The sequence below is a fragment of the Biomphalaria glabrata genome, chromosome 9, assembly GCF_947242115.1.
Source record: "Biomphalaria glabrata chromosome 9, xgBioGlab47.1, whole genome shotgun sequence".
NCBI classification, from domain to species: domain Eukaryota; kingdom Metazoa; phylum Mollusca; class Gastropoda; family Planorbidae; genus Biomphalaria; species Biomphalaria glabrata.
Window position 1 is genome coordinate 10,196,590 of NC_074719.1, and position 136,415 is coordinate 10,333,004.

At 34.6% G+C, this 136,415-nt stretch overlaps 5 protein-coding genes and 4 long non-coding RNA genes across 21 annotated transcripts; 8 read left to right on the forward strand and 1 right to left on the reverse strand.

Moving 5' to 3' along the window:
* Positions 1–1,760: 1,760 nt before the first annotated feature.
* On the forward strand, positions 1,761–6,063 carry LOC129928025 (uncharacterized). The gene is made up of 4 exons (XR_008779617.1): positions 1,761–1,869; positions 2,802–2,874; positions 3,627–3,748; positions 5,882–6,063. It is a non-coding gene; the product is annotated as an uncharacterized LOC129928025 (long non-coding RNA).
* A 5,060-nt stretch (positions 6,064–11,123) lies between these two features.
* Positions 11,124–31,273, forward strand: LOC106071461 (collagen alpha-1(XII) chain-like). Its single transcript, XM_056039812.1, has 9 exons — positions 11,124–11,298; positions 14,640–14,683; positions 18,659–18,882; positions 20,369–20,519; positions 21,887–22,078; positions 22,926–23,003; positions 26,639–26,699; positions 29,870–29,991; positions 31,150–31,273. The coding sequence occupies exons 1-9, from the start codon at positions 11,228–11,230 to the stop codon at positions 31,185–31,187; spliced, it is 981 nt and encodes a 326-aa protein (XP_055895787.1). The 5' UTR covers positions 11,124–11,227; the 3' UTR covers positions 31,188–31,273.
* A 4,105-nt stretch (positions 31,274–35,378) lies between these two features.
* LOC106071472 (uncharacterized) lies at positions 35,379–48,723 on the forward strand. The gene is made up of 3 exons (XR_001218431.2): positions 35,379–35,517; positions 37,558–37,601; positions 48,529–48,723. It is a non-coding gene; the product is annotated as an uncharacterized LOC106071472 (long non-coding RNA).
* Positions 42,755–46,410, reverse strand: LOC129928326 (uncharacterized). 5 transcript variants are annotated; one of them, XR_008779932.1, is made up of 5 exons: positions 46,326–46,410; positions 45,699–45,937; positions 44,386–44,492; positions 43,967–44,035; positions 42,755–43,600 (listed from the first exon to the last, which is right to left on the reverse strand). It is a non-coding gene; the product is annotated as an uncharacterized LOC129928326 (long non-coding RNA). The 5 variants fall into 5 exon arrangements; XR_008779933.1 differs by having other exon boundaries at positions 45,699–45,913; positions 46,326–46,386; XR_008779934.1 differs by having other exon boundaries at positions 42,758–43,600; positions 45,699–45,754; positions 46,326–46,344.
* An 8,144-nt stretch (positions 48,724–56,867) lies between the features above and the next one.
* Positions 56,868–61,184, forward strand: LOC106071482 (uncharacterized). Its single transcript, XR_008779936.1, has 4 exons — positions 56,868–57,027; positions 58,159–58,193; positions 59,463–59,535; positions 61,147–61,184. It is a non-coding gene; the product is annotated as an uncharacterized LOC106071482 (long non-coding RNA).
* Positions 61,185–82,650: 21,466 nt separating this feature from the next.
* LOC129928171 (uncharacterized) lies at positions 82,651–90,357 on the forward strand. Its single transcript, XM_056041189.1, has 5 exons — positions 82,651–82,824; positions 84,285–84,328; positions 87,306–87,378; positions 89,417–89,538; positions 90,242–90,357. The coding sequence occupies exons 1-5, from the start codon at positions 82,754–82,756 to the stop codon at positions 90,355–90,357; spliced, it is 426 nt and encodes a 141-aa protein (XP_055897164.1). The 5' UTR covers positions 82,651–82,753.
* Positions 90,358–93,800: 3,443 nt separating this feature from the next.
* On the forward strand, positions 93,801–97,982 carry LOC129928172 (uncharacterized). The gene is made up of 4 exons (XM_056041190.1): positions 93,801–93,899; positions 94,713–94,756; positions 95,594–95,666; positions 97,604–97,982. Exons 1-4 carry the CDS (start codon positions 93,829–93,831, stop codon positions 97,980–97,982), a joined length of 567 nt encoding a protein of 188 aa, XP_055897165.1. The 5' UTR covers positions 93,801–93,828.
* Positions 97,983–111,185: 13,203 nt separating this feature from the next.
* On the forward strand, positions 111,186–127,531 carry LOC106071301 (uncharacterized). 9 transcript variants are annotated; one of them, XM_056042417.1, is made up of 6 exons: positions 111,186–111,400; positions 113,240–113,283; positions 114,283–114,355; positions 116,571–116,698; positions 125,333–125,375; positions 126,079–127,531. In XM_056042417.1, exons 1-5 carry the CDS (start codon positions 111,330–111,332, stop codon positions 125,338–125,340), a joined length of 324 nt encoding a protein of 107 aa, XP_055898392.1. In that variant the 5' UTR covers positions 111,186–111,329; the 3' UTR covers positions 125,341–125,375; positions 126,079–127,531. The 9 variants fall into 9 exon arrangements, with proteins under 9 accessions (XP_055898392.1, XP_055898391.1, XP_055898385.1 ...); XM_056042410.1 differs by having other exon boundaries at positions 111,196–111,400; XM_056042416.1 differs by lacking the exons at positions 125,333–125,375; positions 126,079–127,531 and adding an exon at positions 121,515–121,673 and having other exon boundaries at positions 111,188–111,400.
* A 3,517-nt stretch (positions 127,532–131,048) lies between these two features.
* On the forward strand, positions 131,049–135,281 carry LOC129928447 (uncharacterized). The gene is made up of 4 exons (XM_056042913.1): positions 131,049–131,127; positions 131,214–131,451; positions 132,534–132,692; positions 134,890–135,281. Exons 1-4 carry the CDS (start codon positions 131,073–131,075, stop codon positions 135,278–135,280), a joined length of 843 nt encoding a protein of 280 aa, XP_055898888.1. The 5' UTR covers positions 131,049–131,072; the 3' UTR covers position 135,281.
* Positions 135,282–136,415: the final 1,134 nt, after the last annotated feature.

Sequence of the window (136,415 nt, forward strand, 5' to 3'; positions counted from 1 at the left end):
TGTCGCTTTTTTGGTAAATATTCCCATCGATCCTCCAATCTGTTGGTGTTGTTTAACAATCTTTTATTCGCGGCTCAAACCAAGAGTGTCGTCATGCTTGTTTCATAATGGCGTTTATATGTTGTTCTTATTTTTAAATAGCCACACTTTCTATACAAATCAAATATGTTGGCTTATAATCATGCTCCACAAAAAAAAAATAATTTAAGATCCGTTCTCTTTTTCTGGTAGATTCTCATTTCATAAACAAACTAATGCTAACTGTCATGGTACCAATCAATTAAAGAAAAATTGAGGGCCCTAACGTACGTAAGCATACATAAGTCAACCTTTTTCTTTTTTGGAGGAGGGTGTCTACTCTTCGTGCCAACATTTCGGCGGGCCGGATGGAACCACGTTGCGGGCCGGATTTGGCCCACGGGCCGTATTTTGGGCATCACTGTATTATATTATCGTAATGCCTTGAGTCTACATTATGTTTGTTAACAGCGCGTTATAAATTAGATTATTATGATTAAATTATAAATATTCAACAAAAGAACTAGCTTATTTTAGTGACACAGATTTTTTTTCTTGCGATGGTGTCTGTCTTTAGATTTTTTAAAGTAAATTTATTAAAAGAGATGTAATTTTTGAAATCCTACAGTAGTTGTGTCCTTTTTCCAGGACAAGTTGCAATCTTGAAGGCTGCCTTCAAACGTACGCTACGAATTGTTTAGATAAAATCTAGATAAGAAATAGAGTCAGTTCTAGTCACCTAATGTCCACAAATGTGCAAGATTGTAATTGAGTAGAAAAAGTAGCAACCTAAGTGCCTTATATGACGATCTAGATAAACTGTTCAGCGTGTTGCCAACTTGAACTCGAGTCAAAGAACTAGGCTATAGAATGGCCAAATAGAAATTATTTTTTTGAAAAAAAAAAATAAAAGATATTCGAAGGTAAATTGAATTTGTTTTTTCGGGTTTTGTTGAAATAGTGATAGAAATTCAGAGATATTTAAGCGAAGTGTGTGTGGTTATTCCAGATGCCTAGAAATATTCTAATTTACGTTGGTCACTCTTTATTGATATCTTTTCTGTTATCAGATGCCAGGTAAAGAAAAAAATAAACATAAGCTATATATACCTGTAATCAAATTACATATTTTTGATAGGAAAAAAATTAAACAAAAGAAGAGATATCTAAATTTAGGAATCCAATATTTTCACAAATTTAATTCTACGTTCTATACTTAAAAAATGTAATCATAATGTAAACTTGCACTACATAAATATTAGCATTTCAAGAAAAGGTAGTAGTATTTCCCAATTCAGATACTGCGATCTGTAACGGTCATCTGTTTCTTTGGCCTACGGTCTAGGAGGGTGCCATGTGGCCAAAACAACGACCAACTGCCTTAACATTCCCCAAATATATTAGGCAACCATTATTTTAGGGTGGACCGACAGAGTCCTAAAAATCACGAAATTCAAACTCCAGGCCTTCACTGACATTTTGTCCTAGACCTCTCGGCTTGGAAGCCAAGAGGTTTTCCACTCAGCCACCACGACAGATTTGAAGAAAATCTACTTCTTTCTTTTCTTTTGGACCACGTGACATGTAATTGGAAATAGATTGAAGTTAACGGATGTTCTTTTGTTCTATCTTTCAAATTCTTTGCAACGTATAAGACATTGCTTTCACTTTATATTTTATAAAAGTTTTATTATTTTAAAGCATTAACAACTAGATTATATTTCATTCTGTTTGTATATTTGTTCCGATGTTCAATCTATTTACTCAATGCTTATTTTATTATTTACTTTCAACATGTGCCAATAAGACCAGCAACAAGCGGCGATTCTGAAAGAAATGTTTCTACCGAGTGTAAGTATTTGTTATATATGTATTACAATTCCTCTATTCAAGTCACTTCTTCGTGAAGGAACCTGGGTGGGTGGACGGATAGCTGATCTCAAAAAACGGCTCTAACGATGTACCTAGAAATTGAGCAGTTGATGTAGCCTACATCACTTAGAAAAGAATTATAAGCTTGTTGGCTACATGGGGAAAACCCTAGTTAAACGTTATAATTTGTCAAAATAAAAATAAATAAATGTAAATTTGGCTTGACTGACTTACAGAAAAAGAGATGCATGACTTAGTCAGCCATTATGTTCCGAAGTTATACAATAAGTTGCTTCAATTTTATGGAAAGAGTATTTAAGTTTTAACAATATTTTTGTACTTAAATCTGATACATATATATATATATAACTTTTATAGGCCTATCTAGAAGCTAGAAACCATTGCAAGGCTTGATTTTAATAGTTTTAAATCAGACGTCTAGGTCTAGTATTAGATCTAGATGTCCATATAATGCTAATAACAATAAATAATTACAACAGTATGAATTCCAGCTTGCTTAATTGGTAACTCCCATAGACACATAGATATATATGTTTATGGTAACAACATAAATTCAAGCATCATCACTGGTTCGATACCCGGTTTGAACCAAATATTGTTTTAATTTATAGCTTTTTTATGTTATTATATTTTAAGTTGTGTAATGGATGTCTTTTAAAATATGTAATTTTTTTATGTTTCTCTTGTTTAACTTCTAGAAATTTTTTTTTTTGCTGACTGAAGGAAAGACAGGAAAAAAAAAAGACCAGTTGTGAGAAACATATAACTATACACTTATTTAAGCCAAATTGGATCAATGGTATTAGCGTCTGATACATATTTTTGTTTTAGACTTACATTGACTTTGTTATTAATTAAACATTTTCTTATATTTCTGATCGATTCATTAGTGTGTCCAACACCCAGAGCGCCGTTAAATGGAGATGTATCCTGTGAATATTCTGATGCAGTACAAATCAACATGTTGGTAAACTGTTCTCCTTCTTCTTGTTTTGTTTTTTTCATTCCATTTTTATTGTCCATCTTTCATGCATATGCAGTGCGCTGTGGTCCAGTCGTTTAACTGGACCTGCTGGGAATGGAGAATCTGGGAGAAGGCGTTCAGAAAACACAATTCAGCCCAAGTTAACAGTAGACAGCAAAGTGGGTTATGCCCCTCTGCCACACATCACAAAATTTTACAGTTTAAAACTCTTAAAATGTTAACATCCTTCCTGGAAAGTATATATGATGTCTGGCGCTGAAAGTTTTAGGTGATGTGAAAGTTCTGCAGCAGTACCACCCTCTGACAGGCATCGAGAATATTCTTAGGGAACGGGCCTTGAAGGTATCTCTGAAGTCAGTTGTCTTTATCCCCTCAGTTGATATAACAACAGAGTATATTGTTATCTTAGACAACTTCCATAACGCTTAATCTCCAAACCAATGTTCCCATATTTTCTTTCTTTTTTGTTTTTCACTTCTGTTTTTCTTATTCTTATTACAATGTTTAGATTCCAAATTCTGCATTTAACTGAACTGACATTTTTAAGCATTAGAACTAGAAAAACATATTTGTCAGCGTTATAAAATATAATATAGCCAATTTTTCGTCAACTACGTAGGTAATTGCCAAATGTTAAGATTATGTAAAGAGTTTTAGCAAATAAAGTAAAACTTGGAATCTTGGTCTCTCTATAAATGAATCCAAGTTTGCTTACATTTTCTCGTTCTAGTTTCTGTACGGCCACATGTAAACTTGGCTACAAGTTTAATGGTATAGATGCCAAGGACTTAGTGTATATTTGTGATGTGACAACTGGCTTCTACGACGACGTAAATATACCTAATTGCATCCGTAAGTTCCTTTACCTTTACCTATCCTTTAGTCTATTGGACCGTTAGGGCACCATGCAAGATTTGTCGACCGTAGATTTTTAGCTTGCGTTATTTTACAATAGTTAGCAGGTCATCGTGGGGTTCAATGGCTGCAGTAACCCTGTCTCTAATCTTTTGGTTTGTGATGTAGTCTTTGTATGTGATCCTTCTGTAGCATCTCAATTCCATTGCTAGGATCCTTCTATCTAGCTCTGCAGTGAGAGTCTAAGACTTACAAGCATAAAAGAAATGTGGCCATGACCAGGGGGCGCATCAGTCTGGTGCCGAGGTAAGTTCCCTGATGCAAAAAAACGTGACATGTAGCATTATAGCAGCACTAAGGCACAAGAATGGTCAAGTCTGATCTAAGATTGTTTCCACGATGGGATGGATTGAAAGTCCGTGTTTCGAGTCCTCCTCGGGCCTTGTCTAGCTTCTGCCTTGGTGTCTTAAATGTCATGTTTATTCGTCTTTTGTTTTAAAAATAAAACTTCAAACTCCATTGATGTTTTGTAAGTTTCACTGGTAGCTAGATAATGAAACACACTATACGTAAGTTAAGCTCTACTTTTAATCCCCTCTTTCTAGTATTATCTAGGACTACGCTACCCAGTGGACTCCGGGTGGAACTGTTGTAAGAAGAACTGATTAGGCCAATAGGGTAGCAGGGTAGCAGTGTAGCAAAAAGCAAAAGACTTCGCAGGGGTGCGCAAGATGTGAAAACACTTTCATTGCACATGACGGGCTCTACAAACAATATAATAATAAAACTTTAAACAGATCTAAGAATTAATTTAAAAAAAAAATGGATAGATTCTAACATATCTTTAATTTTTTTTTTTAGTGGACATGGTGCTGAGTGCTGGGTCTCTAAAACAAGTATTATGATTTATGTATTAGGACACGTTGGCGTTTATTTTTTGTTTTTAAAATTTCTAGATGTTTATAAGTAGCATCATACAAATAGATTTTTATATTGAATACAAACGTTAATATAGCAATGTCTAGTACAAAGTCTGAGCACTCCATTTCCCATTCTTGGATCAAGTTAAAACGTTACACAATGAATCATAGTTCCTAACAAAACACGAATCAATAATAAAAAAAAAAGTGTAGTTAATTAAATAGTGGTCATTAATTAATTTTGTTTGATATCAACAAAAGAACAAAAATCTTGCAGTATTGAGATATATGGCAGTCTCTTAAGTCCTTCCCCCTTAGATATAAAAAGTTCTCCTCTCAGGCTATACGATCTAAAAGCTAGATGATGAAAGGATCGTCTGGATCTGTAGTCTATGGTTAACGAGGTTGTCATGTGGCCAGCACAAAGACAACCGCCTTTACTTTTCCCCAACTAAAGTCAAGTACCCATTAGAGCTGGGTGGACTCAGAGGCGCCCTATGGATCCCGAAATTTAAATTACCTGTCTTCACTAGTATTCGAACACGGGAACTACGTTTCGGAAGCCACCGCGCTTTACCTTTCGATATGCTTCTGTTTTTAAAGTATTTTTTTTTTGTTAATTATGTTCTTCTTTCCTGGTTAAAGTCTAGGTTGTCAAAATGTTTGTCAGGAATATTCTTAGCCAAGTTCTAGTTGGTTTCATCTAATTGCAGTTCTAGTAACATTAGTTTCGTGATATGTTTTGGCTAGCCATCCAATATCCCCACCTCCTTTACCTGAGCATAGGACCGGCATGCTACCTCGTTAGTGTGTATCCAGGCAGAGTTAATGCTCTTCTTTTAATACATCTTTAAAATTTCATTATGAATCAATAAATGCAGCGGGAACAGTTTTATTTTTAATTTTTCTATCATTGACGATGAACTTTGAACCTGCACGTATATTGCAGACTAATTTTATATCAATTTCTTGTTCCTCTTAAAAGCGCAGAAATATTTTCCATCCTACATTGCATACATTCGTAGCTTTAAAAAAAATACGCTCACATTTAATGAGAATTAAAAAAAAAAGAATAAGAACTCGTATGATAATTCTTAATATTCTACTTTGGGATGTAAGTTGTTGATATAATAGTAGAACTCTTTTATATTTGTAAACACGTTTGGAACTCAAATATGTGACAACAAAATGTCTTTCTATTTTCATTCAGCGATAGCACGGCCTACGTTGGTGCCGCCACTGGGATAAGGGAGAGATGAACACACAGAGATACAATGAGGCGCCTCAAGCTGAAACATGTCAACATAAATCTTCAATTTCTTTGATAATAATTATAAATCTTTTAAAGTCTTAGACTTATTCAAACATGCATAAGTAAGCATTATTTCGATTCATAAATAGAACTGTTTTGTTAATTAGTTTATTTGTAAGTATATGTTCTGTGATTAAACTTAAAAAAAAAACCGTAATGATAATTTTGTTTTGTTATTCTCTAATACAAATATAGAGATTGAATTTATTGAATGATCATTTATGGGACATTGTTACGGTCGTAGCGCAGCACGGTGTGCATGAATAAAGGTGCGAATTTGTGTAATGGATGGAAGGGAAGGGGATGCCGGGAAAAATGGACAGGAAGTGAGATGAAATGTTCATGTTTACGTAACTTGTTATAATATTAAAGTATTTCTAGAATAAAACCTGAGAGTATCTTATTATTTTGAAGAGTCTTATGTCGTAACAGACTTTTTTGGTCATTTCTTATGATTTCATCGTGTGGATATATAAGAATGTACTCACGCTGCGTGGAATTGAGTAATCTATATACTTCATCTTATCTTATCTTATATAATACAGACGTTACTTCAAAAAAGAAGATGATTACGTCCTACGCGTCATGCATTTAGTCATGCATATTAACCAATGACTTAAATTCTGCCAAGTCACTGGTTTTCCTGGCTAGCTCAGGCAACCCATTCCATGCTCTAATAGCACTAGGGAAGAAGGAGTATTTGTACAAATTTGTCCTAGCATATGGGACGAGGAATGTGCCTTTATCTTTGTGTCTTTCAGAGTATTTTATTAAATTTTGTTTTTGTATTTGAAGATTATGGTTCAGTGTTTTATGTATGATTGCTACTTTACTTTTGAGCCTTCTGTCCTGAAGGCTTTCTAAATTTAGTGATTTTACTAAAGGTGTTACTCTAGTCAAATGTGAATATTCGTTTGTTATGAATCGCACTGCTCTATTTTGTGTCTGTTCTAGTTTCTTAATGTTTTCTTGAGTTGAGGGGTCCCAAACAGAGGATGCATATTCTATTATTGGCCTTAAAAGCTGCTAAGGAAGTGAAAAAGTAGATGGATATCATAAGAGTAATAGTGGCATTACTATAATTATTTTTTTATTTTACAAATTTCTATACAATAACGTAAAATTATTTATTGTAGGTTTTGTATTTAAAGAGTAATTATTCAGTATCGATTCACTAAAGGAACACATTTTAGTTTCGATAGCTAAGTGATCAACTTGTTTCTTTTACCACTTCAGTGCTTGCTAAGATAAGGTATGGACAGATTAGCAGCCTGAACATCGCAATTCATGAAAACCCGCAAGCTTTCTGTTACACTTTTGAATCTTATTTTCGACAGTTCTCCAAAAGGCCGCTCCATCATAGATTTACGGTAGCAAAACCGCACGGAAACGCTTTACTAATCAAATTAGGCGCCAACTTGTTTTAACAGATATAGAAGAGAGCACCTGACCTCAGGCGGCTTTGGAACGAGACAGCTGGAGGTCACTTACAAACGGTGCGGGAAACACATTTGAGACCAAACGAAAATCCGCTGCCGAGAACAGACAGACGGACAGAAAAGAAAATCTTAATCGACCACCGGTCTGCTCTAGATGTAAAATACTCTTCGGACTCAAAGACAAGCTTTTATATATAAACAACAATATAAAAAAAAATACTCAAACCTTATATTAAATGTAGTAGTGTCAATTAGTTTGGATCAGTCATGTAATTTAAGTTGTAATAAATCTAGATTAACAACAACAAATCTGTGCGATTGGAAATATTTTGACCAACAGTTTTTGTTTAGCGCAATTTCAAGCCAGATTTCTCAACACTCTATGATCCAATCACTTGGCTGGACCAGTTGAAAATAGGTTAAGGCGATTAACGGGATATATGGGTCAACGCTTTTTAAATGTATTTATAAAAAAAGTGCGCGTCCTGAGTTTGAAATTAAGGGCAAAGGACTCCTGAGCCTCCTCAAGCCAACACCCTAACCACTGTGCCAGGGAGCTGCTTCTGAAAGTAGTTTTTATAGTTATTTTTAGTTAATTGTTTTTTTTCTTCTACAATAAAGGGGAATAATTCAACTTAAACCACTTTATCAGTCAAGGAAAATTTCTTTCCATTGTTTGATATATAAAAAAAAATTAACTACCAATAGTTAGTGAACTAATTGGTTAATTGTTTTTATTGGTTCTTGTGTTGGCATGTAAAGAAAAAATTGCGCAAAATATCAAGATTGATCCGAAATTGGGAGCAATAGAGTTTTCAAACTTTTCAGCAGACAGAAAGACAGAGTGAGTTGATACAAGCTTTGTAACATAAATCTAGTGTGGGAATGAAGAAAAGACATTCAATTGGGGCTTTCGGACGATGCATTTTTTCCTCTCGGCCTGAGACTGATGTTTGCGGTGTCAACAACGTGCATGTCTTGCCTTATGATGAAAGAAAAAAAAATAAATGCTATATTTAGATCTACATTTCAAAAGCTGTAAAGTGTGTGGTGAGTAGTCTATCACTTGGAGGATGCTAAAAACAGACTTAAGAATTGTCATAGTAAATACAAAAATAAAGGTCCGAAAAGTGTGAAAGTGTCTGGGTGTATAAGTGTCGGGGAAAGGGGGGGGGGTCAACCGAAAAGCAATAGAGTGTATATGAACTATTAGCTTGAGAAGGCGAGGAAAGATAAATTCAAAGATTGGTACGTAGGACAAACTACTTTTTTGTGGAGGAGGGGGGGAACATATAAGTGATATTATCATTCAAGGGCCAAAAACGTGTTTTTTTTTTGTTTTTTTTTGGTGGGGGAGGGGGCGGACGTTACAAAAAATGTCATTTCCAATCAAGTCAAAAGTCTATGTCAAAGAAATTTCGATATGCAGGGTGAAAAAACAAGAAACTAAAAGGGTTACCAGACTGAGAGAGAGAGAGAGAGAGAGAGGGGTGGGGGGGAATGTTAACAGGCAGTTTCATCTCATTATCACAGCTACAGTAGCTCACAGGTTAAAAGTAGGTCATGGTGATCGTGAAAATGTGGCCCGATAGTTAAAAGATAAAAAAAAAAGGGGGGGGGGCCTGTTCCAACCATAATAAACAATTTTAAGCCTGACAACCAATCAACAGACGAGACTCAACAATTCAAGTTTTTATCCAGGCAAGCTCTTTTGAATTCTGAAATGTTGCCTTCAAAGTCTAGTTTAAAACATAGATCTAGTGATTTCAATCTAGATATTCATTCATTTAGATTCTTTGAAAAGAAAGCCGTGTATACGGGTAATGGGGGTCCAAATGAGAAAAAAAATTTTAAACAACAATGATATCTTCTTGTTATATTTCGTATTTGTTATTTCATTTATAAAAATGTGTAGGATATATTATGATAGCAATGCCATTTATTCTGAAAGAGTCAGTCGGATTACTGTTTACAAGAAGGTTCAGAGCGTCATCAAGCTGAATCGGCAGCATCTTGCATCATCTTTGAGAAAAGTATTGTTCATTAGTTCTTTGTCCCTACTTTCTCCTAATACTGGTGGTTTTTAAATGAAGTTTTGGGTTTAGCTATAGGGGAAAAAAACAACAATAAAAAAAAAAAAACACCAATCAGAAATGTAACCATGTAACATTTTAAGTCTGAAAGCAAAACGTAAATTTTAAGAGATTAGAAGTAAGAAATGTTTCATTAATATGCACGAGTTATAGTGTCCCCCGAAGTCCTTAGATTGTTATGAAGTGTTATGATTCATCTCTAAATTTTGCTTGCACGTTTGTGTAATTATGAATTAGTAAATAAATGAATTAGCTAATATGAATTATTTAGCAGATTTGTAACATTAACATAGATATAGACAAAGGACAACAAAACAATGTGTTAAGGGACACGCGCTAAGACGGTACTTCAATGTCGCGTAGTCAAAGTGATCTAGAAATTATAGAGTTCGTGGTCATTTGCATTGTTCTTTTTTTTTTAGTTAGATCAACATCTTATACACACCACGAAGGATAACAAAACAAACCGATAAGTGCTTCCGAGAGCGCAGTCGTCATAATTGAATGTTCCACAAGGATTCACATGTTTTTATATATATTGTAAAGCGAATACTGATGAAGTCCAACTGCCAATTTTTCCAGAAAATATTGATTATATAAATTAACATTGTAATGCTTAATACTATGACGACAGACTTCAGACGTGGATGTCGTTCTATTGTTCATAGTTTAAATCTTTTTTTAAAGGGTGACGAGGACACAAGAACTTAATGTACCTTGTTCTTATATAAAATGTAAATGTTTTAAAATAGGCTTGCATATTTGTGTAATTTATTAATGGATACCAATAGATCTTCTATGTAAATAAAACATTTTTGCTTACTTAACTAAAACAAATAATTTCCGCCCTCACATAAAACATTGTATTTAATTGCAAGAGTTTGATTTTGAGCTATTACGTCATCTATGAGTCATCAAAATGAGTTTTTCATATTCTTGGTTCCGACCTTTCTATAATAGTGTTGATAGTCACTAAAACTGTTCGGTGGAAAATTTAAGTTGTGACCATATCCCCGTTAGATTGAAATGTAGTGTCTTTGTATTTTGCAAGCAAGAATTAGTATCATCTGAAATAATCAGTAGAACAAGTGGCAATTCTAAAACAGAATTGTGTTTAATTTTGAATGGTCTGCCATTCTTCGTATTTTCATGTTATAGATATAAAGCAACTCCTGCTGCTCTAGTGTCTGTTTACTCATTTTTATCCTAAGGAGTTATCCAACGTACGTTGTGTTCACCAGGTCGAGACCGGATGTGCGCTGTGCATCATGGTTGTATCGCGAACCATAGGTGCTTATTTACTGTAAAACTATGACCTTGGCATGGAGTTCCAAAAAGAAGAAAAAAAATACAGAAATTGTGTCTGTAACATTATGAATACCTTAATAGACTTTTCTGACATTTTTCTCATTATCTCGTACAGATTGGGTTTTTAAGGTATCAATACTGACTCCTTCTCAATGCTAATGTCAAGATTGGTTTTAAAATATTTAATTTTAGAAAACTTGCAGTCCGTTTAATTAGATTATAAGGGGCTATGGATCGCACAATTTATTTCCCTTAAACTGGCTATCTTTATATTTAAACGATAGAACTTGGTCACATGACTGTGATGCAGATCTAGAACTGGGTCATATGACTGTTGTGACTTGACTTTCAACGAACAAGACAGAGCACATTTATGTAGGGGCAAAAAAAGGGAGTAATTTCAGATGGCGTTTAAGGATATTTTGATGACAATTTGTACAGTGTCATGGATTACTTGCTCTTTATTAGATGCCAGGTAAGGGGAAAATAAGAAAATGAATTGCTATCCTGCCATTACCATAAACTATGAACTAGAAGATAGACTTATTTAGCCTTAAACATAGCACATTCATGTACTATTATCACTATGAGGTAAAAAGTAAAGTTTCCCATTCAGACTTCGTAGAGACCTCCTTTTCATCGCAACTCTTGGTATGCGTAATTTATTTTGTCGGACCACATATTGAGCTATGAAATTCTCTACATGCAAGCGAAATCCGCCTGCCTATAAAATCGTCGTCTACCAAGCAGTGGTTCTCACAATCTTTCTATATGGATCTGAAACATGTATATAATACAGAAAGCAACTAAGACTTCATGAAGTCTTTTACCAATAATATTTGCTTTCCATTATGTACAAACGATTGCAAGACCGCACTTTAAGCTGCGATGTTCTTACAAATTCCGGTATGGACGGTATAGAGCAGGGGTTCTCAACCTGTGGGTCGCGACCCCCTTGGGGGTCGATTGACGATTTGCAAGGGGTCGCCAAAGACCATTGAAAAAATGGATGTTTTTGTCTTCTCTTCTATTGCTGTGTGTATATGCGGGGGGGGGGGGGGGGGTCGCGGCAGACTGGAGGATTGTAGAACCGCTGGTATAGAGGGTCTTACAGTTACGCTAGAAGGCAGGGTACCTGTCCCGTATGGGGGACGAAAGTATGCCAAAGACAGTCTTTTTAGTAATCTGAAAGGTGGTCTCAAACAAGACAGCTGGAAATCACTTACACAGGCCGCAGGATACATATTAGAGACCAACAGAAAATCCGATGTCGAAGGGGGGGGGGGGAGGGGAGAATTAAAGATCCCCCCGGGCCCCCAAATGAGTGTCTGGAATTTGCCCCTAAATAAATTAAATATTGTGCCACTGTGATGTAATCTGCTATACAAGTTGGTGGCAGCACTTCATTCTGCCGAGATAGATCCATCAATTGTTTCGGAACTGTACATGAATAGTTCCACTTTTGTGCATTCGCTTTTACATCGAGTGTGCACATGGATATGTTAACTTGACAGACGTGCAGTCGTACTGACCTGTGACGTGGTAAACCTACTGTTGGTCAAAACTGCCCAAATTTGGGACGTTGCAGGTCAGTGGTCAGGTCTTCTATAACGATAGTGTCTCTGGTATATCAAATCTGACCGTTCCCTTGAACCTACTTAATGTTGGTTACTGAGGCCCTACTGTAAATGTGTAATTGTCCAGGACACTGTGTTACAATTACATGTTAACATTGACCTTTAAGTAATTCTCTACGTGTTATTTAGATAATAAAATGATAAGAAAGAAAATGTACAAATCACATGCAGCAATAAGCTCAGCAGAAATATGTAGACCTAATGACAAACACATTTATTTATTCATTATTACTTGCTTATTGATAAGATAAGACTTTTGTAAATCACTTGTTCGGAATTTAGAACAAAGAAAAGAAACTAAATGATATTGTTTCCGTAGATGGAGAAAGCATTGAAAGAGTAGTACCTTTAATAACTCTGAACTGTGGTAGAAAATAAAATAACATTTCATTGCAAACACAGACTACATCATGAAAACAAACGGACAGCTATGATTAAGACTACTAAGAATGTCTTCTTTAGTGTTAAAGAAATAATCCTGTCAATGTTTTACCAGAGATCTAAAATAAATGTAGAGTCTGTCAACTAGCGTTGAGTATGCATATTACATATTCTTACTTTCTGGGCTCTTTCACTTCCGGTTTTTTGTTGTTTACAGTCGTGACGAATACGTCGTTTATTTAGCTCAAGTCTCACACATCTCAATATCACAACGTGTCAATTAGACAAAAAAAAAACTGTTACAGTTAATTAAACAATGAGATAGACTTGCAACCCCCTGGATTCTGAGTAGCCAAATTTTAGCCATTTTCTCGCACCATCAAATCAATTAACTTCTAAAGTAGCAACTAAACAAGTAGTGCTTCCACTGGTTAGTTGGTACTGTAGAAACAGGAAAAGAACCAAGAGGCCTGTATGCAGTTGCTGAATAAACTCTTTATGTTGTGTCTGTTATATTTAAGTGAATGTTTCTGTTGGTTTGTTTTTATACGAGAAAAGGAGTCCTTGTTATCACAACAAATTTCCCTAAGGATCAATAAAGCTGTCTTAGTCTTAGATTAGCCTAGGCGTATCAGGAATGGAATTTTGTGCACCATGTACGTGCACGCCTCTGAATTCTGAGTAGCCACATTTAAACCAACTTTTTATATAAGCGTTTATCCCCAGCATGTTTATCGGGACGTAAAGCAATGCATTAGTAAAGTTATTGACAGTTTCGGCAGCCACAGTCAACGTTTGCAGCTTTTGTTTGATCAAACGTAGGGAAGCACGGGCCTCACGGATAAAGTTAACAATGTTGTACAGTGAATACTTTGTTCACTTGCTTAGTTTCTTATTTGTTAATTTCATGAAAAAGAAGTATCTACTGTGCACTTAATAAAGATAAGGTACGAGGGCCAGAATAGGTGGCAGTTCTTTACTTTAACATTATAACAATAAAGTTGAGGATTCGACTTTGAGTCATGGTAGGCATCTTGCACCCCCCTGCAAAAAATCCTGCGGACGCCCATGCGTACGTTCTATTTTGTTAATCTGGGCTATCTTTTTAAATCAAACGAAAGTAATAGGTCATATAAATTGATATAGATTCAGTTAAATAGTAGTGATTCTTCTTTCACAAACACACTGTTGTGATGATAGAATTAATTCGTCAGGAAAAATAAGAAAAAAAAATGACAACAGAATATATTTTGAAAACAATCTGTTTGGGTTTATTGATGACATGTTCTTTATCAAATGTCAGGTAAGGTTGTATTATTAACAATAATAAGGCCTGTCTTCGATCCCGAAGATGAATGAGGAATGCAGTATTTCCCGTGACTGCTCAGGCTCTAGTGGGCTCTGTATTAACGATTTAACGTAGTAGTATTTGTGAAGTTATTGTTGTTTTATTTTTGGGTATATACATACATGGATTTTTATTTATTCTTGTTTAAGGTCCAAATGCTATGTACAACATCATAAGGCCATTTTTTCCCTTATTATTGTTGCTAACAGCTTCAACATGTGGAAAGTTGTGGTACTTATTGGTACAGCTTTCATTTATAGATGTTGTGAAGTTTTTTTCATCACACTACTTTGTTATCAAAGTATCTTAGTATCAAAGTATCATAGTATCTAAGTCAAATGGACGATGACTTTGTATGAAAACTACGAAAATAAATGACATCAATATACTTACAATTTCATTTTTTAAGTTACATATCTGTATGTTATTATATTGTGTTTCTTCCTTAAGGTCTGTCACGAGCGTTCCACTGAAAAGAAATGTTCCCACCGCTAGTAAGTGATATACAGATACATTTCAATGTTTTATAAATATTTTTTTTCAAATGAATTCTGCCAAGTCACTGGTTTTCCTGGCTAGATCAGGCAACCCATTCCATGCACTAATAGCACTAGGGAAGAAGGAGTATTTGTACAAATTTGTCCTAGCATATGGGAGGAGGAATGTGCCTTTATATTTGTGTCTTTCAGAGTATTTTATTAAATTTTGTTTTTGTATTTGAAGATTATGGTTCAGTGTTTTATGTATAATAACTACTTTACTTTTGAGTCTTCTGTCCTGAAGGCTTTCTAAATTTAGTGATTTTACTAAAGGTGTTACTCTAGTCAAATGTGAATATTCGTTTGTAAAGAATCTCACTGGTCTATTTTGTGTCTGTTCCAGTTTATTAATGTTTCCTTGAGTTGAGTAGTCCCAAACGGAGGATACATATTCTAATATTGGCCTAACCAAGGTTAAATAACATTTTAGTTTTATGTTCTTATTTGATTTATAGAAATTTCTTTTAATAAACCCTAATGCTTTGTTTGATTTTTTGATAGCTTCATCAATATGGGGATTCCATGACAGTTTTTCAGTCTGTCAGTTTGTCTGTCCGTCATGTTTATATCGAAAAAAAAAAGACTAAAAGTTATTGAAGTCTGGTTAACCTTTAATTTTCCATCCCAAACAAAGAAGTAGTTTTTAGTATCTATTATAGATTGTTCCGGATATATATATATATAGAGAGAGAGAAAGAGTGAAATACAGAGAATTTCAGATACATGAAATACCGTTGATGAAATTTTTGGGATGATCTAGCATACAAATTATATCTACCATATATCTACCATATATCTACCATATATCTAACATATATCTACCATATATCTACCATAGCCTTGTGGGGAGATTTTCATACCATACTTTGGTGTTAGGTAGTTGTTTACCTAAAAAATCCGGAACATAATATTAAGCTAGTTGACCATAAAAAAACACCTTTAACTAATACCGGTATTTATGTTTGTTGTAAACATTTCTTGTACATTTTATAAATATCTTTGCATTAGTAATACTGAAAAATTCAAAAACATTGTTCTTCGTTGTTAGCATATTGTAACATTGCCCCCCTTACATTTACGTAATTGTTTTAGAATTGGTGTGTTTTTATGAAAAAATCGCTTGCATAATTAATTTTTTAAATTGAACGGTTTGCTTTTAAAAAACCAAAAGTAGCCGTTGCACCAAAACTTTTTTTCATATCTCTTCTAGTTTTCGAGACCTGAGTGTGACAGACGAACAGACGGACATTTTGCACAAAAGCCTAATAGCTGCTTTTCCCCTTGATATAACAAGGAGTTAACAGCTATGAGGAGTATACATGGGAATACAACTGGAGAAGACCTGTTCAAAGAAGTGTCAACCATCATACAGGACCTTGCTCTTCCTTGGAATAAATTAGTTGGAATGACTACTGATGGCGCTAGAAATATGGCTAAAAGTCACAGTGGACTAACAGAAAGAGTTATTTAAAAAGTGGTTGAGTCAAATGGAACTGAACCCCAGCGGCTTCACTGCATCATTTACCAACAAAATCTCAGTAGAAAGGTTTTGAGTCTGGACCATGTGATGATGATTGTGCTCAACAATGTAAATTTTATCCAATCACAGAACGTTGAATCACAGAACTTTCAAAGATTTTCTGACAGAAATAGAGTTTCAATATGAAGACGTTGTATTTCACAGTGAAGTGCGGGGGGGGGGGGGGGGGCTGGTTAAGGTGTAAAAACGTTTTGTTTTATTTGAGACACGAAATTATTTATGGCGGAAAAAATCAAAACAAGTGCCACAACTAAACGACAATCATGGTTGTGGGATTTGGCTATTTTATGCGACATCACATCTAAATGAACTCAACACCAAACTACAAGGGAAAGACACATTGATTTCGCATGTGTATGCAGATATATGTGCTTTCCAAACAAAATTGCAACTCTTCATTCAACAGGCGGAAAGGGTTCAACTTGTCCACTTTTCAACCTGTACCACTCTACAAAATGATAAGCAACTAAATATGTCTTTCCCAAAAGAAAGAATTATCCAAGTTCTGAGGCTCTTGATGGATTATTTAAGTGAAAGATTTGTGGATTTTCATAATTTAAAAAATTAAATCCGTCTTTTTGAAAATCCATTTGCTGCCGGTGTGACAAGCGCCCCTACAGATCTGCAACTGGAACTGATTGACTTACAAAGCCAGACATTCCTGCTTGACTAATTTCAAGTGATGCAGACTATTGACTTCTACTCCGTGTTACCTGCATAAACTTTTCCAATCTTGGAAAACAAGCGCTAAAAAATGATCACAATGTTTACAAGCACTTATTTGCGTGAACAAACTTTCTAAATGACGAAACGGGTAAAAACCATGTTATATAATCGCCTCACGGAGGAACATCTAGATTCAGTTCTCCGACGTGGTGTTGCAGCCAGATATTCAGAAAATGGCTTTTGGATAAACTTCCTTCATTACATTAATTTATGTACGTAGGTCCACAAATAAAACTATTAAAAATAGCTTATTGTATTTTTTTTCTTTTTGGTGATTTGGCCCGCGACACGAATGCCGAAAATTAAATTGGCCCACAGACCAAATAAGTTTGTAACTTCAGTGGCGGACTGAAAGCGTTAATGTGTGTGCGGCCTACTGATACACACCACTTACGCCAATCACACAGGTCAACGGGTCAACGGCTGTCGATTGACAAGGGACACAGAGTACTGCTAATAACCGCAAGTATGACCTGTGTTGTGGTCATGTGATCAAGAGCCTTCACGGTCGAGAGACAATGTGTAAGAAAGGACAGTTGAGTCCAGAAACACAAGGCATAAGGACTGTGGTACCTTGTGAGTCTTCGAAAATGTAGCTGTACGAGCTAGAGAGACTTGTAGTGTTAGTTAGGCAGTTCTCTTAAGCACAAGAAAGCATTTCAAGTTAGTGTAGCCAATTGTGTTTATTGGCTGTTGTTTATGTATTTGTTATTAAACCGCCACTTTGTTTATTGAAGCTCTTGTTGTCAAGTTGATGTTTTAGATGTGTTGAGTTGTTGGGCAGTGTTTGCAGAAGGTCTGATAGATAAGATCGTAACAATATCTATCTATCTATCTATCTATCTATCTATCTATCTATCTATCTATCTATCTATCTATCTATCTATCTATCTATCTATCTATCTATATCTATCTATCTATCTATCTATCTATCTATCTATCTATCTATCTATCTATCAATCTCTCTCTCTCTCTCTCTCTCTCTCTCTATATATATATATATATATATATATATATATATATATATATATATATATATATATATATATATATATAATATATATATATAATATAAAGTAAAAAGTAAGGCGTATGTATGTATGTATGTATGTGTGTATGTTTGTATGTATGTCCTGAATAGAAATCAAAACCGTTTAACCAATCTTGATAAAACTTGGCAGAAATGTTCCTTGGGTACTAACTTAGACCGTAGTGTATGTATTGTAGCCCTAAAACAAACTTAAGACCCTAAAAAAAAAGTTGACCAACTCTATGAAAGCATGATAACTTCATCGATCTAGGCCATGTTTACATGAGAAAAGATCGAAAGGATCTAGATCTAGATCTAATTTGTAGAGCTACACTTTTACGCAGATAGTTTTTTACTTTGACACATGAAAATACAAAATATAGTCTATTGAGTTCATTATTTAATAAAATTAGCCTTCAAATTTGTGTTTCAAAAGCATTTTTACATAAATGCGTTCCTTATATCTGCGAATATAGAATTCTTGACGACATTCTTTCATTAGACATTACCCGAAATGTTACACATCTCTCTATTCCTAGGTCTAAAACTCTAATTCAACTCTAAGATGATCGGTCAAAGAAATAGCAACTCAATGTACACGAAATAATGATTTAAATTTTTGTCGTGGCTGCAGGTACCGCTCATTGCGAGGGCAAGGCGGACATACTTCTCATCCTCGACTCCTCCACAAGCATCGGGAGAGCAAAGTACGCCACTCTGGCCAACTTCACCGCCAACCTGACCAGGAACTTCCACATCGGACAAAACGCTATTCAATTTGGCGCCGTCCTTTTCAGTGACAACGTCCGCAACCTGTTTGACCTGAACCACTTCCACACCAACGATGAAATCGCACAGGTGAGTATTTGATTACGAAAATGCTATGGGGATAGTTGCAGAGAACTAAAAATAAACCTAGCTTCATTATGCTACGTTATATGCTATAGTTCACACAGAATAAAACGTTCATCTGTTTCTACGGCCAACATTTAACAAGGGTGTCTTAAGGAAAGCAAAACGATCAACCGCCTTTACTTTCGCCAATTTATCTCAGGTACCCATTAGACTAGGGTGAACTCAGAGGAGCCCTAAAAATTCCGAGATTAGAAATCCCAGTCTTCAACGAAATTTCAACGCTAATCGCGTTGGTTCGGAAGCCGAGCGCTTTATCAATCAGCTACCAAGTCCCCCAGTGATAGAGAGAAGGTACAGAACATATGGTGAAACAGTGGTTAAAATACCAATTAGAACATATATAAATATTTGACAAATTTGTTCACAAATTCTGATTTTTGCTAAAAATAAAACGGCCCCATACTGTAAGGGTTAGGAAGAAGCAATCACCCCCTGCCCCGCAGAATTGACAAACATACCAGGGATGGAGGGCAAAAAAAAAAAGGTTAAAATATAAATGATTACTATATATTATTAATATATGAACAATATTTTATATTCAAATGGGGGGGGGGGGGGGTTCTCTACAAAAATTTGTGTGATTATTCATATTGGACCTATTAATTTAAGTATTCGGAATTTCTATTTTTAAGATTCCTTTCTGCGCTTTATTGAAGTCAAGTTGTCTTATAGGAGAGAACATCCTCCGCAATGTATTATCATAACTGAATTTACACGCAAATAAACAACTTGGCTCTAGGTTTCACCTTGCTTTTTGAACCTCCTTCTCCCTAGTTTTGCTCGTATTTTGCTACATTTTATGGCTTAGTTCTCCTTTGTCTCCTGGCTGTAGCTTCAAACCTCTCTTTTTACTCGTCTCTTGCACTTCATACGCTGTCAGCAATTGTTAATATTGAATCATCTTTAAAGTCAATACCAACTATAGATTCTCTTAGTAACCACCACATTCATCTTTACCTATCTCTTAGTCTGTTGGACCGTTGGGGCACCACGCAAGATCTGTCAACCGTCTTTCTCCATTCCTGTCCGTTATTTGCCTTTGATAGGAATTTTATTCAATGACATCCTTGTTCATTCTTTGATGTTGTCTTCCCATCGCTTCCGATGTCTTCCTTTTCTTCTTCTTCCTGGTACTGCTCCCTGAAGGAAGGTTCTCTTCTTCTTTTATTAATAACTATTTCATTATTGAATAATGATGTCTCATTATGATTGTACCTCACGATCACTATGCCTAAATATCATGACCTCTCATTAACATAATGACTCGAGATTTTATGCCTTACAACCAAGACGCCTCAAGACCATGGCTCTTTACCATCATGATGCTTTCATGAAAGTATGCCTCATAATTATAAAGCCTCACGATAATCATACATTATGATTAAAAATTCAAGAGTGTATCACTTAGGATATCTGTACGTCTGCTCAGGCTTTAATCCACATGCCCTTCCTGACTGGATCAACCCACACCGCCCTGGCCCTAGATTACGCCCACAACACGGCCTTCAATGTCTCGCACGGGGCCAGAACCAATGTTGGAAAGATAGCCATTGTCATCACTGACGGAAATTCACAGAACCGTAAGTATGATAAGGTCTTTGATCTTACACTTGGCATATTAAAAAGGTTCTTTTTATCATATTTTTAAAAGAATCTGTGTTTTACGTACAGACAAAAATCTGTTTATATGTGTGTAACTTATCAGTGCCGGAATTTCGTAAGTGGAGGTCCTTGGTAAGGTCCCTTTTTCAGTTTCAAAATAAATACACTAAATAATATTTGTAAATCTAAAAGTATGTCGTGTTTGTGAAGGGTTTTGTGAGCACAGAAAAACAGTGAACATTGAAAAAAGATCTTGTAGTTATACTCTTCAGGCAAATGTTCGCGAAGTGAAAATTACAACAAATGGTGACTGGGTCTTTCAGAGATCATACGAAGATAAGTGGCACTGCAGACAGATATGTGCTTTTTTCTTTGAGTCGTCCTATGGAAAGACAAGGGTACAGTCCTTAACACAAAAATCAGACTTATGAGATCCTTCTTGATGATCACATTCTTATTTGCTTGCGCGTCTTGGACGCTGACTGCAGAGCTAGAGAGGAGGATCCTAGCAATGGAATTGAGATGCTACAGAAGGATCCTAGGTATCACTTACAAAGACCGCATCACAAATGAAGAGATTAGAGTCAGGGTTACTGCAGGGATTGGACCCCACGATGACCTGCTAACTATGGTAAAACAAAACGCAAACTAAAATTCTATGACCATATTACAAGGTCTTCAGGGTTCTCAAAGACCTTCCTTCAGGGAACAGTACCAGGAAAAAGAAGAAGAGGCAGACATAGAAATCGATGAAAAGACAACATAAAGGATGGACTGGAATACGGGTTCTATCCCAGACAAAAGACAGAGAGGACTGGAGAAATACACTCAAGTAATCTTGTGTGGTGCCCCAACGGTCCAACCGACTAAGAGATAGGTGAAGGTGAGGGCTCTGCCTTAAGCACAACATACCAAATATAGTGCATCTGTTCACAGCTTCATCATGTTAACCAGACAGGAAGCATCGTGTTAACCCCGGAAGCAATATAAAGAAGAACTCTTCTATGACTGGTGTAGAGTAAAGTAGCTGGTAGCAGATGGGATCTGGAAGAGACTGTTGGAGAGATCTCACGAAGGGCGCATGACACACATTTAAGAGCGTAAGAAAATCCCACTTACTATGGTCAAACTTCTTCTCACTGGACATTAGATTTTTTCTTCATTAATTGTTGTTTTTTTACTCTGGACAATAGCGGATTTTTTTTTCAATGGACATTAGTGGATTTTTTATTATTTTTTTGTTTCTAATACTGTACGTATGCAGATACACTGCCGATACCATATTAACCTGAAATAACGTAATATTTATTTAATTTTGACAAAATCACTATTAAAAATAACACAGATGCTCAGACCGCACAAGCAGCAGAACGACTAAAGAACAGTGGTGTTAAGGTCATTGCCGTGGGAGTCGGAAACAGCATCTCACGTGCAGAACTGCTCGCCATCGCCTCGAACGAGAAGGACATCTTTAATGTCAGTGACTACAGTGTGTTGAATGAGATCAAGAACGCGCTGGTGACGTCTGCCTGCGAAGGTAGGCAACTCAGTTTTTAATCTTAAGTACTTAAAGTTAGGCAACACTCTATGGATAATACTCTCTGAAAAATAGGCAAATTTGTATAGATAATACCCTTTTAAAGATAGGCAAATCTGTATAGATGATACTCTCTTAACATTGGCAACTTTGTATAGATAAGACTCACTAAAATAGGCAACTTTGTATAGATAACACTCTCTAAAATAGGCAACTTTGGATAGATAACACTCTCTAAAATAGGCAACTTTGTATAGATAACACTCTCTAAAATAGGCAACTTTGTATAGATAACACTCTATAAAATAGGCAACTTTGTATAGATTTAATTATTTTTAAAGGTTGGCAGCCATGTTTGAACTACACATTCCCAAAGGTGGATAGCTCTCTTTATATTATACATTCTTGACGGTAGACAACTTTGTTTAGAATATTCGTTCTATAGTCACAGTTATCTCTCATGTTTTAATATAAGCTCCTATTAAACAAAAAATACATCCCGATTACCATAGCAATCAATTTTGCATTGTCGATTACCCTGAGTACCATAGTTACCATTTCTACTGCATTGATTACCATGAGTACCATAGTTAACATTTCTACTCCATTGATTACCCTGAGTACCATAGTTAACATTTATACTCCATTCATTGCCATAATTACCATGGCTACCATTCCTGCTGCATTGATAACCAAGACCAGTGTAACTTACCACGACTATGTTTACTTCGGCTGCCATAACTATCATGAGTACTATGGGCACCATTGGTATGCAGAGTGTCTTTCGATAGTTATAGTCTGTGTAATGGATGGTTTCAAATTTGATTGTGCCCTTTGACCTCCACAGCTGCTACTACCACACCAGCTCCAACCACTACGACAACCACAACAACTACAACCACAAGGCCAACCACTACAACTTCACGTGAGTTAACTCTTGTACTCGTGCATTCCTTCCCATCAAATAAAAGAGAACTGAAAAGAAAAAAAGCGTATAAGCATTTAAAAATAATAAATAACAACAAGGTTACAAAGATAGTTTGTGTGGAAACACAAACTCAAAATCAGCCCTCGAAGTGGTCCACTCAAACTGGCATAAAGGCAGGTATCAATATTTTCAGAAATAACATCTGCATTAAATTCTAAGACAAATGACAAAGAAAAATGGAGAAAGAAGGTTGACAGATCTTGTGTGGTGCCCCAGCAAACCAAAGGATAGGTGAAAGTGAATGTGTACCTAAATGCGCACCTGGCCTAAATTATGTTTTATAATGAATATCTAATTGTCAGCAAAAAGTGTAACGCCATTAGCATTAATGCATTGAAAGTGTTTTTATTAATTAACAGTGTCCTCTACAGCTTTTAGTGATTGTTACTACTATATTTAAAAGTTGAATAGTTGTAAAAGTGGTGTATTTTTATGAAAAAAAAAATTGCTTGCATAGGTGATTTAAAAGATTGGATTTTTTTTGGCACTGATAATAAAACGCATTAAAAAATTATAGGCCTACTAAATGCATTTTGACATGTATAATGTGTAGAAATGTTTATGAATATTTGTTAATAGAATATGTTTCGTTGAAGCTGAAAAGGTAGCTAATCAGTACGCTAATAAACAATTGTTTTTGTCCGGATTGTCTACCTTTATATGAAAAAAAAACAACAATAATTAGTATAATATACTGGGATAGAAATATTCTAACAGACAAATAGGTGAATTTTAATCATCTTGGTCACTGTTTATTGAAAAAAAAAAGAAAAAAAAAAAGAAAAACCGCAACCATCATTGACATCGCCTTACCACTACCTCCTAATATAAGGAATACTGAAAGGAAAAATATAATTTAATATATATGGGAACCTACGGAGTGGTTATGGAAGTTGTGTTGTATGAAATAACCGTATATCCTGTATATCCAAGATTACTTTTACTTTTGACTTGTGCTCTTGCCATTTTGTTCATGATACCCCCACGCCTGTCTCATGTCACTTGTCTTAATAGAGTCTTCCATAGTAGAGCCTGTAAAATATTTTTTAATACGTCACCCAGAGAGCCTATTTTATAAGAGAATACTGTGACAGGTGGGGAAATGTGATGTGTGTTTGGCGCGTTTTTATGTCTAGGGGATGATTATTTTTAAAGCTATCACACACCAACCTATCAGCATATGAATCGGGAGCAGACACGCAACGAGACAAAGCAATGAAAGATAGATACAAAAGTTAAAAATGAAGAATATTTATTTACATAAATATACATATAAGAATAAAAAGGGGGAGGGCTTGCTTCTATCTCTAAATAATACTAGCTTTAATCATCACTCTTGCATTTAATAAGAGAGTATGTCACTTTGTCCTCTGACTTAGCTGGTTGTCCTGTTGATGTTGCAGCTGGCTGTGTCCTGGCTTGAGGTTCTGCAGCTGGAGGTGGCGCTCTAGCGGATAGAGGGATGCTGGTGATATAGTTCTTGTGGAGTTTCAATCCCAAAATCTAATATCTGTAGTGGGCACAGTAGGGCTGGTGGCCGGCTACCGTGGGCACAAGTGTACTGCGGGCAGAGCGGATCTGCCTGGGCAGCGTAGTGAACAGGATATGTCCAGTGAGTTGCAGAGGGTTGGCGTAGCTATGACGTCTCGCACAGATCTGAATCTATAGGGACGTCGCACCTAATAGCTCGGCAGGTGGGCCGTCGAATAGGCGGGCAATGCCGATAGCGCCAAGTAATAGAGTTGAGTAGATCTCAGTAGGCAAAGGCAGTGCTGAATAGCACTAAGCACATAAATAGGAGGTAATTCTCGATAGCAAATAAATAGGCAGGTAAATAGATCGTTGATCCAATAAATAGGCAGGTAAGCAATCCGATTAATAGGCAGACACCTGAGGGAGGCTGCGGATAAATAAAGACAAGTTAGGACATGTCTCTTATGCATCTTATCGATGCCCTCGACTGAGGCGCATTCGTCAGATTGGTAAAATTGCTTTTGAGCACAAAAGGGGAGATGATGACAAATGGGATTTGGAATAATAGATGGCTGATAGTAGCAATATAAAAATGTACATAAAAGGGAAAGTAATAATATAAAATGTACATAGAAGGGGAAATAATAATCTCAAATAAACAACACAGGTGGATAGAGAAAGAAAAAGGGGGGAGGGGGGTGAAATGGGCGGTGGTCAGTGACCAAGACGGTTTGTTTACATATGACCGTGGGTCGAGAACAATGGAGCGCGCTTGAATGGAGAAGGTGTCCGTTCAAGCGGCGCAACTCTTGTTAGAGTGAAATGACTACAGGGGAGATAATTCATTACAGGGGAGATAATTCATATCTCTTTTCTAGACGCAGTATCAGTGCGCTAGTAAAATTATCAAGGCGGTCAACCGAGATAAAGGAACTAAAATAAGATGTACAAATATATACATGGTTGCATCAACGATCAATTGAGCAACGTAGCATTAATAGATTAATGCAATACATAAAATATACATTAGCCATGTTCATGTTTTCTACTTACGATAGTGAGAAATACACAATGCACTAATTAAATATAAATGAAATAATAAACTACACATGATAATATCCAGTGGAAATAGCACAAAAGTAATTAAGATGGAACTTGTGATTAAGTTCGGCTTACCACCAGGTATTCCTCTAGTAGGGAGAATAAATGATATAGTCCAGACTCGATAGCTCAGCTCGAATGAGAAAGAGAGAGTCTGACTCGATTTAATTTACCTTATATACAAAGGCCTGGAAAATGTGGGCGGACACAGGAAATGTCCTAGGCTAAGAATTATCTTACACGTGGGTGAATTAGACTTGAGATGGGAGTCGCACATTGGGAAGATCAATGGGCGGGTTTGTCCTCGCGGTCTCCTAGATCAAAGAGAGACGTGAGAAAAAGGGGGGGGGGAGAAAGATTGGTTTGCATTCCAACCAAGGTGGTGTCAACCGCGACCGTACTTCAGACATCCGGCGGGTAAGACAAAAGAGATTGTGTGTTTACCTTTCCCCGATCAGGGGCAGATAAATGAAAGGACGCGCCTTAGCTATCTCCAATGTGGTCAACTAAGTCTAGTCTGGAGAGAGGAAAGGTGGCGCGGGTGGAGAATTTGGGGGTAAGATGGGAAAATAATTAAAATAAAATAAATAAATAATGAAAAATAATAATTAATGCTGTGATAATTTAGAGTGACTCTGACAGCGAGTTTTTGACTTGTCACAAATACTATAAAACCTTTAACACTTTATTATGTGCTGCCCATGTGAAATACAGATATAACTTTAAAAAAAAAGATGATCACTGTGGTCCGACCGACCGATTTGGGTTCCGCCCCACCGAGCATTTGGCTATATAGCCAGTCAACCCCTGGCGCATGTATATTGCCCAGATCTCACTACCATAAAGAAGATTGCTCACAACACACATGAATATATTTAGACATCAAATGCGTAGAACGTAATTATCTTCGCTTTCAAACGAACGTCTGTAATTTATAAAATGTATAAGATAAGAAGATATAAAAAGAAAATAAAACATATTCTTTTTCTAAATTCTAGACTGCCCGACACCCACAGCGCCGGCGAACGGAGAAGTTGTCTGTAAATATTCTGATGAAATGTTAGTATGATTTTTTTTTTATAGTTACTGCTAGTATGTATTCAATAAAGAGTTGAGACTAAACCACCTGAGGCTTTTGCCAAATGAAACTCTCTTTCCCAGTGCAATTAATAAAAGCTGAAAGTTTCTTATCCAAACTTTAAACTCATAGACGAGATACCAACTTAGCTCATTCTTCTCCTTAGAAGCAAAAAAAAAAAAAAAAGAACAACTATTGTAAAATCTCTATTGCCTATAGCAAAATTACGTGTAGTGTACATATTACTTTTTTATTTTACCTGTATATCATTTTAACTATTACGTATATATCTTTGTAGATATCTTTGTAAATATATATCTTGGTGTATATCTTTCTTGGTAAATATCTTGGTAAATATCTTGGTGAATATCTTGGTAAATATCTTGGTGAATATCTTGGTGAATATCTTGGTAAATATCTTGGTGAATAAGGTTTAAATATGTTTTTCCGAGCAAAAATTAATTTAAAAAAAATGTAAGCATTTTTTAAACCAGTCATATAGACCCCCAGAGGTCTACTGGGACTTTCAAAGGGGTTTCGTGAGTGAAAAATAAATGGAAGTCTATGAGATGTTAACGAGGTCTACGATAGTGGATTTAAAGCAAATGGAAATCAGGTCTTTTGGTTTCAAGAGATTATATTTGATACTTGTCAGATATTATAGAAAATCACCAACAAGTTTATAATTGTTTTTTTTTCATATTCCTATCTAGAATCTAGGTTTTAGCAAGGTAGCAATTCTTCTAACTTTAAAAAAAATCACTAAGGAGAAGCTTTAATATTAACCCTAACTCGATAAAGCCCAATTTTCATATTATATTATTGAGGTAGCCGATTGATAGCTATGTGGTCTTGTTATTGTTGTTTTTGTGGTAAATTTCTGAAAAAATCTATACAATTTTATTTTGCTTTGATTTTATTAATACATACCTATGGCTAATCAATTAGCGTAGGAGATGGTATTCCAGCAGAAGCCATTCAGGCTCGAACGCATGCCCTAATCAAGCCAATCCATGAACTGCTAAGTTTGTGCAGGGAGCAAGGAATAGTCCCTCAGGAATTGAAGGTTGCCAACATAGTAACAATTTACAAAAAAAAAGGGCGACCGCTCCCATTGTAACAGTTATTGAGGCATCTCAATTCTTAGCATAGTTGGGAAAACTTATGTCAGAGTAATACTGAAGCGTCTGTAATTCTTTATAGAGTGAGTTTACCTAGAATCGCAGTGTGGCTTTAGGGCCGGTAGATCCACAGCAGATATGAATTTCGCCCTGCGGCAGCTACAGGAGAAATGCAGAGAACAAAGGCAGTCCCTCTTTATAGCTTTGATTGACTTGACCAAGGCGTTTGACCTTGTCAGCAGAACCGGCTTGTTACTGTCCAAACAAGCTACGCAAACTAGTTTCAGCTTTTCATAAAAATATGTAGGGCACCGTGAAGTTTGACAGTTCCGCCCCTAAGTCATTCTCCATCAAGAGCGGAGAAAAATAAGGATGTGTTCTGGCTCCAACACTATTCGACATCTTCTTTTCAGTAGTACTCACCAGCACTTTTAATTCCCTGGAAGTTGGAGTATATTTTCACAATAAATCCAATGGAAAGCTATTTAACATGGCATGCCTTAAAGCTAAAACAAAGAGACGGCATATCTTCATTAGGGAACTGCTGTTAGCCGATTATGCCGCACTGATATCTCATTCACAAGAAGGATTGCAGAGGCTTATAAATGCTCTGGCTTACTGTAAGCCTCTTCAAGACCGAAATCCTGATACAAGATGTCGCAGAAATACGTGATACATATTGGAAATCACAAATATACGGTGGTTCAGGAATTCACATATTTAGAAACAACAATAGCCAGCAACCTAGATTTTGAAACTGAGCTGACAAGAGTATAGGAAAGACTTCTGTACTGATAAGAAAACTCTCCAAGTGCGTGTGGGAAAATGCCAAATTGACTACGTTAACAAAATTCTGGTCTACAATGTCTGCGTTCTGAGCACTCTTCTTTATGGCAACTTACATGCGTCAAATACACAGATTAAATAGCTTCGACCTACGCTGCCTGCGACGCATAGAGTGCATCTCCTGAGGTGTCGTGTCACCACCGAGGAAGTTTTGAAACGGGACAATATGCACAGCATCTATGCTCTCCTTCAACAGAGAAGACTACGCTGGCTTGGTCATGTCACTCGCATGCCATCATATACGCTGGCTTGGAGAGGGAGTCAGACCCAATGGCCGACCAAGAATAACCTACAGAGGTGTCTGCAAGCGAGACATGAGAGCCACGGGTATCGACCCCAAAGTATATGGGAGGAGATAGCCCAAGACCGGACAGCATGGAGACAGACTGTACTTGATGGTACGAACTTCGCCGAGAGCAAAAGAAACGAAGCTGCGTCACCCAAGAGAAAGAAAAAGAAAGCTGCTCTGTCAGCTAGCCCTAGGACAGATGAATATACACGCACGAACTGTGGCAAACTCTGCCGCTCCAGAATTGGCTGCTGGTTCGCTAAAGTTACTTATATAGTGTATTAACAATTAAACAAAATAATATTGTTATAAGTATAAGTGAAAGGAAATAGTATGAAAACAGCTGTTATAATAGCTAATCAACCTAAATCTATTTTTTTAATAAAAAAATTTGTAATAGAGTTGGCAACCTTTTTTTAGGGTTTTAAGTTTGTTTTAGGACTACGTCATGGTTTCCTTAAGTACCTAAGGAACATGTATGCCAAGTTTTATCAAGATTGTTGAAATGGTTTTCATTTCATATATTGTTACGGCGGTTACTGCCAAATCCAAAAATCAACTGTTTCGCGAACTTGTCGGCCTTTTTGAAATGACCATTATCGCTTCGCATTGAATGTACAAAATGGATAGCCATTTCGAGTTCTGGTGAGCAATCTCGAGAAGTGAGTGGCATGAGGAACATTCTAACTTTCTGAACCCATCAAAGTAGTGTAAGCTAATAGTCGGAATTGTTCTAATAAATCTAAATCTTAAATACTTTTAATATAATAAATGCTTTATAAGAACATATCGAGCATATATTTATTCAAATAAAATATACAAATAAACTCCAGCATTAAATCATCTGATCTGTCTAAACTTTAACCCCAACTTTGATTATCTTGTATGCTTTTAGTTTCTGTACCATAACATGTAAAAATGGGTTTCAATTTGAGAGGACCGATGCCAAGTACTTTCAGTTTCCTTGTGATGTGGCCACTGGCGTCTTTGATAAAGTCATCACGCCTGATTGTGTCCGTGAGTTTCTTTTCACTTGAGCTAGTATATATAATAAAACTATAGTAGCATTTCGAAGGTAAATTAAATATTCATTAATATCACTGTCGTTTAAGCAATATATTTTGGACTCTGTATCTATAAATATTCTTGTATTTAAATATGACCTTGCAAATTCTCAGAAAAAAAAAGGTTGCTGGTTTTGATAAAAGTAAAAAAATGTTTGAGATCTATTTCCGCCTTATATGTACTTTTCAAATGCCTCCCTTAGAACTTGGCTTTTCCAAATAGGTCACACAGCCTTTGGAAAATACTCCTTTTTCTTTCCTGTTCGCTATGCCAAGTTATTCATCTCTTCAAGCTCTGACTCGTCAAGTCTGACGGGAATTAGAATTATATTCCACTCGCGCACTGTTAGTTTTGTTCAAGTTTATGCGAAGACCATTTTTGTGCGTCTCTCTATATAGGTTCCCCGTCATTTCTTGTCTGCATTTACTTGTAGACCTGAGTAGTGCAAGGTCGTCAACGAAATTAAAGTTCGTCATTCGATTCCGTTAACACCATGGAATATCAAAGGTGTGACCTTGTATTAGGATAGGTCACAAAAGGCAATGTGATTTAATGCTGTCATAATTATTTCATTACTACCCATATATTACCCCCTGGACTAAAGGGTAGGAAAGGGTTTAGCTGGGTAAAAATTGTTCCATCTTATGTCAAAATCAGACATAGAACAAATTAATCGCTCTATAATTTGTATAAAGGAACTATTATCGTTTTTTACAAGCCCTATTATTATTTTGTTTGTTTATTTTACACTTTTCACATTTCCATTTATAAGCAATAAAAAATAAAATACCCAAGACACCAGAAAGTTTATTACATGATCTTAGTACACTATATAAATATGTCGAACCCAAATACATTAGCCTATTTCAATTTATAAGCAGTAAAAAATAAAATACCCAAGCTAAACCAGAAAGTTCTTGATAATGATTTAGGAACACTTTATTTATAAATATATCAATACATATATATATATATATATATGCGTATATCTTATCAATAAAAATGTCGCATTCTATCCCATACTGAGCTGAGCTGAGCTTCTCAATTGTAGTCAAACTGAATTTCCATTAGATTGGATCAATAAAATTTATCTTATCTTATCTTATACAGATATAGCACGATCTACATTGGTGCCTCCATTGGGATAAGAAAGGGATCAACACACAAGGATAACAAGGATACAGATCAGTCCTTAACTTATTTTGAACCATCTAAATTGTATTTATTTTATAATAATAATATTTCTAAACTTCCTAATTATTTGAGCATGCAGTCAGGTTTTAAGGTTTAATTTACTAAATATTATTAATTTGCTTAATATTAAAAGTAATATTGATTGCAATGTGTGTATGTGTTATAATTACTTTATAACTTATATTACTTTTAGTCCTAAGTTCAGCCCGACAGTCACACCATACACACCCAGTTGTACATAAACTAATAAACAATGTGTATGATGATTTAAAGTAAACTAAAAATGTAATATAAGATATCTATACAATGAAATGATATATGACTAATGGGAACGATAAATGAATACAAGTATATATAATATGATATAAGCAATTACTCAATTATATTCTAGCTCCAATTAATTACTGAATTAATATTTTGAATACAATGATAACCGCCTTGTAGTATTGTGCTCACAATATTTCATTCCAAGACAAAGATTCTGTAAGAGGATTAATTGCTTCTTATAAACTGTTCAAGGTGACACAAGTATCTTCTACCCAAGACACATGCTCACCACGATGAAGAAGCAATGTTCAGAGTACTACCAAAACTCACAACGTCACAATGTAACACAGACTCTGGATATAGAGACCCGCAATCTGGAACCTCACATTCGAAACCCAAAACTTAAAATCCAGAAACTGAAACCTGAGACCCTATAAAAAGACAAATGACAAATTCTTCTAATCCTCTAATATTCTAATATAATTACTAAATACGAATACGACCGAATCCATATTACAAAAATAAGTTGACAATGTGAAATAAAACTCACCCTAAACAGGATTCAAATAGTCCTTCAAGAATGTAGACCACTCCAAACGCTAAGGCTGTCCAGTAACAGAAGCACAAGGAGAATTCAAGCCCTCACAAAATACTGCTTGGCTCTACAGCTCAAGATGGAGTGTAAGAACCAGACGATCAAGAAGAAAAGTTTGACGTCATATGAGACATGATGACGAAGCGACAAGGGGAGATCACTAATACTGCACAACAAATAAAATACCGCAAATGACGTCATCACCTATGGATGAAAGCGGCGCTATTAGAAAGTGAATATTTTTACTATGCAACTAAATAATTAGTTTCGACACATGCTATACAAGCATTATACGTAGTATTTCAAACGTAAACAAAATTAATTGTAATCTTTTAGAAGTGTGTTTTTTTTTAAATCAATGTTAACCGGCACTAGAAATGTCAACTGTACGAGACTTAACAACATTTTGTCTGGTTGGAAATCGTCTGATATTCCTGAAGAAAGATGGTCGGAACTCTTTAGCCTCATAAGTTTTCAAACAACCTTTCCCTTGAAGTATTAAGATTTAGAAAACAACCTTAGTCCGATCAGAATTTTAAGTGACTATATATGAAGCGCACGTTACTTCAAGGGGAAAAACTTTGCCACAACTGCACTGTACACCTGGATGTATTAACTTAATTGTGTATTCACTTTTACTATGAGTTCACTTCTTCGTAATTTACATCGATTGTGCACATGCACATGTTTACTTGACAGACGTGCAGTCGTACAGACCTATGACGTGGCAACGTTCTGTTGGTTTAAGCAGCCCACAGGTTGTGACTTTGCAGGTCAGTGTTCAGGCCTTCAATAAGGAATGGTCTCGATAGTGCCCGGTCACTTTTCTCTGGTCTATAAAATCTGACCATTCACTTTAACCTACTTAATGTTGGTTACTGAGGCCCTACTGTAAACTGTAATTTTCCAGGACACTGTGTTACATTTACATGTAAACATTGACCTTTAAGTCCTACTCTACGTGCTGGTTAAATAATAGTAGAATAGTAGAGCGATAAGAAAGATTATGTACAAAAATCATACAGCAATCAACTCAGCAGAAATATGTAGACCTAATAGCAAACAAATGTACTAACCATTACTTGCTCATTGGGCGCATAAGATAAGACTTTGTAAACCATTGGTTCAGGATTTAGAGCTAAGAAAAAACAAAATGATACTATTTTCGTAGATGGAGAATGCATTGAAATAGTAGTACCTTTAAGCAGCTCGGAACTGTGGTAAAAAAAAATTAAGTTTCGTTGCAAACACAGATTACAGAATCAAACAAGGTTACAATGACAGTTTGTGTTTCCACACAAACTTAAAATCGGCCCCCAAAGATTTCAATATTTTCAGAAAGAATATAAGAATGAAATTCCATCAAAGGCAAATGACTGAGAAGAATGGAGAAAGTATGATGACAGATCTTATGTGGTGCCCCAACGGTCCAGCAGAGTACGGGAAAGCTATAAGGCGTGTGTATCCTACCTCAGTTCACAGGTTGATATGAAAAACTACTTATTAATTGTTGTTTTAAATTATGCTCCACTTATATGCATATTAAATAGATTGTTTCTCTTTTTAAAAAAGTAAACATTTTATTTTTTTTTCTTGTAAATGTAGTTACTAACATGACAGAACTTACTTAACTTAGCAATAAATTTGTAAAAAAAATCTTTTTTTTTGTCCCCCAAAATCTAAAACCGTTTACATAAATGTGTTAAATATATGCTAAATAGTTATCTCCTTTACTAAACAGCCTCCCGTGTTTGTTACTACTTGCATAGTTGTTTTTTTTAATTAAATTTTTCACTTTTAGAAAAAAGTAGCAGTTGCATCAGAACTTTGAAAGGCCTAAAATATCATGATGTCGGATGTTCAATCTTTTCTAAGTTTACTAGATCTAAACGGGACGGACGGACGGACAAACCACACAAAACTAATAGCGTCTATTCCCCTTTCGCAGGCCGCTAAAAAAGGACAGCAATGATTAAGACATCTAAGGAAAATGTCTTCTTTAGTGCTAACGAAATAACCTTTTGTCAATGTTTGACCTTAGATTTAATAAGTCAAGTCTCTACTAGCGTTTGTTATATCTATTTCATATTCTCGATTTCTGGGCTCTTTGACATCTCAATATTGCAACGTGTTAATTAAACAAAAAACTATTTAAGTTAATTAAACAATGGGAAAGACGTTCAAAGACTTGTTCTATTGTTGGCTGCATGTGAATCCGACTAGGAGTAAAAGATTATGGTATTGCTTAACAAACCGAAAAAAAACAACAACAAAGAATGGACGGTTAAGCTAACGTATTATACAAATTAAGCTTAGGACACTAGGTTATAAATCCTTCAAGTCCACTTTGTAATAGTCAAATGATATGCCTTTAGATCCAAATTTAGAAGACATGCACAAACTCTTCGAAGAATACGGAAACACCCGAAGACATATAGACCGTTCAGGATAAACATTTTCTCGTTCTCTAGACAAATTTAAATTTATTTCTTTTATTTATATTTATTCATTTACTAAATTACAACGGTAAAACTCGAGTTTCCCCAAGCGAGCTAGTAAATGTTTTCGCAGCAATATACGTCGACTGTTGAATTTCTATGAAGACAGCCATTTTTGAGGTCAGTGTCCATTCACCCAGGTTTTTGAAGTTTCCACTAAGTTATGAATAAGACAGTGGTACTGTAAAAAAAAATACGTTTACTTAAATTGTATCTGTTTCAATCATCTTGCAATTGAAACTAAAGAGAAAACAACACAGTTAGTTAGCTCTTATCTCTAGACGCATAACATGGTGAAAATTACAGGTTACATTATTTCTTATTGAACATATCAGCAGTTAATTTCTATTTCTTTTTGTAAAATAAAGGCTAAAACATTTTAAGCATTAACGATTTGAAAGGTGGAATAAAAAGTTTGGCGTCATTTTTAGAATATTGACAATTAAGTTTCTTGATGCTTGCCTAATATCTATACTTTTATGTCTAATCTTGCATGTGACATTATTTAGAATGATTGTATCTTTAAAATTATGAAAATCTTGATAGACTTTTGATACATTCTTCTCTATCTCATCATCCCATGGTGGAATAGTTATGACACTACATCCATTCTTATATTCGTAATGTTAAAAAATATACATTTAAAAGGTTTTATGCAGTCCGGTGTAATTTAATCATAATGGACTTAGGTGCGTACGTTCTGTTTTGTTAAACTGGGCTATCTTTTTAAATGAAACGAAAGTACTAGGTCATATAAATTGGTATAAATTCAGTTTAAATAGTAGTGACTCTTTTTTCACAAACAGAACTGTTAAGATAATATAATTGATTCCTTAAGAAAATTTTTAAAAATATGACAACAAAATATTATTTAAAAACAATCTGTTTGGGTTTATTGATGACTTGTTCTTTATCAAATGCCAGGTAAGGTTGTGTCATGTCTTAATATTTCATTACTGGATTATTAATGTGTCTAGTTATTAGTATAAATTTAATATTAATTTGAATTACAATGTGTGTATGTGTTATAATTACTTTATTTTAGTTCCAAGTTCAGCCCGACAGTCACACCATACACACTCAGTTGTACATAAACTAATAAACAATGTGTATGACGATTTAAATTAAAATATGAATTTAATTTAATGATATTTATACAATGAAAATGATATAAGATCAATGATAATGATAACAAATATAATTGCATATAGTATGGTGTTACTAACACATAGTCTAATTCTAATTAAATAATGAATCAATGTTTCAAATACAATGATAACCACCTTATAATATGGTCCATCAGCATTGTTCTAACAATCGTTCATTCCAAGACAACGATTCTGGAACACAAGTAGATCTATTTTCAACCAAGATAAATTTTCAACAATAATATAAAATCAAAAGTTCAGAGTAGCAACACAACTCTCAACGTCACAATGTACACCAAGTCTGGATACAGAAACTCGCAATCTGGAATCTGGAACCTCAGACTCGAACTCAGTCCCGAAAACTTCAGACAGACAAACTGAGATGAAAACCTCAGTCCTGTAACCTAAAACTGAGATCTCACTCCTGAAACCTGAGACCCTATAGAAAGATAAAGAACAGATTCTTCTAATTATTATTAATTGAGGGGGGGGGGGGGGGGAGAAAATGGTATATATGTGGGAATTTTACCGTAATCGCTTTATTAAAATAGTAGAAAGACCTTAATTCGAACTCATGGCTCACGCCTATTCTAACCTTCATAGGTGCTTATGAAAATAGAAACATGTATTGTTTGTTTCAAACTTACTTTAAAGCAGCCACCTACAAAAGGGGAATAATTCATCTTATACCATCACTTTATTCAAGTACAATTTCTTTTTCGGGATACGAAACAAAATAATTAATTACTTATTTGTATTATTATCTGAACCAATTGGTACATTTTTAAAAATGAGATTTGTGTTGACAGGTGAAAGAAATAATTGTGAAAAGTTTCAGCTTCATCCAAGTTTTGGTGTCGAAGAAAATAACGTGAATAACGTTTCTACCAGACAGACAGAGTAAGTTGATAGAAGCTTTGTAAAAAGACAATTTCGCCCTATGAATCTGATGACTCTTTGTAAAAGTGATTACTTATCTCTTATCTGATCTGAATAATGAATGAGAAAAGTTGTTTTTTTACCTTTCAGTCATTGGACTGCTCACTTGTATTTCTGTATAATTATATGAAATATAATTTCCAAAAAAAAACACAATATTTCCATCCAATGTACCAATGTAATAACATGTAAAAGTAGTTGTAATTGTTAAGTCATTGTTTTTTTTATTTATGGGGTATACACACATGAATTCAAATTTATTCTTACTAGTACATAAACCATAAGAGTTCTTTTTTTTAAGGTCCAAAACGTATGTACACAATTAAAACATCATCTGGTCTTTTTCTCCCCTTATTATTATTGCTAACAGCTTCAACATGTGGAAAGTCGTGGTACTTGTTATTGGCGCGTCTTTCATTTATAGATATCGCGAAATATTTTTCCTCACACTATTTTGTTATCAACCTATCTTAGTATTATTGTATCTCAATCAAATGGACAAAGAATTTGTATGGATACTACGAAAATAGACATCCTGTATGGCAATCTAATAGATGCCTGGAGAGCCGCTGGTCGCCCACTTTTATGCAAACGCGACATGTAGCTCTTCAAAATCGACACTAGCAGCTGGGGGAAAGTAGCACTGGATAAATCCACATGGAGAGAGAGCATAAAGGAAGGGTCTCGGATTGCAGATGCCATACACAACAGAAGCAGATTGGCCTCTTTAGTCACACAAGAAGTTGCAAAGGGAAAAGATCGTCTCTCGAAACGTAAAATGTCACAGATTACGAAAATAAATGATTATTTCCTTTTCTTCAATTCCATTTTTTAAGTTACATATCTTTATGTTTTTATAATGTGTTTCTTTCTTAAGGTCTGTCACGAACATTCCACAAAAAAGAAATGTTGCTACGGCTAGTAAGTGATATAGAGATAAATTTTAATGTTTTATAATTATTTTTACCAATCATAAAGAAGACTTTTTTTTCAAAGGAACAATAAGTAATATATAGGAAATATGGCATAACGCTAGGTTTTTATAAGTTAATATTTTTAGCGGCCCCGAAAGGGGATAAGACGCTATTAGTTTTGTGTGAAATGTCTGAACGGCTGTCCGTCTGTCAATCTGTCCGTCTGTCCATCCGTCCCTTTTAGATCTCGTAAACTAGAAAAGATAGTGAAAATCAGAAATCATATATATAAAGCGAAATATCTAATTTTTTAAATTACTTATGCAAGTAGTCTTTTCATAAAAATACACCACTTTTACAAATGTTCATTATTAATAGTAACAAACATTGGAGGCTCTTTAGTAGGGGAGATGACTATCCGTCATATTTTGAACACATTTATGCAAATGGTTTTTAGCGGCCCCCGAAAGGGGAAAAGACGCTATTAGTTTTGTGTGAAATGTCTGTCCGTCTGTCCGTCCGTCCCGTTTAGATCTCGTAAACTAGAAAAGATATTGAAAATCGGACATCACAATATTTTAGACCATTCAAAGTTCTGATGCAACGGCTACTTTTTTTCTTCCTGAAAGCGAAAAATCTAATTTTTAAAATCAGTTATGCAAGTATTTTTTTAAAGAGAAAAAGCTAATTAGTATGCATTATAAGTTAGACCTAATTTAGAACGAATAGTAATCTTATAAATTTTATTTTCCTAAACCATTATTTCGATTACAATCGGATATGAATAAGAGATTAAACCTTTTCAAATAAAATAGATCATTATAAGACATCAGTTAGGCCAGGGGAGGCGCGGTGGCTGAGCGGTAAAGCGCTTGGCTTCCGAACCTGGGGTCCCGGGTTCGAATCCTGGTGAAGACTGGGATTTTTAACTTTTGGAATCCTTGGGCGCCTCTGAGTCCACTCAGCTCTAATGGGTACCTGACATTAGTTGGGGAAAAGTAAAGGCGGCTCTAACCAGTACAGGTCTTTCTAAGATGTCATTATCTGGCTTCTCCAACAGCGGATTAGAATTTTGTGCTTTAAGTAGAGATAAGATAATGTGTTTGAGCCATTGGTAACCTCTACTAACTAATAGGAGTTGGTCTGGACCTTTGACTAATGGAGATCACGTGTATCAGTACTATAATCAGAGGCGGCCTTAGCGGGGCCCTGGGCAAATGTCAAGCGCGGGGCCCTGAGCTGTAAAGGTCGACCATTGACCATATATATCGTACCATGTCACGCTAGCGGGTTCGTCCGCTGCCAACGGTTGAAGGCCTTATTTTTGTTTCAAAACATTACGTAAGTAGAGTATTATTGGCCTTTCAACTACATAAACTCAAAGTGTTCTCCATCTTAACTTCTGGATCTGATACGTCAACGCCATATAAAAGACATCTGCTCTTTGTGGCTAACATCAAGCGTGCAGTCACAGATGACGGGAAAATATGCTATCAGGTTCAGTGGCTTGTTTTGAATCCTATACCTGATTAGTATATATTTGGTGCAATTAATGCGCTCATCAATGTACTTCAAGACAGTGTGGATTGTATTTATCTATTATGTTCATAGAGATTGGATTAATCGTGTACCATTTATCTAACTCAGTGATGCCCAACATAAACCGACCTTCGGGCCATTTTAATTTCCGACACTGATGTCGCGGGCCACATAAAGGAAATTCCATGCAGAATTAACAACAATAAGCTTTTTTTCTAATCTTAAATCTAGAGAAACCAATTTAGAAACTTGTATGCTTAAGAGTTCATCATCGGTGCATTTTCTCCTCGCTTCATTTTAATGGAACACCAGCTTCGAGTTTTTTACAAAGACAAAGAGAGTCGAAGTGCCGTCGCGCATCTTTTTCGCGCACCATACCATTTTGAAAAATCGATGAGGATGCCAAAGAAGAAATTTACTCCGAGAGCCACTTGGATTGACCTTCATTGAGAGTAAAACTTCCCCACACTATATTTTATTAGATCTGTAAAAACTTTATCCATTTTCTGACTATCTGATAAAATAGATACAATTTCCCTGAATAATGGATCGTCACAAAAGTTATTTTTTTCGATCACCCTATAAAATGCCACTTATTTTCCAAAAAATAGAATCTAAATTCCGAAAATACAATCTTTCAGTGTTTCTGTGTTTGGTTTATTTACACTAAATCTGGATGAAGACCTGTCTACCGTTCCGCCAAATGCGTATTTGTTACGATATACTAAATTGCACGAAATAAAAATAGGAGGCCTAATACAGTTTTGACACTCCAAGCTACGCATTTCTAATCGTTTTTTTTTTTTATTATCGAAAGGACTAGGCTATAGGCATACACGTCTCGTGGGAAACAAAGAAAAAGTTAATCTTGATAATATTGTAGCCTAAATAAAATGACAAAAAAAACAACAACAAAACAACTATAGCCTAATCTAAAATGGAATAGATCTAGAGCTAGATTTTCTTGGACGAATGATATAAAATAAGTATAAATAATAAGTCATATGAATCTGATAGATCTAAAACAAATACTGATAGAGTCATTCATTAATTAATTATTAGAATTACTTGATTACCAACTGGGTATTTTTATTGCCAAAATACAATGTATTTTATGTGCATTTATTAAAAACAACAACCAAAAATTAAGCGTTTGACGCAACTAGATCTAATATTAGTAATATATAGATTCTAGTTCTAGATCCAGAAAGCTACTTCTCTAATTCAGTTTTCTAGTTTAATTCTAGTTAGATCTAGATGTATAGACCACTAGATCTAAATCTAGCCAGGGTTTTTGTCATGGAATAGATTTATAAAACTTCAGCCACCTACTGATCACGATATGACAGATAGGCCTACTTTCTCTACTTCTACTACTAGACTCTAGATCTAGTACTAGTAGATCACTACATTTGACTAGATGATTACTAGATCACAGTAAAATTCAATGTGTACTTCCGACTTTAGCTCAACAAACAAGTCTACTCCAAAGTATAGATCTACTAGTAAAGTCACAAAGTGTAAAGGATCATTATATATTCACATAAAAAAAAATTATAGGCCTAAAATGAATCGAATAATCAGTCACTAATTTGACTAATCAGTAATCTAAATTGTTTTTTTTTAAATGGCAAGTGTTAATATGACCTCTGACTTGTAAACCAGTTGCAGAGATTCTAGTTTTTATATTGATGACATGTTAGATATATCAATGATATTTAGATAAACCTAGTGGAACAGACAGAACAGGACCATTTAATATAAGGCAAAGAAGTAAGATGTTTATAATCCATCAAACTCACAGAGGACTTGTGTCATTTGTGACGGCATTTCATGCATTTACAGAAGCTACAAACTATTCTACAAAAATGATAGGCTTGTCTTTGATTCCGAAGACTTATGAGGAATGCTATGTTTCCAGTGGCTACTCAGCCCCAGCTGTGACCTACATATTATGCCACACTGAGCACAGGCATAACCATTGTCCACCTGTGGTAGAATCAGTTGTTTTTTTTCTTTTTGCCGTCTACCCTCGGCAATTAATTTTCATTGGTGTATACCACACCTTTGTAAGTGACCTCCAGCTGTCTCGCTCTGAAGCTGTATGCAACCAGGTGCTCTCTTATTCTATGTCAGTTAAAGCAAGTTGGCGCCTAAGCTTGTCTTTAAAGCATTTCTGTGGTACCTCTTTATGTGCATATGACATGTTAGGCAAATAGGTTTTGCCTATCGGAAGGCCATTTCGGAATATATAGGTGTTTAAAATGAAACTCCAAACATCTGGACTTCCAGTAACCAAGAAAATAAGCTTAGGATTCAAAGAGACGACACTGGCATTTCAGCTAAGACAATCAGTAAAATTAATAGCAACTTTAATTGCAGTCCACCAAACAAGATAAAAAGAAACAAGTGTGGCTTCAATAGCATTGATGATATTTAGTTTACTTTTATCTCATTTACTAGTATTACTATTTCATTGACTAAGGTTTTTTATTGTCAAATATGCATAAGTACATGTACAAGTTCCTGCAATTTGATGAAAAATAATAATTAAATTGTGTGTAGTCTATATACAAATGTTTATAAGAGATCACAGCTTAGCTTAATTTACTTAATTTCAAAACTATGATTTTGTGTTCTGACTCTACTCTAAATAAATTATATTTTATTTTAAGAATGCAAAGTTGGAAATTCTGTTCTGATGAAAAAAAATTATTAAAATAAAGTAGATGTTTATGGTTTCTTTGTATTTATTTTTAAATTATTTATTCATTAAAAATTAATTGTTCATTAACATTTACTTGAAGTAAAGATCAAAAACACAAATTCAATTCATGCAGATCACAGCCCATCACTTAAATGTATTTACTGTCAATTCTACACACTATTCATTTCAAAATGTTGCTTTAAATTGTTATATGACACAATCAAAGTACTGGTACCTCACATTGATGTAGGCCTAAAGCACCTGAAATAATGACAAATTTTCATTCAATAACTTGTACTGTCATTTATTATCAGACGTGTTAAAACTAATGACCTGTATCATCATCATTGGCCTCCTTCAGTCGTAGAAATAGAAAGACTAAGGTTTCATCTCAGAGCACACTTCCTCATGTGGCTGTGGAGCCCTATTTCGGAGAGACACTCCCATCCACAGATAGCACAGGTTAAGGTGGTTTTTGCTTCGGTGGTAGAGGAGCTGGCCATTTTTCGGATTGTACGTTTTTCTTCCTGAGCTGAGACCTATGTACTTTCACTGTCCATAGCTTTCTTGGTCACTGTCTCTCCATCTGTTGCGGTCTAAAGCTATGTCTTCCCAATTGTCAGTATTGATGTTCACTGATTTGAGGTCACGTTTTATTACATCTATGTAATGGAAGTGGGGGCGACCAGTTTTTCTTGTGTCAGTAGTGTGTTAAAACTAATGACCTGTGTATATAATTTATTAAGCAGGAGCATCAACAAATCTTGAACAATAATTGTCTACAGAAAAACTTTATTCTTATCCAAACAATATACATTTACAATGTATTTAAGCAAGTTAATTTATATTTTATACAAATCTATATATGGCCTAAAGATTATAGCGTATTTTGATGTGTGAATACCAAGTTACATTATTATATGAAAATAGTGTACTCATTTTTAAAATATTCTGGGTAATAAAAATAAAAAACTAATGATACAATAAAATTGAAGCATTAGTCAAAAAAAGAAAAATTTCACTCAAGATCTATGTGAACTCTGCTTGAAAATTAATTAATTAATTCATTTTGAAATTAATTTTAAAAAAAAATTATGGTTCTTTAGTCAATGGAATGATAGCAGCAATTATTTAACAATTTCATGATTATCCATTCATTTCAATATACTTATAACTGAAAAATAATTCATAAGGTTTAGATACAACCATTTGAAATAATGATTATAATTTTTTTCTTAATTTGCTTAATTCAAATCTAATATAAACAAGATTTCCTCTGTCAAGAAACTTATGAGGGAACAACATGCATGTTCTTCTCAGTAAGTTTTGCAAAGGGAATTAAGAATATTTAATTGATGTTGCTTTTTTTTTTGCCAACATTTTAAACCTTTGCACCAGGTTTTAGTTTTAAGGAGAATGCACCATATTTTATATGTTTACTTTTGTTAGATTCTTATTTTAATTTAAAAAAAGTAAAATTTCCCTTACCACTCATCCACTGCACTCCCTCTTGTTTTAATGGGGCTCAGATTAATAGTTTTCAAGTACAATATCAAACAGATTTAAAGAAATACTAAATCCAAACCTGTTGGCTGAATGACAGGATATACATAAATATGTATACAGCTTACAGTATAATATATATATCTTAAATTAAAATTGGTCCAAGACTTTTATTTTGCAACATGATGGGATTTTCCTTTCTGGTGGTGCTATGCAGGAGTCCAAGAATCTCATCTTTTCTCATAACAGAAAGTTATCTAGTTATAAAAATAAATAAAAGGATTTTTAAAAAAATTAAAAAATATGTGTGACATATGTGTTGACCATACTAAACGTATATACCTATGTTATTAATTATAGTTATATAATTTTGCCATTCTAAAAATAGTCTGTACCTAAAAGGAGCTACTGCGTTAATGTGTAGACATGGCCCTGACCTTAATAGTTATGAATTATTACTATAGGTGAAGGCAGATGTTCAGTTAATTTGATGCACATTGAACTAATCTAAAAGCAACTATAACATATATTATGATTTACATTTTCATGGAAAACTAGTTTTTCAAAAATACAAGTACTTCAGCTTATGAGAAAAGTACATGGGAAAAATTGCAGTACCTTACCTTTAAGAGGTGCAACCAATCATTGACTTTTCAGGAATGCATGCCTTTTTCTTGCATTTCCAAACATAACTGTAATTATACAATTAGGCATATTGGTTAATTTCTTTTGAAAACATTACAATTAAAAAATAATATTATTAAATTGAAAACATTGTATCAAACATACAAATTATCAGACAATTTTGCCTAATTTCATCTAACAGTTTATTGTAAAGGAATGGCCTGCACAACAGCCAAGGTATATTAGGCATTCATGAAAGATGAATGTGCTTACGAGTGTTATAAATAAAAAAAAAAAAACTTAGAGAAAAATGTTAAATTCCATCCCAGATATTTGGATGTTGCTTGACCATGAAAATCACACAATTCATAAAACATCTATTAGATAACTAAAATAAAAAGTGTATAGTAGTACTTACATTAAATATTGAATGGATGCCCAGAGAGTAGAAATAGTATAAGTATGATCCTTGAGCCATTCTGGTACATCATCAGAACTGGTTGCCATGGTTCTACTTGTTAATAACTGAAACATTACAAACATTTTTTTTTATTTATAATTTATCACAGACTAGAATAGAAATGTTGCCAGGAAAAATACCAATGGTTAGAATACACCTGATGCTACTTTTGTAGCCTTATTACTGGTTAAAATGCACCTAAACTTCATTAATTAAATCTGATAAGAAACATACATGTATCACACAAGTCCAAGTTAATCAGAGTGTCAGCAAATAATTAACTAGATATGTGAGTTTTATATTAAAGTACTGAATTTCAGGGGATAGATCCAACTTGACACCACATCATTTATTATTTCATGAACTCATGGGTCTGGGTATGGCATGGAATGGAAACTAATATACATGGGGTGTAGGCAAGGCATGGATTATAAATTGTCTTGTATAGATTACATTGGGTAAAACTGCCAATTGAAGGTAACTTTTACTGATAGATCTGGATCAATTATAAATTTATGGGACCTAGGCCTGCATTAATTTTATCTTTTATTTATATATTTTATGTACATATATAACTAGTCTAGAATCTATAATTATATCTTAATAATAATTTTTGTAGATAGATGTCATATAATATCTAACATATTAAGTATAGATCAGTAGATTTAGAATTTTAGCTAGTGGAATATTTTTATATCCTAATCTGAACTGGATCTATATATCTAGAATTTAGATCAGTAGATTTAGTATTTTAGGTAGTAAAAACTTTTATACTCTAAATCTAAACTGGATCTAGATCTAATTATTCTAGAAGCTTAGATCTAGAAGACTAGTTGTCAAGATTTGACTACACTATGGCTAATGCACTAGCTTAGTAGGCCTACTAGATAGATCAAGAGACAGAGTACTAATAGACTCGTCTTGCCTCGTTGGGCCTCTCAAATCAGCTATAGACTTTAGAGACAATTTAGGAAGGTGAATATCGATCCAATTCAAAGATCTACAATCTACATGTTAGAGTCTAGCTAGAGATGCTAGATCTAGTCTAGAAGGCTTATCAATAAAAAATAAAATCAATCATTTCTAAAGTTTGTAAAATTATATGTAGATCTAATCTATCTATTTATAATATAATAAAAATCTATGTCTACTTTTTAAATATTTAAAATGATATGGCTGGTGATATTAATTATTTTAATTGAGACATTGACATACTGTCACATACAAAGTAACAAAATAATTAGATCTTATACTAACTCATAGACTCATACCATATTGTATTAAACCTTCGAGTTTACGTTCCACTACCTTGACTTGACTATATTGACTACATAAAGGGCACTATGATTATAGATGTAGATTATTATCTATGATGATGATGTTTATCAACTGGTAGATCTATAAGTAGTATCGTCACTTTAAGTATAATCAGTATAACTACTGCATTCGTTTCATTCACTGTCTGTATCAAATATCGTGTGAATGACTGAATGTGATGTGAAAGTGAAGTCTAGATTTAGAATAATTTAGATAGAATTGATAGATTATAGAATATAGATTATAGATCTACTATTAAAAAGTAAAACTATACTATACTAACTATAGTGTCTATACTATAGTATAGCCAGTATGACTCGTATGAGTATACTCATATACTGTAAAAGTGTATAATAGTAAGTATAGCTATAGACAGACTAGATCATAGATGATCGATAGATAATAGATCTAGTGATCTAGAATCTAGACTAGAGTCACTAGATTTGACTAGATCTATAAATATTCATATTGACAATTATTGATCTCATGTATGGTCTAGATCTAGATAAAATAGAGTGGATCTCATGACTGTCTATATTAGATCTATTGATTTTTTTTTAAAACGTTAAATAAATCTAGACCTTAGTCTTTAACTTTAGTCTAGGCCTAGGTGTTGTAGATCTATATTATTCTAGATATTATACAAGAGATCTAGATCAATATAAGTTCGGTTTTTTAAAAATTCGCATTCGAAATTTTAGATACCCAGATTTAAGTATTTATATACCCATATTGGTAGGTCCGAGTTAATCATTTATTAGATCTATTAAAGCATGTCTATATAAAAGATTATTATTTTAAAAATATATTATTATATAAAAAATATAGTTATGAATATTTACTTTAAAAAATTAAGAAAATGAATTTTTCACTTTTGCCACTTAACACTCTGGCTAGCAAAAAGGATGACTCCTCAATACTGTGAAAAGACGATAACTGCATGAGTTGGTTTGGAATTGTATTTTGTAAGACTAATTTTCAAAACATATCCTTCATGAGAGAGAACGAAAAAAGGTTGTAAAAAAAAAAAAAAACTGGCTGGACTACGCAAATAATGGACCAGCCTCTCTCTCTTGATATCTTGTTAAGAACATTGGTGACCGGGAAAAGTGGATGGTTTGGTTGCGCGGGACAGATGATAAAAATGACATGTACATAAAAAAAATCCAGATTTTGTGTAAAATACCCAAACGAGGAAGTACTGGAAACACCTATTTTAATGAAGTGGCCTTAAAAAAAAATCTTTTGTGACGATCCATTATTCAGGGAAATTGTATCTATTTTATCAGATAGTCAGAAAATGGATAAAGTTTTTACAGATCTAATAAAATATAGTGTGGGGAAGTTTTACTCTCAATGAAGGTCAATCCAAGTGGCTCTCGGAGTAAATTTCTTCTTTGGCATCCTCATCGATTTTTCAAATTGGTATGGTGCGCGAAAAAAGATGCGCGACGGCACTCTGATCATAAAATCTCGAAGCTGGTGTTCCATTAGTATAGTTCCATGTTTGGATGTTTTATTGAATAAGGTTCCTTTATTTTTCCCCAACTATGTCAGGCACCCTTTGGAGATGGGTGGACTCAGAACAAATGACCACACCATTTTTGTCCGTACAATTTTGCTGATGACCTCATGGGATGACTGTATGCTTTAAGATGTTTTCTATGTCAGTGAAGTTGTTTATTTATTTGTTTCTGTGAACTTGGAATGTTTTTGTCTTTTTTTTTTTTTAGATCATTTGACAGAAAATGTTTAAAGGGAAATAATCTGTTATAAAAGCTTTAATGTAGTTATTGAGTTGACTCTCTTTGTTACACATTTTAACTAGGAATTGTTTGTAATTCCTTTTAGTCTGGTCGGTGTGGTGTATATATATAGAAGTTTATTATGCTTCCTTGTTGGAGGGTTGGAACAACAATGTTCATCAACTGAATATGAATAAGAGATTGAGCCTTTTCAAATAAAATAGATCATTATAAGACATCAGTTAGGCCAGGGGAGGCGCGGTGGCTGAGCGGTAAAGCGCTTGGCTTCCAAACCTGGGGTCCCGGGTTCGAATCCTGGTGAAGACTGGGATTTTTAACTTTTGGAATCTTTGGGCGCCTCTGAGTCCACTCAGCTCTAATAGGTACCTGACATTAGTTGGGGAAAAGTATAGGCGGTTGGTCGTTGTGCTGGCTACATGACACACTCGTTAACCGTAGGCCACAAAAACAGATGAACTTTACATCATCTGCTCTATAGACCACAAGGTCTGAAAGAGGAACTAGTTAGGCCAGGTTCACATCTAACTTTACATTCACTTTCACATATCCTTTGATTCGGCTGTTCTTTCTGAAAATATTGAAGCCTGCCTGGGTTTTGCACTTCGGGGGCCGATTTTGAGTTTGTGTTTCCACACAAACTGTCTTTTGTAACCTTTGTAACCTTGTTTAAATATGATCTTGTATTGAGTGTTGATTACTAATTAACATTTCTAGAAATATGGTCTAGTAACACAAATACGCCAGCGTATAAGGAATACTTCGACCAATCGACTCATGAATAATAATGGTATTCAAACATTACAACTTCAAGTACAGAGTTTAAGTTACTGATCAACATGCGTGACTAAAATAATAATAATATGGCTCCTTCTGTCCCAGATGAGCCACTGGCTTTGGTTTCGTCTTGAGACGGGGTAGAATCTGGGGACTAATCAAGTCAATTCTGGAGCGGCATATGTATCCATCTATTTTAGGGCTAGCTGATAGGTCAAATTTCTTTTTCTTTCTCTTGACTAAGGCATTCGTTTCCTTTGCTCTATGCTCTGGACGCATGTATGTTGCCCAGCTTTCACTACTATAAAGAAGATTGCTCACAACATGCATGACTATATTTTGACCTGAAATGAGTAAGTGTAAGTATCTTTGCTTTTAACGAAAGGTCTGTAATTTATAAAATTTATAAGATAAGAAGATGTACATTGAAAATAAAACATTCTTTTTTTTAGTGTGCCCGACACCCACAGCGCCACCGAATGGAAATGTTGACTGTGAATATACCGTGCTTTACAAATTGAAATGTTAGTAAGAATTGTTTATAGTTGCTGTTAGTATGTGTTCAATAAAGAGTCGAGACTATGGCGTCTGTGGCTTTGGCTAAAGGAAACTCTCTCTCCAGTAGCAATGAATGAAAGCTGTAAGTTTCTTATCCAGATTTTAATCTCATAGACGAGATGCCGGCTTAGCTCATTCTTCATTTAGAAAGCAAAAAAAAAAAAAAAGGACAACTATTATTTAAACTCTATTGTCTATATTGCTGACGGACCTATGACAAAATTATGTTGAGTGTATAAAGTAATTATTTATCTTTCTCTATATCTTTATAAATACACCTTTCATATCTTGGTAAATCAGGTCCAGATGCTTTATTCGTTTGTTCGCTAATAGTTTTTGGATCCCCTTTTCTTGTACCTCTACATGTTTTCAAACTGGTTCAAATTAAATAAAATGTCTTTGTCTCCTGGGGCTGAGAAATAGTTATTTAAAACATGAGCTTTAGTTTCATTATAATTATGTATTAATTTATCTTTTATATATCTAATATATAAAGTAGAATGTGAGGCGTATGTATGTATTTATGTATGTATGTATGTATGTATGTATGTATGTATGTATGTATGTATGTATGTATGTATGTATGTCCCCGTATAGAAATCAAAACCGTTTGACCGATCTTGATAAAACTTGGCAGAAATGTTCCTTGGGTACTAACTTAGACCGTAGTGTATGTATTGTAGCCCTAAAACAAACTTAAGACCCTCAAAAAAAAAAGTTGACCAGCTGTATGTAAGCATTATAACTTCATCGATCTAGGCCATGTTTACATGAGAAAAGATCGAAAGGATCTAGATCTACATCTAATTTTAAGAACTACACTTTGCGCAGATAGTTTTTTACTTTGACACATGAAAATACAAATTATAGTAAATTGATTTCATTATTTAATAAAATTAACCTTCAAATTAGTGTTCCAAAGCATTTTTTACATAAATTCGTTCCTTATATCTGCGAATGTAGATTTCCTGATGAGCATTCTCTCATTAGACAATACCGGAATAGAATTTAAGCCTTTCAAAACAATTACATCAATTATAAGATTCGATTAGTCCAGGGGATGCTTGGTAGCTGAGCGGTAAAGCATTTGGCTTCCGAACCGGGGTTCCCGGGTTCGAATCCTGGTGAAGATTTTCAACTTCAACATTTGTACAAATTTATCCTATCATAAGGAATGAGAAATGTGCCTTTATCTTTGTATCTTTCTGAGTATTTTATTAGATTTTGTTGTTGTATTGGAAGATTATGGTTCAGTGTTTTATGTATAATTGCTTCTTTACTTTTGAGTCTTCTGTCCTGAAGGCTTTCAAAATTTAGTGATTTTACTAAAGGTGTTACTCTAGTCAAATGTGAATATTCGTTTGTTATGAATCTCATTGCTCTATTTTGTGTCTGTTCCAGTTTCTTAATGTTTTCTTGAGGGGTCCCAAACAAAGGATGCATATTCTATTATTGGCCTAACCAAGGTTAAATAACATTTTAGTTTTATGTTCTTATTTGATTTATAGAAATTTCTTTTAATAAGCCCTAATGCTTTTTATCTATTTACATTTAGAGCGAACGATTTTATGTAAAATAAGGTTTTGTAAACTCAAATTTGAAGGTTAATTTTCATTAAATTATTAAATGAATAGACACTTATATGTATGTTCATGTGTAAAAGTAAAAAATTATGTTTTCTTGAATGAGAGCTAATTTAGACCTAGACATTTTTATCTCTGCGCATGCGTGACCTCTTTGTCTTGATGTAGACAGGGCTTTGTGACCTAGATTTATAAGATACAATACTTTTATAGAGTTGGGCAACTTTTTTTTAGGGTCTTAAGTTTGTTTTAGGGCTACTATACATACGTCACGGTTCAAGTTAGTACCCAAGGAACATTTCTGCCAAGTTTTATCAAGATTGGTCAAACGGTTTTGATTTCTATTTGGCCTATTCGGCACACACATACATACATACATATATATATATATATATATATATATATATATATATATATATATATATATATATATATATATATATATATATATATATATATATATATATATATATATATATAGTTCGTCTATCGTGGTTCGATGATGACCACTTTGTCATCCAGGGGGCTGAGGGCTTTGCACTGGTTTTTTTTTGCCTCCTCGTGTGGCTGGTGAGACCTATGTGAGCCCGGAATGTTCGGCCGCTCACTGGGCAGGTTATTTCAGCTGGAGCTAGTGTCGTTTGCCTTGCTTTTCTTCTCTGGCGTTTTTCTTCTGCCAGCGTTGTTCTTTTTTCCTCAGCAACCTGTGCGCCTTGATGCTCTGTCATGTGCCTCTGTCTCCCAGGTGCCTGGGTCTATGCTAAACGCCTTCAGAGAAGCTTTGAGGGTGTCCCTGAAGCGCTTTCTTTGACCACCTTGCGAGCGCTTTCCTTCGCTTAGTTGACCATACAAGAGTCGTTTAGGGATGCGGTGGTCTTCCATTAGGTAAACGTGACCTGCCCATCGCAGCTGGGACTGCATCAGGGTTGTGTGGATGCTTTGCAGACACGCTCTTTGACGGACTTCAGTATCTGGTATATAAATGCACAGGATATAAACGCAGTGGACAAATTCACATATCTTGGCAGCACACTCTCCAGAAACGGAAAAATCGATAGTGAAATCGACCTGCGTATCGCCAAGGCCTGTGCATCCTATGGCAGACTATCTAAAAATGTCTGCAACAGACATGGTATCACCACAAACACAAAGCTAGGGTCTATAGAGCCGTCATCCTCCCTACATTGCTCTATGCCTCAGAAACATGGACAGTGTATAGTAAACATGCAAAGAAACTGAATCACTACCACATGACATGTATGAGAAAAATACTAAATGTCAAATGGCAGGACAAAATACCAGATACATACATACATACATACATAAATACATACATACATACATACATACATACATACATTCATACATACATACATACACACATACATACATACATACATACATACATACATACATACATACATACACACATACATACACACATACATACATACATACACACATACACACATACATACATACATACATACATACACACATACATACATACATACATACATACATACATACATACATACATACATACATACATACATACATACCATACATACATACATACATACACACACACACACACACACATACATACATACATACATACATACATACATACATACACACATACATACACACATACATACATACATACATACATACATACATACATACATACATACATACACACATACATACACACATACATACATACACACATACATACACACATACATACATACATACATACATACATACATACATACATACATACATACATACATACGCCTTACTTTCTACTTTATAATATATATATCATAAAACCTTTTTGATACGTAGTGGCATCCATTTGCTCCTTTCTGTGGCCCCACCGGCCCATATAGCCTATCCCCCCCCCCACACACCAATTAGTGAGTGATTTGTTTCTCCAAAGATATACAAAACAGTCAATTTTTAAAGAACAGTTTTAGAAGTTCCAGAACATTCTAACTTTCTATACCAATCAAAAGGGGGTAAGCTAATAGTTTGGAATTGTACTAATATATATATATATGCTTTATAAGAGCATGTCCAGCAATGAAACGGACTACACATAAAGTAAACATTAAAATATTTATTAAAATGAAATTTACAAATAAAATTCTAACATTAAACCTTGTGATCTGTTTAAAATTTAACCCCAACTTTGATTATCTTGTATGCTTTTAGTATCTGCACTATAACATGTAAAGACGGGTTTAAATTTGAGAGGACCGATGCCAAGGACTTTGTGTTTCCTTGTGATGTGCCCACTGGATTCTTTGATAGAGTCATCACGCCTGATTGCATACGTAAGTGGCTAGAATAGCTAGTAAACATAATAGCATTTCGAAAGTAAATTAAGTATTAAATTGAGCAAACGATATTAAACCCTACATTTTAAGTATAAATTTGCCAACTAAATAAAAGGGAACGGTGAACGTTCAACGTCGCATAGTGTGCCGAGGTAAGGAAAAAAAAAAACAGTCTGAGACCTCTATCTCCCTTCTGTGCAGTGGCGTAGATAGGGTGGGGGAGTGGGGTACAAATTTGAAAATCCTCCTGGACCCCCACTTTAAGGGTCCACATGTGAGTGTGTCAAATATTTTTTTTTAGATTAAATATTAAGCCAATGCCATGCTATTCATGTTGTTATGTAAATTAGTGACTATGTTACATGTATTCTACACAATAGACTTTTGTAGACTTATATTAACTTCATTATCTCAAGTCAAGATGTCGAATGTCAAAATGCAGGGCCCCTGAAGAATATAAGGTCAAGCTTCCAGGGCTACCAAATCCCTTGCTACGCCACTACTTCTGTGTATATTTCAGTTATGAAATGGGTCCCTGAAGGCTAGCAATATAAATTATAGTGATTTTTTTTACTTATCTCTTTTTGTGAAGTACATAATATTAGTTAGAAATAAATGTATACCTTTTACTAGACTTTAACTTCTGATCATTATGATCGTGTCCTTCTTCATATAGAATACTTTCCCTCAATAACTTTCTAGAACTAGTAAATGTCTAGTCTATCATGATTTTCTCAACATTACGCTTTTTTATTTAAAAAAAACTACGTTCATATTCAATATTAAATGTTCATATCCTTAAATAAGAAAAACATTTTAAAAATACTTAGAGCGATTATTTTTCTCTTAATAACTTTTGAATGTTACACTTGAAGAATGACATAAGAAAATATATTTAAAAATCAAAGCTTGTAATTCAATAGATTGTATCAATTGATTTGGATTAGCCAATAAATTAAAAAGTAATGATTTCGGACACTCATTTGGGGGCCCCCCTCAAGTGGGAGCCCAGGGGGATCTTCCAATTCTCCCCCCTCCTAGCTACGCCACTGCTAGAGAACGACAGGGTTTGTAAACTTTATAGGAAAGTGAAGGTGGTGACAGTGAACCCTGCACGCTAGGGCTGGAGGACCTGAAAACCAAGGCTGACATTTCTGTTTATTGTGATCGTCTTACAACTTTCATCGCTTGTAATAAAAGTCAGTCATCTTTTACCTCGTTTCTTCATTGAATATCGTCCCTTAGATTGGTTACAATTTAATAAATCTCAACCGTGTGCTCCTGTGATACGCACTTAGGATGTAGATATTGTATTATTTATTATATCCTATTCCTTTTAAAAAATTTTAAAAGAAATGCTTATTGCACTTTCGTTGTTATTTATAATCTGTAAAAAAAAAAAAGATACATGAGAAAGTTCAAGAAATAATAGGAGTTTACATTTTATTTATATAATGGAACCAAATAATTTTCTTTATATTTTCCATGAGTGTAAAACAAAGACTGTTTTTCTATTTCATACAGCGATACATAGATCTACATTGGTACCACCATTGGGGTAAGGTAGAAATGAAAGGTAGAAATAAACAGGGGGAGACAAGTTGTACCGAAACACGATTTGGAAAGTATTAACATCTGAATTATATTTATTTTACTCAATTTTTTAAACCTTAGAACTATTCACAAATTCAATATAATCATTAAAAGTAGTATTTCAAACATAAATAATTGTGTTATAATTAAATATGTCTTTTTCTGTGAAAATGTCAATGTCAGATACTAAATCATTTTTTATGTTTGAAAATCCTCTGATATACAAAGTTTGAACAGGAAAAGGACTGTTTGAGACATTGATATCTGTAAAACTTCAAACTGCCTTTCAGTATTAAGACTTCAGGAGACAACCTCAAGAGTTGGTCTACTTATACGCTCGGATTATCCACTAAAATATTCCCTCCCCCCCTCCCACGGCAGCTTCTACATCTGCGTTTGTGAAGCCCATCACTAGGTCGAGAAAGAAGCCAGCCATACGCATGTCTACGCACGATCTCCCTATCTAAAGGGATCTGGGCGAATCCATGGTATGTCGAGACAGAACAAGCCATAATCTATATATATTAGATTTGCTTTGATTATGAAGATTTAGTGAAGTATTTCCCCCCGACCTACCAAAGCCAGCTATAATCCGCACACCTTGCCATATTTAATGCAGACAAAGAAAAAAATTACAAAATAAACAAGATATATTAAGATTAAAAATACATTTGTGTGTCTCTATACAAGATCCAATTATCAGTTTATAGAATTTAAAACAATTAATTATATTTTAAAATAGTCATTAACTAGCTTTTTAAAAATTCGTTCTATTTTATTTATTGTATTCAGTCTTTCATGAAAAGTTAAAAGATGGAGAAACATTTTTGTCTACTTAGCGGGTTGGACCGAGACCAATCGTTATAGAAGGCCTGACAACTGACGTCACAACCTGTGGGCCTTGGAGACCAATAGATCAACGAGAAAGCAGGAATTTAAATCAGTAAACAAAATGTGTTTCTTCTAGTACAGTCACACAGTTCTAAAGTTCAATGTCATGACAATTGAAGTTCTAGTATTTGAATACATGCTATTTCAACATTTTGTCTTTTTTTCTCAATTTCCCTTGACCCTAGTCGCGTCTTAAATAGTGTCAAATATTTAAGACGTGAACATAATAATTTGAACTAGAACTCCAGAATCAATGTTGGGTGTCACCGCATTGAAGGCAATTTCAAAAAGCGGTCGCGGGACTAAAAAGGTTGAGAACCTTATCTTCTTATCTTATATAATACAGACGTTACTTCAAAAAAGAAGACGATTACGTCCTACGCGTCATGCATTTAGTCATGCATATTAACCAATGACTTAAACTCTGCCAAGTCACTGGTTTTCCTGGCTAGCTCAGGCAGCCCATTCCATGCTCTAATAGCACTAGGGAAGAAGGAGTATTTGTACAAATTTGTCCTAGCATATGGGTCGAGGAATGTGCCTTTATCTTTGTGTCTTTCAGAGTATTTTATTAGATTTTGTTTTTGTATTTGAAGATTACGCTGGTCTAATTGCTAATACAAAAGATGTTACATATTATTTTGTTTGAAAGATGGGAGAAAACAATGATATGCTATTAAGGTTAATATGTTTACTTTGTAGAATTCAGAATTCTGGCGAATATAATTTTTTTGTCCAGGAAACTGATTTTATTACTAGAAAACTTAGATTATGGAACTAGAATCTATATTGCACATTGAAATCAACATTACTCAATATGCATGAATCTGTTCTAGTCATTCTATGGAATGGATTTACATATACCAAGATTACAAATTAAGTTTGAGTAAAAACGCAAAACTCAGGTATTAAGGCAGGTTTCAATATATTCAGCAAGAATATCAGACCTATAAAATGAAAAATAACAACCACTCCGCCAATACAAAATGAAGAGACTTGTACATATTGAAAATGTTGCCGATAATATTTTATTGTTCGTCCGACTGATAACATGATACCAGAGGAAACTGATAACCATTAATGTTGTTAGTATTGTGTCTTGCTGCTGTTGCTTTATTTTTTAAGTTGTCTGCATTGAAATTTTTTTTTTCTTCGGTCGCGACCAGACCGGCCCATTTGGTACCGGCCCACCGGGCATTTGCCCCTTTGCCCATATAGCCAGTCCATCCCTGGCTGTGCATCATGGTTGTATCGCGATCCATAGGTGTTACTGTACTTTAAAATTTTGACTTTAACATGAAATTATAGTAAGAAAAAAAATAGTTTAAGGTGAAAAAAGTCTGTTTAGAAAATTATGAATATCTTAAAAGACTTTTGATACATTCTTCACTGTCTCATTACCTAATGGTAAGGTGGGGTTATTAACGTATCAATACTGATTTGTTCTCAGTACTAATATCATAGTGTTTTTAAAATATATAGTTTTAGAAGAGTTCTAGCAATCCGTTAAATTAGATTATAAAGGACTAAGGTTCGTACTATTTAATCTCTTAAACTGGGCTATCTCATTATTCAAACTCTAGAACCGGGCCATAATAATGTCACATTACTCAATGTAGACCTATTTCAATAGTTGTGACTTGACTTTCAACGAACTAGACTGAATACATTTATATGTGGAAAAACGAAGTAATTTCAGATGGCGTTTAAGGATATTTTGATAACAATTTGTATTGTGTCATGGATCACTTGCTCTTTATTAGATGCCAGGTAAGGGAGTGTTATTTATAACTAGTATATATAATGTTCTAGTTTCGTATGAAGATAAATCCATATACATGGTGCTGGAGAGAAAGAGTTGAAGTTGATATTAATTAAATGATTTAAATTGTTCACATTCATGATTAACATAGCATTAAATTAATTCGCTAAAAAAAATATTAAAAAATGATAAAAGCCAGATTTCGCTGCCTAAAGTAAATCTAACAGTGAATTCCGTATTCTGCTATTACCGGGAAACTTTTCTTCTTCTTCTTCGTTCTAAATCTTTGGTTGGAGCGTTCAGATGACTAGACCAATATATGAGATGAACTGTGCAGTGGTTTCCAAATCAGGGAGCTCTCCATATAGCTTTCTTTCTATTGAGGTGTTTTGGGGCCAGTGTCTTGTACGGGCCTGTTGGTAAAGACAGCAGTTTTGGAGGACATGGTCAGCATTCTCAGGTGACACTCCATATGCGCAGATTTCACTGGTTCCAATTTTTAGCTTTCGGTACACATGTCTCATTCTGTTGTGTCCGGTCCTGAGTCGAAAGATTAGACATTGATCTTGTCGGGATAGCTCATAATAGACATCATCTTTTTTGTGAGTATGTCCATTTCTCATTTATTTTAACCGGAAACTATGAACTATGAACTAGAATTTACTAGAAGATAGATTCATTTTTCTTGTCTTGAACATTGTACATTCATGTTCCATTGATACTAGCATGTCTCTAATCTCATTAAATTTGACTTCTGAAACGACGATTGGCTATTTCTCTATTTCATTCAATTCCAACTATTAACTGACACTTTCCTAATTGTAAACAAAATTTAAAACGTTAATTTTGACAATTTTTTGTATGCTGTTGAGCTGAAATTTTGCATATAAACTCGTTATGCGTAGCTACACAGTTTATTAAAAAATGGCAGAAAAATGACTTCATTATTAGATTAAATTGATTTATCTGTTTACCTTCAAAGCCCAGTGTTTAATCTATAGAACTGTGGAAAATAACAATTATATTGCATTTTTCATCACAGCAGGTTTAAGTTATAGCCAGTTGATTGGCTCTTTAAACTCGCATTTCATTTTAAATATGACATTTGTAATGTTGTTATTTTCTCTTTGATTCCTCAGGAACATTCCAGTAAAAAGAAACGTTGAGACTGACAGTAAGTCTAAGTTACTCAAACTGTAGGGAGCGAAGAGGACATTTTTTTCAGGGAGAAAAGATCTGTTGTAATTTGTTTTTTGTAAGAGACGGCTGCGACAAAATTAATTAAAAACTTTCTTTCAAGAAGAAATTAAAATACTTTTTCGCCAATGCGATTCCAAAAAAAATGTTTTAATTTCTTTGTAATGCCTGAAAAGAAAATTTCTCAAGATAGATGTCGCATCCATTTTTGACATGTTTTTCAAAGTTAATATCAACTCAATCTGTCTGTCGGTATGTCTGTCTGGTAAAAATTGTGTACACGTTTTTCCCTCACACCAAATCTCTGATCAAGTTGAAATTTCGACCGATAATTTCTTTTAGATGACAATGCAAGAATCAATTTTAAATAATTAAACAATTAGTTAATTAACTAATTGCGTTGTTTGGTATCGAACAAAGGAAAGATATTGTACTTGACGGAAGTGGTGTTATAAGTTGCATTAGTCCCCTTTATACTTTGCTTTAAATTTTGAGACCATCAGTAGATAACTATAAAACCTTCTATTTTCATAATCACGTGGTTAGTGTAACGACTTGAGGAGACTAGAGACCTTGAATTCGAGTCCAGGTAGTTCAACAGTTTTTTTTTTTATATTTTTTATAAAAAAGCATTTAAAAAGCATTCGCGGTAATATTGACCCAGATACTCGCTTCTTTCTACCACACATCCTTTCCCAATAGCTTCAGAGAAGTGATAGGATCATAGCGTATTGAGAAAAGTAAAAGTTTGAAATTGCGCTAAACTAAAACAATTGGTAAAAAATAATTATAATCGTATAGATTTACTATTGTGGGTCTAGATCTATTTCAAATTTAATTACATGACTGATTCAAACTCATTGATACAACTACGATAAATATACGATTTGTTTGTTTTTAAAGTGCTTTATTAGATTTTTTTGTTTGCTATCGAAACAGGTTCTTTACTATTAAGCCAATTTGAAATGTACATGTACGATCGAATGTCAAGTAGTCTTTAGTATCAGCCCGCCCCCTCCCCCTTTCTGGATTTAAACTTTCTTGACCTGCAAAATTCTTTTTAGGAGAAACAGGGCGTAGTGAATTTCAGTAATTTCCATAAGTCAAATTGCAGGAACACACTAGTCGCCATTACCACAAAACGAAATGTTTACAATAAAACATTAAAGACACTAGTTAAAATATTTTTGTTAATGTTTAATAGAAATGTTATTTTAACTTTATAATTGAACCCTGATATTTCTAGTGTGCCCGACGCCCACGGTGTCAGCTAATGGACAAGTTGATTGTGAATATTCTGATGCATTACAAATTGAGATGTAAGTTTTTTTTCTTTGGTTTATTTTGAAACATTTATTTCCAGACTTGAAAAATTAGAACCAAAACATTTGCAAATAGTGTATTTAATTCTTCTGTTTGGCATCCTCCAATAGAAAGCCCTCGTTCCCGACCACGAACTTTTACGCCACCCAACTTTTTTTTTTCATCACTAATTGAAAAGCCACCACCTTTTTTTTCAGCCTTCTATTGAAAAGTCTCACAGTGCCCTCGCTGCGGGGAAGAAGAGGAAACCGTGCCTCATATTCTGTTTGACTGCCCCAGACTTGCAGATCTCCGTCGCGACAGGTCTGGGAAACCAAAAATTCTCGACCTGTATGGCGAGATTTATGCACTACGCAAGACAGCAGGGTTTCTGTCCAGGGCTTTTGCAAGAGAGGATTTGAGCCTCTGAAGCCCTCACTCTAATGGAGTTTGATGATGATGATGATTGAAAAGTCAGTAATACACAGTTTAAGACAAAGTGCATCCTTTTTTTAAATCATCCGTTACATCCTTTCATGCAATAATACCTCCGCAATACACACATTTTTTACCCGGAAATTATGAAGTCCTAAATAGTCCTGATAAATAAATTATTGATGCGGAACATTTTGAAAGAATAAATATCACAATTTGTAATTTAGTCCTCTCTTTACATTTTTGTGTGTGTTTGTGTGTGTCAGTCATACATCTAGAGACGCACCTTATTTAGAATGACCCATGTCCACAAACCGTATTATACATCCACCACATCAAAAACACACACACGCTGACACTTAAATAGGCCCCCATCTACAGTGTGATAATACTGGGGGATTTAATGTTAATTTAGAATGTTTGTTTGTTTGTAAAATGTTTTACATGTTTCGGATGTTCCTTCAGAGTTGAAGATAGTTTACTTCCTAGTCCAAACCTCCCGCAGGACGACGGGGGATGGGAGCGGGCAGGATTTGAACCCTCGACCATCGATAAATCCGAACGACAGTCCAGCGCGCAAACCTCACGACCAGGCAGCCTTGTTGTAGATCCAGTCGTTCTAAAATTGTGCTACACATTAGCTTCAGTTTTTACATTTAAACTGTAGACATGTTCTCCACACACATACACAGGCTTTCAAACAGATGTTCCAAGTTATTTGTAAAAACACATTTGTTAGTCACACTGATTCAAGGATAACCCCTCACATACATTGTATGTAGAAGAGAATTAGATTTATGTCTAGATCTAGATATATGATGAAATAAACATAAATAAATGTTTAAAAAACCGGACCGAAAGAAAGTTACGCACCAAATATGTGCTACATGCTTTAGGTACAAGTACTTGAATAAGATTGTACTTTAAACATTTTAATGTCGGCTTTAAAAAACATATTGGTTCGGAATTGCGAATAAAAAAATTTAACCACTGTTGTCTCAATAGTGAAAATGGCTTCATTGTTCTAGGTGCAAGGTAAGTAATAACAGGATAAGTTTTCGTATTTTTATGTCTACCCCAGGTGGAAGAATTAATGATTAAACATTTGATAGAGATACAAATAAAACCTCAATACTTAATCGTGTAATATATTTAAACTGATCCAACTTTGATAATTTTCTTGTATGTTTTAGCTACTGTACCATATCATGTAAAACTGGATACATGTTTGGAACATGGTTCTTGTTTTTCCTTGTTTAAAGTTTTGACATTCATTTCTTTTTGTAAATCTTTAAACGGGCATAAAAGTCATTTCGTTTTTCGGCCAGTTACTCCTCGTCACCCACTGTTCTTAGTCTTAAGGGACATTGAAATAACACAGTTTTTAAATTGATAATCGGTTATCTTTTTTAAAAAAAGCTAAATCAACTTTATATATTCTTTTTCTACTTAATTTGATTGAAAATATTGATCTAGCACTGGATCTGAAATAAGTGGTCGTCTCCTTTCCATTAGAACTAAAACAGATTTTAAAACTCCTTTTTTCAACTTCCGGTCAAAGTGTTACAGTGTCACCTGTCGTCATCGAGAAGTACATAGAAGTCAAATTCATAAAGCGCTGATTGTGAATGTGTATGTGTTTCGTCTTAATTTGCGTATTGTAGTCTATAGGGCAGATGATGTAAAAGTCATCTGATTCTGTGGTCTACGGTTAACGAGGGTGTTATGTGGTCAGCACAATGACCAATCGCCTTTTCTTTTCCCAACTAATGTGAGGTACCCATTAGAGCTGGGTTGACTCAGGGGCGCCCGCCCGGAGATCCCGAAATTAAAAATCACAGTCTTCACCAGGATTCGAACCCCGGACCCCGGTTCGGAAGCCAAGAGCTTTACAGCTCAGCCACCGCGCATCCTATCACTGATATAGTCACTGATCTAGTGTATTAGAAACAATTAAACAAAATAATAATGTTACAGGTTAAGCGAATGTAAATGTAAACATAGTATGAATAGCACTATACAAATAGTTAATCGACCAAAACCCTTTATTTGATTAAAAATAATATTTGCTTATAAATATGTTTAAATCTAGATCTAGAGTCTAGAATAGTCTAGATACTAATATAATAGATGTAGATCTGTATAATATTAGAGTGGATTCAAGGGCTAAATAAAATTTTTGTTTTAATAAAAACATTTCCTCAAACTGTGTAGAACACACTCTTAAGACTTAAATATATAAAATAAATATGGCCTGAGAAGCTTAATAGATGTGGATCTATGCTCACCGTTGCCTAGCCGACAGTTATGAAAGCCCTGACTCTTCCATCTCTTCTGCGTGCGTCGTATTGCCTATTTCAATTATCATAATTACCCAAGCCCATTCAGTTTTTCTCTCAAAAACTATTGTAGTGACTATCTTCATCTAAGGCAGATAACTTTAAAGAGTTAGTTTTTTATCGCATATCTGGTGTAGAGAATATTGGTAGTCTTGATAGACTAGGTCAGGGTTAATTAAATTGTTGGCAGCGCCTTCTAAAGGGAGCGCTACGTCCTGACAAACAAGGGAGGGGCAGGGGAACATTTAAAGTCAATCTATACTTTTTTTAAAACAAAACAATTATCAGTTATTAATAGTTGAATGAATGCCGATAACATTATTGGCTCGTTCTTCCTTCTCCTGCGGCTGCACCAGACTATCACCTTTTGATTCTAACCTGCCATGCAAACCGCCATCCAAGTTAGTGCAGAAGGTGTGCACTGTTAGAGACTAGAACGGAGAAGGATGATGACGGCGTCCCGCCCTATAAAGATGCTGTGCTCGAGGCAGACGCTGTTTTGTGTATTTGTGATGTCTCGTGACTAAACATCTATATCGTTGAGTTGCCTCCCTTACGTTAATACATTATTATGAGAAAAAGAGTGTTGTAAACATCGGTAGAATGAATTTCTGTTGTTCAAAACGCCTGGCCTACGCCACGGATCCTTCCCCTCCCCGCTTCCTAGAGAACATTAAGCACTCCTCCAGCCCCTTTGCTAGAGGAAGAAAGACTTATTTTATTTGCAAAATACTTTATACCTATCAAACACAATTTTAGAAAAAAAAAAAACTAAAAAAAGACTAAAAGTATTAGCTTGAATGAATATTCATTACGAAAATATAGATTCAAAACATAATGTAAATATGTATATATGCAAAGAAAAACTGAAAAATAGTGTTTGAATTACAATCATTGAACTTCGAACTTCCCACAATCAATGGTGTCTTCAAAGGAATATTTGCTTCCTATGCTTAAAAATAATTGTATAATTGACATTGTATTGTATAGTAACATTGAAATAATTCTTTTCTTGCTACATGTTTTACCATGGGCGTAGCCAGGATTTTTTTTCGGGGAGGGTTTGGGGGTAGTCCCCCCCCCGACCCCCCCCCCCTCCCTCAGCGGAAAAAAATTATATATATATATATGTGTGTGTGTGTGTGTACATAATTAATCTATATTACATTCTGACCCTTTCGGAAGACGTCTATTGTTTATTGTAGACTCCCCGCCCTTGCTAGCAAGGGGGTCTGGGGGAGTTCGCAGCGCTCCCCCAGCGCGGGGCGAAGCCCCGACGCCGAGCACCATTTCTGGTATTGAAAGCCAACAAAATGCATATTCTGAGGTATCTACAGTGCATTATCTTGCAATTAAAAAGTTTTATTTCAAAAACCTAATGTGCTATTCTTACTGACTTAGACCCTCTCGCGCCGTTCGGCGCATTTTCCGGCAAGCTGTTTCCGCAACTCTTATTTTGCTTAATTCATTTTGTGTGAGAACATGTCCTGCAAAACCTCATGCAACGCTCTGTTACAACCTTACTAAGGATTCGACTTCCAGTTCGGCATATGATTTTTTTTATTTAAACCCGATCTCTATGACTGACTCCTAAAATCTGTCTTAGCCATCTTTGTTGAGACACATTTAATGATTTTCAATTTCGGCAGAAGACTATTCACACTTTATTAATGGAGCCCAAGCCACTGGTAGAAATTTGTAACCTTTCTTGACTACGCTCTTGGAATTACATGCCTGTATTTCACTTTAGATTTTATATCGAAAAGGAAAGTTTTTTCGTCAATCATCTGTTGAGGGGTTTTAAACTAAGAAATCGCTGGAGTTTTTTTGTTTTGTTTTTAATTCAAAACCCCATTTAGCTACGATCTTAGAATTTGGTGACTGTAGTTTGCTTTAAAATAATATTGAAGAGAGAGGTTTCCACGTTAAAACGCTCTGTAGGGGAATTTTAAACTCAAAACCATCTGGAGGGGTTTTAAACTTTAAAGAAAAAGCCATCCGGAGGAGGGGGATTTAAACTCAAAACCCCTTTGGCTACGCTCATAGATTTTATAGTGTGTAATATGCTTTTTTTTTATATTGAAGAGGTACTTTTTAGCTTCAAACCCCAACTGGAGGGGGGGGGGGGTTAAACTCAAAACCCCTTTGGCTACGCTCATAGAATTTTGAGTGTGTAATTTTCTTTTTTTATATTGAAAATGGGGTTTATCGTAAATTTTGGAGGGGGGTTTAAAATCAAAATCTTCCTCAACTGTGCTGTTGGAATTTGGGGATTGTTGTTTGCATTTTTTTTGTTTTGTTTTATAGAAGAGGGGGATTTAACTGCAAAAACCTCTGGTAGGGGGTTTAAAATTCAAAACCCTCTGTAGGGGGTTTTTAAACTCAAAGCCCCATGGTAGAGGGATTTGTATCTCAAAACCCCCTGATTGGGTTTTTTAAAATCTTAAAACCCCCTGGTAGAGGGTTTTTAACTCAAAACTGCCTCGGCTGTGCTGTGGTAAGTGATGATTTAGTATTAAAATCTCACCTACAATAAACAAAATGAAAGCAAAAATCAGTCACTTAATTCCATTCCCACCCCCCTGCGGGGGGGGGGGATTTCATTTCGGGGGGGGGGGGGTTTGAACCCCAAGAACCCCCCCCCCCCGGCTACGCCCATGTGTTTTACCCACTACAGCAATTCCAAGATCTACATTAGTACCTCCATTGGGTTGAAGAACGCAGAGGAACTAGGTCAAAGTCAGACGAAATCAGTTGATCTTCATTCATTTCAGTATATTGATGTGTATACAATAATTACAATTTGATCATTAAAACATTTTTTACAGTTTACAGTTTTGTTTAAAAATGTCTGATTATTCTGTGTTTCTTTATTGAAAATTCTCAATAATAAGAAATATAATAAATAGTAAGCATGTTCATGTGTCAGAGCAGCCGAAATGTTGAAAAAGAATGTACTTGAAAAAAGGTAGACGATAATTTTGGTGCACCTGTCAGCACTGTCAAGAATATTTCTACACTCTTTCGAAGTACAAAGTATTTGTTCTGATTTACTAAGCAATGCGTGTGTGTTTCCTAGGTGACATAGAAAGGGAGTGTTTATTGTTTGTTGTAAAGAGAGAGCATTAATTTATTGCCTTATTGAATGATGTACAAGATAAGCGACACTATCGTAAGTTGTGTTAAGTGCGGCAGACGACTCCAGGAAGCCAGAGTGTAAAGACGTGTTTGTCTATTATAATAAAAGCCACATTTAGTTTTGTCCACAAAGAAGTGGTTCAAGTTATTTCAAGTTTTATACGCTAAAATCTAATACGCCTACAGCAGTGTAGTTGTCTACCAGCAGTTTGGTGCTACAAGTCAATAACAATCATCCTCTTTCATTCTTACATCGTACTTTAGGTACCATTCTGTCGCCCAGACAATTTTCTTTTTTTTTTTATTTTCTATCTTCTTTACTTTATCGCCTAATGAAAAATGGATCTTAAAAAGAAATTGTAAACAAAGGGCAGACATCCGAATCGAAATTTTGTCAAAAAAAAAAAATCACAACTTTGAATGTTTTTGAAGAGAAAAAATTTGGTCAAATATTTAGAGTTTATTTTAACGTACAGTTAACGTTATTTTATTTAGTTGTTTTTTTTTTTTTTTTTTTTTTTAGAATTCCCAAAACATGAACTCTTGCAGAATACAAAATGGTCATTTAATATAGATCGTTTGCTGTTTGTTTGTTTGTTATTTGATACTATGACTGCTTTATTGATCCTTATGGGAATGTGTTGTCATTACTCTTTCTCATATAAAGACAACACAAAAGAAACATACACATAAATACACATACAAATAAATAGAACAGACGCAACATAAAGAGTTCATTGAGCGACTACACACAGGCATCTTGGTCCTTTTCATGTTTCCTGATCAACGAGTGGCGTTGATATAGTCTGACAGAGTGAGGTACGAACGAGTTTTTGTACCGCTCTGTTCTAGTCTTGATTGACAGCAGTCGCCCACTTCACGACTACCTGGCGTAGTTATGATGGAGCGGGTGGCCGTTGTCTTACAGGATTTTTTCGATTTTTCTTAGCCACTTTTGTTCAAAAAGTTCCTTTAAATGTGGTAATGCTGTGAGTGTAATTTTTGATGCCCTTTTATGTTGGCTTCTAGACGGCGCAATAGTTTATGAAGATGAAGCGTTGCCTTGCCAACATGTTATTCCGTATGTTTGCAAATTTTGTATAGTCGCGCCGTAAATATATTTAGTTGCTGGGCTGTTTCCTTCGTCAAAGTTCCAAGATGGTCTTAACATGAAAGCTTGTTGCTGATGATAACGCCTAGATATGTATATGCCTTCACTTCTTCTATAGATGTAGTGTTTATTTGCAGTTCAAGTTTAGTTTGTTTTTTCTTTTTGAAATCTATTATAAGTTCTTTAGTTTATGTAACATTCAGTTCTAGAAAGTTGTTGGTGCACCAGTTTGTAAACTCTTTTATCTAGCTTCGATACTGAGTTTCGTCTTCAGAAATAAGACCGACTATGGCAGTATTATCAGCGAATTTAATGAGTTTAACTGAGTCATAGATGCTTCTTATGTTATTAGTGTAAAGAGTGTATAGTACAGGAGAAAGTACACAACCTTGTGGAGCACCCGTAAATAGTACTCGAGTTGACGATTGAGTGTTGTTGACTTTAACATACTGGGGACGTTGGGTTAAAAACTTTAGAACCCATGCTTGCAAGTAAGGACTGACATTTAAGTTACTCAGTTTGTTTATCCTTAGATGTGGCTGTATGGTATTGAAAGCCGAAAAGAAATATACGATGAGGACTCGTGCATATATTTTGGGTATATCGAGATGCTTGTAGAGCTGGTCCAAAAGCAATAGAATGGCATCATCAGTTCCCCTAGCTGCTTTATATGCTAATTGGTGAGGGTCTAGGCTGTTAATGACTTTTGCTACAAGTTGGTTAAGCATATATTTTTCAAAACATTTCACAAGTATAGATGTTAGTGCTAATGGGCGGAAATCATTTAAGCAATCTATTTTTGGTTTCTTTAGTACTGGTACAATCTCTGAAGTTTCCCAGATGTGTGGAATTACGCACGTTTGCAATGACTGGTTAAAGATGTGAGAGAAGATAAAAGAGATTTGTTCCGCACATAGCTTGATCAGCTTGCCAGTAATTTTGTCTGGTCCAGAAGCTTTTGTTACGTCTACTCTTTAAAATAACAAGATGACCTCATCTTCAGTTACAAAATTGACGTAGGGTTCTTGTTTTTCTTCGGTTAGAGTGTTAAAAATTTCTTTGATTATGTCAAGAAAATCTTCTTTGTCGAAACGAGAATAAAAATCATTTCGTTCGTTGGCGAATTTCTCCTCATGATCCACTGAAATTCGTTCTCGTTTTGAGGCGCAGCCTGTTAGTTTCTTTAATCCTTCCCAGCATGCTTTTGAATTATTATTTCCAAAGAAATTCTCAATGTTTTCTTTGTATGTTTTTTTCCCTTTAATTATTGCTTTTTTTCAGTGTATTTTTAGCATTAATAAACTCTTCGTTGCTAGCCTTATACTTTGTTTTCTTTTCAGTAATAAGGTGTTTGATTTTTTCGGTCATCCAGGGCTTATTGTTTCCATAGACTTGTATTGTTTTTGTTGGAATTGTTAACTCCTCGCAGATTGATAGATACCAGTTTCTGTTAGTTCGTTTATGTCTGGACAGTTCTCAATAAAGATTTCCCAGTTCATTCTCTCAATGCATCCTCGTAGTTTGTCTACAGCCTCTTCGGACCACATTATGACTGTTTTTATAACTCTCTTTGTAGTTTTATGAGTAGGTTTGTAATTTGGTATAAGATGGATAAGCATATAGTCAGATTCTCCAAGTGGGAACAAACTTTTACATTTGTAAGCCTGCTTAATGTTTACGTAGCATTTGTCAAGCGTTCTACTCTGCCTTGTGGGGAGGGAGACCTATTGGCAATAGTTTGACAGTGTGTTGTCCATATTCAGGTTGTTGAAATCTCCAGTCACTATACAAACACAGTCTGAGTGTTTTCATTCTACATTGTGAAGCACATCAAAAATTATTTCCGACGCAATCACTGTGTCAGCCGTAGGTGGTATGTACACAACAATAGCACACACCTGTGTGAATTCTCTAGGCAAGTAGTAAGTGTGACACACATAACTTCAATGTTAGGGTCACACATTTTATTCCTGATGTTCACATTATTGGCGTTGCAGTATTCCTTGTTTATATAGATTGCGAGTCCTCCTCCTTTTGACTTCCCACTATTAATTCTTCTGTCTGCTCTATAAACGTAAAATTTATCGAGATCTACAGAAGAGTCGCGGGTATTGTGTCATTCTTGTACATGACAAACTAAAAACTTTTTTAAAAATATATCACATTACTAAATTAACTACTGGTAAGTAAATACTTTATTTGTTACAGAACAAGGGAAAGAGGTTCTACTTGACTAATGTGACGGCATAAGTGGAATTAGACTCCTCTATGCTCTGTGTAGAAAATTAGGTTGTATAAATTTAAAAATAGATATTTATAAAGCCTTCATTTTTCGTAAGCACTTCTCAGGCACAGTGGTTAGTGTATTGGCTTGAGAAGGCTTGAGCCCTTGAGTTCGATTACTTATGAAAGGTTTCTACTAAAAGCGATCACGATAACATTCACACAAATACCATCTTCTTTCTCACAGACATCCCAGACTTCCATGAGACTTCACTACGACTGATCTGATGAAAATGTATTTCTGTCTTTTCTTTTCGATCACGTCGCATGTAATTTGAAATAGTTTGAAGTTAAAGAATTTTCTTTTGTGATGGCATAAGTGGAATTAGTCTGCTTTATACTTTATGTACAGAATCAGTCGTATGAAACTAAAAATATATCACCCCCCCCCAACCCTTCCAGATGGTCAAGACATGCAATAGGATGAAAGCTAAAAGCATGAACTTTCGCTAGACGAAAATAATTGATTAAAATATTTGTAATCGCATTGATTTATTATTGTTAGTCTAGATCTATTACATATTTCATTCCATCATTACCCAAAACTAACTGATACAATTGTTCTTCATATAAGCTTTGTTTGTTTGTTTTTTAAATGGTTCTTATGTTTTCCTTATTTTTAATTCTTATATTTATGTCTTTTATGTTATCACAGCGCCTTGAACCTACATCATGTTTGTTAACAGCGCGTTATACATTAAATTATAAATATTACACAAACGAACAAGCTTATTTAACTCTTTCTCTCCGTAATTATTGTTCTGCGTTAAAATAGAATTACTCATTTTGATCATATTTATTTCACTATCATTTTCTGATTAAACTTTAATAACGTTTTTTTTTTTTTTGTTATCAGAAAATGTTTTATTTGGTATAGAATTAAAGAGGATTCTAGTCTTTTTACACATTGCAAATTAAAGCTCATAAACCAAAAATTAATTTAATGGGTCAAATCGACGTTGGTATCGTCAATCAGGAGAGAAAGAGTCAAGGGACGTAGATTTTTTTCTTGAAATGCTTTACATCTTTAGGTTACAGTACATTACATTAAAAGAGAAATGTAATTATTGAAATCCTACTGTAGTTCTGTCCTTTTTCCAGGACAAGCTGCAATCTTAAAAGTTGCCTTCAGCTTACAAACGTACGCTAGGCATTGCGTAGATAAAATCTTGATAAGAAATAGAGTCAGTTCAAGTCACCTAATGTCCACAAATGTGCTAGATTGTAATTACGTAGAAAAAGTAGCAACCTAAGAGCGCTTATAAAACGATTTAGATAAACTGCTCTGCGTGCTGCCAACTTGAAATAGAGTCAAAGAACTAGGCTATAGAATGAGCTAAAGGAAATACTTTTTTGAAAAAATATAAAAGATATTCGACGACAAAATTAATTTGTTTTTCGCGTTTTGTTAAAATAGTGATAAACAATTCTGAGAAATTGAAGCAAAGTTATTTGAGATGCCTAGAAAAATTCTAATTTACGTCTGTCAGTCTTTATTCATAACTTTAATGTTATCAGATGCCAGGTAATAAAAACAAAACATAAACTATACATACCTGTAATCAAATTTCATGTTTTTTGAAGAACAAAAAATATAGAAGCCAAGGGAAATCAGTTTAGAATCCAATATTTTCACAAATTCAACTGTAAAGAAGTTACATTCTATATTTCAAAAGTGTATTCACAATGTAAACTTACACTACATAAATATAAGCATTTGAAGAAAAGGTAGTAATATTTACAGATAATTCATTCTCTAGGGCTGATAACATAACGGTCATCTGTTTCTTTGGCCTACGGTTTACGAGGGTGTCATGAGGCCAACACAACGACCAACTGCCATTAAATTCACCAACTAAAGTCAGGCAACCATTATTTAAGGGCCGACGTCCTAAAAATCCTGAAGTTCAAACTCCCGGCCTTCACTGAGATTTTATCCCGGACCCCTCGGTTCAGAAGCCAAGCGCGTTACCATTCAATCACCACAACCGATTTCAAGAAAATCTACTTCTTTCTTTTCTTCTCGACCACGTGACATGTATTTCAAAATAGTTATCGAATGTTATTTTGTTCTATCATTCAAACTCTTTGGAACGTGTTAGACATTTCTTTTACTGTGTATGTTGTAAAATCTTAATTATTTTAAAACATTAATAACTAGATTATATATATAATTATGTTTATATATTTATATTTATTCCGATTTTAAATCTATTTTCTTACTGATTAATTTATTATTTACTTTTAACATGTAAAAATAAGACCAGCAACAAGCGGCGGTTCTGAAAGAAATGTTTCTACTGAGTGTAAGTATTTGTAACAGATTTTTTACAATACCTGGATTCGAGTATTCAAGTCATTTCTTCTTACAGGAACCTTGGTGGGTGGGCGGACTATTGATCTCAAAAGCGACTCTAACTATTTTCCTAGAAATTTAACAGTTGATGTATATCGCTGAGAAAAGAATTACTAGCTCGTTGGCCACATGGGTAAAACTCTAGTTTGACTGTTATAATTTTTGAAATAAATAAATCTAAATTTGGCTTGACTAGACTTTAAAAAAAAAGCAAGGCGTAGTTAGCCATTGTGTTCAGATTTTATACGATAACAGAGTATATTTAAAGCTGCTTCGATTTCATTCAAAGAATATCTAAGCGTTACTTATATTTTTTACGTAAATCTAATATATATATCACTTCTAGATCTAGAAGCCAGAAACTATTGTCTAAGAGTTTAAAATCAGAAGTCTTGGTCTAATATTAGATTTAGATGTTCATATAATGATAATATCAATAAATGATTCCAAAAGTATGAATTCTAATAGGCCGAATTGGTAACACATAAATTTGCGCATCTAACGGTGTCAAAATAATGGGTTCAATACCCGCTTTAAACCAATATTCTTTTTAATTATATCTTTTTATTTTATTATATTTTAAGTTGTATAATGTAATTCTCTTTTGAAAACATGTATTTTTTAAAATGTTTTTCTTTTTTAACTTCTAGAAGTCTTAATTTTTTGTTTACTGTAAGAAAGATTTGAAGAAAAGACCAATGGACCTCATTCACCAATCGTAAACAAACAACATTTAGCCACGTGGTGCTCTATCTCTTCTATATAATTTACGATCTCATGTTTAATTCATGATGGTTGTCGCGTGACAGTTTTTTCGTTCTTTTATCAATAAGATCACGTGACTGAATGTTGTTTGTTTACGATTGGTGAATGAGGTCCATTGTGAGAAACATATCCCTGCACTTACATAACCCTAACTGGGTCAATCGTATTATCATCTCCTACGTATTTTGTATTTCTTTTTCTTATTATCTCTAATCATTCGATTAGTGTGTCCAACACCCAGAGCGCCACTCAATGGAGATGTATCCTGTGAATATTCTGATGCAGTACAAGTCAACATGTTGGTACAACAGTTTCGTTCTTCTTGTTCTTATGTTTTTTTCTTTTTTTCCATCCATTATTTGTATTGTGCATTTTTCATACATATTAGTGCACTGAGGTCCTGCCAGGGTATGGGGAATAAGGTTTTGTGATTCGTTATTAAGGCGTTCAGAAAATACAACTCAGCCCAAGCTAGGATTCAAATTCGAGTTCCCTTGGTAGACAGCAAAGTGGTTTATGCCCCTCTGCCACACATCACAAAATTTTACAATTTAAAACTCTTTAAATGTTCATATCATTCTGAGAAAGTGTATACAATGATGTCTGGTGCTGAAGTGTTTTGTTTTTTGATTGGGGAATACAAGAAGAAAATGGCAGACGTTCTCTTTTAGCAACTCCTTAAAAATAGAAATTTTGAATAAGGAATTCCCAACATTGTGTTTGCCTTGAATGAAATGTTTATGTTATTATTTTATAATCACCTTGATCGTCAATTTTTTTATAACTTTTAATGATACGAAGAGTGCGTGACACACATTTGAGACCCAACGAAAAGCCCTCACCATAGAAAAGTTCAGAAGAACAAAAGAAAACTTATATGGACCCCCGGCGGACAAGGGCTTTGTCTGGATTAGATGCGGCAAAATATGTAGGTCACTACTAGGATTTGCATGGTCATGTCAAACACTGCACTTATAATAAATCTTCGGAATCACTGTATTAATAATAAAAATAATAATTATTATTATTATTTTGTTGGAAACGAAAGAGTATTCATTCTCTGGCACTGCCAGGGTCGAGTTTCGCTAAAGAGAAACAAAATTAATCGTAGTCTTTTTAACAGTTTCCACTGAAGAATTTTCTGGTGATGTGGCAGGTCTGCAGTAGTAACAACCTCTTAGGAATGTTAAAGGCTTTGAAGGTATCTCTGAAGTCAGTTGTCATTATCCCCTCGGTTGATATAACAACAGAATGTATTGTTATTTTAGACCACGTCCATAACCGCTTGATCTACACGCTTAGGTTCCCATATTTTCTTTATTTTCTCACTTCGTTTTTCCATATATTATTCTAATTCTTATTATTACAATGTTTAGATTCAAAATTCTGCATTTAACTGAACTAACATTTTAAGTATTAGAACTAAAAAAAAATATTTGTCAGCATTATAAAATATAATATAGCTTATTTTGTAGTCAACTACGTTGGTAATTGCCAAATGTTAAAGTTATATAAAGCGTGCAATTTTAACTTCTAAGTTCACAGGTACACACACACACACACACAATGTATCAAATAAAGTAAAACTTGGAACCTTTGGTCTCTATAAATGAATCCAAGTTTGCTAACATTATCTCTTTCTAGTTTCTGTACGGCCACATGTAAAACTGGCTACAAGTTTAATGGTACAGATGCCAAGGACTTAGTGTATGTCTGTGATGTGTCCACTGGCTTCTATGACGACGTAATTATACCTAATTGCATCCGTAAGTTTCACTGATGACAAAAGGTGACATGTAGCATAATAGCAGCACTAAGGTGCAAGATAGGCTAAGTCAGATCTTGTAGTGGTACGACGATGGGATGGTTTGAAAGTCCGTGGTTCGAGTCCTTCTTGGGGCTTGTCTATCTTCCACCTTGGCGCCTTAGTTCTGGTTACATATTACATGTCACGTTTATCTATCATATGTTTTAAACTTCAAACTCCATTGATGTTTTGTAAGTCTCACTAGTAGCTAGATTATGAAACACACTTTACGTAAGTTAAGCTTTTCTTCTATCCCCCCTCCCTAGTATTTGCTAGGACTTCGCTACCCAGTGGACTCCGAGTGGAAACGGTTGTAAGAGGAAACGATAAGACCAATAGAGTAGCAGGGTAGCAAAAAAAAAAAACACAACTCCACAGTGGTGCTCAAGGTGTGAGAAAACTTTGATTGCACAGGACGGGTGCTACAAACAATTTCATACTCATATATCGAACTTTAAACAAAATGTGCATTGATTTTTTAGCGGCCCCCGTAAGGGGAAAAAGCCGCTATTAGGTTTGTGCAAAATGTCCGTCTGTCCGTCTGTCCGTCTGTCACACTCAGATCTCGAAAACTAGAAGAGATATGAAAAATATTATTTCATCATTAAATCCGGCTTGAAAAGTTTAGGTGCAACGGCTACTTTTGGTTTTCTAAAAGCAAACCGTTTACTTTATAAAATTAATTATGCAAGCGATTTTTTCATAAAAATACACCAATTCTAAAACAATTACGTAAATGTAAGGGAGGCAATGTTACAATATGCTAACAAAGAAGGACAATTTTTGTGTATTTTCAGTATCACTAAGTCAAATATATTTTAAAAATGTACAGGAAATGTTTACAACAAATACAAATAATAGTTAAAGACGTTTTTTCTGGTCAACTAGCTGCTAAAATTAAAAGAAAACATTTCTGTTTGTTTATAAAGGCTAATAATGCACTTTGTATGTAAATATCACGCACATTTTTTTAAATGGACTTTTTATGCAGCGATTTTCGTGCAGTAGCGTAACGTCGCAACATGATCAGGTGCTAAACCAATTCCTTAAACTTTTTTAAAAAATCCGATTTTATTTATTTTTTGTTTAGTGCCCCCATCCGAATAAAAGAAGCTTATTTTTGTGCGTTTTGTCTGTTGGTCGGTCTGTCCGTCACGATTAGATTTAAAAAACTCTAAAAGCTATTGAAAATCTGATTTACCCTTTAATGTTCCTCCCATAACATCTCAATAGTTTTAAGTATCTAAAATTGATTGTTCCGGATTTTTTTGTGCAAAACTAATCAACGCCAACAAATGTTTGTTTGCTCTTCTAACTTATATTACATTCAATTTCCATGCTTAAACGTTGCAAAAACACATTATCAATAATATGTTGTTCCGTTTTTTATGTAAATAGCATATTAATGCTAAATCATAATCTCTAATATACTGACTTATATTTCATTAAGTGTAAAAATGTTCCGGATATTGTTTTATAAAACATGAATTATGCCTAATGATTGTTTGAAATCGCATAAGGCTTTTAAAAAAAGTAATTTACTAGAATTGATTACTGAAAATTACTTTTTAGACATTTAATTTTCTTGTAAAACATAACATAGAAGTTTTGTAATCGATAAAGAAAGTTCCGGATTTTGTTTCTTACAAATCGTATTCAGTAATTTCTGAATTCATTTAAAAATCTACTAACGCCAAATAATTGTTTGAACTCCCTCTTCTAATTAATAAACAAATAATCTTCTCATTTACGAAATAATGTTTTTACGGATTTTTATGAAAAATATTTTAACTCACTACTCTCTTACAGTACATTTAACTTTCTACCTAAAACATTAAAAAATCTAATTATCGTTAATATTATGTTCCGATTTTTAAGGAAAACAGAATCCAAACACCAAAGTAAGGTATGAAAATCTCTCCACGTGGCTGTAGTACATCTAATTTTTATACGAGACCATCCAAAAAATTTAATTAACGGTATAACATTTATCTGAAATTCTTTTTTTCTTTTACTATTTATACAAACATCCGGAACAATCTATTATATAAACTTTTCAATTGTGTTCATACCTAAAAATTATTGCGATGTTTTGAAACGTAAAATAAAGGTTAATCAATTTTTAATAACTTTTAGTTGTTTTTTTTTATATCAAGATAACGGACAGACCGACTGACAGACAAAACGCAAAAACAATGTGGCTTTGATCCTTTTTAAATAATATCTATTAGAACTCAGTGCACCAATGTCTATGAACCCTCGTTAAATATCTCGTGTAAATAAAGACATTTTTTTTTTATGGTACCGGTACTAGCCTATTGTGAGGTAGTGGAATTTTTTTTCTTTGACGTCATATGAATGGACTCTTTAAATGTAATGTTAAAAGAACGCACTCGGTGCACCAATGTCTATTAACCCTCAAAAAAATTGCTTGTATTAATGAAAACATATTTTAGTCTAACTAAGCCGTGTGACGTAGTGTTTTTTTTTTTCCTTTGACGTCACATGGAATGAATTCTTTAAATGAAATGCTAAAAGAACGCACTCGGTGCACCAATGTCTATGAACACTCGAGAAATGGCTCGTATTGATAAAGGTGATTTTTAGTCTAGCTAGGCCTTGTGACGTAGTGTTTTTTTTTCCTTTGACGTCATATGGAATGAATTCTTTAAATGAAATGCTAAAAGAACGCACTCGGTGCACCAATGTCTATGAACACTCGATAAAAGGCTCGTAATGATGAAGGCGATTTTTATTCTAGCTAGGCCGTGTGACGTAGTGTTTTTTTTCCTTTGACGTCATATGGAATGAATTCTTTAAATGAAATGCTTAAAGAACGCACTCGGTGCACCAAAGTCTATGAACACTCGATAAATGGCTCTTATAGATGAAGGCGATTTTTAGTCTAGCTAGGCCGTGTGACGTAGTGTTTTTTTTTTCCTCTGACGTTATATGGAATTAATTCTTCAAATGAAATGAAAAAAGAACTCGGTATAGTAATGTTTATTAAGCCTCGTTATGTGACTCGCGTTTAAAAAAGGAATGATATCTTGATTTAGATCTAATCTAGATTTTTTAAACTAGATCTAGATTTTTATTACAGTATATCTAGATCTGGATTTATATTCTAATTAAAATTATTTTAGAGTCTAGATCTAGAATTTCTAGATCTAGTTTAGACTAAAATAGACTAGATTAAGATGTAGAATTTCAATTTCTAAACTTAAAGTGTAAAAAAAAAAAGTGTAGATTTTAATTTCCAAACGTTTTGATCAATATTGTAATGTTTTAATATACTAAAACTAATCTACTATTTTTTTATTAAATTTAAATTTAAATTTACGGCAAATGAATCTTTGAAACATTATTACTTTTGACCATCGGATGGCTGCCTGGTCGTGCGGTTTGCGCGCTGGACTGTCGTTCAGATTTATGGATGGCCCAGGGTTCAAACCCTGCCCGCTCCCATCCCCCGTCGTCCTGCGGGAGGTTTGGACTAGGAAGTAATTATCTTCAACTCTGAAGGAACATCCGAAACGTGTAAAACATTTTACATCAAAATTAAATCACCTCTAGAATATTATTTGCGAATATGCAGATCCGACAGGGATCCGACTTCGACGGGGGCCGCCTCTGAGTTTGTGTAACACAAACTCTCTTTGTAATCTTGTTTTAATATAAAGGGCTTGATTCTACAAGTACGCTTATTTCTAACATATCTTAGGACATCGGGCTCGGTCTTTAAAACACAGTGATTTAAGTTTTCGGATACGTTGGCATTTAATTTGTGTTCTTTAAACTTCTAAATGTTTAGTACCGTAGAAATAGATTTTTATTTTGAATCGATACGTTTGTATAGCAATGTATTTTGAGAAACAAAGGCTTGGTTGTATAGTATGTGTTTTGATGGTCCCGGGTTTGAACTCTGCCCGCCTCTATCCCAGCGGGAGGAAGGGGTTTCTGCTAGGATGTAATAGTCTTCAATTCTGAAGAAACATCCGAAACATTTGAAATAAGCAAAACCAAAAAAAGTAAAAAGCTGAAGATATAATGTATTTTTAAGAAAACTTAAATCAACTCACTCTGTCTGGTAAAAGTTTTTACACTTTATTTCTCCCACACCCATTCTCGAATTAAGTTGAAATTTTGCACAATTATTTCAACTACCTGACATGACAGGAATCAATAAAAAGAAACCAATGAGTTAATAAACCATTGTAATTAATTATATTGTTTTTGTATAGAACAAGGGAAAGAAATCGTACTGACTGGTGGTGTAAGTTAAATAAGTCTCCTTGAGAAGGCTTCAGCCCTGAGTTCAAATTGAAGTCGTAAGACAAGTGATAAGATCGTAGCTCATTGAGAAAGCTAAAAGCCTGAAATCCCAGCAAACAGAAAATATAGCTAAAAATATTTCTAATCGTACAGATTTATTATTGTTAGCTTAGATCTATTACAAATTTAATTGCATGACAGATCCAAACTAATTGATACCATAACAATTGCACATTGTATAAAACTATGCTTTCGTCTGTGAAATTTAGGTCTAGAGTTAATCCTCATGTTTTTTGTTTCATTTCTTTTGACAAAGATAATATCTTGATTAGGGAGCTGCATTTCACCGATGACATATCTCACTCACAAGGAGGTCTACAGAAGCTAGTGAATGCCTGGGCAGCTGCTTGCCAAGATTTTAGCCTCACAATAAGTCTCTCTAAGACCGAAATCCTGGCACAAGACATACTGGGATCCACACCCTTACCGTGGTGCAGAAATTTACCTACTAGGGATCAACAATTGCCAGTAACCTAGGTTTAGACAACGAGCTGCCAAAAAGAATAGGAAAAGCTACTACAGCATTGACAAAACTCTCCAAGCGCGTCTTGAAAAATGCCAAACTGACCACAGCAACCTAAATCCTAGTCTACAATGCCTGTGTTGTGAGCGCTCTCCTTTATGGCAGTGAAAGCTGGTCAACATACATGTACCAAGAGCATAGTTGAATACTTTCCACTTGCGCAGCCTGAGAGCATAATGCACATCTCTTGGATGGACCATGTTTCCAATCAGGAAGTTTTGAGATTGGCCAATATGAACAGCATGTATGCTCTCCTAACACAAAAAAGACTAAGCTGGCTCGGACATGTCACCCGCATGCCAGATGGTAGAATCCCGAAAGATATCTTATATGCTGAGCTTGTGGAGGAAGTCAGACCCACGGGCCGCCCAAGACTAACATATAGAGATGTCTGCAAGCGAGACATGAGAGCCTCAGGCATCAGCGAAAGTATGTGGGAAGAAATAGCCAAAGACCGGAGTGCATGTAGACAGACTGTGCGTGCTGGGACCATCCACGCTGATAGCAATACAAAAATAATAAATAACTAGTGGTAAATAATTAATTTTGTTTGCTATCAACAAAAGGACATAAATCTTTCAGTATTGAGAGATATGGCTGAACCTTCAGTTCCCCCCCCCCCAGTACCCCTATCAGACTTTACTATCTAGAGGTCAGATAATGAAAAGATCATCTGTTTCTGTAGCCCATGGTTAACGAGGGTGTCATGTGGCCAGCACAAAAACAGCCGCCTTTACTTTTCCCAAACTAAGGTTAAGTACCCACTCGAGCTGGATGGACTCAGAGGCGCCCTTTGGGTCCCGAAATTAAAAATACCTTCACCATTATTCGAACGCGGCAACTCCAGTTCTTTGGAAGCCAAGCGCTTTACCACTCAGCCACTGCGCCATATAGATACATATGCTTTTATATATATATATTTCTTTGCTTCATAATGTTCTTCTTTCATGGTTAAAGTCTTGGTTGTGAAAAGGTTTATCAATGTGCTAAATATTCTAATGCTTTCCCGAATACACTTCTTAGGCTTTTCACAGAGGAATATGCTAGTTGGTTTGATGCATTTGTAGTTCTAGTGACATTAGTTTCTTGATATGATTTGGCTAGCCATCCAATCGCCTCTCTTCCTTTATCTGGGCTTTGGACTGGCTTGCTTCCTCGTTAACAATAAACGCAGCAGAACAAGTTTTATTTTAAATATTTCTATCGTAGATATAATGAACTTTGGTCATATACCAAAATGGATAGGTTGTTAGTATAGAGAAGTGTAGACATAAGAATTGTATATCAATTTATTGTTCCTCTTATAAGCGCGCTTATAATTATTATTATTAATCTCACATTTTTGTAATGAATATTTTTTAAAAAGAATAAGAAATCACTAGATAAGTCTTAGTATTGGTGTTTCTGATGTAATTTGTTGATACAACACTAGAACTCTTTTATATTTGTAAACATATTTGGAACTAAAATGTTTGACAACTAGAATGTTTTTCTGTTTCATTCAGCGATAGCACGACCTACGTTGGTGCCGCCTCTGGGATAAGGGAGAGATAAACACACAAAGATGCAAGGATATTCGCCAGGCTGAAACATTCAACATTAATTTTCTATTATAATAACTATAATTAGAACTTTCTAGTTTGCATAAGTAAGCATTATTTCGAAAATAAATAAATGTTTTGTTATGTATTTAATTCGTAAGTAAATGTTGTGTGATCAATATAAAAAAAGGACAACTATGTACTATTTTTTTTTATTTATGAAACACCAAAATAAAAGTAGAGGATGAATTAATTAAATTATCAATTTTTTGGGAATTTGTTAGTCATTTTTTATTATTTAAAGTACAATAATGCACTGGCACTTATAGGAATGGAGTTAATAAATATTTTCCAGCATGAAATTTGTGCATATTTCATTTCTTTTATAGTACATTTTTTTTGCATTCTTACTCAGTTGGAAGTATTGATGTTAACTTCCAGTTCAAGTCTAGTAATGTGAACTTGATACAGTTTAATGACTGTTAAGGAGTCACATGACAGTAAACTGCCTTGCTGCAAATTATTTATGTGCTTTTATATGCATATAAAAGTTGCTAAAGAGTTAAACTTTTAAAAGTAGCTGCAATTCTCAATGATATGATATAATAGTGACATTACATTAAATCGTTTACAACTACCTTAATATAACATAAAACTATGACATGACCTCCAGGACACTGTGTCATGTTTACATGTTAACATTGACCTATAAGTTCCACCACTCCACGTGTTGGTTAGATAATAGTAGATTGATAAGAAAGATTAGGTAAGAAAAAATCAATTCACCAGAACTTAGATAATAGTAGATTGATAAGAAAGATCAGGTAAGAAAAAATCAGTTCACCAGAAATTAATAACAACTTTAGTAACCATTACACTCTTACTGGACACGTAAAATAAGAAGTTGTAGTCCGCCGGTTAGGAATTACAACAAAAAAATAAATGATTATCAACTTCCAAACAGAGAAAAAAAAAGAAAGCGATATACTGAAAAAGAAAATGATATCCTTTCAGTAGCTGGGAAAAGCATAGAAATAGTTCAAAGCTTTAAGTACCTTTGAACTGTAATAGACAATACATTACATTTTATTGAAAACACAGATTTTATCGCCCAAAAAAAAAAAGGACAACAAAAGTTAAGAAAAATATTCTTTAGTGTTAACGAAATAACAATGTCCATGTTTACAATAGATCTATAATAAATAGTCTTGACTAGCGTTTATTATGGATATTAAATGTTCCACTTTCTGGGCTCCTTCACCGGTTTTGTGGTTTTCAGTAGCGACGCATAGTTCATTTAGTTAGATCTCAATTTTGACAACGTGTATATTTAAACAAAAACTATTAAAGTTCATTACGTTATGGAAGAGACTTGTGCTATTGTTGGCTGCATGTGAACTCGTCTCAGGGTAAAAGTTTAAGGTGTTAGTTTACAAAGCGAGAAAAACACAAAGAATGGAAGACATAGCTAACCTATTATAGTACTTTAAAAAATAAGGGATAAGCGATAAATCCTTCAGGTCTAAAGCCAGAGATAGTATTTACAATTTTTTTAGGAAAATCGTTAGAACTGTTTTCTAGATCCATGTCCATCCAGGTTAATTTTGACCCGATAAAGAATTTGCAAGCTAAAAATAGGAATTCTAAAAAGCATTCTGAATATAGCTAATTATTGTTGATGTCCATATGGTTAGATAAATACGTTCAATCAAATTAAAAGAAAATGTAACTAATAAAGTTAATTGAACATTGTTAAAAGTTTATCAATTTAAAACAAGAAAAACGTGAAAAGAAAACAACACTTTTATAAAGACCATACCTCCATTGTAGAATTTATGGAGCGATTGTTTTTCTCTTAATAACTCATGAATATAAGATAAAAAAAAAACATGGACATGATTTACCCAAAGCCCCTTCCCCCTTTCGCCAGAAAGAATTCTTTTCAATGACAGGCCTTTAGATCCAGACTTAGAAGACGATCAGTCTAGTGAACATTAATTTATTCAACTCTTCATGGAATACGGAAACACCCGAAGATGTCTAGTCCGTTCAGGATACATATTGACTCGTTCTCTACCCAAATTTACATTTATTTCTTATTAAATGTATTTCTTTTATTTATTTTTTTGAAAACGGTCAAACTGGAGTTTTCCCAGTGTGGTAAACGAGCTAGTAATTCTTTTCTTAGTGATATACACCAACTGTTAAATTTCTTAGAAAATTGCTAAAGCAATTTTTAAAGTCAGTGTCCTTTTACCCAGGTTTTTTTTTTAAATTTCTCGTTAAATTAGGAATAAAACAATGACACTGTAAAAATACGTTTGCTTAAATTGTATCTCTTTAAATCTTTCTAAGTCTTATATTCGCAATGTTTAAAAAAAATCAACATGTTATCAAGGTTTCATGCAGTGCGTTATAATTTGTTCATAATAGGCTTAGGTACGTACGTTCTGTTTTGTTAAACTGGGCTATCTTTTTAAATCATACGAAAGTACTAGGTCATGTAAGTTGGTATAGATTCAGTTAAAGAGTAGTGACCCTTCTTTCACCTACACACTGTTGCGATGATAGAATTAGTTCGTTAAGAAAAATAAGAAAAAAAATGACAACAGAATATATTTTGAAAACAGTCTGTTTGGGTTTATTGATGACTTGTTCTTTATCAAATGCCAGGTAAGGTTGTATTATTTAACAATAATAAGGCTTGTCTTCGAGTCCGAAGATTGATGAGGAATGCAATGTTTCCTGTGGCTACGCATATTCATATTCACATTCATATTCTGCCACTTGGATTTAGATTTTCTTTTCACAGACTACGTCTGTCCTCGGCAGCAGATTTTCTTTTGGTCTCAAATGTGTATCCTGCGACATTTGTTAGTGATCTCCAGCTGTCTCGCATGGGAACAAACAAAAATCAAACAAGGAAAATATTTTTAAAAATACTTTTACAAAAGCTTTATAATTGTGTAATTGTTTCAATTAGTGTCGATCAGTAATTTAATTAAGTTTATAATAAATCTAGACTAACAATAATAAATCTGTGCGATTAGAAATAGTTTTACCAATTGGGGGGGGGGGGGGGGGAAATGGGATATCTGTGAGTGAATTTTACCGTGATCGGTAGAAAACATGAATTTGAACTCATGGCTCACGCCTACCCTAGCCGACATACTAACCACTCTGCTAGTTAGGTGCTTATGAAAATAGAAATATGTATTTTTTATTTCAAACTTATTTTAAAGCAGCCACCTATAAAGGGGACTAATTCATCTAATACCATCACTTTAGTTAACTACAATTTCTTGTTCGGGATACCACACAAAATAATTAATTACCCATGAATCTATTGGTACATTTTTAAAATTCATTATTGTGTTGTCAGGTACAAGAAATAATTGTGAAAATTTTCAACTTGATCCGAGATTGGGTGTGGGAGGAATAACGTGTACACACTTTTTACCTGACAGAGTGAGTTGATATAAGCTTTCTAAGAAGACACTTCCTCCTTTTTGAAGCTGAGGACTCTTTGTATGAGCGATTACTTAGCTCTTAGTTAGGTAGGTAATGAATGAGAAAATTATTTTTTTTTATCTCTTTCAGTAATTGGACTACTCACTTGTATTTTCTTATAATTATATGAAATATAAGTTTAAAAAAAAATATTTACATCCAATGTGTCTCAATGAAATAACGATTTAACGTAGATCTAATTTTTGGGTCATTTGGTTATTTTATTTATGGAATATACACACATGAATTCAAATTAATTCTTACTGGTACATAGACCTTTAAAGCTCTTTTTTTTTAAAGACCAAAACGTATGTTCACAATGTTATGTACAATTAAAATATCATCTGTTCTTTTTATTCCCTTATTAGTATTGTTAACAGCTTCCACGTGTGGGTTGTAGTGGTACTTAATATTGGTGCGTCTTTCATTTATAGATAACGCGAAATATTTTTCTCAAACCAATTTGTTATCAAAGTATCGTAGTATCATAGTATCATAGTATCTCAATCAAATGGACGAAGAATTTGTATGAAAATACGAAAATAAATGAGTTTGTGTATTTCTTCAATTTCATTTCTTAAGTTACATATCTTTATGTTATTATATTGTATTTCTTTCTTAAGGTCTGTCACGAACATTCCACTAAAAAGAAATGTTGCTACCGAAAGTAAGTTTATATATAGATAAATTTCAATGTTTTATAATTATTTTTATCAATCATAAAGATAAAGTTTTTTTTAAAGGAACAATAAGTAATGGGTTTTTATGTGTAAATATATTTTAGATATGATCTTAGGTTGTATGGTTATTATTCATTAACAATTCTAGAAATATAGTCTTGTAAGTAGTAACACAACGCCAGCTTATAAGGGAAATATGAATAATGAATACATTGACTAATTGGCTTATAGACTGATGAATAATAATGGTATTTAAATATATTACAACTTGAAGTACAGAATTTAAAATATGAAGCAAATTATAAGTATTATCTATGTATGTATGTAGGCCTATGTTCCCAGTGAAAATCAAAACCGTTTGACAAATCTTGATAAAGCTTGGCATAAATGTTCCTTTCATTATTGCCGAGACCGAAGTGTATGTTTAATGTTCCTCCTACAGCCGGAGGGCCCTTAGAAAATAACAATAAAAATAAAAATTTAACAAATCGGGTTAACCCGTTTTCACAGTATTTTATATTTGATATGAATATGTCGGCTGAACGGGTAAACCCATTTTCACACTCTACTTTCATTTTCGTGGCACAATTTTAAAAAAATGGGACATGTTTGACATACATCTAAATCAAATCCACCAGATCAGTAATACCCAAATTAAGGATCGCTGGTTAGTTACATATAGAGTAAATATAAATGCATAACATTAACTAATAAGATAAATCTTGCACACAGTTAAATAAGTGAATGATGATTTAAAGTTTGCGTTCTAAACCACTACATGTACTCTTTAATTTAATAGCAATGAAGCTTTTAAAGCTTTAATGTTTCATATTACTGACGGAGTCCAGTGTTTCTCAAACTATAAGGCACTCCACCCTAGAAGTGAGAAACGACATATTAAGAGAAAGGGCACTGTGTTTATTTTGAATGTCTATCTCACTTATTATTTGGCCAGAGTTGCTTTCTTTATTATTTGATTTAATAGCCTTTTCAAAATTAGGATGAATGAGGCAACCTAAATGCCAAGACTAGCAGACTATCCCAAAACGGAAATATTGATAATGAAATCGACTTGCTTATCGACAAGGCAATTGAATCTTATGGTAGAACACCTCTTTGCCGACGACACACAGTTATACGATTCCTCAGTACCCTCAAAGGTGTCGCATCTGGCAGCAAAAATCAGTGGTACCGTTGCAAGGGTGAGCGATTGGATGGTTGAAAATAAGCTCAACGAAGACCAGACAGTAATAATTAAGATTGACACTCGGAACAACATCACAAAAGTCACGAATTTAAGTAATCACACAATTGTATACGAATTTATATAAAATATATACTAATTATTTATATTTCAACCTACTTTTAGATTATTTCGCCCCCCCCCCCTTTGGTATGTTGGCTGATTTGGTAGGGTGGGGAGGGGGCGATGGCATCAATCCCGCCCCCCACCCTAAACTTTCGAGTGGGGGAAGGCGGCCCAATTTATTTGTAGAAATCGCATCATGTTAACGGAATCAATTAAATATCTATAAAATTAAAACTTGTTTTTGATATTTTAACCGATCTTTATATTATTTCGCTACATTGATGGCCGAATGGGTGGGGTGGGGTGGGACGAATACATCTACTGCCCTTCCCACCTAAACCCTTTGAGTTGGGGGGGGGTCCTATTTTTATGGAAAAATCATAGTTTGTGAACAAAGGTTTGGATTTCACTCCCCATTGACCTCAGATAGACAACATGCTACACTACATTCAAGAAGTACATTAACACCTGCCTGTTTAAAACTTGTTTAGATTAGTTTCTCCTTTTAGCTCTCATAATTTTGTAAAGTTATCACAGCGCATTGAGCCTACATTTTGTTATTTTATAAATAAAATTATAATTATTATTATTATTATTAGACAGTCTAAAAATGCTTGGAACAGACAAGGTATCACCACAAATACAAAGCTAGGGGTCTATCGAGCTGTCATCCTTCCCTACATTGCTCTATGCCTCAGAAACGTGAACAGTGTACAGAAAACATGTGAAAGAAAAACCTGAATCACTTCCACATGACCTGTCACAGAAAGATACTGAAAGTTAAATGGAAAGAAAAAATACCTGGTAGTGAAGTCCTTCGAAGAGCGGGCCTGTAAAACATCCATACAATTCTGATGCAGTCTCAGCTGCGAAGGGCAGGCCACAACTGCAGAATGGAAGACTCCCGCATCCCTAAACGACTCTTGTATGGCCAATTAAAGAACTAGAAACGCTCACCAGGTGGACAAATATATAGTTCATAAAACAGATATATCAAAGATGTATGACCTAACTTCATAGAAATGTATAGTTCAATAAAACAGATATATCAAAGACGTATGACCTAACTTCATAGAAATGTATAGTTCAATAAAACAGATATATCAAAGACGTATGACCTAACTTCATAGAAATGTATTTAAAAATGAAATTTTCGTATGCTAGATAGTAAAAGATTCATACCGTTCTAATAAATTTGCTCTTACCAATTCGAACACGTGCTCCTTCTTCCCTAGTGGTATTAGAGGAATTAGAGCATGATATGGGTTGCCTAAGTCAGCCAGGAAAACCAATGACTTAGCAGAGTTTAAGTCAATGATCAACATGAATGACTAGATTGACACCTGAAATGTGCAGGACGTAATTATCTTTGCTTTTAAAGTAACGCCTGTAATCTATAAAATTTATAAGATAAATAAATGTTGGTGTATATGTATAACAGCGGTCGCTCAGTTCTGGGTTTTAAAAATGTTCATTGTTTTTTTAGTTTGCCAATTTCTCTTCTATAAAATACAAATAGAGCTACTTTGCCAACAAATTTATTTTTCTTATATTGTGGTAACTGTTGTAAAAGAAAAAAAAATGTTTTAATAATTATTTTTATGTCGGATATACTTTGAAAATAAAACCTATAGTTTTTTTTTATATAAATCTAGACTGCCAGACGCCCACAGCGCCACCAAACGCAGAAGTTGACTGTGAATATTCTGATGCGTTACAAATTGAAATGTGAGTAAGAATATTTTTTTTTATAGTTGCTATAAGTATGTGTTCATTAAAGAGTTGAACCTAGGCGGCATAAGCCCAAAGGAAACTTTCTCTCCCACTGGCAATGAATGAAAGCTATAGGTTTCGTATCCAAATTTTAATCTCGTAGACTGGATGCCGACTTAGCTAGCTCATTCTTCACCATTAGAAGCAAAACAATACGACAATGACCTAGTGAACAGTAAGCAGAAATTAAATGTATACATATTTTGGTAAATAATGTTCAAATATGTAATCCCAGAACTAGAAAACTAACACGAAAACAAGGTTACAAAGACAGTTTGTGTGGAAACACAAACTAAAAATCGACACCGAAGGCAGGTAAAATGGCAAGTTTCAATATTTTCATAAATAAATGAAATTCTATCAAAGGCAATGACAGAGAAGAATAGAGAAAGAAGGTTGACAGATCCTTTGTGGTGCCCCAACTGACCAGCAGACCAAGAGTTAGGTGAAAGTGAATATGAAGTTAGATGTGAACCTGGCCTAACTGATGTCTTATAAAGAGTATCTAATTGATCTAATTGTTTTGTAAAAAGTTAATCTCTTATTCAAAGCTTCAAGAACAAACAAAAACATTTCCGTAAAAGAAAATAATAAAAAATAAAAATGTAACGCACATTCTGAAACGCTGCAGTACAAGCGATAATATAAAAAACTACTTATTAATTGTTGTCTTACATTATGTTCCACTTATATGCATGCTAAATAGATTTTTTTTCTCTTTATAAAAAAAGTAAACATGTAGGAAGTATAACTTAACAATTGAATTGTAAAAAAACACCTTTTGACAAAAAATCTAAACCGTTGGCATAAATGTGTTAGAAATATGGAATATAGTCATCTCCCTTACTAAATAGCCTCCCGTGTTGGCTAATATTAATAGTGAATAACAAAAAAAAAGTGAAGTTCCCCTTTCAGACCTTGTGGTCTATAGGGCAGATGATGTAAAGGTCATCTATTTCTGTGGCCTACGGTTAACGAGGGTGTCATGTAGCCAGCACAACGACCAACCGCCTTTACTTTTCCCCAACTAATGTCAGGTACCCATTGGAGCTGGGTAGACTCAGAGGAGTCCAAAAATCACGAAATAAAAATCACTTACTAAATAGCCTCCCGTGTTTGTTACTATTTATAGTGAAGAGTTGTAAAAATAATGTATTTTATAAAAAAAAAACTGCTTGCGTAGTTGATTTAAAATTTTAAATTTTTTGCTTTCAGAAAAAAAAAAAAGGAGCAGTTGCATCAGAACTTTGAATGGTCGAAAATATCATGATGTCGGATTTTCAATATTTTTTAGTTTACTAGATCTAAACTGGACGGACGGACGGACAGACCACACAAAACTAGTAACATCTATTCCCTTTTCGCGGGCCGCTAAAAAGCATTGTTTAAACTGAACTATTTAGGCTACTTCTGTATTTTCGAAAAGTGAGCATTAACTCTCTAGTATTAGAGCGCTCTTAGACGGATAATAATTTTGATAATAATTTTCTTCAATCTCAGCTCATTGATAGAAATCAGCTGCTAAAGAGCTTCTCAGTGTTCTGTGCACATTGTGACATATCAATTTCAGAAATTCAATTTAGATCTTTTTATTTTAATTCAACGAATCGCTGCACCTAAGAATCGTAACTGAGGGACACTCATAGATTGAAGGCAAAAGAAATAAGTTCAACTTATGACGTAATGAAAAGTACCCCAAGGGAAAAAATATTATTTTTATTAAAGTATATATTTTTTTTAATTAATTAATATTGTGTTTACAATCGTAGAAATATATCAATATTTCAAAGCCTCTACCATTTTAGAATATTTTTGCTTAGCTTATTAAGGAAAAAGATCTATCTCACATACTTAACGCCAAATGTGGAGAAATGAATAGTACTATACAAAAAAAAAAGAAATATCTTAATTTACTTAAACTGTACAAATTCAAAATCAAAGTCTTATCTTTTTAAATTGACTGAATTCGTTTTCATTAGTTGTATCTCTACAGTTTCTGTACGATAACATGTAAAACTGGATACAAGTTTAATCGAAGCGATGCCAAGGACTTTGTGTTTCCTTGTGATGTTGCCACCGGCTTCTATACCAGTGTAACTACGCCTGACTGCATTCGTAAGTTTCACTTAATGATTGTTCATAATATAAATTTTTTGTTTCACGTCTTCCAGATGTTCCTTCATTATTAAACATTTTAGCCCAAACTTCTAGCAGGACTGTGGGGGATGGCGGCAGTCGAGGATCGAACCCTGGACCCATTTTTCATTTGGCACGCTTTTCTTCCAGAGCTTAGGCCAATCCACTGTCAATAGCTTTCTTGGTCACTGTCTCTCCATATAGGGCAGTCTAGGGCTATGACTTCCCAGTAGTCAGTATCAATGTCCACTGCATTGAAGTCCTGTCACAGCATAGATTGAGAATCACTGTGACATGTACTGACTGGTGTTCATTAAGTTTATGTTAATATTGCACGTGAAGAATCTCGATCTGAATTTGACCACGCGGTCGGTTGGTAACTGTTACCTGGTCCTCGGAGAAGAAGGACGTAGGATCCATAATCTATGTTGCAGTGAATAAAGTGTTATTACGTATCATTATGAGGTGTAGTTGATGTTGGATCTCACCATTGATTCTTGAAATATTGTTTTTTCATTCATTGAGCCTTATTAATTTTACCTGCCACTTCGCCACTTGCCTATTGCCGCAGGACCTTTTGATTGATGAACATAGAGATGAGAGTGTGGCTTGCGCGACGAAAATGCATTAAAGTTAGGGAGATTTGCACTGCGTCAGCCTCACTCTCTCGCCCCCTTGCCAGCTGAATCCAGTGGCAGAACAGAGTCTAGACAACTGGAGCTGGTTTGGAGTGCAGTGGATGACCAGTGTGCTCTACATGTCTCACAGTGCTCCAAAACGTTCCACGGCGTTTGCTAGATGACGCCTGATGGCCCTGGTAGTCTAATTCTAAGTATATAAACCTTAAAACGACAAGTAAAATTTTTTTTTTGAGACTCTGTGTGCTGTCTACATGTTCTGGAATTGCCTAACAGAGTAATCTCATCATAATATTTAGCATCGCTGCCATTCAAATATTATAAATATACTATTTTTAAAAAATACTTCATATACCATATGGATACCAAAAAAAAATATTTAGAAATCTTATGTGAGAAAACAAGAACTTCAGTATAGCAATGCGTTATAATAAAGGTTTGGGATGCAGACACATGGAAGGCATACAGTCATGGAGAATAAGTTTAGTTTTAAATATATTAGTCGATTAATTGACTGAAAAAAAGTCAAACGAGAAGAACAATAACAGAGAGACAAGAATAACATAAAAAATATTTTTAAAAAAAAGGCTTATACGAAGTGTCATTGTATGAATAAGTTCGGATCAGTCATGTCATTACATTTGCAATAGATTTAGACAGACCAACAAAAATACATCTGTGCAATTAAATATATTTTCACCCAGTGTTTTTGTTTAGCGCTATTTCATGCTTTTAGCGTTCTCAATGCGCTGATGATCAGATCAGAAAAAGTCATATGGGGAAGAACAGTAACAGAGAAGCAAGAAAAATTGGGGGGGGGGGGAAGAAAGGGATATCTGGGTGAATTTAAGCGTAATCGTTTTTTTAAATCAGTTATTAAAAAAAGGGGGGGAACGACGTAAATTCAAACTCTTGACTCCAATATCCACAAGACAACATTCTAACCCCTCTGCTAGTGAGATGAGTATAAAAATAGTATATTTATTTATTGTTTGTTTATAACTTACTTTAAAGTAACGACCAATAAAGGGGACTAATTCAGCTTATACACCCATCTCAGTCAATTATGAGTTCTTTCCACTGTTCAAGATACCAAATAAAATAAATAACTACCAATAGTTAATTAACTAATTTATATATATATATATATTTGTGTTGTCAGGTAAAAGAAATATTTGTGCAAAATTTTTTTTGGGGGGAATTAGGTATGGGATAAATAACGTACAAACTTTTTATTAGACAGACAGTTGATGTAACTTTATTACCATCTCTCTCGAATTGGTCTACATATAAGAAAGGTATCCTACGCTTGTTTTTGCTGTAGTTATAGCCCCCTTCTGTAATTTTGTTTACCTAATTTCTATTTTCTAACATTATTTAACGCTTCAATCAAAATCTTATAATCAAAATTATTTTAAACTTTAACTCATTGGTCAATATTTAGGCCTACGCAGTACAAGATGCAGGCGTTGAGAGAAGCTAATGTTGGAGAAAATTACGTAGCGGAACTAGGTGTGGTAGCTTACTCCGCTCCACGCAGATCCCATAGCTTCCACCGCAGACCACGGAATATGATTACAATTAAAATCATTTTTGTTCCAAAAAAAAATAATAATTCATACGTGATTAACACACAGTGGGAAAATTTTGCAAAAATATTCATGTAGAAAAAGTTGAAAAAAATATTTTATGTTTTCAAATGAAAACCTTTTGTACAGACAAATTTAAATCTTTAAAGTTTAAAGTAATGGTTTGTTTTTTATCTGCGGATTATTATGCATATCGATGACATTCATCCTGTCACAAAAGCAACCTTTAACAACAGATCCACTAACCCAAGCAACCTGTAACAACAGATCCTCTAACCCAAGCAACCTTTCACAACAGGTCTACTAACCCAAGCAACCTTTAAGAAAGATCTACTAAACCAAGCAACCTCTAACAACAGGTTTAATAACCCATGCGACCTTTAACAGGTCTTCTAAATCAAGCAACATTTAACAAAAGGTCTTCTAAATCAAGCAACATTTAACAACAGGTCTACTTACCCAAGCAACCTTTAACAACAGACCTACCTATCCACTATATCGTGATTGGGTTTCCTGCAGAGACCTCTGATATTTGCAGAAAATAAATCGTGTAACCTAACATTCAAAGTATGCCGGAGATATTTTTTACATATAAAAATAACATAAATCCTCTTTACAAAATGAAACAGAATCGACACTGATATTGATTTAGCCGGGCGTGAAAAAAGGCAGGCTTCAGTACAAATATCTTAAGCTATGAACTACAATACAATTACTATCATAACTCTATCATAGACGTCTATGGTTTGATAGTGTTGCTGGCACAACTATTGACATGATACCGTAAAGTACAAAGATATATTAATAATAATATTACTATTACATTGTTAATATACACATCACCATATTTATTGGATGCTATAAATATATTGTTCAGTGTGAGCCTGGCATAGTTGATGTTATTAAATGATCTCGTAATTGAAGGGCCAATCTCTTATTCAAGGTCTAGAGAAAAGAAAGAAAGATAGATAGATAAATTGATTGATTGATGGATGGATGGATTGGATACGTGGCTCTACAGCTATTTCTCCTTGTATTACATACCGCACTGGCACTTGTCCGCTGGTGACCTACGTATGACATTCGAGGGACATAACCTTAGACATGACGAAACACGTTGACCAGAGTCAGTCATAACATGGAAGGCGAAAAGAGGAAAGCCAATGCAACGCCAAAGAGGAAAGCCAATGCAACGCCAAAGAGGAAAGCCAATGCAACGCCAAAGAGGAAAGCCAATGCAACGCCATCCACGTCTAACATGGCGTCGCACCTTGTTAAAAGACCCAAAATCAGTGGGCTCCAGTTGGGGCTGTCTAATTCGCTTAAGACCGACCTCTGTAGAAATAGCTAAGTGTAAGTAAGAGTGTGCCCATGCTTTTCTCTATCAGTGTTTCTGTAAAGAACCTTGTGTCTAGCAAGTATTTCACATTAAATTTCACAAGATGATCTTAATTCTGTACTGTGTGTTATTGATGACCCTCATTCTGTTGTACTTGTATGTTCTTCGCTTTGTGTGAAGTAACTAATACTGCTTTATGGTCTGTATCCACCAAATGAGTTACCCGACTTATAGTGTGTTCACCATGAGCATATATTCTATCTCTTTGAGTCGTGACCGGATGTAAGCTGTGCACCATGGTTGTATCGCCATCTGTAGGGGCTACTGTACTGTAAAATTATGACTTCGGCATGGAATTAAAGTGAGAAATAAAATAGTTTAAGGGGAAAAAAGTCTGTTTGTAAAATTATAAATATTTTAATAAATATTTGATACATCTTTCACTGTCTCATTACCTAATGGTAAGGTGGGGGTATTAACGTATCAATATTGATTTTTTTCTTAATACTAATATCATTGCAATCCGTTAAATTAGATTATAAAGGACTAAGGTTCGTACTACTTATTTTCTTAAACTGGGCTATCTCTTTATTCAAACGCTAGAACCAGGTCATTATACTTTCTTATTACTCTGATGTAGATCAGACTTCACTTTCATCAAACTAGACTGAATACATTTGTGGAAAAAACAAAGTAATTTAAGATGGCGTTTAAGGATATTTTGATAACAATTTGTACGGTGTCATGGATCACTTGCTCTTTATTAGATGCCAGGTAAGGTCGAGTTATTTATAACTCTAGTAAATAAAATGTTCTTGTTTCCTAAGATAAATCTATATACATGGTGCTGGAGAGGAAGAGACGAGTTTGATATCAATTAAATGATTTCAATTGTTCACATTTACATAGCATTAAATTTTAAAAGCATTTTTTTGTCTTATTTTCATAGGCTTAAATTTAAAAGACCGAAAAAAAAAGGATGATAGAAGCCAGTTTTTCGCTGCTATAACATCACATGTGGAGAACACATCGACTTGTAGTTTGTATATCTCGTGCTCGCTTCGGGTTGTAATTAAATATCCGTTGAAGTATCCTGCCATTACAGGAAACTATGAACTACAAGCTAAATTCATTTTTCTTGTCTTGAATATTGTACATTCATGTTCCATTAAGACTAGCATGTCTCTTATCTCATTGGATTTCTTTGACTTCTAAAACGACGATTAGCTATTTTCTCTTTTTCTTCTAATTCCTACTATCAACTAACACTTTCCTAATTGTAAGAAAAAAATAAACTTTATTTTGACAATTTTTCTTTATTGTATCGAGCTGAAATTTAGCAATTAAACTTGTGAGGAGCAACACATTTTATTAAAAAATGCAGAAAAATGGCTTCATTAATGGATTTCAAAGATTTATTTGTTGACCCTCAAACCTTTGTGTTTGATTTATAGGACTTGGGGAAATAACAATTGTATATCATTTTTCACCACATCAGGTTTAAGTTATAGCCAATTTATTAAAATTGGCACATTTCATTTTGAATATGACAGTTGTAATGTTGACATTGTCTCTTTGACTTTCCAGGACTGTCAAGAACATTCAAGTAGAAAGAAACGTTGCTACTGACAGTGAGTCTTAAGTTATTTAAACTGTAGGGCGCAAAGAGGACTTTTCTGAGAGAAAAGATCTGTTGTAATTTATGATTTTTATCAGAGACGGCTGCGACAAGATTAATTAAAAACTTTCTTTTAAAGAAGAAATTAAAATACGTTTTTGCTAATGCGATCCCCCCCCCCCTTTTTTTCCCGCAAAAAAAAATAAAAATTAATTTGTTTGTAAAGCCTGAAAAGAAAATTTCTCACGATTGATGCCGCATCCATTTTTTGACGTCTTTTTTAAAAAAAGTTTATATCAACTCACCCTGTCTGTCTGTCTGTCTGGCAAAAAGTTTGAACACGTTATTTCCCTCACACCCAATGTCTGACAAAACAAGAATCAATTTTAAATCATTAAACAATTAATTAACTAGTTAATTAATAAATTGTGTTGTGTGGTGACCTGCAAGGGAAGGAAATTGTACTTGTTTGATGTGTTGGTATAAGTTGTATTAGCCCCCTTTATACTTGAGAAAAAAGAAAACCCGGTTGGTCGTTGCGCTGACCAGATAGCACCCTCGTTAAGTGTGGACCACTGAAACATGAATTTTACATCATCTGCCCTATATAGCGCAAGGTTTTAAAAGGGGATGCTTTACTGACTTTAGATAGTAAAGGAGAGTCAGAAATTAAGACCTATATAAATAGAATAAAAGTCACGGCGAAGGGAAGATATGACAATGTTTCCATAGAAAACTACGGAATGATATAGGCCTACAATAACACATTAAAGACACTCATTCAAATATGTTTGTAAATGTTTAATAAAAATGTTATTTTAAAGTTATAATTGAACCCTGATATTTCTAGTGTGCCCGACGCCCAAAGCGCCACTTAACGGACAAGTAGATTGTGAATATTCTGATGCTTTACAAATTGAAATGTAAGTTGTTGTTTTTTTCTTTTGGTTTATTTTGAAACTTTGTTTTTCTAGACTTGAGAAATCAGAACCATAACATTTGCATATAGTGTATTTAATTATTCTTTTTTTGGCATCCTCCAATAGAAAGCCCTCATTCCGAACAACGAACTTTTACGGGGCCCACTTTTTTTTTTTTTTTTGCATCCCTCAATTGAAAAGCCAGAAATGCACAGTTTAAGATAAAGTTTAAGATAAAGTTTAAGATAAAGTTTAAGATAAAGTTTAAGATAAAGTTTAAGACAAAGTTTAAGATAAAGTTTAAGATAAAGTTTAAGATAAAGTTTAAGATAAAGTTTAAGATAAAGTTTAAGACAAAGTTTAAGATAAAGTTTAAGACAAAGTTTAAGATAAAGTTTAAGATAAAGTTTAAGATAAAGTTTAAGATAAAGTTTAAGATAAAGTTTAAGACAAAGTTTAAGATAAAGTTTAAGATAAAGTTTAAGATAAAGTTTAAGATAAAGTTTAAGACAAAGTTTAAGATAAAGTTTAAGATAAAGTTTAAGACAAAGTTTAAGATAAAGTTTAAGATAAAGTTTATGACAAAGTTTAAGATAAAGTTTAAGATAAAGTTTAAGATAAAGTTTAAGACAAAGTTTAAGATAAAGTTTAAGATAAAGTTTAAGATAAAGTTTAAGACAAAGTTTAAAATAAAGTTTAAGATAAAGTTTAAGATAAAGTTTAAGACAAAGTTTAAGATAAAGTTTAAGACAAAGTTTAAGATAAAGTTTAAGATAAAGTGCACCCTTTTTTGAATCCTCCATTACACATTTTCATATAATAATAACTCCGCAATACACACATTTTTACCCGTAAATTTAGAACGTCCTGAATAGTTCTGATAAATAAATTATTGATGCAGAACATTTTGAAAGAAGAAATTTGCAATTTAATCAACTCTTAACATGTTACTTGTGTGTGTGTTAGTCATAGATCTAGAGAAGCACCTTTTTTAGAATAACCCATGTCCACTAACCGTATTATACATCCACCCCTTCAAAAATAAATACAAGCTGACACTTTTAATAAGCCCTTATATACACTGTGATAATTTTCTGGGGCTATTTAATTTTGATTTAGAATAGAGGCCTAATAGTAGATCTAGACGTTCTAAAATTGTACCACACATTATCATTAACAACAGTCTTTACATTCAAACTGTAAAAATATTATCCACACACCCATAGGCTTTCATTCTGATATTTCGTGTTATTTGTAAAGACACATTTGTTAATCAAACAGATCTAAGGATAATCCCTCATATTCATTCTATAGATCTAGAATAGAATAACATTTAGATCTAGATATGTAGAAATCTTGTTGGCTTCGTTCAGTCGTAAAACGACTATGGTTCATCTCGAACTAAGCGAGATGAAAGCCTGGGCATTGTTTATGGTCGGAACGATGTCGCCCACACAGCAGTTTCCCCATCTGCGCACAGCTGATGTAAGCAAAGGAACTGAATATCCGATACAGTTTGGGGTCAGTAGCGCCGCAGGCTCTACCAGGCTGTAGCACAATAAGCCACAATCTGCCTAAGTGTCACCAGCTCCTGATTTTTGTATGTGTGTGTGTGTGTCTATGGATTGTCCTTTTAAACATTTCAATTTCGGCTTTAAAAAAAACATTGGATCGAAGTTGCGAATAAAAAGCCGTTTTTGGTAAATTTAAACAATGCAGTTCCAATCGTGAAATGGCTTACTTGTTCTAGTTAAGTGATAACAGAACAAATTTTCGTATTTACCGTCTACCGGTGGTAGGAGAATTGATGATACGTAAGTCAGTCAATCATCTATGAATCATGAATTTGATAGATAAAGAAATACAAATAAAACTTCAACACTTAATCGTGTAATATACTTAAACTGAATCAAGTTTAATCACTTTCTTGTATGTTTTAGCTTCTGTAGGGTATCATGTAAAACTGGATACATGTTTGATAAGACCGACTCCCTGGACTTTATGTTTCCTTGTGACGTGGCCACTGGTTTCTTCGATACAGTTATCACGCCTGATTGCATCCGTAAGTTTCGTTTTTCCCTAGCATATACAGAAACCCTTCGAACATTAATGGAACCATTATTTACTAATATATCTTTTTATCACTCTATAAGAAGACGATCCGCAATGTTTTCATTGGCCTATATTCAAATAATGCTTTGCGAGCTGAATGAAATAAATAAAGTTTACCGTTGTGAGACAAGGCTTGGTGAAAACAAAAGAGACATATTTTTTTCCTTTTATGTACACTCAAAATGTGTCCTTGAAATGTGTCCTTGAAATGTGTTCCTGAAATCTGTCCTTGAAATATGTCACTGAAATATGTCCCTGAAATGTGTACTGAAATATGTCCCTGAAATGTGTCCCTGTAGCCATGTGTCAAACAAAACGACCCAAAAAAAAACAAAGTAAATAAAAACTAATGTTTTGAATATTTTTATTAGACTTTATCTTCTGATAACTTAAATACTGAACTTTATTTCAGCATTTTTTTTTTAATTTTTTTCCTCTATAACTATCGTATACTAGTAGTACTTTTATGTTTCATAAGTCATGATTGTGCCTGCACTCGGCACTATATATATATATAATTCTAACTTTAATTTGTTGGCTTTTGTACAGTTCTCTTATTAATATATTAAAACTCAACTCATTGCCCTTGTATATATACCGGTAAATCAACATTTTGCATCGCCGCAATATGCAAATTTGTTTACCTATACACGCATAGACTCTCAAACGTGTTTATATATAGTCAAGCAATGTAGAGTAGAAGCAAACGGATGGTCTTGTCTTTTAGAATTTTTAAAAGGAAAAAAATATTGAGTTTAAAAAAGCACATTTCGTAATAGCCAAATACATTTTGTTCACATCTTGCTAATGTCTGTTTCTACAGCGATACATGAATCTACACTGGTGCCACCATTGGGTTAGACACAGATGTACCCACAGTTAAAAAGGGAGACAAGTCAGACCTAAACACACTTCGAAGTGTCATCATTTTAAATTGATTTATTGTATTTTTTCATTTTTCAAAAATATCCAACAATGTAATATGAGACTTTTTTAAAAACATTAATAGAATTACTTTTTATCTTTTTAAAATAAGTGAGTATTCTTAGATCAATATTTACTGGAAACTGCATTGGTAACTGTAAAAGACTAAAGTAAAGACTACAAAACCAATGCAGAAAAGGAATGATGAAATAGACATAAGTACTATACCATAACATAATCTACTCTAATTATTCAAAATATAAAAATTGCCCCCAAATGAGGCAAAGAAAAGAGGCTTTGAGCCCCAGGAAAAGCACAAAATTGCCCCTATAGAGGGAGAAGCTTAATCAAGACATAATGATAATGAAATGAAAGATAACATTCTAAATTTCACTGAGTAGTTTGAAGCTGTTATGCTTGTATAACAACTATAGCCGATGTAATCTTCAGGATGGTCTTCTCATGACAACAATGACACCCAGATATTTCTATGAGTTCACTTGTTGTATTGGTTTCTTGTTTATCTGAAGTTCGTGTATCAGTTGTTTGTTCTTTCTGAAATCTATTATAAGTTCTTTTCTTTTCGAGACATTCAGTTCTAAAACGTTGTCAGTGCACCAGTTCGTAAAGTCTTCTATCGAACTTCGATCCCGAGTTTATTCTACTGAAATAAGACCGATTCATCAGCAAATTTAATCATTTTAGCAGAGTCTTCGAGGCTTCTAATATCATTAGTGTCAAGAGTGTACAATAACGCAGAAAGTACATAATAGTACTCGAGTTGATGATTAATTATTCTTAACCTTCACAAACTGGGGATGTTGGGTAAGAAAATCTATTATAACATGCTTGTTCGTAAGGAATGACATTTAGATTATATAATTTGTTGAAGGCCGAGGAGAAATCTAGAAAGAGCACTTGTGCATACGATTAAGGTGTATCTAGATGCTAAGGGTGTATGTATGTATTGTATTATTTATCATATCCTGTCTCCCGTATGGGAGACGAACGTATGCCAAAGTCAATCTTTTTTGGTGAACTAAAAGGTGGTCGACTAACAGAGGCCCCCCACGGAAACGCTTCAAAGACCAGCTTAGGCGTCAACTTTCCTTGGCTGACAGAAGAGAGCACCTGGTTGTATGCGGCCTCAGAACGAGACAGGAGGTCACGAAGGCCGCGGGATACACATTTGAGACCAAAAGAAAATCTGCTGCCGAGGACAAACGCAGACGGCGAAAAGAAAATCTAAATCGACCACATGCGGACAACGGTTATGCTTGCCCTGGATGTGGCAAAATATGTAGATCACAGCTGGGACTGCGCAGCCACTGGAAATACTGCTCTCCTCACTAATCTTCCTTCTTCCTTCTAACAATGGACCTCATTCAACAATCGTAAACAAGCAGCATTGAGTCACGTGCTTCTCTATCTTATCTATGCTAATTACGATCTAATGTTAATCAACAATGGTTATCATGTGACAGTTTTTTTACATTGTTTTATCAATATTTTCACGTGACCTTTCATTTAGTGAATGAGGTTCTTCCACAATCATCACAACGAAACGTTTCAATGCTTTCTTCGTCATTATCATCAGAGCTTGAAGAGGTTCAAGTCCTGTCTTGCATAAGCCCTGGACAGAAACCCTGCTGTCTTGCGTAGTGCATACATGTCACCAAGCAGGTCGAGAAGTTTTAGATTCCCAGACCTGTCGAGACGGAGATCAACAAGTCTGGGGCAGTCAAAAAGAATATGAGGCACGGTTTTCTCTTCTTCCACGCAGCGGGAGAACAGTGAGTCCAAATTTGGCCATACCCGTGTCAAATATGAGCCAACTGGGCAGTGGGATGTCCTACATTGTTCTATAATAGCTTCCTCTGGCCTGTACAGCCTCCACCACGGTGAAGTGAAGTCAGGACGCCTCTGTGGGATATTTGGGGACTTGTCCTCTCCTCACGTTGTTTCTTCGAAGTAGACATATTAACCTTTATAGCATATCATTCTTTTCTTTCATCTTTCAGACAAAATAATTTGTAACATCTTTTGTATTATCAATTAGACAGTCGTTATTAAAACGAATTTTTAAAACACTACAAAATTCTTCAGAATACTGGCAAATATAAATATAATTATAAGGAAACTGATGATAATAGTAGAAAACTGAAATTATCGAACTAGAATCTATATTGAGCTCCGAAGTCAACATTACGCTATTAGAGTGAATCTGTTTAAGTCTTTCTATGGAAGGCATTTACAGATATACAGATACCAAGAGAGTTTGTGTGAAAACACAAAATCTAGAATCAGCTACCGAAGCAGTCCACTCTGGCAGGTATAAAGACAGGTTTTAACATATTCAGCAAGAATATCAGAAGCTGTAAACTGCAAAATATCAACAACCACTCCGCCAATACTAAAAGTCTGTAATCTTTTTATACGAGCTTAGCTAATAACATATTGTGTAATTTTTACTTAGCGACAATTAAAATCTGCTGACACATTCAATAATCCGTTGGAAAGAAAACGTTTCTTACAGAATGCTTGAGCCACCTGGCTAGTCTTGTAAAAAGTGCGTCAAAAAACCACACATATGTAACCCTAACTTATTTATATAAACTTTCTGAACACAAAGCATCACCGTAGTGTTTGAAATGTTAGAGAACAGACGCCACCTGCTCCATTATGAATTCATGAAGTCGTCGCGAAGTCAAGGCCAAAACCGAACGTGACTTTCCTTTCACAAACATTTTCTCACGAATTATAATTTAATTCGCTTGGGAAAACAAGAAAAAAAATTAAATGACATTAGAAGACAATTTAAAAACAATTTTTTTAGGTTTATTGATGATTTGTTCTTTCTCAAATGCCAGGTAAGCATATTTTACTCTTTAAAATTGCAGACGTTACTTGAATGAAGACGACACTAACGTCCTACGTTTTAGGATCTATATAATTGTTTTCAATAAATATATCGAACTATGTTTTTTACCTTTACCTTTACGGCTTTAGTCTATTGGACCGTTGGGGCACCAAGCAAGACTCGTCGACCGTCTTTCTCCATTCCTCCCTGTCCTTCGCCCTGTTTAGAACCTCTTTCAATTGAAGGCCCGTCCATTCTTTTATGTTGTCCTCACATCGCTTTCGCTGTCTGCCTCGTCGACCGTCTTTCTCTATTCCTCTATGTCCTTTGCCAGTACTAGACGAGCGGTCAACCGTGACCGACCGAGACCGTCAACTACGAAGTTTCAAGAAGCATCTAAAGTGAATAGTACTCAGGCCAGTCACGTAAGATATAGTCGGGTGACCACCCACAAGGTTCGAGCAGTGTTCGATCCGGTTCTAGAGGGCTATTGGGGACCCTATATTGAGAGCGTAGGTATCAGAGTCCGAGACGAAGCAGAGAGGCCAGTGCAAGAGTTGATACGGCGGTACGGCATTATCGGAGAGATATTTGTACAGTGTACGTTTTGCCAGTTGTACAGTATTGGCTGTTATTTATTGAAAAACAATTACGTTATTTTGGAGCCCTGCGTTGTCAAGTTTTTTAAGTTGGTGGTGTCGCGTGGTGCAGTTTACGGAGGGCCTGGATAGTGAGATTCGTTACACTATATAAAGCCTGAGGAAAATCCACGAGCGTAGCCGGTGTGTAGTGCTAGTATTACTTTATACATAAAATTGCATGGGAAGTAATTTAAGCAGAAAAATAATAAAAAAAAACCACGTCTGTAAAAAAGAAATACGCTTTGACCATTACGATGACTTCGTAGGCTGTCTTCCCTTTATTAAGTTGACCAGTCATTCTTGTCTCATTTCAATATGACTGTTGTTTCTTCACTAGCTGATTACTCGAGCATGTTGATTGAGGACTTTACTGAAACATTGGTTGTCATGGCGGATTTAGGCAATTTTTTTTTTTTTGCAATAAGGGACAATAAAAATATATTTAAACCGAAAGCTCTATAAGGCAGTAGATATTTTTATATACGATGGGGGAAAAATGAAAATTTTTTGTTGTATGTGGTGTAGTCAATAATTTGTATAAGATATTCTGAGTATAGTATTATATATATTTTTTTACTTTTTACAAAGCTTATATCGAATCTGTCTGTCTGGTAAAAAGTTTGTACACGTTATTTCTCCGACACCCAATCTCGGATCGAGATGAAATTTTTTAAAGTTGTTTTTTTTACCTAACAGCACAAGAATCAATTTAAAAAAATTAACTAATTAGTTAATTAACTGTTAACTATTTTGTTTTGTTATCTCGAATTGTTTGTAAGCCACGAGTTTGAATTCAAGTTGTTGCTTTTTTTTTTGTTAGATATGCCACGCATATACTGCATTCCTTAAAATTCGGACTCGAAGACAAGCCTTATTGTGGTAAAACCCACCCAGATATACCTTTCTTTTTTTTTCACCCCCCCCCCCTTTTTCCCATTTTCCCAACTGGTCCAGGATAGGCTCATATGGTTAATAGTGCTAAACAAAAACAATTGGTAAAAATAGTATACATCACGTAGATTTATTGTTGATGGTCTAGATCTAATATAAAGTTAATAACATGACTGATCCAAACTTCGCATAAGTTTTTTGTTTTTGTTAGAGCTGCAGATTTCTATTTTCTAAGCTCTTCCATTTGAAGCTCAATTTTATGTTGTATTTAGTTGCCAACTTTGAATAAGAGATTGGCCTTTTATAAAACACATAGATCTATTAGATAATCATTCAATAACATCAGTTAGGCAAGGTTCACTTTTAACTTTACCTTCACCTAAAACCTTAGTCTGTTGGATGTTAGGGGACCACACGAGATGTGTCAATCATCTTTCTCCATTTCTTTCTGTCCTTTGCCTTTGAAGAATTTCCTTCACAGACAGGCCTGTCCATTCTTTAATGTTGTGTTCCCATGACATTCTTTGACTTCCTCTTCAACTTCTTCCTGGTACTGTTCCCTTTGCAAGTCCTAAGGACCATGTGATCTGGCCATAGAGTTTGAGATTACGTTTTTTAGACAGTGGTTAGCAAGTCGTCGTGGGTTCCAATCGCTGTGTTAAACCTGTTTCTAATCTCTTCATTCGTGATGCGGTCTTTGTAAGTGACACCTGATAAAAAACAGGCCCGCTACAAGTCGTCTTGCGAAACACTAGCACAATTTTAAAACATTTAAGCCCATTAGAAAAAATGCATGCTTTCCTGCCGCTCATACATTCCACACTTTAGTATCAGTCCGTCGCATGCCTTATTGATCTATTCCACTTGCGCCATTCTTTCTAGATAAATAATGCCTAGTACTCTTCCGAAATCCTGAAGCTCAAAATACTGGAAAACACTTGTCGGTCGTTCTCAGCCCGTTCACCTCCCCCTTCCCGCCAGTGAGGAGCTTCCAACATTCCTCAGATCGCAGAGGAAGATTAATATAAGAGTTAGGAAAAGATTTAAAAAAAAAAAGACTTTAAATTAAGCTAATGATGATGTGCACCTTAATGTTTCAGATATAAAAAAGAAAGAGCGAGAAACATAAGACGTAAAAGAAAAAAAGTAAGCTAGCCAGATTGATATACAATAAATCATAAAAGGTAATCATTCTAATCATATTTGTTAATACATTTGCTAGGACATTTTTTTTAAAAAAGCTTATTTACTTTGTCTGTCTTTCTGTCTGGTAAAAAGTTTGTACACGTTATTTCTGCGACACACAGTCTCGGATCAAGTTGAAATTTTGAACAGTTATTTCTTTTACCTGACAACAGATGAATCAATAAAACAAAATAACCGATAAGTTAATTAACTATTGGTAATTAATTATTTTGTTTGCCATCTTGAACAAGTGAAAGAAATTGTACTTGAATGAAGTGGTGGTATACACTTACTCCTCTTTATAGGTCACCACTTTAAAATACGTTTGAAATAAACAATACATAGATATAAAATGTTCTATTTTATTACAAACCTCACTGGCAGAGTGGTTAAACTGTCGGCTTGAGGAGGCTTGAGTCATGAGTTCGAATTCAGGTGTTTACCCGTTTCTTTTTGTAAATGGTATTAGAAACGATTACGGTAAAATTCAACCAGATACCCCTTTTTTCCCACCCACCCCTTTTTTCCCACCCACCCCTATTTTCCCAACTGGTCCAGATAAGTGTTAAGAGTATAGTGGATCTAGAAAGCTAAAAGCATGAAATAGCGGTAAACAAAAACATTTGGTAAATATATTTCTAATCGCACAAATTTCTTATTGTTGGTCTAGATCTATTACAAACTTAATGACTTAAAGAACGTGACAACTTAAATTTCCGTTTCACATAAATTTCTAAATGGATCTGAGACATGGGTACAAGACAGAAAGTGGCTAGGTCTTGTTGAACGCTTCCACTAAAGATGTCTGCGTCCCATCGTGAACAAAGGACAATGTACCCGATGGAAAGACTGCAGTACAAATAGCGATGTATTTGCGAATGCCGGTATGGGTAGTGTAGAGTTCGATATCTACGCCTGGCAGGGCCCTTATCCCGTAAGGGGGACGACCGTATGCCAGAAGCAATCTTTTTAGTGAGCTGAAATGTGGTCGGCGTAACGGAGGCGACCCCCGAAAACGCTTAAGCGCAAATTTGCTTTTACCAACTGAGTAGAAATGAGCACCTGGCAGCAGGCGGTTTCCAAGCTCGACATCAGGAGATTTCCTACAAAGGTTACGGAATACGTGTTTGAAAGCAAAAGGAAATCCACTACCGGGAACAGATGAAGACGGCGAAAAGAGAGTCTAGATCGACCACCAACGGAGAACATTTACAGGATGTCGCAACATTTACAGGATGTCGCAACATTTACAGGATGTAGCAACATTTACAGGATGTAGCAACATTTACAGGATGTAGCAACATTTACAGGATGTAGCAACATTTACAGGATGTAGCAACATTTACAGGATTTAGCAACATTTACAGAATGTAGCAACATTTACAGGATTTAGCAACATTTACAGGATGTAGCAACATTTACAGGATTTAGCCAAATATGTAGATTGCAGCTGGGACTGCGTATCCACGTGAAATGTATTAATTATTTTCGTACTTTATTATTTACTATGAACACGTGACCATATTTCGAGCGATGTACTCACTGCTTTGTTTACACAAGTACATTCTAGAAGTTCGCTGACTTAGAGGACAGGAGCTGGTAGGTTACACACGGAACCTGTACAGCCAGTTCAATTAGAGCAATATCAAGAAACAATGCAGGCTAAGTTCTGTAGATTGAACACCTTTATACAATTTGTGTTTCTTATAGTGCTAAAAAAAATTTCTAGCGGAAATACTTTTTTAATTATTTTTTGTATTATGAAAAAAAATGTATAGTCATTATGCCAGAGTTTATTTAAATACGTATATAAAAATAAACTTCATAGAATCCTAAATGCTGCTGGCAAAATCATTGGCAAAAAACAAACCCCTTTTGGGCAGTTGTTTGAGACAAACATCTATAAAAAAAGCTAACAAGATCCTCGAAATAAAGAATCACCCTTTGTGTCAGGATTTTGTGATTTTACCATCACAAAAGAGATACAAGACACCGATAGCAAAGACAAACAGACACAAACACTCTTTTGTTCCCCTGGCAATCAAATCATTAAATAAGAACAATCTGATATAAATTTTGTCACATGTAAATTATGAGTGAGTCTGGTGTGAATGTACAACTTTGGTTACTTATAGTTATAATGTTTTTTGTTTGGTGTAATGCACAAATTGTAAGACAAATTTCCTTAAGGATAATATAGATTATTATTATTATTATTATTATTATTAATGCCTAACCTTTTAACCTATTTCCAGTGTGCCCTACACCAACAGCGCCACCTAACGGATATGTCAACTGCCAATATTCTGATGCCTTACAAATTGAAATGTTAGCTGTTGTTGTTTTTTATCTATTTTTATTTGGCCATATAATACTTCAATAATGTCACAAATACAAGAATCTATTTAGTAAATAAAAAAGTGTCGGACCATAAAGTTTGAGATATATATTCGTATATCAATAATGGTGTTGTATGTTTGTGAATGAAAAGGTGTGTTAACAAAGAGAATATCAATCTGCTCAATTGCATGTGGAGTATTAGTGGGAGAAATGTCCATTCTTTGCTGCTCTTCAGTTAGATATGTATTTGCTTGTAAGAAGTTATGTGCATTAGTTCAGCACAGTTTGTTTACATCTACCATAATATTTAAATTTTCTATATCTCTGTTTATTCCATTCATAGTTCAAGTCCAGTGGGAAGCGTGGTCGAGAGGCCAAGTACGCTTGAACTTGGCTTGGCTTGGCTACCTAGAAGGGTCGACACCCGACTCGGGCAGAGTTGTGTTTACTGAGCGCCTAAAGGCAGCACGGAAAACCAACTCCTAGATACCCCTCCCCCCCCCCCCCCCACACTGGTCCACAAATGAGATTGGACCAAAAGCGCTCTGAGCATGGTATAAGCATGAAAGTAGCGCTATATAAAAGCTATAATAATAATAATATAATATACGTATCTATATTTTCTAGATTTCTTTTTATTCTATTCTTCTGGTCCATATTTAATAGCGGATCAAGCTGAATTTTGGCACAATTGTTTCTTTTACCTGACAACATAATAATCAATAACAATTTAACCAATTAGTTAATTAGTTTTGGTAATTATTTTTTTAAAGTACCTTGATCAATGGGAAAAAAATCGTACTTGGCAGATGTGGTGGTATAAGTTAAATTTGTCCCATTGAGGACCTTGAGCCCTCAGTGAAACTTTTTTGCATTTAAAAAACGATCGTGTTAACATTCACCAAGATACGGCTTTCTTCCCTCCCGCAGACAAGTGATAGGATCATAGCGCATTGAGAAACTAAAAGCTAAGGAAAAACAAATGGTAAAACTATTTCTAATCGCACAGAGTTATTACGTCTAGGTCGATAATACATATACTTACATGACTGATTCAAAATAATTGATATAATTACACTTAATATACCCTTTTTTTTTCTTTTCTATAGTTTCTGCGTATTGAAATGTAATCCTGGATATGAATTCGACATAAGATTTCCTGGTCAAGACATTTTATTCCCTTGTGATGTCGCTACTGGTTTTTTTGATGAAGTGAAAACGCCTGGTTGTACCCGTACGTAATATAAAAAGATAAGTTAAACAGCTAGATAGCCGGTAGTGATTGTACCCGTACGTAATATAAAAAGATAAGTTAAACAGCTAGATAGCCGGTAGTGATTGTACCCGTACGTAATATAAAAAGATAAGTTAAACAGCTAGGTAGCCGTACTTAATATCTATAACATAAAGCAGAAATTAAGGCGTATGTATGTCCCGAATAGAAATCAAAACCTTTTGACCAATCTTGATAAAACCTGGCATAAATGTTCCTTGAATACCAACTGGGAAAGTCACATGTAAAGTAGCTCTAAAATAATCTTTAAAAAGTTGCCCAACTCTATGAAAGTATCAGCGATACGCAAATTAAGACCCGCGGATCGCGGGTAATATATGGTTAGTAAATACATGTTAAACAGCTAGATAGACGGTAGATTTGAATATACATATCAATAGACGAAAGGTTTCTGATACTGAAATATTGTTGTGTAAAGCTTTTTTTTTTTAACTTGAACATTCTGTATTTACTACAGCGATGCCAAGATCAACCTTAGTACCACCATTGGGTTGAAGCATACACTACATATACAGGAAACTTTAAACAAGGTGTGATTGAATCATCAGATCTCCTCTCAATTGAAAATTGTGTACTTTATACAATGTTAAATAGGTCAGACAATAAACATTTTCAAATGAATGCATTACAACTTATATGTTCTGTGTGTTTCTTCATTAAATGAAATGTTCTTTGAATGGATAAAACTTGCGCTAAATATTTATTGATATTGTATTTTAATGTTGACCTATAGGCCTAGAAAATATCCGTTTCTAAATTTGTGTTTATTCCTGTGGCATTATTTTACAAAACTTGAGCTAGAAGTCTTACACTGCCAAGAACAATATTTGTTAAAGGAAAACTAACGTAATTCTGCCTATATAAAAGAGGCTTATCTGCTGACTGCAAAAGTGTATGCTGAATCTAGGGTTACCAGACATTCGTAAAAAGGAGGACACTTCTCCTTTATCGGGGAAATGTGTACAACGTCCGGCTGGCATTGGTCTTAAATGTAAAAAGTCTGGCTTTTATTCTGTTGTTTACTTTAATGAAAAATTATTCAGACATTTTCTCGTTTAAAAAGACAAAGTCTCATACATGGAGGTAAATTATAAATTGTGTGACAAACTCCTTCACGAAACAGGTGTTTTATTTTTTTTAATGCAAACTTTCAAAAGTGCGCTTGCGGTGCACATTGGACAAAAAAAAAAGAAATTATTGTTCATCGACTCACTGAAGGGTTTCAAGTTCTAAAAATGCGAAACAAATGTGCATTAAACTCGTTAATGTACGACTGGACGAAGGAACAACTGTGACATATCACTTTGTATTAGAAATGGAGGCGCGGTGGCTGAGTCGTTAAGCCATTGGCTTACAAACCTGGGGTCCTGGGCTCGAATCTCGGTGAAGACTGGGATTTTGATTTTCGGGATTCTTAGGGCTCCCCTGAGTCCACCAAACTCTATGAGTACCTGACTTAAGTTGGAGCAAGTGAAGGTGGTAGGTCGTTGTGCTGGCCACATGTCACCCTGCTCGTTAACCGTTGGTCAATGAAACAGGTGACCTTAACTGTTACATCATCTGCATCAAAGATCGCAAAGTCTGAAAGGGAAACTTTTTTTGTTCTATTATACATAGTACAGCGGTTTGACAGAAATTGTAAGAGTAGTTTTTTTATTTATTTATTTATTTGTCTTCAATGTTGTTTATTTTAAGCCCTTTTTTCTAAAGTTTCTTCCCCCTCTCGGCATGTACGTGTCTGATAAACCTAGCTGTATGAGGACTTTCGTTGTATAAAGATGGTTGGGTTAATATCTGAACTAAATATGTCTTGCATTAATCCCAGTATTTGAAAGTGAATTAGTAAATTTGGATATCTTAAGCAATAACATTGTCCTCAGTAGTAACTGCCTCAGAAATAATGCGATGTTTTGCAATTGGTACCAAAAGTCCTTATTCTTCTCGTGACCAATTTTGTTAGCCTGTGTAGGATTCATTATTGACCGTAGGATGACCTGTAATTTAAGGGGGATTTCACAGCTATTTGTCTACTTAATGTTAATAAGATGTTCTAGACAAATATTTTAATTTACAGCAGCTCTGTATCACATCCTAACCATTGGACTTCTCAGAGAGTTTCAGTAGATTTGCAAAGTGTATAAAACAAAAACAAATATACAATATTTGAGTGTCCTTCATGTGATTTTCACTGACGCGCAACATTTCATCCTTCACTTGACATAACATTAAGATATTTATTAAATTATACCTTTTCTTTTGTACTATTTCTAAGAAATATTTATTAGTATTTTCTTGGACTTTGACCTGAAAGTCCTTTTCTCATGTTGCTTGGATATTACTAGGTTGATAAGAAAGCGTGTGCAAATCTACAGAGTGTGTAAATTTGCAAATCTAGTAACTAAGTACGGACAAGCTTACTAAACTACACTTTACCTTAACGATGAAGATGAAATGGTATGCATTGTACATGCATAGAATTAGGGAAATAACTTCTACATTATTGAGAGAGAGCTGTTAGTGCGGAGTTCTTGTTCTTAAATATGCTTCCAAATTTATTTTTTTTAAAAGTATTTTTATATTTTGCTTGTTTGTAATATCATCTATTTGAAAGACAAATTCCTTATCGAGTTTTGTTTAAAATATTGTATACAAAGATAAAGGCACATTCCTCGTCCCATATGCTAAGACAAATTTGTACAAATACTCCTTCTTCCCTAGTGCTATTAGAGCATGGAGTGGGTTGCCTGAGCTAGCCAGGAAAACCAGTGACTTGGCAGAATTTAAGTCATTGGTTAATATGCATGACTGAATGCATGACGTGTAGGACGTAATCATCTTTTTTGAAGTAACGTCTGTATTATATAAGATAAGATAAGATAGTGAAATATCCTTTTTAAAATTCGCTTGTTTTCGAGATTTAAACATGACAGGCACACAACACAAAACCAATAGTAGCTTGTTTGAAGTTCACTCCTTGGTTTTCATGTTCCAGTATTTATACTTACTTTTTTTTTTACTTTTAGAAAAGCATTAGAATATATAAGTTCCTTTTCGCTGCTACTTTCTTATCTTATATTTTTGATGACATGTCCAAAATCTAATATACTAAGAAACATGCACATATATACATACATATATATTTCATTGACCTTTATAAATCTTTTGCTTATCTCATCTCTTAGTTTCAGAGGGTTTTTATGGCACTGTTGCTTACTCTTTAACATTTTTATGCAAAAATAAAAAAGATAAGATTTACAAACTCTGTGTAGTTGACAGTAATTGTATATAAAAAGCTAGAGTTTAGTTACACTTTTTTTTTCTACTTTGGTTATCTTACTGTTCATAATTCTTTGGAAGTAAAGACAATTTTTAATCTTCTTTTCCATTGGAATTCCATTGTTTGAACAAAGTCGTTAATAATGACAATAGAAGAGATTTGGAAAACATTTTGTTTTGGATTACTGCTGACCTCTGTTCTAATTAATGCCTGGTAAGGAGTCGTCATTCAAAACTTAACGGATAAATTAATAATAATAATCTGTATTATCCTTATGGAAATGTGTCTTACAATTAAACCAGGCATGTCAAACACGGCGTTCGGGGGCAGCATGAGGCCCGCGACCACTTTGGATTCTGCCCGCTTGGCCACCTAAAAATTATCAAAATAATGTTAAACTATTACGCTAGAAAATAAGAGATGACAAGCTACTTGAATTGAAAGCTAGTATTTGTTAAACTGAACAACGAGAGTAAGTCTACAGTGAAAGCAAGCTACATTTTTGTCAAACTTAATTGCAAGCAATAACAAAATCATTTAGTGAATGTGATTTTATAAAGGAGTGTGTCGTTAAATCCGAAGTAATTTGTCTAGAAAAGGTGAAAGCATTCAAAGAAATAGCGTTAACTAGGAACACTGTGGCAGATAGAATAAATGACATATCAGTCAGATTGCGTGAACAATTAAAGAACAAAATAGTTGATTTTGAATTCTTTTCATTGGCTCTCGATGAGTCAACTGATGTAACGGGTGTAACACAGTTTTGGCTCTATTCATAGGGGCTTGTGACAGGAATTTTGAGATGCATGAGGAGCTACTTGAGCTCTGTTCTATGCATAACATCACAACAAGCGAGGATGTTTTTGAGAAATAACAGGAGTCGATATTGCAGTGCAATTTATCTTTGGTAAAGCTAGCTAGTCTAACAACGGATGGCGCACCAACCATTAAATTAAATGGTTTTGATGCAAAGCTACTTGCAAAACTAAGAGAGACTGATGCTAATTTCAAATTTGCAAATTTTCAGTGCATCGTTCACCAAGAAATATTCTGCCACAGCAATTACAGTTCCAACATGTCATAAGACCGGTTTCAGTCGCTCTCAATTTTATTCGTGCCCGTGGCTTAAATCATCACCAATTTTCAATGTTTCTAGATGACATTGGAAACGAATTAGATTGTGTTCCCTACTACACAAAAGTCCGCTGGCACTCCTGTCATAAAGTATTGAAGAGATTTTTTTAACTGCGTGAGGAAATTGTATTGTTTCTGAACATGAAAGATGAACCTGTTGAACATTTCCAAACTGACGAATGGGTTCGCGATTTTGGCATTTGCAGTTGATATCACTGGTAACCTGCAAGACTTGAATTTGAAACTTCAAAGTAAAGACAAAAGTGTCACAACTGCGTGTAATCATGTGAAGTGCTTTGAAGCAAAATTACGACTGTAGATAAACTAAATATGAAGAGAAAATCTTGTTCACTTCTCAGCGTGTCAGGAACTTTACCTTTACCTATCCCTAAGTCAATTGGACAGTTGGGCACCATGCAAAACTCCTCGACCGTCTTTCTCCAATCCAAAAAAGTAACTAAAAAGATTAGATACGGCTACATCATTTATTATAGTTTTATCATTTTGATCATTAAATTTACAATCAACTTCTAGTTTGTTGTTGCTGTTTTAAAAATAGTTTACATGTTCATGAATACATTTATTTCAATTTAACAAAAGGATGCGCTTTGAAAAACCTGATATAGCGCTTCTTGATAGCCATTAGTACCTAAGCTTTTGCGATCTAAATCTAACAGACGGACAAATAGACAACCAAGAATAATAACATACTTTCCCATTAGAAGGTCGTTAATTTTTTTTCAAGTGATTTTTTAATTCCATTTTGCAGCTGCGATTTAACAGCAGCGATTTAACAACAGCGATTTAATATTCTTAACATTTCAAGAAAAGAAAAAAAAAAATAAGTACGCCGCTGGTTTACCACTTTTAAAATGTTACATCTCTTTTATCATTACGAATTTGTCATTTATTCTAAAGGTCTGATGAGGTGATTAACTCAAAACGAAATGTTGAAACCGATAGTAAGTAACTTAAATAATATATTTCTTTTGCTTATTTATATTTATTATATACTTGTCTGGAGATTTTAAAAAAAAAAGCATTTGAATTAAAGAGAAAGAAAAAGAAACATTGAAAAAAAAAAGAGTTCACTTTTGCTAAAACTTAGATATAGACTGCTTTATTGATCCTTATGGATAACATTTTCAATTATTTAACAATCAACAAAACGTAGTGAGAGAGACATTCATAAATATATAGTTTTTACAAAGACAATATCTCCATTTTTAAACTAAAAATGTAATTAAATAATTTAAAAAGAATATGTGAACCCATGTATCGAACCCATGACACCATCAGCTACATGAACGTACGACGTTTCTGTTTCGGCCAGCGGGTGTGGCATTCTTGTTCGTTTATTTATTGGTATGTTCATTTTATGAACACCTAGATCTAACTCTATAGTTCTGACTTAAGACTCTTAAGATCTAGTAATACTTCATATCTAGATTTTATCTATATTAGATTTATCTAAAAATATTGAATAATTCCAATGCTAGGTCTTTGAATCTAGAACTAGAAGACGATGCGCAAAATTTTCCTTAACATTAATTTATTAAACTCTTGAATCAAATAAAGCCTTACACTCGGAAATTCCCAAACGCGATAATCAGTTCAAAAACGCAATAGCCCTTTCAAAACAGATGTTGGATCTAGACCTAGATTTAGTCTCTAGCCAAATTCACATTTAATTATTTTTTACTTTGAAAAATTGTAACGGTCAAACTAGAGTTTTTCCCGTGTGGCCAACGAGCAAGCAATTATTTTTCCAAAAAAGAAAGTGTATTGTAATTTCCTTTGCAAATGATAAAAAATTGATTTAGTGACAAAATATTTTTTTTGTTTTTTTACATACCGGTATGCTGTTAGACAACCATTAACCCTTAAGAACAACAAATAGTGTTTGGACAAGTATTTTCTAGTTCCTAACTAGTAATAAGTAGAATTTTTTGTCATTCCAGTGTGCCCCACCCCTCCAGCACCAAGAAACGGAGCAGTTCATTGTGAATATTCTGATGCCCTACAGATTCAAATGTTAGTGGAAACTTGCATTGCTTGTTTAGTTTGTAATTATTTTCAACACTTTAAAAAAAAACTTAAACGGCCTACTTAGAGCAATACTACTATGCACATAATACAAACCAGTGTGCCACTGTGTTCAGGTAGTCATCGCTAAAACACGATGACTCGAAGTAATACGGGCTTAACGACTAATCGGCCGACCAACCCAACCATATTTGAGACGAGAGCCAAAAGATCAGTAGCTGCACAGTTAAGACTGATAATAATAATAATAATAAGGCTTGTCGTAAGATTATAGAGGAATGCAGTATTTTACGTGGCCATGCAGTCCTAACAGAGATCTACACATTTCAGCACACCCAGCGTTGTCTGCCATTGGTCGGTTATGGTACAATAAGTGTGTCTAAAGCAACTAACATCCTCCAGAAAATTGTCGTAAGAGTTAAACTGAAGACTCTAGAAAACAGTAGCATGTCTGTGAGGGATCAAAGCAGATTTACAATCGTTACATTTCTGTTTCCGATGGCTCGTATCCCAATAGCCGAAAACCAAAAGTAACGGTGCAGGAACATTGTTTAACCCCCCCCCCCCCACACCCATTTACCTTTTTTGTAGTACAGTAGCCGTCTGGGAGACCGTCACAGAACGTTTCCATAAGGAATGTGAAATGTGGAATGGGACAGGGCCGAAGGGGCTCTCTTCCAACCCCGCACGTGCTATGAGCTTGGCTGCATTAGGCACCCCAACTTGGGTTCTAATTATTGGCATAATCTTATCCCCTATCGACCGCTTTCAAGCTGATACAATACGAGGCTGGGAATCATTGGCAGGGACAGCCCCCGCCAGATCACTCCTTAGCATCACGCGCAGCCTTACAATCACCTGTGACGATAGGTTCTTAGCAGTACATGGTAATATAATAAATAATGTGCATGCAAATACTGTAGGTATGTAGAAGAGAGAAAAAACACATAATATTACTTTTTTAAAAACACACAAATTTACGACGGATTTGCGGGTTAGTGCTCGGATCTTTAGCTCATAACTATCGCTCGCTCGGTCAAATGTGTTGGCACAAGGCACATTAAGCGTGAATGAACATTTTTATCACGCAGTTTTTCTTGTATGCTAAAGTTAGGGAAGTTTCAGGCATTAACAATCATAATATTAATAATTAATAATAAAGATATGTTTTAATTTTTTAGATTGAAGAATTTACAACTATGGTGCAACAGAGATTTTCTGTTTGTTTACTTACACCTAGGCCTATACATATTAGGTACACGATCTGTACCAACAAAGGATTACTATGTTAGCAAAATATTAAATATACGATTATATATATATATATATATAAGAATAAATAATATAAAATATTATGTGTGTGTGTGTGTGTGTGTTCTTGGACTTTTTAAATCGCAGGGCGAATATGAGGCTCATCTCGTAGAGCACTTTTTAGTTACTGTAGAGTCCTATTGTCTTTTGGTTGGGTATTTGAATGTAGAGCCTAACTAGTAAAAGCCTAGGCATTTGATATGGTCTGAACGATGTCGCCCACACAACATCCCCCCCCCCCCCGAACTAAGCCGATTTTTCTAATGGAACGGTTAATATCCTATACAGTTTGGAATAAGTAGCGTCCCAGGATCTTCCCAAGCGATTTACCACTCAGCCACCGCGCCTCCCGAACCGCGGTCCCCGGTTTGGAAGCCGGGGACCGGGGTTCGAATCCTGGTGAAGACTGGGATTTTTTATTTTTTGGATCTTCGGGCGCCTCTGAGTCCACCCAGCTCTAATGGGTACCTGACATTAGTTGGGGAAAAGTAAAGGTGATTGGTCGTTGTGCTGGCCACATGACACCCTTGTTAACCGTAGTCCACAGAAACAGATGACCTTTACATCATCTGCCCTATAGACCACAAGGTCTGAAAGGGGAACTTTACTTTACAGGTTCTTCCCACTTCTAGCACCGTGAGCTGCATAATGTCTGTGTGTCGCCATCACCTGTTTGTTTCTCAACGTTTTCTCCCGAAGCCTTTCTCATGTCTAGGTATAGACTCAATGCCGCCGAGATTTGCATTCAGAATTTTCCTAGTCTTAGATGGGTAGCCAGACAAGGCTAACGGGCCCCTTCCCTACCTGAAACTTGCTGATTTATATACATATATGAGACAGAGAAAAAAATACTTTTTAATATATCTTTAACATTTATCCTTTTTCTTTGCAGTTTCTGCACAATAACTTGTAACTCTGGTTATATCTTTAACACGAAATTTCATAATGTAACAGACTATGTCTTTCCATGTGATGTTGCAACCGGTTTCTATGACACAGTGAGCACACCTGGATGCATCCGTAAGCACTGTTAAGTTAATAATAAAATATTAAATAAAGAATAACAATCTACGAACATAAATTGCACTATTCACTTAGTTGATATAGAAAGTGATTATTAAACTACCGACTAATTGATTAGTAAGAGACACTGACAATCAGAATGTTAACGTAATCATTTCATTTCATAGCCATAATATTGAACAAGTAACTTTAAGAAAAATTATTTTAAGACAATTCCTCCTTTACAATGCACACATCACGCAAGGGCGATCGCATTTCTCTTAATGACTAATAAATAATAAATATAAAAAAAAGTGTTGTTTTTTACCCCGTTCCCCCAAAAAATCCTGGCTACCTGCATGTAGGCCCTATAAATCTGTTCCGGAGATATACATTTCTAGTTTGGTAAATATTAATAGACAGGAGTCTTCTAGTTAGAGATATGGTATAGAACACTATAGATTCTAGTTGGCTGATACAAATCCAGAATTGATAACGTTATTAAAAGATAGTAGTGTAGACTAGAATACTAGCTAGACATATGGTATAGAATAATAGAAGAATCTAGTTTGGTGATATATATCCAAGCTTAGAAACATACATTGACAGTAGTCTAAACTGAGTAATTTCTTATTAATAATTTCCACATTCTTTAAGTCAAACCGCTAAATTATCACTTGATTGGCTAGTTATCAAACTTCAACATAAAAAATCTTATAACTAACATGACAAAAAAAAAAAAGGCCTGCACACATGCAATGAATGGTACCATGCATCATGTCTCCATATGAATACACCTGTGTATTATGCCTTAGGCAACAAAGATGCATCATGGCACTGTGTACCGTGTGGGTTACCTCAGTTTACATCAGGACTGTTTGATTCCTTTGATGCAGACACTTCTAACCCATACAACATCCTAAACACCATCCCAAACCAAACTCACCAACCACTAGCCAGATCCACTCCTGTTAAACCTATATCTACTAAAATTAATACAACAGCCTCACTAAACAAACCTACTAAAGAAGTAACACCAAAATACCTTAAAACCTTAATAATAAATTTTCAAAGCATTAGGAACAAAACAGCAGACTTAGAAATTTTATTAGAATGTGAGAAACCAGACATAATTGCAGGCACAGAAACTTGGCTACATCCTGAAATTTATAATGCAGAAATTTTCAATAGTAATTATGAAATTTTTAGAAAAGATAGGGCTGATAATCATGGAGGAGTTCTTTTAGCAATAAAAAACACTCTTATAGCAGAAGAAATTACCTTACCTAACTCAAAAAATATAGAATCAACATTTTGTAAAATTAATACCACCTCAACATCCCTAATAATAGGCAGCATTTACAGACCACCAAATTCTAGTTTAGAATACATGCAGGAACTATGTAATCAGATTACGACACTTAAAGAGACAAATAAAAATGCAGTTTTTTGGATTATGGGTGATTTCAACCTACCTGATATAAATTGGAAAACACTAACCATAGATAAACACCAAAACCTTAAGGACATAAATGAGCTTTTCATAGAAACTTTACACAACCTAAGTTTAGATCAAATCATTAAAAAGCCAACTAGATTAAACAACACATTAGATCTCTTCTTAACCAACAGACCTGGATTAGTAGTTGATTATGATATTATCCCTGGTCTATCAGACCATGAGATCATAAAAATACACAGTCAGATAAAAGCAGTAGCCAATATAAAACCCAAAAGAAAAATCTTACTCTGGAATAAATGTAACCTAACACAACTACACCAAGCTGCATTAAACTTTCAACAAACATTCTTATTAGAAAAAGACATTAACCAACCAGTCGATGACCTCTGGAATTTCATTAAAAACCATCTTAAAAGCATTATAGAAAATCAAATACCAACTAAATACACATCAAACAAAATAAATAAATGCTGGTTTAATAATAGACTAAAGAAGCTTTGTAAACAGAAGGAAAACCTATATAGAAAATTTAAAGAAACTAATGCAGAAAGAGTTTACAAAAAGTATATAAAAATTAAACACTTAACCCAAAAAGTAAGCAGACAGCTGCAGAGTGAATACATAAACAATGTAATATCTAAAGACAACAACAAAAACCTATGGTCATACATTAAGTCTAAGAAAATGGAAACAACAGGCGTAGCTCCATTAAAAGATGAACATAACATAATACATAATGAAAATGAAACTAAAGCAAACATTCTAAACAAATACTTTGCATCAGCATTCTCAGCCCCAGGAGACAAAGACATATTACTGAATTTGAACCAAGTAGACAACATAGAAGATATAGTAGTACAAGAAAATGGAATTCAAAAACTATTAGCCAACACCAAACCAAATAAAGCTTCTGGACCTGATGGTATTCCAGCTAGATTACTCAAAGAACTAAGTAATGAGCTAGCCCCAGTGTTCAAAATACTCTTTCAGGCTTCACTTAACCAGGGCAGAGTACCAAAGGACTGGAAAGAAGCTAATGTCACCCCCCTATTTAAAAAAGGAGAAAAATCTGACCCAGGAAACTACAGACCAGTATCACTTACCAGCATCACATGTAAAATCCTAGAACACATAATATGTAGCAACATTATAAACCACTTAGACAAACATAATGTCCTCACACCATACCAACATGGCTTTAGGAAATATAGATCATGTGAAACACAACTAATAGGACTAATTGATGATTTTTCAAAAGGTTTAGATAATAGCGAACAAATAGATGCTATCTTACTAGATTTTTCTAAGGCTTTTGACAAAGTTCACCACCATAGTTTGCTTAAAAAATTAAAATATTTTGGCATTAATGGTCCACTGCATCAGTGGATTAAAGACTTTCTGATAGGGAGAGAACAAACTGTAATAATAAATGGCTCTAAATCAACACCGATAACAGTAAACTCAGGTGTACCTCAAGGAACAGTCTTGGGTCCACTACTATTTTTAATTTACATAAATGATTTACCAAATTGCATTACTTCAGGAACAAAAGTCAGATTATTTGCAGACGATTGCATAATATATAGAACAATAAAAACAACACAAGACACAGATATTTTACAAAGAGAATTAGATGAATTACAGAAATGGGAATCAAATTGGAGCATGTCTTTCCACCCAGAAAAATGTCAGTTGTTAAGAGTAACAAAAAAACTAAAACAAATTAATTCCACTTATCTTATTCATGGCAAACCAGTAACACAGACTAAAAACGCAAAATACCTAGGTGTTATAATAAATGAAAAACTGTCATGGAATCCACATATTGATGAAACTACAAAAAAATCAAACAAAGCATTAGGATTTATTAAAAGAAATTTCTATAAATCAAATAAGAACATAAAACTAAAATGTTATTTAACCTTGGTTAGGCCAATAATAGAATATGCATCCTCTGTTTGGGACCCCTCAACTCAAGAAAACATTAAGAAACTAGAACAGACACAAAATAGAGCAGTGCGATTCATAACAAACGAATATTCACATTTGACTAGAGTAACACCTTTATTAAAATCACTAAATTTAGAAAGCCTTCAGGACAGAAGGCTCAAAAGTAAAGTAGCAATAATACATAAAACACTGAACCATAATCTTCAAATACAAAAACAAAATTTAATAAAATACTCTGAAAGACACAAAGATAAAGGCACATTCCTCGTCCCATATGCTAGGACCAATTTGTACAAATACTCCTTCTTCCCTAGTGCTATTAGAGCATGGAATGGGTTGCCTGAGCTAGCCAGGAAAACCAGTGACTTGGCAGAATTTAAGTCATTGGTTAATATGCATGACTAAATGCATGACGCGTAGGACGTAATCATCTTCTTTTTTGAAGTAACGTCTGTATTATATAAGATAAGATAAGATAAGAATCACAGGTTGTAACATTTCTGTAATACTGGTACCCAAGAAATCTGGATTTTCGTGGTTCTGATTTTGTTCCCTCCTGATTTGTATACATGAAAGTAAAAATGTGTGTTTTCAGTATATATAGAGATATAGATCTCCAGATATCAAGACCTAATTTAATTGTAAGATGATTGTATTTTGAAAAATTAAAATGATCACACCAGAGTTTAACCGTGTGGCCAAATTAGCTTGCATTTTATTTCCAAAATATACACATCAGCTCTCAAATTTCTAGGAAAATCATTAGAGCCGTTTTCGAGATCTGTGTCCACCCAGTGTCCTATTCCATTCACCTTGTATCATTAACAAAGCCTTTTTATATTTTTACATAGCTTATATCAATTCACTCTGTCTGGTTAAAAGTTTGTACACGTTATTTCTCCTACACCTGTTCTCGGATCATGTAATTTTGCTAAATTATTTCTTGTACCTGACAGAACATGAATCCATTTTAAAATAGCGAATCCGTTGATAAACTATTGGTAATTTATTATTTTGTTTGGTATCAAACAAAGGAAAGAAATCGTACTTGATAGATGCGGTGGTATAAGTTAAATCACTCCCCTTGAGGAGGCTTGAGCCATGAAGGAACACATTTTTTAAAAGCATTTTAAGCACGGTAACATTAATTTTAATACCTCCTTTTCCCCTACCCCCGCACCTTTTCACAACTAATCCAAACAAGTGATAGGATCATAGCGCATCGAGAAAGCTAAAAGCATGAAATTGCGCTAAACTAAAACAATAGTAATATATCACACATATCTTATCGCACAGATTTATCATTGTCAGTCTAGATCTATTACAAATTTAATTACATGACTGATCCAAACTAATTGATAGGCCTACAATTACACTTAATATACGATTTTTTTTTTATGATTCATTTTCTGTTCCCTACAGTGAAACCAGGAACTACTATGGTACCGCCGTTGGGTTAAGTATACTCATGGATACAGTCATAGTTCAATCCACTATATGGCCTTGTGAATATTAAAAGTTAGAAATTAGGCTTTAAAGCTTCAGATGCATACTATGTATATATAGGCTATATATATATATTTTTTTTAATTTATATATATTAAACATATTTTTACTTATAAATGTGTCATGGTTCTTTGTTTAATAAATATACTCTTGATATTAATAAAATGTCGATACAAAATGTGGACTGCTTATTGTGAAGCTCAAAAATTGTGTTTGACACGCTTCCGGGTGTTTATCCAGGTTCGAAGACATTAACATTCTAGGCCCAAAGCTCAGGTCTCCTGGAGATGGCGTGGGTCAGAGTTTGAACAATCGAGACTCCACTCAAGAGTGCATACATCATGACAAGGCAGCCAATAGCATATTTAAATACATTGCAATAATTATCTCAATTAGTTTCAGTAGATCTGTATATAACCAAACACAACTAAAATAAGTTACCAAAAAAAGTGTATTTTTTTAAAGACAATTCCTCCTAGCAGCTGATGACATTTTGTAAGAGCGATTACTTTGCTCTTAATTAGGCCTACAAATAAATGATAGATTTAAAACAAGCAAAATACAAAAAAAAAAGATACTTTTAAAAAGACCAAGCTTATTAAGTGTATTGTATCATTTAGTTTAGATCAGTCATGTAACTAACCTGGTAATAGATCTAACAATACTATATCTGTGGGATAAGAAATATTTTTTTTTAAAGATTATATCAACTCTGTCTATCTGGTAAAAAGTTTGTATGCTGGCAACACTGGCACAGTAACGACATTATGGCGTTTTTAATCGACTTTTGAGAACAGTAGAAGAGTAGGTTGAGAGTGCAACTAAAATAAGTCAGCCAATTAAGTAAAACGAAAGTCCAAAAGCTAAAATTTAGCACATTTATTTCTTTTAAATGCCAACAATAGAATCCATTAAATGACACGTACACTTTCATAATGAACTATTGGTAATTTATGATTTCGTTTTGGTATCTCGAACAATGGAAAGAAATTTTACTTGACTGATAAGGTGGAATATTTTGAATTAGTCCCCTTTATTGTTTGTAGAAAATAAATTTGTAAATAACTAAAAATATGAAATAACTATAAAACATATTTTCATAAGGGCCCTGGCACAGTGGTTACCGTAAAGGCTAAAGGGGGCCTTAGCATTTGAGTTCGAATTCAGGTCGCTCAGTTTTTTCTTTATATATATATATATATATATATATATATCTAAACAGATAGGCCTACTCCCTTCTTTCTCCCCCTCCCCCCAGCCCAGCTCACCACTTTCCAACTAATCCAGACAAGTGAGCAGATGATAGCTTTTTGAGAAAGCTAAAGGTTGACATTGCGCTAAACAAAAACAATTGGTAAAAATCTTTCTAATCGAACAGATTTATTACTGTTAGTCTAGATCACATTTATTACATGACTGATCCAAACTAATTGATACAACTACATTTAACATCAACTTTGCTTTTTGTTTTTTTTTAAGTTTTGTATTTGTATTTTTTTTTATTTTGCTTGTTACAATAGTTTTTGTTTAACGCTTTTAGCTTTCTCAATTCGCTATGATACCATGTATTTGTTTTTAGCAAGCTAATATCTTAATAAAAGATTACAAGATTGTTGCAATATTACTGACTGCTCTAGTCTGAGGTCTATGAGAAACTGAATGGTCCTACATTTTGAATTAGGTTTAAATGAAACCCTGAAATAAAATGTAAAATAAACAAAAACACCTAGTCTCAGACAGTGTCGTCACTAGGGTGGGTGTCACCCGGTGCGGTCAGCTTAGGGTGTCATCCCCCCCCCCCGCACCCTCTGTAAAAAAAATCCTTTTTTTTTCTTTGTTTGTTAAACTGTAGTACATATAGTTTATAATTACTTACGCTATATTGCACCATTGGTCTCAGCTAGTAACGCCACAGAGATAAAATATACAAGAACACTTTATTTCAGTAAGTATCCTACCACACTAACTGGTTCAGTTCTAATTCACCTATCTTAATAGTTATACATATTTTTCTCGTGTGGTCAAATAAAAGAAAACTTTATCTAGTTTATTATAATACATTGAAATTAAAAAACGGAGTTTTTTTTTCTTCCCTTCTTAATTTGTAGAGATCTAAAATATCTTGATTTTTAAATAGACTTTCTTGCCTTGTATGTCTGTCCACGCAATTTTGTTTTGGCGGGAATTCCCTCAAGACTTCACAAAAAAAAAGGGGGGGGGGGTTGCCTTAAGCAAGGTTAACCAATGACTTAGCAGAGTTGACGTCTCTAATTAACATGCACGCCTAGATTAGCACATAGAAACGCACAGGGTGTAATTATCTTCGGTTTTGAAAGAGTCTGTCTGATCCTTTAATGTGTTTGTGTGAGTATATTCTTTCATTTCATGGAATACATTTAAATTTTGTTTTACTTAATGTGAGTATATTAATATCATGTTCTTAAATATAAGACATTGTTACCAACCTTTTAAAATACAGAAAGAGTTTTCTATTTAAAATATTTGGTAACATTTATGTTTTTTTATGTTAAAATAACACTTCATTAAAACAATTTTTACATTTTCTTGCTCAAAGTAAAAGCGTCAGCCACTCCATTTGTTTAATGTAAATGGTTACTTTAGATAAAATTCTTTAAATGTATTTAATATGACTAATTGATAACGGAAACAGAATAGGGTTAAGTGTGTGGTTAATAAAGTAGTAGTCTATGTGCCTACTTTCTTTGTCAGCAATATGAAGAAACTAATTACCTCGAGTCTGTTCAGTTTAGATAGTAATTTATTTTCACCTATCCCTTAGTCTGTTGTGTCGTTGGGGCGCCACACAAGATCTGTCTACCGTCTTTCTCCATTTCTGTCTCTCGCCTTGAATAGAATTTCATACGCGCCCAGGTTCCATGGATGCAGGTTCCTAAAGATTATATGACGTTCTGACTTAATTAATTGACTAATCGATTCATGTCATGTCGATGTAAATTAATTTTTGTACAAAGTTTCAACTTGATCTGAGAATAGGAGTGGGAGAAATCGCGTGTACAACTTTTTTACCAGACAGACAGACAGACAGACAGAGAGAGTTGGTGTAAGGATGAGCATAATAATTTTACTAATTTCCTGTATGACCGAAATCCGGAAGAGGAAGGCAATACTAAAAAATAATCTGCTTTGTAATCTCTAGCCTAAGTCGAACGAAGGCACTCATGAGAGATTCCATTGTGTTAAATCATTTAAACGGGGGGAAGCAAACATATTCCTAGACTTAAAAACGGGAATTCTCTAATGACGTAAGTCCTATATTTAGCTATACTCAGACGCAACAAGAGATTTAAAAATAGACTCTTTGAATGTTTAAAACACGTGGTACGGGGAATGTGTGTGTGTAATTTTTATAACTTGACAAGGAGACAATTTTAGGTCTACACCCTACATGGAGCCCTCCTATCATCTGAAATCGATCATTGCTACTGTTATCTGGTAACTATGAAAACCTATTCTCTAACTTTCAACTTAATAACTCTTTAAATGAACACGCATATGACGTAATCATATTTTTTATAAGATAAGATAAGATAAGATCAGTCTTATACATGCAAAAGTTTCTATAATAACCCATACGTTGCGATGTGTGCACATGTATAACTGGATAGGCTTCAATTTAAAGGCAATAGTTCAAGTTTGTCGATTTAGTAGATTTTAAGTTGCCTGAATATTTTTTTTTATTATATTTCCATAAGATCTGTAGAAGTGTAAAGAACTAATAAATGAGGTCAAATCTCTGTAAGTATATTTTTACATATTTGTAATGATTTTAATAATAGCGTAGATATCAATTGTAGACTAAAAGTTCGACAACTATACATTTTACTTATTGTCTTTCTTTAGTGTTTAATTTCTATTTTTAATTAACAAAAACAACACTTTAATAATAAACAACATAATTTACATCAAGAAATCTGATAAATGTATGATATATTTAATGCATTCATGATATATAAGCTTTTTTGTAAAAAAAAAAAAAATAGGTGCGGGTACTCAGTGATGGATTGCCTAAATTTTAACTAGTAATAAATTAATAATAAACGTTAAAATACAAAACTTCTAATTATTTTATACCTACACTCAAAAAGATGCCGGTACGCCGTACTGGTGCTATTTTCTAAATGAGTTTGGGTGGGAAGGCGTGAAAAGAATATGTGATACCCGGTACCCGAATATACGAACAAAAAGTTTGTTGCCAAAAATATGGAAAGGGGGGGGGCATTAAAAAGCTGGCCGTTTCAATTAGAATTAGATGTAACATTCTAAAGTTCAAATACGATAATATATTAAATAAATTGAATAAAGATACAAGATTTCGTGGAATTGTATTGGAATATTAAGCAAATATTAGTTGTACCAAGTTACAATTTTTAATAACTTTTAAAAAAAATATTGTTGCATTCGACAATTATGTCTATATTACTGACCATTTTGTTTCCAGATGATCATGAATGTCAAGACTCAGAGGGCGGAGAAGCCGATCTTCACAAGATGTTTGCAGGCTGCCAGAAGAATCCAGGTCATAGACAGTTTATACCTATTGATACTCTAACCATTAAGCATCTACCGGAGATTCATCGTAATAAAGATTTGTATGCGCTCATCAAAGCTGTAGCTGACCTGACAGTTAGAGTAGATGTTAACATGGTTAGTCATCGCAGACCAGAAGTATGGCCTCAAAGTAACCGTCTGTATCCTTTTTACAATCTCAGCAGAAGTTCAAACATGAGGACAGGAAGTGGAATGATACGAAGTGCTTTCAAATGTCCAGACGACAGTACGATTCCCACTTCAAAGTGCTGGTGTAGAAAATGTGAGCATTCAGACTCGGCGAGCAACGCGTGGTGGGAGTTCTATGTGGACACAGCCACACACTTGGTTTTCGATGACATTGAGGCGCGACACACATCCCTGAGATTGTTTTATGATAGAGCCGACAGCCCCGCGGTCTTCGTTAATAAGGTCAAGGTTGCGAGAGCAAACGTTGAGGACGATAGGTGCCTGTTAAAGTGTGTGACATGCGATGACATTTTGGGAGAAATGCTGGAGAGAAAATGGAATCATTACATCCAAGTGTGGACAAATGTTAAAGACGTCTACCAGAGCTCCAGAGACAGCCACAAGTTGATGTTTATTGTCTCCCATCCTCATGGCTGTTTGAAACAGGTCAGTATTGGACAATGGAAAGACAAAATATTAAACAAAGCTGATGACAAAGTGAGTAGATTTACTTATAAGACTTCTACTTGTCCAGGAAGTAGTGGAGCCGTTGTGAACTGTGTAGGATTCAGGATTTGGTGGTCTGATCTCGTCCATAGTGGAAGTCTGAAATCAGGATTGAACTACAGTGGGGCTGGTTTTGTCATTTAAATGTATAGTTTCTTTGAACTACAGTGGGGCTGGCTTTGTCATTTAAATGTATTGTTTCTTTGAACTACAGTGGGGCTGGCTTTGTCATTTAAATGTATTGTTTCTTAGAACTAAAGTGGGGCTGGCTTTGTCATTTTAATGAATTGTTTCGTTTACATTTTTCTTTAAACTATTAATATCAACTTGAAAATTGCTAATCAACATAATAAAATAAATTGATCTTTTGTATTTTTAAATGAATGTTTACACTTAGTGTGTGTGTGTGTGTGTGTATCCTGAAGCTGTAAAAAGATGATCATTTAGATAACATGAAGATTGAGTTGGGGCTAATGTGTTGTTGTTGGTTTTAAATCAATGAAATTGAACTCTTTGTTTATTTCTTAGTGACAACTTTAAGATTTCTGATTTAAGACTATTGATAAGATTGAATGAAAGTAACTGAATTGATTATATGATAAGATTGAATGAAAATAAATGATTTGATTATATGTAAAGAATGAATGAAAATAAATTATTTGATTTTATGATGACCTGCTAACTATAGTAAAAAACGCAAGCTCAAAATCTATGGCCATATTACAAGATCTTCGGGGCTCACAAAGACCTTCCTTCGGGGAACAGTACCAGGAAAAAGAAGAGGCAGACAAAGAAAGCGATGGGATGACAAAATAAAAGAATGGACGGGCCTGCCACTGTAAGAGGTTAGGTTCTAAACAAGGCAAAAGACAGGGAGGAATGGAGAAAGACAGTCAACAAGTCTTGCTTGATGCCCCAACGGTTCAACAGACTAAAGGAAAGGTAATGGTAAAAAAAAAAAATAAGACTGAATGATACAATTGAATTAGACTAAATGATTTGAGAATGATAAAATTGACTGAGACAAACGTGGATCTTGAATTTTGGTTCTAACATTAAATGGACTGAATGATTAGACTGAATAATGTTATAGATTGGGTGATGAAGTTGGTGAATACAAGAGAACAGAAAACGAAAGCAATTAACTTTGTCCTACTTCAAGTTCATGTATCAGAAGGCGTACAGGCCTAGATCTAGGTCATGCCAAGTGACAAACCTATGAGATTCTTTTCCATGGGAAATAAAAAGATCATTTAAATTTCTAATTTTTGAACGAAAACGCGAAATATATAAAAATATATATAAAAAAAAAAACAACAACAACAACGAGGTTATATCTTATTATCTTCTTCTTGTCTTATATAATACGGACGTTACTTCAAAAAAGATGCTGATTACGTCCTATAAGGGAAAGAACTGCACATTTACATCTACAGATCTCAATGCTTTAAGATTTATTAACTCCATTACATACCACTAATTAATAAATTAATTTGTTGATTTTTTAATTGATTCATGTTCTGTTAGGGACAATTATTGATTGTGCGCAGTTTCAGCTTGATACAAGAATGAGAAGTGAAATAGCGTGCAGGATCTTAAGGAGCGCCAACATGAATATTGAATCAATTCATTAAATACACATATATCATCTCTGCCTGTGGTCCCTTCTGGGACATAGGCCACAAACCAGCTTCCTCCAGACATCTCGGTTCTGGGCGAGTCTCTCCAACTGTCCCCACGTCTTGCCCATCTGCTTGGCAACTGCTTCCAGGTCGCGGAGCCATGACCCATATATGCTACTGCACTATTTCAAACTAGCTAGAAGAGTGAAAGACTTGTTTAAAAAAAAAACAGAGACAGACAGACGGAGTGAGTTGATATAAGATTCTTAATCACAATAACTCTCTGAGAGGCCAGATATGTAGCCCCAAAAGTCCCTTGGAAATGGATAAATATCAATGTAACGATTTAATTTGTTTTGCCACAAAGCACATATGCCACAAAGGCTAACTGTTTAACCTACGAGGAAGAAGTCAACTCTACCTTGTCGAACCTTGCGGTGGAAAAAAGAGACGTCGAAATTATATAAATCAAATAACTGCGGCTATGCCAGGTGCGGTGGCTGAGTTGTTAAGCGCTTTGCTTCAGAACCTGGGATCTTGGATTCGAATTTCGGTGACGACTGGGATTTTGAACTTCGGGATTTTAAGGGCATTCCTAAGCCCTCCCAACTCTAATGAGTACCTGACTTTAGTTGGTGGAAAGTAAAGGCATTTGGTCATTGTGCTGGCTACATGACATCCTAGTCGTTAAATGTTGACCAATAAAAAAAAAGACGACCTTAACATCATCTGCCCTATAGACCGCATGGCCTGAAAGGGAAACTTTAATTTACTTTGATGATAGGTGCGGACCCGCGAATCTATCATGCTCACAGCCATAAGCGAGTCTGGTCTCTAGAACTTAACAAGGTGGTCGAGAGACGAAGACAAGATAGAAAACACGCCACGATTTAAAAATGAAAGAATCGTGACTTTGAAATTCACATTTCTTCTTGCCAATATTGAGTTATTGGAGAAATAGAAATGTGAAATTAAGCTTACAGCAAAATAAATTTCTTGATAGGAAAAATATGCTAATTTTTTAACCCCTGGAATAGTATTCCAGGCTCATGTAACCCAATTGAAGAAACTCTCACTGACTGTTCTAGATTTATACATTTATCCAAAAAAATCATTTTTTGCATTAACTTATTTAGAGTAAATTAAGAAATTGGCTTTTTGACGAGAACTTAGAAACTTGTCTAAAGACCTGACTTATCATTACTTTTGAAAGAAATGCAGGGACATTGTTCACAGTAGTGGAGCATTTATTTGTTTTTAACGATTTTTTTTTATTTCTTTACGTTATAAAATTAATTGTATCTTTATAGAAGTACCTCTGAGTCCACCCAGCTCTAATAGGTACTTGACATTAGTTGGGGAAAAGTAAAGGCGGTTGGTCGTTGTGCTGGCCACACCTTCGTTAACTGTAGGCCACAGAAACAGATGACCTTTACATCATCTGCCCTATAAACCACAAGGTCTAAAAAGGGGGACTTTATTTTTTTTATAGAAGTATGAAGCATAATTTTGAGTTTTATTTAATGTAGACCCTACCGTTAGTTCAACTGAGACATTATTAGCAAAAGAAAGCTCGAGAAAGTAGTCTAATCCTAATCAGGACCGGGAGAGGGGGGAATGTGGCGGAGTAAAGAATATTCCATTGTCTTTTAATCTAACATTAATTAGTTATTAAGACAAAAACAATTTAGAAGTATGACGTATTCAGCCGTAGTATTCCGATAACTGAGTTGTTTATTCAATTAAGGTTTTTTAATGTTTATTGATAGATTATCTAAGCTATGCTTATATTTTTATGTAAATGTAATACAGATCACATCCAAATCTGATATGCAGTAGTAGATCTAGATCTACATTGTATCTTAAGAGTTCTAAATTAAATGTCCACATAGTGAAAGTCCTGGTTAATGAGAACTGTTCGCGAAGAAATCCTCCATAAGGAATATTGTCCCATAACGCTGCTGTACATTAAACTTAATGACATATTGGGATATGGACTGACGGTGACATAGAAATATCCGTACCACAGAACCCCCCGCCCCACTCTGTGAGTCGCTCCACTTGTCAGCCCTCGAAGGCCGTCTCTCGACTAAATACAAGATATTGTTATTTAATTGAACTAGTTCTCTTCAAACAACAATCAATTGATTAAAGTCTGCAACTCGGTAAGTGATCTTTTCTAGGTATGCATCGAATGCTTAATAGTCAATACTGGGGACTCCGCTTTATAGCAAGGCTCCCAGTCAGTGTGTCGTTACGCCTTTCATAGAATTTCGTTGCAAATAAGCAGGAAGCCTGCTTTGATAGTCTAGAAAGTTGAATAAACGAGTTCATAATTTGACACATAGTCTAATACTAATAGATGTATTATGCCAATATGTCGTATGCGATTAAACGGGTTTAGCTGCATGTTAAACAAATTCAGATATTTGTATTAGATGGTTATGAATGCTATATGATAAATGTCTGATTGGATCATAAAAACTTCCTTGGAGACGATCAACAAAATGTCCACTATATAAACATTGAACATTTCATAATAACACACTGGAGGTTAAAACTACTAAGAGATCAATCAAGTTGTAATATGGAGTTGGCACGTAGAATACTTCGGCAGAGGATCGTATTACTTTACATTTTAAGTAAGTCGTGAACATTTAGTGATAACTTGTGTACATTTGAGCTCAGTAAATTATTCTATTGTTTGACCATGTTTTAATCTTTACAGGCTGTTTCAATTCAGTGCCGAGCACGTCAAAATTAATGAGTGACTTCTTTCCAACCATTCAACCTTTCCAGAATGTTATCCAATCAGCACCAACAACAACGCTATTGCCAACTGCAATTACACCTAGTTCGGAAAGTCTCTATTACAAAAAACTTGACCTTTGTTTGGCGCCAAATAGTATTGGAGAAGGATGGACCGACACGTCAGCAGCTGCATGCGCTATCACCTGTAAGCAAATGTAAGCGCCCTTTTCTTTTTATTGCTGTGCTAAATTGTTATTTTAAATCTTTAATTGTGAGAGACCAGTATTTGGAGAGAATGATTGAGAACATTAAACGGCCTCTCTCTCTCTTTCTCTCTCTCTTTCTAACTCACTTTTATCTCTCTCTGTATTTCTCCCAATCACTCTTTCCCTTTCTCACTCTCTCTCTCTTTCTCTCTTTTACTCTCTCTGTTTGTGTTTCTCTCCCTCTCTCTCCATTTTCATATGTTTCTAGAATTAGAGGCCTAAAAAAAACAAAACAAAAAAAAAAAAAAAGAATTGACGAGATGAGATCTGCTTCGAACCAGGTTATGCAGAAATATTGCTTTTATCCAGGCCACTGGGCGGGAGCCTATTTCATTGTCCCACAGTCCTATGGGACATGTTCTCTACTCTCAGGACAATCTCAAACAGGTGGCCGAGTGGTCAAACATTTTACTGCTAAGCCCAGTGTATACGTTGTCGTTCCATTTCACCCAGTTTTTATATTTGCGGGAAATTTATTGGTGGTCATTGTGCTGGACACATGACAACTTTGTGGAATGTTGGTCACAAAAAAACGTGTGAATGTAAAAACATCTGACCAGTTACTTTTGAAGTTATGGAATTACGAATTATCATTTATAAAGTAATTCTCTGTATTGGAGATTTTGATAGATGGTGGAGAACCTATAAATAGCAAGCTCTTCGGTGTATCCGGTGTGCAATGTAAATAAAGTGTTGATACGCTATTTTTTTTTTATTTAAAGTTACATATATATGTGATTTAACATTTAATCCATACAGAATAAAGTTTTTTTTATATTTTTTCTGCATGTAACTTGTATTTAGTTGACATTGTTTTAAAGTTTAATTTAGTGTCCTTGACATTGATTACTTTATAGTGAAATAAATCCTAGTGTCCTGATAGAAAAAAAACTAGTGGATATATACATACTTTATATCAAACTGCTAATTAATTGTTGAATATTTTTATACACATACATTTTTTTCTGGTTTCCTTTTTATGCCTAAAACTTTTTTGTATAAATTTGGTATTTTTTATATTCGATTCCCAGCTATGAGTCCAACTGTAGCAGCTTTATATATGATAAAATAACACACCTTTGTACGCCAGCTGGACAACTGTCCAACGTCGCACCTGGACCTCAACAGTCTCCTGAAGGGGACCTTTACGTCCTGGACTTTGGTGAGATTGACCTATTGGGTGAATTTAGGTCAGTTTAGATTTTTTTTTTTTTGTTGAAGTGTTTTAAAAATTTTTTTAGATGTTTATTAGAAAATTAAAAACAAAACTGATGAAAATGTCGTAGAAAGCCTATGGTTCATCTCGAACACTTTTTCATGTGGCTGTTTATTTTCGAGAGACACTCAAGTTCACAAATATCGCAGATTAAGGTGGCTTTCGCTTCGGTGGTAGAGGAGCTGGCCATTTTACGCATGGCACGCTTTTCTTCCAGAGCTAAGGCCCATGTTTTTTTCACTGTCCATAGCTTTCTTGGCCACCGTCTCTCTCCAACTAGTGCGGTCTAGAGCTATGTCTTCCCAATATCAATGTTCACTGATTTCAGGTCCCGTTTTAATACATCTATGTAACGGAGGTGGGGGCGGCCAGTTTTTCTTGAACCACTCGCGAATGGTCCGTAGGGAATGACTTTCGGGATGCGCAGGCGTCGTTGTCTGAGGACTGTAAAGATGCTGGGAATACCTGTTCGTGCAAGGAAAAAAATGGATCTAACACAAGCTCACATAGTTATCAATAGTATTGTCTCTTTCGGGCTCCAACACCAGTGTTTCTCAGATTTTACCGCTGGCGCCCTTTAGAAACAAATTATTCGCGCCCCTCAAAACAAGATAGAATTTGAGGGGGGAGGGGGGAGCTGTAGTCCAGGAGGGTTTTAGGAATTAAAATTTTTTAAAAAGAAGGAAAGTTAAAGACATAACAAAATGTTCTGGTTTTATTTCGCCTTTAAATTTACAATGCCTCTAGAATCCGAATTTACGCAATGAATGCTCATTACAGCTTGTCGTGTCCTAGATATTGTTCTTTATGGAGAGTTAGCAAGTTCACTCTCCTTCAAGCATTAGACTCTGGGAGCAACAATGCCATTGCGTTTTCCAGCGTTCCGAGCTTCACAATTTCATTTTCTTTGCGTCTACTACACCATTTTTTCCCCTCCTAGTAAGAAGAGCGCATGTCAAAACAAAAAAAAAAAAGTCAAAGTAAGAAGGCACGGGCCGTTATTGAAGTGTTTTCTGGAAATCAGAACTTAGAAAAGCGTTTTCCTGCCATCTAGAGCGCATCCTAGTGAAGTAAAAAAAAATTAAAATTAATTCTAATAAAGATAGAGTCAGCACTCACCAGGACAATTATGGAGGGACATTTGATGTGCTTATAGCACACGTACGTCTTTAATTAATTCATCGTAGTCGTCATAAGAGCATATTCATTTAATTTTTTTTTTGGTCACACAAAAGTCGTAAAAATAACTGTGTTCGATACTCAGGAGAATTTCGACTATTCTGACACAAAAAAGGTCGAGAAGAATCACGTCTGCTGAGACGTATTAACGTTTCTTCAATATGTTTGAGTCGGAATAGCTGAAGACGCTTCTCGTTAAAGTAATATACATATTGTAAATGTTTGTTAAATGTTTTACATGTTCCTTCAGAGTTGAAGATAATTGACTTCCTAGTCCATACCTCCCGCAGGACGACCGGGGATGGCAGCAGGCATAGGATAAACAACAGTCCAGCGCGCATACCACACGACCTGGCAGCCAATAAAGGGCCCTTATTCAAAAATGAAACTTAGTCAAAATATTTAAATTTTTGAAACATTGTTAAAATGTCATTCAATTATTTATTCATGACTACTATAAAATTGTAACAATTCATTTTAAAAACAAATCGACTAGATTTAACCAATTTTTATTTTTCTATTTTCTTTTAGGTCTGTTTTTATTTTCAATGAAATAGTCTAAATTGTTAGGAAATAAGTTGGAGTAAGTTGACCTACATGTAGGCGGTGACCGAGGTGTAAGGCGCTTGGCTTCAAGGCCGGTGTCCAGAGATCGAATCTTGGTGAAGACGGGATTTTTTAATTTTGAGATCTATTTAGGATACTAAATGTCGTTGTGTTGGCCACCTGACACTTTTTTAACCGTGGGCCACAGAAATGCATCCTCTATCTTTAGATCCGAAAAGGGACCTTATCTTTTGATTACATGAATATAATATGGTTTATCACTTTAATGCTATATAATATAGTTGATCTCGTTCTGAAAGTTATAGCTTAAAATTGTAGAAAATATTAAAAACTTTTAGTCAGACTAATATACTGCTGTGTACCTCCCTTGTTGGAATTTTGGTTGCTACTGTTATGCATAATCTATAATTTTTTAATTTTTTCAGCGTTTACAGATCTGGGCAAATAACAACACTGTATTTCTACAACAGTACGAATGCCAACTACACACAGGCCGTGGAAACGTGCACATCTCTTGGATCCAGACTTGTGACCACTGCAACCTTCAACAAATTTCAGTTCTTCGCTGACCTGGTGAATAGCAAAGGTTGTAACACCTGGGTGGGCCTTAGTGACCGACTCGCTGAGGAACAGCTGATTTGGTCAGATGGCCAACTTTTTAATTGGAGCGCCCAGGCCAGTCTGTTTATTCGTCAACAGCCAGACAATGTTAGCAACATCCACGACTGCTGTTATATGTCGTGGACCGACAAACTTCTGGATCAAGAATTATGCGGCGTCAGTATGTGCTTTATTTGTGAGAAAATATGTCCATGACCTATGAAGCCAAGCGATGGTCAAGTGGTAGAGGTGGAATGACTGATTCATTGCACGAGTTATAGTTGCTGTCTAACGTACTAATACAACTTCAAAAAATTACTGTCACACAACCTTTGGCAATAAATAATTTTATTAAAACATTTTAAAGCGGGGAGTAGTGAAAGTCTAACCGCTGAATTTATAGCACGCCCAATAATGCACTCCAAATAGTCCAGACCTTCAGTGTTAGAACAGATTATATCATGTGTGCAAGACTATATGTACAACTGTACTATTAAAAATTATTGTATATTTCATCATTATTACATCGTGCAGCATAGACTCGCATGACTACACTGACCTGCTCCCATAGAACCAGGGGCGTAGCTAAGAATTTTCCATCGATTGGGGGCCCTGGGGGCTTGACCTCTTTGGGGACACTGCATTTTGCGTAATATTTAATTTTTAATGTAAAAAAACACTAATTTGGGCCCCCTCCCTCAAAGGGACTCGGAAGGATTTTCAAATTCCCCCCTCTTTCCCACAGTGCTATGCCTTTTTATATAAACGAAGAGATCAACATCTAGATCTTATCAATAACCGTTAGAGCCGGTCTAAAACCACCGTAACCTAAGCGGCCGCAATGGTCCCAGCACTTTCATAGGCCCCGCGCTAATTCTATGTGTAAATTATTAAATTAAACCATTATAACGTATACGGGGTTTCCACCGCATCAAGATTTTAAGCAGCTTCCTGAAATCTCTTTGAAATTGCAAAATATACGAAAAAGTCCTGAAATTATAAAAATCTCATGAAACTCAAAATCTGAAATATAGACAAAATTGTCCTTTTGAGATATGGAAAAGGTCAATCATACGCGCGATAAAAAAAAAACGGAATTATACAATACCCGTATTTTCTAAGACAAAATTTTAATTTTCATTTAATCTCCCCATCCCTACCCATGTTGGGCGCCGGGTAATCACATAGGGCCCCGCGATTGTTAGAACCGGCCCTGAGAGACGACATGTTAATTCTTTAGCGATGCAATTAAAACCACATAAAGTAATACGATCAAACCAGCTATAAGCTCCCCTAGAAATTTCAAAATTCATATCCGAAAAATTTTCATTTAATAAAATAGTTTTATCGA

Bases quoted from the DNA above. Each gene is read 5' to 3' on its own strand.
- LOC106071461 (XM_056039812.1), top strand. From the start codon at position 11,228: ATGGCGTTTAAGGATATTTTGATGACAATTTGTACAGTGTCATGGATT. The intron at 18,883-20,368 runs GTGAGTATTTGA...ACGTCTGCTCAG, and splicing joins CCAACGATGAAATCGCACAG to GCTTTAATCCACATGCCCTT. The intron at 29,992-31,149 runs GTGAGTTTCTTT...TATCTTATACAG, and splicing joins CATCACGCCTGATTGTGTCC to ATATAGCACGATCTACATTG.
- LOC129928171 (XM_056041189.1), top strand. From the start codon at position 82,754: ATGACAACAGAATATATTTTGAAAACAGTCTGTTTGGGTTTATTGATG. The intron at 82,825-84,284 runs GTAAGGTTGTAT...TTCTTTCTTAAG, and splicing joins TGTTCTTTATCAAATGCCAG to GTCTGTCACGAACATTCCAC. The intron at 84,329-87,305 runs GTAAGTTTATAT...ATATAAATCTAG, and splicing joins AAGAAATGTTGCTACCGAAA to ACTGCCAGACGCCCACAGCG.
- LOC129928172 (XM_056041190.1), top strand. From the start codon at position 93,829: ATGGCGTTTAAGGATATTTTGATAACAATTTGTACGGTGTCATGGATC. The intron at 93,900-94,712 runs GTAAGGTCGAGT...TTGACTTTCCAG, and splicing joins TGCTCTTTATTAGATGCCAG to GACTGTCAAGAACATTCAAG. The intron at 95,667-97,603 runs GTAAGTTGTTGT...TGTATGTTTTAG, and splicing joins GATGCTTTACAAATTGAAAT to CTTCTGTAGGGTATCATGTA.
- LOC129928447 (XM_056042913.1), top strand. From the start codon at position 131,073: ATGGAGTTGGCACGTAGAATACTTCGGCAGAGGATCGTATTACTTTAC. The intron at 131,128-131,213 runs GTAAGTCGTGAA...TAATCTTTACAG, and splicing joins CGTATTACTTTACATTTTAA to GCTGTTTCAATTCAGTGCCG. The intron at 132,693-134,889 runs GTCAGTTTAGAT...TAATTTTTTCAG, and splicing joins GACCTATTGGGTGAATTTAG to CGTTTACAGATCTGGGCAAA.